We start from the raw sequence: 112,995 nt of genomic DNA on the forward strand, positions 1-112,995 counted from the left end.
AAGCCCTGTGAGAAAAATCTCGGCTCGAAGAATTTTTAGAGAGACGAGTTGAAGGAGCAAAGCAAAATAGGGCTTATTGGCCAAACCGCGCGAACACCGTTACTCGCCAGCCCGGGAGCACACGGGGGAGGGGGAGGTCACCCCCATTTATTTCCTTCACGCCACGCCCCCTTCCCGCCCCTCCAGGAGTCCATCCCTCCGTAGTCCATGTTTGGCACCCTGCACGCTGATTCGAGGTTACTCCATCACTTCACTTCTTCACTGCCTTCTTTGGGCAATTTCTTGCTGCGCCATCAACGCCGATTGGCGCATCCAGTCGCCCTATCAGGCCCTACCACCGGCCGCAGGCCCTGCCAACAGCCCCCCTGCTGGGACTGCCCCTCACAGACTGCCCGCCAAATTCACCTGCCTGACCCGCATGTGGAGGAATCCCCCCCTTAAAGGGCCCGTTCCGCTTTGCCAAAAAGCAATTAACACAGAACCTTTTAATTCAACTGCTCAAATCAACCAAAACTCCTTCCTTCCACACCTCCCACAACGAACCCTCTCTTTTTATTTCTCACAAGCCCCAAAGTAGCTGGACAGGACTGGGCACCCAGAACTCCACCAGGGACGTCTTCTCAGAAGAGAGAAGTCAACAGCCCTCTAAAAGATGATTTTTTTTTGTGTTATTAAAGTAATAAAAAACCTCAAAAATGCAGACACAGCGTGGTCCCTCTGTCACTGAAATCATCGCCATAAATCAAGCTCCTAAAAACAATTTTTAGTATTAGAAAGCAGGCATTTCTTTATACACAGTGCTGCATGCACACCCCCCCCAATTTCAGAACTTAATTTATACATTTTTTGCAATCAAAGAAATTAATGTTCATTGCTTACAAATTACTTTATTCTCTTTATTAATTAGCATCCTATCTTCTATTGGTTATTGATTTCTTAATTCTCCTGCAAATTAGACCACATTTTCAGTCCTTTTTTTTTATCTTTTCCCCAGATGGAACAAAGGGCAAGTAACTTCTCAATGACTCCCCAGAAGTTTCTCATGAGAACACTTTGACTTTCACACAACACTCCAGAGGTGCACCTGAAAACATCAAAGATAAGTTCATATAAACATTGGACTTGTGAGATATGGATTTTAACCAATTAAAGGTTGTGGCCTGATGGTGTGAGACTCAATTTAGCCAATAGAATGTAGCTTTAGCCTTATATAAACTGTGTGCTGTGTGTAATAAAAGGTCTTCACTGTAAACCTTATAGGCTGGTTGGATGAAATCCTTTTTTTGCAGCCACAGACGCAGCAGGGAAGAGAAAGGCTGAGGAGCAACAGGGAGCTTGTAGAAGAGAGAGATATGTCTGTATTTTTATTTTTTTTATTAATAAAACCAAAATCAACAAAAACCCACAAAAACCCAAACCAAACCAAACCAAACAAAAAACCCCCCCAAAAAACAAAACAAAAAAACGAAAACAAAAAACCCAAACCCACAAACAGGAACCAAAAAAAAAATCTCCCCAAAAGAGGAGAAAAAAGTAATTCTTCTGAGGCAAAAGAAAAAAAAACAAAGCCAAAAAAAACCCAAACCAAAAAAAACCCCAAAACCACAAACAGGAACCAAAAAAAAGAAATCTCCCCAAACGGGGAGAAAAAAGTCATTCTTCTGAGGCTGTGGTCACAGGCTTCTGTGTCTACGGAGAGGTCCCTCATCGAGCACTGGGCGCCCAGTGCTGTCCTGCAGCTTGGGGGCTGGTGGCATCTGGACTATCTGGACGAGCTGTGGTGCCCAGGAGACGTGGGCACGGGTCGGGGCTGTCCGGGACCCTCGCGAGGCAGCAGGGCCTGGGGGCGACGGGCCAGGGGGCGACGGGCCTGGAGGTGAGAGGGTGCTCCTGTGAGGTGGCAGGGCCCAGAGGCAGCCCCGGCCGGGGCAGCTCTGCCAGCCCAGCACGGGGCATGCAGCAGGGGCACCTGCCCAGCCAGAGACCCCCAGGGTCGGGGTGCTGCTGTGGCACAAGCTGTTGTGCCACACTGGCCATGGCCATCCCCCCACCTTCCTCCAGCTCCAATCCCAGTCACCCATCCACCAGTCCTCCCACTCTGTCCTGCTTCCATGTCCTCCATCCCATCCCAGACACCAGACCCCCATCCCACCCTGCCCAGCTCTGCACAGAGAGCCCTGCTCACCCCCCCCCCCCCCCCCCCACACACACATCTGTGCCCCCTCTCCCTGTGACAAGCAGTCCCTTCTCCCCCCACACAGATCTCTGTGCCCTGACGGGGCTATACCTGGCTCATCCTGTGTCCTGTCCACCAAATGGGACTTGTCCTTCTGGCCTTGGAAGATGTGGACACCACTGCCCATTGGCTCATCCTGTGTCCTGTCCACCAAATGAGGCTTGTCCTTCTGGCCTTGGAAGATGTGGACACCACTGCCCATTGGCTCATCCTGTGTCCTGTCCACCAAATGAGGCTTGTCCTTCTGGCCTTGGAAGATGTGGACACCACTGCCCTTTGGCTCATCCTGTGTCCTGTCCACCAAATGAGGCTTGTCCTTCTGGCCTTGGAAGATGTGGCCACCACTGCCCAGCAGCTGGCTGACACGAGGCTGCAAAGGAGAGAGCATTGGCTGCAACACAGGGACGGGGCCCAACTCATCAATCCCCAGCAACCCTCCCAACCCAGCTCTCCTCACCCTCCAAGCCTTGGTCACCCCTGCTGTGTCCCTACCTTTGCCATCCCTGCCTTGTTGGGGAATGTCATGTGGCTTTGCAGCCGCACTTTGCTCTGGAGGGAAGCCTGGAATCGCTGTGCGCTGCAGCCGCTGTTCTGATGGTCCCCACTGCTTGGTGGCACTCGGGGGACTCTGCCATTGACCACTCTTCTCCTGTGGGATGGGGGCACAGGGATGCTCAGTGCCCAGCACTGTGGTATCCGGGCCTTCACCCTACTGCATGAGGGAGGGGACCAGGGGGTGCTCTGTGGTGGGACATGCTCCTTCCAGCTGTCCTCCACCTGCTACAGGAGACCCAAGCCTATCCCACCAGGCTGGATCTGCTCACTCTCCTCACAGCCAGGCAAGCTGCCCATGGCCATGGAGGTCCTTGTGTGCAGTACACCAGCAGGCAGGAGCTGGGCTGTACCAGCTGCAGGGCTTGGTTTCAGCAACACCTTTCACAAGACCCACCTGACACCCCACCAAGCGTGAGCTCAGGCTGAGACCAGACACATCTCAGGTGGTTTCAGTGACTTTGAGGCAGAGATGTGGGCAAGAAAAGGCAGTGCAAAAGGGGACAGTAAGCCCACTCAGACCTGAGGCAAACACTGGACCTTCACAGTCTCTCTCTCTCCTCCCCTGCACTGACCATGTCCCTGAGTCCCCATCACCCTCATCCAGGGAAGACCTCTCCTTGCCAGGTCAGGGATACTCTGCACCTTTGGGGCTGGGGATGTGTCCTGAGGTCCCCTACCTTTGGCTGTGCTGTGGGTCCTTGATGGGAGGCAGCGGCTGCAAATATGGGAGTGTCTGCGGGTACCTGGGGAGGGCAGAAGCCATAGGTGGGTGACAGGGGACAAAAAACACATGCCTGCTTGGGGCAGCCTCCCAAAACCCACAGGCTGGTACCTCACTGTTTTCCCTGCCTGCAGCACTTGGGGACAAGCCCTCACACCCCCTGTGGATGGGCAGGTCTGAGGAGGGGGCTCAGCAGGGTTAGACCTCCCAAGCAGACACCCTCACCCCTGTGCCTGGCACAGCTGGGTCACAGCTGGCACCCACTAATGCCCATCCCATTCACGCAGCCCCCACAAAGCACTGGTGATACTCACGGGCCAGGAACCTGCGTATTAACCATGCGGTCACAGGACAGGCATGTGAAAGGGACTGAGAGCTGCCTAAGGAGAGGGAAAGGGCTGGGTGAGTTCCTGGGGGGCCACAGCCCTACCTGCACACAGGCAGCAGCTTGCTGGCAGCACCAAGGTGCTGGGAAGGGCACTGCAGGGTGTCACGGTGTGTGCAGGGTGAGCTGTGAGCTGTTGGGCCTGGTTTCTACCTGTACCCCAACCCCCTGGCCAGTGACAGGTGAAGGACACCGGGCCCACACTGCCATCCCAACTGGCTCTTGCACCAGTTTCAGTGCTTCAACAGCATTAGTGACCCCCCTGTGCCTGGCAGGAGGACCACCCAGCTCAGGGGCTGTGCATGTCAAACCCCTGCATGGGAGGATGAGCTACCACCTCCCACCCTGGCTTCTGGAAGCCTTGGCACCCACACCCCAGTTTGGTTTGGGAGGCTTCTGTCCAACAGGTGTCCCCTCCTCATGCTCCCTTTCTTGTGCAGAATCTGCTACTGTTGGAAGGAGAAGGTGCAGCTGCTTCATCAGAATCCCCATGGTTGGTTGGTTGTGTGAATTGGTCCAGTGCCAGAGTACCACACAGGCAATGGCTGGGACAGCTGGAGAGAGCGGGACCATCACCTTCCCCACTGCCATTCTCTTCCCCATCCCACTCACTTTTTAAACCCAGCGGCACTGTCACCCTCTGCCGTCTTCTTCTCACGCTCTTCGATGCTCCTCTGCCAGGTCTCCTGCAGCTGCTTATAGAAAGCCTTCATCTCCTGGCGATCCAGCTGTGGACATGTGCACACGCTCAGCCAGCTGCCCCAGGAAGGGACATGGGCAGTCTTCAGGGAGAAGTCAGGAGGGGGATCCTCAGAGGGACGCTGCCTCAGGCTGCAAAGCTCCAAAGGTGCCAGTTTTGCCTCACCTTGTTTTCTATCTCTTCGCTGATCTGCTGCTGCACCTTGTCCCAGTGCTGATTCTGTCCTGACACCTGGTTCTGCATCTTTCGCATCCTCTCCTCCAGTCTCTCCATGCTCTCCTCAAACTGGGTACAACTGACTTTGCTGCCCAATGCAGCCTTGTCCGCCTTCTAACAGAGAGGAATGGAAGGAGAGCAGAGGGAAAAAGGTTGGAGAACCATAGACAGGCCAAGTGCATGTCAGGGGCAGAGGGAGAAGCACTCCCTTTGTGCCACTGTGCCCCTTTCAGGGCACTGTGATCCCATTCATCACATCACTCTTGTGGAGTTTGTCTCACCAGCTGAAGGGTGAGGGACCCACACCCAGTGGGGAAATCCTGCCTCTCCCAAGCAAGTTCTGCCACCCAGCACCCAAGGGACAAGGGGAATTTGTCACCCTGCCCAGGAAGCCCTGGGCTAGTGCTGAGGCCCCTTGAGACTATACCACATCCATTGCCGCCAACATGTTCTTCTCATCTGCTTTGTCTTTCTTCAGCCTCTCCAAGGACTGGAACAGCATCTTTCAACACAGAAAGCATCCCATGACACCAGAGCAGGGTTGATGTCTCCTGGGCAGCCAAGCCCCCTCTGCTCTCCCTACCCAGAAACCTCCACGAAAGGCCCTTTGAACCCACCCAGGGCTGTGAGCAGGTTGGCAAAGGGACAGAGTCCTTGTGGTCCACCCCTCTGGAGTCTGCCTGGGGGATGTTCTGACCACACAGGTCTTTCAGCCACCCACCTCAATATCTTTCTGCTTTTGCTCACAGTCCTTCCTGAGGCTCCCCGAGACAAAGCTGAGCTCCTCACAGTCCCCTTGAATCTTGCTGACCCTGACCTCCATGCGCTGCAGCAGCTCCTGGTCCTGCTCCAGGGAGGAAGAACAGGTGGTACTGAGCAAGGCAGGGTCTGGTTGCCTCACAGGGATAGACCAGGGTTACTCGGCCAGTGGCCACAAGTCCTCAGTGTCAACAGGGCATTTGCATCATGGCTTTCATTTCCTTCCATGCTGCTGACTGGTCTGAGCTCATCTGGTGGCAGGGAGTGGCTTCCCTGCATTTCAGCAAAGTACAGCCAGCCAGGGGATGCAATCAGTCCACTCTCAAGCTCCCCATGTTGCCAACTCCCTACCTGGCTCCTCTGCCTAAGCAGCTTGTCCACCTTGCCCACTGCTGTCTGCCGTGACTCCAGCGAATCCACCTCTTCCTGGAGTTTCTCACAGCGCTGGAGGAGTTCCCCCAAAAGCACTTTGAAGTCGACGCTGCAGTTGGAACACGCTGCCTTCGCGTTCTCCTGCTCCTCCTCGATGGTCTCCACTATTTGCTCCAGCTCGCCCAGCTGCAGGAAGGGCAGAAGGAGTCAGCTCAGAGATAGGATGGATGGAACCAACAGACCTGGGTGCCATGGAACTCATTGCCCTAGCCAGTCAGTGGATGTGACAGGGACCCCCACCAGCGCTCTTCCAACCAGGCATCAGGTGGTGGGAATGCTCCCCCAGGACCAAACCTTCTCCTGCATTTGGTTGGCTGTCTCGGTCACCATCTGTTCCAGCATGGAATTTCTCATCTCCTGCTGCTCTTCCATCTTCTTCAGCTCACTCTTTGTCTCCTGCAGCACGGACCTGGCCAGCAAGACAGGAGCAGCAGCAGGTTTAGCCTCCCCAGGCCTCTTTGGGGGGTGTCCCTTGTTCCCAAACCAGGATGCTCCCAGACCTGTTGGGCTGCCTTGCAACCCCACAGGATACAAAACACTCTCATGTCCTCTTACTCAATTTGCTGAGTGATCTGCTCACTGGTCTCTTCTTTCCACTTTTCCATATCTTCCCTCAGCTTTGCAATGTCTTCCTCCATCTTTGTGATCTGGGAAGGGCAGTGGTGGCAGTCAGGGCACAGACAGCGTGTGCTCTCAGCACGAGGACCCTTCAGCTGCAAGGGCAGACACAGGACCCCACCCCCTATCCCCAGCCTGGCCCCAAAGCCCTGGCTCATGGAGCCACCCTGCATTACCCCATGAGAGCCCAAAGATGACACCACCCGGCAGCTCACCTTGGCAAGCACCTCCTTCATCTTCTGTGCCATGCGGGTCTGTGTGGTCTTAATCAAGCCAATCTCCTCACGACGATTCTGGGAGTCAGCCAGGGCCTAGAAGGGAGGTGTGGTGGTGGTCAGGCTCAGGAGAGTGTCCTTGGAAACCTGCAGGACCTTCACCCCTGCAGTGGTGCACCCAGGATGGGGGGACAGCGCAGGGTCTGGCTCAGCCAGGCTGGCAGGGCAGTGGGCAGCACTCTCCATGCATCCAGCAGAGCATGGGGTGCTGAGCCTGTGGCCAGCAGAGCTGAGGCCACTGGCTGCTGTCTCAGCCCCACAGCTGTCTGATGGCAGCAGTTCACCTGGTCACAGTCCTGGATCTTCTTCAAATCCTCTTCCGTGTGGAACTGTAGCAGAAAGGGGTGTCAGAGATGAGCCCCTGGGGAATGTCCCTGGGGAACATGACATTCCCCCCCCATAGTCTGCACACACCTGCGCCTCCTGGATCTTCCTGATGTCCTCTGACACACGGGAATGTTCCCCCTTTATCCCACCAATCTCCTGAGAGAGAGTTTAGGTAAAAGGATTGTTTGAGGTGACCCAGGAAGTCCCCAGAGACACTCACCCCTGCTCTGGGGAGCCCTTGGCACAGGCAGGGTCAGCAGGGAGAGCCCCAGTGCTGCCTGCCCGAGCCAGGGTCTGTGCCAGAGCACTGAAGCCCATCCAAAGGCCAAAGAGCCACTGCCAGTGGCCAAAGTGCGGCCTGGGCAGCGAGGGCTGTGCCAAGCCCTGCTGGGGAAGTGGGCAGGGACTGTCTGGTGAGGGGGCACATAGGGTGCTGGGAAGAGCCACTACCTCTGACACTATTTTCTTGTAGGATTCCATCTCCTCCTTCATTTCTTTCACTTCAGTGGCCAACTCAGCAAGTGAGGGACCACTCAGCTCGCCTGTCCATGGTTCCTGGGTTATCAGGTACTGCCCATCCAGGTGCCCCAGCACAGCCTGCAGCAGTTTTCTCATGGCTGCAAAGTGGACGGCTCCATTGTTTGGCATCCCAATGGCAAGATTCAGCAGCTGGGAGAGGCTGAGCATGTCCAAGGATGTTGCCATGTTTGCAAACGCAATGTCTGCCAAAATAGGACAGGGAACTTCCTGACCAGACCAAATCTGGCAGGGATGAGCAAAAGTGATGATAAAATGTATGGGGAATAGGGATGATAAATGCTATGACCAATAGGGATGATAAATGGGATGATCTAGAGGGATGTTAAAATGTATGAGCAAAGGGGCTGATAAAAGGTATGAACCAACAGGGAGGATAAAAGGGATGACCTTAAGGAGTCCTAAAAAGGATAAACTATAGGGATCTTAAAAAAGGGATGACCTATAGGGATCTTAAAAGGGATGACCTATAGGGATCTTAAAAGGGATGTCCTATAGGGATCTTAAAAGGGACGACCTATAGGGATCTTAAAAGGGATGACCTATAGGGATCTTAAAAGGGATGTCCTATAGGAATCTTAAAAGGGATGACCTATAGGGATCTTAAAAGGGATGACCTATAGGGATCTTAAAAGGGATGTCCTATAGGGATCTTAAAAGGGATGACCTATAGGGATCTTAAAAGGGATGACCTATAGGGATCTTAAAAGGGATGTCCTATAGGAATCTTAAAAGGGATGACCTATAGGGATCTTAAAAGGGATGTCCTATAGGAATCTTAAAAGGGATGACCTATAGGGATCTTAAAAGGGATGACCTATAGGGATCTTAAAAGGGATGTCCTATAGGAATCTTAAAAGGGATGACCTATAGGGATCTTAAAAGGGATGCCCTATAGGAATCTTAAAAGGGATGACCTATAGGGATCCTAAAATGGAGAACCTATAGGGATGATGAAAGGGACGAGCTATAGGGATGATAAAATGGGTGACCAATAGGGATGGTAAAAGGGAAAACAGAAGGGATGATAGAATAGTTGAGCAAAAGGCCTGATAAAACAGATGAGCAAAAGCGATGAGAGAATGCAAGAGTTGCGCCAGCAGGCTCCTTCCTCCTTTCACATCCGTCAACGGACTGGGGCCAGTGCTGCATATGCCCCTCTTCATAACAACTCCGTTGCCAGGCAATGGCCCCCCACCCCATCCCTGGAGCCAGTGCATCATAGAGTCATGAAGTGATGGAGTCACAGAGTCTTGAGACGTCATAAAGGCATTGAATGGTTTGGGCTGCAAGGGACATCAATGCTCATCATCTTGTTCCAATCCCCTGCCAGGGACAGGGACACCTTCCACTAGACCCAGTTGCTCCAAGCCATCTCCTACCTGGCCTTGAGCACTTTGAGGGATGGAGCAGCCACAGGTTCCATGGGCACTGCTGAAGGAAGTACTTTTTCTTCTGATCCTTGCAGCCTGACACATCCTGCTTGACTTTCCTCTGTGTTGTGTCCTGACTTAGGACAGAGTCCATGGAATCCAGGGTCAGTAGTATTTAGCTTGTGCTGTGTCTTGGACACTGGAAGGGTTTTGCAGACTGTTGCTTGCTGTTCATTTAGCTCTCAGTGGCCTGCCTTGGTATGTGGCAGCCACGATGCAGCTGTTAGACCCAGCTTTTCCAAGAGGTGTTTCAGTGTAGCTTCCACTGTCTTGCCTGCCAGATTCCTGCCACAAAAGATGCCTGCTTAATGTTATTGCATGGCCAAAGGATTCTTCCCACAGAGGCTTTTCTGCACTGCACATTTCCTTAGCCAGTCTCCACTATGAAGAGAAGTCAGGGCTTCTTGACTGTTAATAACCTTCATTTACAGCCAGTTCCTGCCTTTCTTAAGAGAATTGTGACATGGTCAAAGGCTGAGCTTACCCTTAGAAACACAGCATGACTGACAAGGCTATCTGTGGAGCATGTGCCATTTCCAGAGAGGATTCAGTGACAGTTACTTGGGTTGTAGGAAGACAGCTGGTGACAGCTGGCAAGTTTATCCTTTTATCATCATGGTTGTCAATGCTGCTGTTCTTTAGTTCCCTTTCTATGCACACCAGTTCTCCAGCTATGCTGATTAAGTGCAAAGGATGAATTCACTCACTTGTTATTCACTCACTTAGACATCCTAGTTGCATTGATGGGTCAACCTGGCATAGACAAGAGGAGAGCTTGTCTGAGGGTTTTTTGTCTTTCCTTTTCCCCTTACACTTCCGTAATTCGATTGGTAAGAGGTAATTTTTCAACTCAGTTTTGTCTCCTGATGCTACACTGTCATGCTTACTAGGCAAAGCTGCAAGTTAACAAATGTACATTGCATTCAGCAACCAAGAGTAGTTTCCCTCTGTCCACCTGTGGCACAAAATTAGAAAGCATGCAACTCTGCCCAGCATTTCCTCCAATCAAATTATTCAGTCCACAAATTGTCAATTTTGTCATCTTCTCTTCTTTGCAGGGGACAAAATACACGTGAAAAGGAATGGGGTGCAAGCCGTAAAAGTCTAATTGCAAGTCCTGATTGAAAGATGAGCTCAGCTTCCTGGTCTTTTCACAGCTTTCTTGCCAAGCTCTTTGGCTTCACAGGATCTCAGTTCTCCAAGGGAGAAGGAGCCTAATAAAACCCACACAGAAAGATTAGCTAACAAGGGCACAGTAGCCTTCCCTATCCCTCAGCTCCAAGTTTTATTAACCCCCCCAAGCTGCACCCAGCATTACTGATTTTATTTGCTCCTGCTGTAACGCAGCACATACAGGTCATAAATCACTGTGGGTGTCATCCCAGAGCAACCTTGCTGGCCCTGTTACTGTTATTAAGTCTAAATAGATGAGTTGCTGACCTTTACCAAGCAATATTTCTGTTGACTGCTAAAAACCTTCAGAGCAACGTTGTGTGTTAGTTGTGTGAGCTTGACTGGGAGTTTCAGATTATTCCTTTCATTATGTTTAATATGAATGTGCAAGGTCTAAGTTCTGTCTGTGGTAGAAGCCTTTCCCAAATCATACTGCAAACACTATGTGGCTGCCCTTGGTAAATGTCTGACTCTACTGCCAATTGCTGGGCACAGTCTATAGTTTAATGAACATTAACTGTGTGTCACACAGGCCAAAATGCCACAACAACCAGGGGCTAAAACTCTCCTGTTGAAGGAATAAAGCTGATTGCTCTCACTTTGGGACAATATCAATTTTGTAAAGGTCTGCCACAGACTGTGAGCCTGCCTCCTAAAGAAGGCATAATGGACTCTGTTTGCTGTAGAGGACAGATCAGAGCAAGCTGGGAAGGATACTAAACCTAAAAAGCAGAGCATTTGGGAGAAAGGGAACCCCAGTCAGGAAGAGAAACATACTGGTCAGCCCACTGTCCAAACTGTAGGAATTTTATGTGTTATCCAGGAGTGTGTTGGAGGATTTATTAAGGATTCCTGAGGAGCTCATTACCCAGAATTATCAGACAGGAAAGCCATTATCAAGCCCTGGCTTGATAAATGGTCAAAGACCCCCGACGAATTCAATAATGGAATGCAGAGTGAGATAGTGGGGTACCTAGCACAAGATTACACCAGAGGAATGAGCAAGAACAGCCTGCTATTGGCCTCTTGGCACTCCTGAAAATCTCCAGATGCTTGGCAAAGGTGTGTCTTAGAATGAAGACAAAAGCAGACTCCAATCAACCAATTTGCAAACATTTTAGTTAGAGTTTCGTATGTTTTTGGCAACTCCATAGGGGGAAGCACCCCAGCCGTGAAAGCCATGCAGCAGTGCCCCAGCCTGAAGATGTCAGGATGCTTCGACCATGGAGCTGCTGCCTTCCCATAGTGTTGGGCAACCATGCTCCTTTCAAATGCTAAGCTCAAAGGTGAATTACTACAGTAGCAAGTTTTCATATTCCCTTTAGGAGATTTATTTATGAGAGCCTCAGCCTGGGTCACTCTCACAGTGCACCAGATTTCCATAAGACTCATGGCTACTTCTCCCTTTTGCCCACCTCTGCCCCAGTCTCAGAATTTCAAGTGGTGTCACCTCTGGCCCCCAGACTGGGTTAGCTAAATGCTAAAATAAATAACAAGCCACATTGTAAGATGCTGTGCATGATGAAGCAGGTGTTAAGAAGAAGATGTGATTAAAGAACTGATTTGGGTGAAGTGACTAGATTTTTTCCACTTCTTCTGTAACAGAGCACTTTGAGACAGGTGCTGACAAAAAATGTCCCATTGCTGAGGCCTTCCCCTTGGCTGGCAGTCTCATGTAAGCTGGAGCTAGGCCAGAGTATCAGGTTGCTTTAAGCCATGAAAAGCTAGAACTCTGATCTGGAAAGAATTGGAATTGCCCGTGGAACGCTGTCAGACACAGGATCAAATAGCGATTGCTAAGGAGAGGATGGCCCAGGCCTCAAACACCCGAGATCAGCATTGAGAAAACAAAGTTTGCAGCCATGGCAGCGACTGTTGTCTTTTAAATGTTACTCTCTACAAGGGCTTGGCATCCTGAGGTCCTCCTTGTGTGAGTGCACAGGGCCAAAGGAGCTGAAATACCCTGCACAAATCAGGGAATGGCTGCTTCTATTGCTGCCTGGGGGTATGTGTGATCCATGTACATCTGCAGGCTCATGCAGTCCCTTCTGCCACTGTGATTTCAGTGTTGTTTTAATTCCTGGTGCCAAGAAAGAATAACACAGAAAAGTCAGTTGTATGAAACAAGTGAGGTTTCCTGGCTCTTAGCCCACACTGAGTGATTGCTATCTTCAGCTGTTTTCAATAAGCTTTGTAGATTAGAACTAATGACCCAAGATAAGTCACTAAGAGCATAATTCATATTTTATATTTAGAACATTTATGCTGTTTAGTCACTAAAAACTTGTAATTTCACATGCCATCAGGCTGTGAAACTTCATCTGAGCAAGGATTGTTCACATGTGTTTAACTGATCCCATTTTAGAATTGGCTTCTGATATCGAAACTATCCAAAATCTTTTTACACCTAAGACACATCTTTAAATCCTTGTTGCCTAAGTTCCAGTGGGTTGCTTTGCTTTCAGATTAAACCATGCAGCACTACTTGTAAAATACTTGATCCTGGCAGTCATAGAGCATGTTTAAAGCTTTCTTTTGCCTCCATCTTCAACACTGATCACAGACCAAGCAGATCTCAGTGCTCTGAACTGGAGGACCATGACTGTGAGAATGATCAACTCCCAGCTGAGCCTGAAATTGTGAGGGATCTGCTGCTCCAGCTGGTTCTCTACAGATCCGTGGGGCCTGATGTGATTCCTCCAAACATCCTCAAAGAGCTGCTGATGCTATTGCAAAACCTCTCTCAGTGGTTCCCAAGTGGTCTTGGGAACCCAGAGAGATCCCAGCTGACTAGAAGCTGGTGAACGTTGTCCCAATTTTCCAGAAGGGCAAGAAGGCAGACCCTGAAAACCACAGGCCTGTCAGTCTGTGGCCAGTCGACCATAAGTCAGCAGTGCCCTGGCAGCAAGGAGGGCCAACCCTGCCCTGGAGAGCACCAGGCAGAGCATCGCCACTTGAGGGAGGGGATTGTCCTTCTATGCTCTGCACTGGAGTGGCCCCCCCGGAATATTGAGTGCAGTTTCGGGCACCACAAAAGAAGGAAGATATTAAGCTATTACAGTGTCCAAAGGAGGGCAGCAAAGATGGTGAAGGGCTTTAAGGGGAAGCATGTGAAGAGCAGCTGAGAGCATTTGGTCTGTTCAGCTGGAGAATAGGAGACTAAGGGGAGCAAACTGGCAGACACACTAACCAGCATGGCACCTATTCCGGCCACACTCCCCACTGCTCCCGGGCACTGCCTTAAATACCTTTGCCCTGGCAGACCCTGGATGCCCTGGATTGGCCAGCTCACCGGTATCCAAGCAACATACCTTATTTGGGAGACTAGTCCTTGCTGTGTTCTTGATTGTAACAACTTTTTATTAGAGCGAGGTCTTTTTTTTGCTACTAACAGCTTGTCTAGGTGCCTGTTATGGCTTGCTAGGTACCTCCTGGAGTTTTTGGAAGCAGCTCAGGTGCTGCAGCAGCCCAGCTATTGCATCAAGGCTTTTTAGCTCCACACTCGAGGCAATGGCGAACCAGGCTCCATCTTATAATCAGTGCATTATGCAGAGCCTGAGGGAATAGCCTGAACTTTTGTCAGGGCAAGTTTAGGTTGGATATTAGAAAGAGGTTCGTCCCCCAGAGGGTACCTGGGTGCTGGAACAGGCTCTCCAGGAGAGTGGTCACAGCACCAAGCCTGACAGAGTTCATTCAAGAAGCATTTGAACAATACTATCAGGCACATGGTATGATTCTTGGGGACGGTCCTGTGCATGGAGTTGGACTCCATGATTCTTGTGGGTCACTTCCAACTTGGTATATTCTGTGAGTTTAGAAAGAACTTATTTTCAGGTGAGGAGATTCCCCAGCTCATGCTTCGGCTCCTAAATGCACATGGGTGCACTTCCATATGTTATATGGGCAGACAGTACCAGTCACACAAAGACACATGAACACTCTTGTCAGAGTCTGTACGATGGCGTTGAGTATTGACCACACTTGCCATATGGTTCTGTTTATTCCATTACACCCATATATACTCACTGCTTTTCCTGCATTCCAAGCTCTCCCACCTTTCTCAGTCCCCCACATCCTCTGCCTGGGAGCTTGATGTTAAAACACTAGTGGAAGAAGTTTCATGAAAGGCAGTCCTGTTTTCTTGAAAGACAAGATCCTAGTGGGAAAAGTGATGATCAGTGCAGCTGTATAACGTAATAAAGGCATACATTGGATCGATAAAACCTATAGGTAAAAAAAGGGAGAGAAAACGCCAACTGTGGAAGCAAGCAAGGAAAAATGGTATTTCATTTTCCCTCCCCATGTTTCTTGCGGGGAGGAAGGATAGTGACAACAAAAAATGGAAAGGTCAATTGAAACGATTTATCAAGTTGCCAGATCACTGGGAGAAGGAAGGGATTCTATCTCCTGCCTCAACGGGGCAGATCAATTCAGAAGTCAGTGGGCTGCACTTTTCTACACGTGTATTCTTATGCTGGTTTCATCCATGTACAACCACGCCAGATTTGGAGGAATGCTTCCTCTGGCCAAGGGAGCAAAGAGGCAGGAATCTATTTTCAGATGTTGTTTAATGGGTGATGATAGGCACAATCCCAGACTTCCCTGCAAAGAGTGGAATGTGGAAAGTCCTCTGATACATCAGCTTGTGTTCTGCAATGCTTAATTGTCATTGCAAATGTAAAAGTCATCAAACAGTGCTGTCCAGGCAGGAAGATCAGTTCACAGAACCCAGGAACACTTCCAAGCAACAGTGGAGTAGGTAATATGGTACCCAAGAATTTGGAACTACCTGACATAAAGTGATGACGCATAGACAGGCTAACTGATAGTGCAGATCTGCTTAAAATATCTTCCCGATTCCCTTTTTCTGTGAGGCTTTTTGCCTTGCTCTGCAGTGAACAACCCATGCAATAGACTCCGCGGCGTGGCAGGTTTGTCACAAATGTCAGCGGCGCTTCGTATCGGCCCCGCCCGCAGCCCACCGGCCCTCTCGGCCAGCCGTGAACAAGCTGCCCCCGCCCCTTCCCCCTCGGTCTTCCCTCGCTGCCTCCTGCAGTCCCATCCCCACCTCGGAGGGGTGAGCGCCGAGCGGGTCAGCCCCGGCAGCGCCCGGAGCTCCTCCCGCGGCCGGAGGGGGCCGGGCTTAGGGCCGAGCTTGGGGCCGCCGGGAGGCACCGGGCGGCCTCCGAGGGGAGCGAGAGGCGGCGGCGGCAGGCGAAGGGGAGGCGAGCGGGCGTGTACGGCTGCCGAGCCCCCGCGGCTGCCCGGCCTGCGGGCACCATGGCCGGCGAGGCCGAGGATGCGAGCGGGCGGGAGGCGCAGACCGTGTGCGACGCCCTGGGGCGCTACGAGGACGCGCTGCGGGGCGCCGTGCGGGACATCCACGTGGACATCCAGCTGTTCAAGCAGGGCGTCGGGCGGCAGGTGGAGGAGGTGCTGCGGCTCGCCAGCCCCCTGGCACACACCGTGTCGGAGCTGCAGCAGGAGAACCGGCGCCTGCGGGCGCAGCTGGAGCGCCTGTCGCGACAGGTGGAGGCCCTGGGCCGGTCGGCGGGTCTGTCGCAGCAGTGGGCGGACGAGGCGGCGCAGAGCCCCCCGGCCAGCGGGCCCGGCTCTCCGGGGCAGGGCTGGACCGACGGCACGTTCTCCAGCCATGCCAAGCCAGCGGGCACTGCCCGGAGCCAAGTAAGTGGTCACGGCCAGGGGGGCTGTGGGAGGGAGGGAGGGAGGGAAGGCCAAGAGGTCGTGCCAAGTTCTGAGTTGGCACGGGGTAGCGTTTGGGGACACGGGGTTCCTCTTGTGCAGTGCAGGGTCAGTGGTATTTTGGGAGGTGCGCTGAGAAGTGGTCTTGGCCGTGGTGCCGCATTGGAGCTTCACCTGATTATGGCGCTCTTTGGTCAACCCGGGATCTTGGTTAGAGTGGTAGCAACCTGTCAGTTCAGTGTGGTTAGAAGTAAGGAGAGAAGATGGTGCAGTCTCAGCTATCTATATACATATGTACGTGAATATTTGTGTATCCTTTCTGGACTCGATTCAGAGGGATCCGTGCGCCAGCAGCGCGGTTTGCCAGCTGGCAAGCTCACATAGCACAACAGCTGTATCAGGCAGTAACGTGAGCAAGCCCGTGCCCCCTCCCCTTCTCCCTCCTTTTCCACCTCCCGAGCTTCCATCTCCCCTTCTGAAGGGTGTGCGCTGAGCGGGGCAGCCCCGGCAGCCGCGCATCCTGAAACAGCATCATCCTGCAGGGAAAGTTTTGTTGTACAACCACTCCCCCGCACTGTTTGTCCCTGACAGCCTCACATGGTCCGCATGACCTAAACTTGCACAAACATACGCGTTCTTCCCTGTGATAAAAAATCGTGCAGTGTAGTGGAGCAGTGTAACTTGCTGCATAGAAACACCGGTTAGTGGGAAGCTCATCTGGTACTGAGATGTTTTGTCTCATACTTTTTCTCTGTGTCTGTCTCTGTGAGAAGAGTTGAGAGCTCCCGTGCAATCCTTGATGCCTGGAGGGGGCAGCCAAGCAGTACACTGTGATTCAGTCACATAACACTGGAGTACTGGAGACTTGGCTGTCACAGATGACAGCCTGTTTTATGTAATCTTGATTAAGCCATGTTTTAAGGGATATTTAAGACTGCTGAAGATTAAAAAAATGGTCTGTGGTCTATCCAGCCTTGAGGTTGAAAAAGAAAAGCTTGGAAATTAAATTTACTAAAATTGGTAGGAACAAGCAGAGTCTGTATTGCATTCCAGCCCTTTTAATTCCTACTGACTTACAGACAAGGGGGTGGGCATAGGGCTTCCCACCTCTGGGCAAATGAAAAGGTAAAGCTGCTGCTTGATGCACTGTTGTAACATACTTGTAAGGAACTGCTGCCTTTTCCCCCATGTAAACAGCATACATACAAGTTTCAGATAAGTTCCTTTTTGTTTGTGAAGCCATCCACACTTGTTGGCATTGTAGGGAACAGAAGTGAGCTGAGTGATGTGGAAGGGACAAGGGACTGTGGTCCCTACATCATTCCACTTCCTCCATCGCCATTGTCTACGTTGTAGTGTGTCAGTTTTCATAGCCTGAGAAAAGTCTTGCATCAATGTTATGGCAATGTCGAGCTTTAGGTGTCAGTCTGCATTAAAGCACAATATGAGGTTCTGTTTGGACTGGAACCTTCCTGTTTTGCTTTGAGGCTTCGGGGAAGATCACTTAAGTACTGATCGTTCTTCAGTGCCCTCCCAACAATTTAGGTTGGAGAAGTTCCCAACTTAGCATAGCTGACCGAGAGGGAATGTCAGTACTGAGAACTATGGGAGCTGCAGCTGGAGCTGTACACACCAAATACACACAGCAAAAACGTGATTTGTGGCTCTGATGTGGCTGTGCTCAAATGGTGAAAGAGCAAGCCTTGGTTGCTTGCTCTTGATCACCCAGATTCTCTGTAATGAACAGTGTTCCTTGAGTTGCTTGCTGTTTCTGGTTATAAGATCAAAGCATTTGAAACACAGTACCATAAATGGCACAGTGTGTGGTTCCAGATAAACAAGTACCTGTGATAAATTTGGTGACACTTCTAGTCTTAGAAAATACTTCTGTAGGTGTGAGATATGAGAAGCAAGTAATACTGACCTGGAAATAGTAGCAAATCAAGATTCTCTTTTGCTTTTGAAAAGATTTATTGGTTGAGTTTCTTTTTCTCTGTAGTTGATGGCAGCATTGGTTGGAAACCAGAGATTCTGAGTATCTTCAGTGTCTGAAACATTATTTTCTAATATGGCTAAATTATTTTTAAAGATAATTTGATTTTTAAAAAGGACCAAAAACATGAATCCAGGATGTTCCAAGCATCATTCAGAAGTAACGACACAAGTGTCTTTTTAATTCTAATCTGGGCAATTTCTGCTATCATGTTCTTGAAAGCTGGTATACAACAGTCTAAATGCTGGTTTAGGTGTACTATTAAATGGCTATCAGTCACTCTGATTTGGAGGTGAGTCTTTCTGTTATTTTGATACCAAACCTTAATTTGGCTCTCTAACCAGGCCAGTATCTGAGGGTTGCTTTCACAAAGGTGGAAAATAAGGCATGTTTTCATTTCCAAGTGGGATCCTGGAGCCATAGCATTGTTAAACACATGGGTTTGTCAGAAGCTTGGCATATCCAAACAGAGTGGATTTCACAAGTACTTTCACCTGGCACTACTCAATGCACATCAGAATCTGACCCCAGGTGCTCCCAGTGTTCTGTCAGCACATGGGCCTTCTTCCCTGTCCTCCAGCCTGGTATCAGTTTCTTCCTTGGCACTGTTAGGCAAAAGGTGGTCATCAGGTTTGAATCTATGGAATAACTAATTAAAATCAAACTACTGGTTTCCTCCATACTTCCTGTGTATGAAATGGACAGATTAAGTTATTACAAGTATACACCCTCTGTCTTTCCTTTTCTGTTATGTTCTGTTGTTTTTTACTTATTTGCAGTATAAAATCTTCACTATCATCTTCAGTCTTTCTGTCTGTCTTAAAAAAGCCAAGCAAACAAAACTTGTTTGAATGGAGTTTATAAGAATTTAGGATTATAATTATAATGGCACATTACAGATTTTTTTTTAATTCATAAAATTTTTGGCCAATCTCATATGTAGATAACTGTCTAGAATCAATTAAAACATTTCTGTGGACTTTGTGTGGGATAGTTATTTCTACTCCTTGGATATGCTGCTTCTTGGAAGCTACAGTTTTTTAACTGAAGTAATCGTGTGTCTGGGAAGCAGTTTCTTCTTTCTTAGTTATTGCAGCCAAAAATCACATAGTGCCTCATGGTGTTTCACATGCCTCCCTCCCCAAAAGAAAAAAACCCAAAGAACCTCACACCAAACCCATAAAAAAACCCTGGCTGATATTTCTGGAATTATACTGGCAGAGATTATTGGGAAAATTGATGCTTTTTCCAGAAAAAAAGCTATCCTAACAGAAGTTACAGATTATGTAATGCTTTTACAATATGTTTTCATAATGTTTTTTCTGCAGTAAACAGCAAAAAATTTCAGAGCAGTTTCATGCAGTCCTAACAAACAATTTCTCCATTATTGTGCAGAGTCTTCTGTTTATCACCTTCACAGTGGATGGTGATACCTTTATCTAACAAAAGATAACACCTTGTGGGTGCATGGGGTCTGTGAGGACAAGTGTGCCAAGACTGATACAAGTCCTGCATTGCCAATGCTCCATTTGCAGTGTTGGCTCTCACAGTTAGGGAATTGTTCCCTTCTCGTATTGTGGTCACTGACACAAGGAAAGCCTGTTCTTGGCAGGTGTTTCTAGATATTCTTCTCACTTTTGCCACTGTTTGAAATTTAGCTGTCACGTCTGTTGTCTGTTCTGACAGAGTGTAGACCTGGATAACCACCACAAACCTGAATTTAGAAGAGTTTTTAGTTCTTCCATCATTGAAAATGGGCATCGTTCTTCATCAGGTAGGAAAAGAGCATGAAATGAAGCAACAATGCTTGTAAAACACCTGATCCTGGCAGTCATAGGGCAGCTCTCTCACATTGGGAGCATTAGAATCCACTGTGGTTTCAGCATGGATACTGTCCTGTGGCACCAATACTTTGTTTTCTAAAAAGGAGTAGAACTTGCAAACTTTTCATTGCTAAGCATGCACTATGGTGTCTCATAAATTAGAGGTTATTACTGTCACATTATCTTGGACCAGTGATAGTAGGGCCTACTATTCTGGGTGCCATTGTAGCTTTGCATCCCAAAACAAATTACCCATCCACTTCCATTGTCCTTCAGTGGAGGAAGGACATACTGACTGCATTTTAGAGAAAACTGAGTCATGCAGTGTTTCATTTTTGAAAAGAACAAAAAAGCTGCCTCCTAACCCAGGGCAGGAGATTGGGAGTGAGGGCTGCACAGAAGAAGAGGAGGAGCTTACCAAATGTAGATACTTGTGTATTAACGATCTGAAGATGTTGTTGCTGCTGAGATTCATGTATGATCACTGCAAGGATCACTTGCACTACTGTTGTTTCTGCACCATATGTCCCACAGGGAGAACAAGGTGGGATAATTCCAATGACTTGTAAAATAGTGGTGTTGCATGGAAATTTGTATGTAACTTTATTAGAAATCTACAAACAAATTTACTTCCTCTCTCTTTTTGATTCAGGAGGTCAGGCAAAAGTCTGCCATGAACTGACCTCTTTTCAGAAGTCAGACTCTTCTTCCCCTGAAGCCCATGCCCCTGCAGTCACCTTACAGATGCCCCACCTTCCTGTTACTGCAGTAACCAGGACATCTGAGAAGTTTTCAGGAGAAAACATCTGTTCAACAGGAACAACTAATGCATCTGTTGGCCTGCTGGGACAGAGCAAGAGCAAAAATGCAATGGCAGTAAAAACTTCCAACCAGCCAGGTAAAAGAGACAAAAATAACTTGCTGAAGCCACATCCTGTTTCCTTACTCCACCTGGTGCTATGAGTATTGTCCTGTGACCGAGTGGTGACTCTGCATCCTTGCTTCTGGGTCTGTGTGTCCCATTGTGAGGCACTGCAGTTTGGAATATTGTGGGTCCTAGCTGGAGCTTTAGGCTGTAATGTTGCATCTGCTGAGAATTTTTGCTGCCTAATACATTTGTGTTCTTAGTGGGTCCTCTTTTCCAGCCTAGTTACTGAATTCAGGAAGTTACTGAATCTCTTCAACATGCCCAGCTATTTTAATGAAATTTGTGGGAGTTTTTAGTGCTTTGAGACCTGAGGCCCTTTGAGAAGTTAGGTTGATATTTGACTAACAGGTTCCAGTAGCCACTTGGTGGAAGAAATGACTGACAGCAGTCTGACACATATACACAAGTCAGAGTGACTGCAGAATCTCATTTATAACTAAATTGATTTAAAAAAACCCCTCATATTGAAGTAAAACTGGGCAAGACTCTGCATTGTTCTGCATTTAAAGAGCACAGCTGAAGTCCAGAGGTGGGCTGTAAGTGGGAAAACACAAAAGGTAGAGCCCCAGAGGTGGAGGGACAAAGATGCAAAGTTGTTTTTAAGCCACCTTTACAACTTTTGAGTCTGTTCTACTTTACCAACTAAAATGTTTCCTGGTATAAATGAGGTAATTTAATTTATGCTCTCAATTATGTCAGACTCCCCAGGACTCTCTATGTCTGCCAGAATGACTTTTGCAAGGTGAGCTGTAGCATCACTTTTATTAACTGCAATGTCCATGGTAGTGTGCTCTCCTCTGAGGTCTGCTCAAGGGCCTGAAATGATCTGACCTTCCCAGTGCAGTTTTATCAAAGGCATCCTCTCACAGTCCTTTCTGGTATGTTTACACCATCTGTGCTGCAGTGCAACAATGGTACAGAGGAATTGAACCCCTGGGGGAAACCCCTCCCCAGCTTGTTAGCTCATATGGAAGTTAGAGGCCTGCAGCTTTTCAGTGTGGTGAGTAAAAATCAATGTGTGTGTATCTATCAGGAGATTATTTGAAAGCACATGAGAAAAGTTTCTGTTCTAATGCATCTTGTCTCTTCTGCTTTTATGTAGAGAATGCCACTTCTGTCACTAAGCCTGTCTCAGCTGTGAGCTATGGGGTGCAGAGTGGAACCAAAACTGGTGAGAGGTACGTATTTCTCATGACAATTTTTTAGGCCATTGTGGTCAAGGGATGGGTGTTCTGCTGGCTTGGAGAACAGGTTAGTCCCAGATGCTGTATTTTAAGCACTGGATTGTACATTAACCACTTGCCCCAGTGTCTTACATTAACTTTTAATGCATGTGTTATGTCCATTAACATGTAAAAAGGCATATTCCTCTTAACCACTCTTCCACTTGAGAGAATAACTGATCAAGTGACTACTGGAATAATCACACTATCTATACTAAAACCATCCTAGTGATGTACCAGTAGTTTTCATTTAATGTCTGCATACCCTGAATGTTCTCAGGTGCAACACGGCAGGTTATTCACTGACCATACTTCTCATGGGAAATCAGCAACCTGCTGTGTATGTGGTCCTGTATGTCTAGTTTCTGGACCATTCGTTCACCCTAAATCCCTTATACAACTTGCCCTTTTGTGCCTCTGATTCTTCTAGCAGGCCCATATCATGGTTAATCCTAACACCTTTCTTTTCATGACACATCAACATCTTGCCTGTGATCACAGCACTGCAGAGTCTTGGCACTTCTGGCTCTTTTCTCTAGGGAGGCTTTTTCAGGCTGCCCCACCAGTGCACTGAGCAACTGGTGCTGTATTATAAGCCTGTCAAAGGCTGTGAGCTTTCCTGTGGGCAAAGGGCAACAGAGATGAGAAAGGATAAAAATTCTGTAGAGCATTTTCAAGTAGATATAATTGTGGATTTTCACATTGTCACAGTCTTCATCAGGAAGACTCCCCAGTGCCTGCCAGTGGTGGATTTTTGTTAGGAAGAAGAAGTTGTCAGGCCCTTTGAAAACACTTGAGAAAATACTCAGCTGTGTTGAAATTGGTACTTTGGACTTATTTTTGGAAATCAGCATATGACTGCCATCAAATATCCTTAGTTTGGCTAGCCTAGAGTTTAATTTGTAGATAAATGCCTTGCTAAGGACTACTACACACTCTTGATTAACTCCGAGTTGGAGTTGCTGAGTATAGGATTACATGGTATCACAATTACTCCTGGCAGATTCAGGCATTCTCAGTATGCAAATTATCCATCAAGAAAAATGGGAGAGTAGCCAGTTTAAATCCTTTAAATTGGGCTTGCATCTGCCTTGAAAAAGAATCCCAAATTAGGCATTACTTTTCTTCTGAGATAGTTCCAACAGCAGCACATTTGAGTCATGTGCTGAGCACCCAGGAGAGCTTGGTGTCATCCCTGACCTTGGTCTGTGTCAGAAATTAATGTGTGACAGTGACATCATTGCTCTTCGCCTGTTTCCCCATCCCTGGTACAGGGAACATTTCCAAATGCAATGTGTGGCTTACTTTGTTAATGCTGATGAAGCAGTTTAGGGCTCAAATAAATTTGAATATACTCCTATATTTCTTGATGAAATTACTGGCTTGCAGTCAGTGAAGCAACACTGACGAGCTCAGAATTCTGTACACAGTTAAGTAAAAATTTCAAAAGTACTTTGTGAATTACTGTTCAAATTCAATTTTTAAAATGTGACACACCGTCCAGGAAATTTCCAGTTGGAAATTAAAGGAATTTAGTGCTCCAGTGTTGCCACAATCTTTTTTTCTTTATCTCTTCTTTCTTAAAGTTGTTTAATGTTGTTCTGCTCAGTGCTGCAAAGTGCTTGTGAGTTATCCAGCTGTGTCTTATTTGTAATAGCACCTTAGAGTTATTAATTTAGAGTCTTCTATAGTTAAGTGCTGTTGTGTGTCAATAAAAACATGACTTCTATTAAAGTCACTTTGGACTCATTCAGGTCCTCTTGAAATGACTCTTCTGGGAAGTTTAGAGTAGACAACAGTTGAACTTTTGTGGCACTATAGAGAGTTGCTGTTTCGTTCACCCCCATCCTTTGGCTGTTGTGTTCCTGCAGTGCCACTGATGGTTATGGCGAGGTGCCCCCCAGCTCCCGCTGCTCCCCTCCCGCTGTGCATCGCCCTGCTGAGAGGAGGCGGGAGCTGGTGCGCTCCCAGACGCTGCCCCGGACCTCAGAAACACAGGCCAGGAAAGCACTTCTGGAGAAACTGGAACGTGAGGATGGAAAGTACGTCACACTTGTGTCTCCAGAGTGGTTTGTTCATGGGAAACTGGTTGGTCAGTTATTACCAGCAGAGTACAGGTGGGTGGGAGGACTCTCATTGTGGGATTTTGAGCTAAGGGACAATATGAGGTCACATAAAGCTTGATGGACATCACAAAGCAAGCTCTGGAAATCACAACTACAAATTCCTCTGGCTTTGGAGTCGTTCAGCTGAAGAAGCAGGTGCCTTTTATCATGAAAGAGTTCTGTGAAAGCTGCCTTCTCTGTCTTTATAAGAGGCTGGGAATATAGTGACTTTCTGTTGCCACTGATTGAGGACCAGAAATATGGACTCTTCTTTGTGCACTATGATGGGAGAATGATTTAAATAGAAGAGGGCCTGGAATCCTGGCCTTAGTGAAATAAAAATTAGTTTTTCTTGCAGGACCAACAAGTCGAAGTTTCAGCAACATGTTTCTCAAATATCTCCTGGACAGGGGCTGACCTGGGCAAGGTTGCATAGATGTTCCTGACAAGTAGGTTTAAGTTTTTCTCGAATGTAACTTAATCTGGTCTCTGTTAATTTTCAGAGGAAAAGGAGAATCCAGAGCTAAGCTGAAGAGGTCGCTGAGTTTTGGGGTTGCCAGCGCTAGCAGCATTAAACAGATTCTGTTAGACTGGTGTCGCTCAAAAACCATGGGATACAAGGTGAAGATCTGCCAGCACTTTGAGCTCTCTCTTTTTTCAGAAGAATTTACCAAAATTTCACTCAAAAAGTGAATGTAAAATACACTAGACAATGAGTTAACTTCCTTAAAGTCATCAGTTTTTGTGTGGGTAACACAAATGTGGTTTGCATGGGCAGTACTTCAAGTGGTTGCATGAGTGAGATTCTGTATGACTGTTAAAGCAGTGCCTTAGTGTTTTTCTGAAAGCCTACATTGTTTTGCTTATGGATATAGACTTCAGTATACACTGGCACATTTTTTTTCTTAGTTGCAGGCTGTGATTTTTGCAATCTCATTATATATGGCAAGTTCTGAATAACACTTTGCCAGTACATGAAGACTATGGCCATTTTGCTACACAGCAGACCAAAGTACTCTCTATTGCCCTTAGATAAGTGAGTTTGTAGTAAATGGTTGAGTTTGAATCACATCATGAGCAAATTTTTATGAGGTAGCATCACTGTAATGTAAATAATACAACAGTTGAGATGTTATTCATTTTACCTGGCCTTTAAACTGCAATTGCCAGAACAATTTCCAAGAGAAATACATTTTTTCTAGGGTTTTTTTGTGTGTGTATGTAATATGTTTTTCAACATTACTATAAAATGTGCATAATTATTGCTGAGCTGTACATTACAGTATGCATAAGCAGAACTAATGAAAATTACTGTTAATTGCTTTCTAGAAAAGCTGGGGCTTGAATTTATGCTCCAGAGCTCACTGATGTTGACAACATTCTTTGCAGTATTTTCAGTGGGCTTTGGCTCAAGGACCTTGACTGTGTGTCTGCTTTACATCTGGGTATTTCAGGCAAAAGGCTTTCCTTGCTAAGTGCTCTATTTTTTCCCAGAGTACCAATCATGCATTGGATAGGGGTGAAAAATATAAAGCCTGTGCTGTGTAGCTTTTGTTAGTGGGAGAGGAGAATAGAAAACTGCACTGAACAGAAGCAGCTGCTCTTGTTTGTTCCCCTGTGCAGCATTAATGCATTTGGTTTTTTCACCATGACAGCACATTGATCTCCAGAACTTCTCCTCAAGCTGGAATGATGGGATGGCATTCTGTGCTCTTGTGCATTCTTTCTTTCCTGAAGCTTTTGATTATAATAAGCTCGACCCAGCTAATCGCAAGCAGAACTTTGAGCTGGCCTTCACCATGGCTGAGTGAGTACCACATTAGCTCTCTGTGAAGTGCTTCCAGTTCAATCCTAAGGCACCTGGGCAGCATTTGAAGAGTTTAATTATTATTCTTGTAGAATGTGTCATGCCAAAAAAGATAAATAGAGAAATGCATAGATAAAGCATAGAACATGTGGGAAGCTTCACCTCTCTACATTGCTTTGGTTGAAGAAGAATGAAGGTTGTAAGTGTAAACAGAGGTCAAGGCTGAGAGATTCTCCATATCTCAACCAGGTGACTGCATTTCTGAAAACAGAGCTAATACCCTCAGACACACTGTCCTGATTCTTTTTGATGCTGTATTGCAGGTACTTAAATGCTAAGTTTTTTGTTAAAGTCATTATATGGGTGTGAACTTGTCAGTCAGAAATAGTAACTTTTTTGAGCCCATATCAACATGATTCTTACAGTAAGAACAGCCCCTGTATGCAGCTGGTTGGGTACATTTTTTCCAAATACTAACAGGCAGTGGGAATACATGGCTGATGCAGAAACTTACAGAACTAGATTTGCCATTTGCCATTCGGAGAAAAGCCTTCAAAATTCTTAGGACAAGGTTGTTTCTCCTTATTGCAGCCTCTAGCAAAGGAATTCATTTTGGAATTACGAGGGTTTTTATATGCAGACGTATATGTATATATATATAAATAAAAAATTGTTGCTTGTCACTGAGTTGAAAGTGATTGACCTCTGAAGTAAAACCATCTACAAAGGAAAGGTGCAGTAAGTGTAGGGGAAAACAGAAGACAACATGCACACAACACTAAGAAACATTAGGTAAGAGTTATCTGCAGAAATTACTATTTATAGCTGTGATTGCCTTTAAACTGTTTTCAAGTGCCAGAAAAGCCTATTCTCTCAGTTACTGCTGTTCAGTCCAGTAGGAGCTCTGCTGATTAAATTGCTTCCTGCCCTTGTGATTTTTCATTTAGGCATCTGCAGATCTGTTCCTTTCTGCTGGCCCAGATTCAGTCAGGCTTCTGCTCTCCAACCTGAGCATCTGAGATTGTTGTCCAAGTCACTCACATCTTGAAGATACAGGGGTGGTGGACAGCAAACAATTCACAGCCACATGGGCCTTCATTGGCACATCTCATCCCTTTGTGTGTTTTTCCATTCTTCTGGAAATTCTTACATATTAACCAGAAACTGAGACACAGACAGAGTAATGTGAAATTGGGCTACATGTCAGAAGTATCAAGAATGTGAATGGTAGTGAAAAAAACCCCAACCCCTACAGGAGTTTGGATCAGATCCCAGTATAGAGGAAGAGATAGAAAGAACAGAAATATACCATCATCACAAAAATAACAATCTCCAACCTGACCTTGCTCATTTCGTTGTGAAATGAAGGACAGCTTATAAACCTCAGAATTTCTTTAATGTTTCAGTGTTGCTCAGATCAGAGCAGCAAATGAATCTTGGAAGCAGCTGCAGGCCATAGATTTATCTCATGATTTGCTGTATCTGTTTTACCTACAGGAAAATGGCTCACTGTGACCGGCTGATAGAAGTGGATGACATGCTGATGATGGGTCTCAAGCCAGACCCAATGTGTGTCTTCACCTATGTCCAGGCTCTCTACAACCACCTACGACCTTTTGAATAAAACCATCAACACCTCTCCAGCCAGAAGGGTCAAGTACAGTGTACTTAATGGGAAGAGTGACATTTTGCAAATGGAACACAGTGTTACTTCTTGCTTTTTAGTGTCCCTTTGCCTCCATTTGACTGTGTGGATGGCTGACTGAAGTGTAGCTGAGCAGTGCCCTGAAGTGTTGATCACATCACCATGTATGGAAATAGGTTTGAAAAAGATAAAAAAACATAGGCAAGGGCAAGTGCTGTCATTTTGGTGCTATAGTAGGTTGGGTTTTTAATATTTTTATGTTTAAAGATCACAGGAAGCTAATCTGCTGCTCATATCTCTGTAAGGCTGGGGACATGGGTTTATGCAGTGACAAGTAACTCTGCTATGAAGGTGTTCCCTCCTAAAGTGAAGGTAAAACTCCAGAAGATAGCACCTTCAGTTTCCCTTCTCTGTTCAGCATGGTACAAAAGAAATAGCAGATTGACAAGGAAAAATCTGTTTAGCAAACTATAACCTATAGAGTGAGTATTCAGCCACTGGGTTTGTCTGTCCTGCTCCAGCACACACACACAGATCAAACAGGATTTGTATTGTTCTCTTAAAGCACAAAGAGAACATAACCTGTCTGCTGCCTGAGAAATAACTACCATGTTGCTCACCACATTTGTCTATAATGCTCAAATCTAAAGTGATTTGCTTATAGGCATGTTAAAGCCTCTACTGGCATTCCTGGATTAATTTCTTGATACTGAAGAATAACAACAGCTGGGGCTGTCCTGTGTATGGGATTGTGTGCTTGCATGATTTATGATTGCAGGAAAGGTGGGAGCTGGCAAGGTACAAACCCCTCTGAACAGCTGTAATAGAAACAAGCCTGTAATGTGCTGAGACATGGACTCTGGAGGAGAGCAGCTCTCCAGTGTGGATGGGAGTGAACTCTTTACAACTTGTTCAGCCCTCCTGCTGACCCAGAGGTAGACAGACAATACACCACAAAGGTATGAAAGATGTTGGAGTCTTGAAATGCCTTGCACTACTTTTCAGTTTTCAGTTAAATTAGCATTAAAACCACAATACAGTTTGATTATTCCAGATTTACTAGACAAAAGGTTCATGTGTCACTTTTTCTGGCTTGCTTTTTGATAAATCAACAGAGGGTTTGTTTTCACAGTGAATGTTAAAAACAAAGCCACTAAGAAAACATACTTTAAAAAAGCCTTTTCAAATTATTTCTTCCCTAAGAACAGGCTGATAAAAAGTAAAAACTGAAAGCCAGAAGCCCTCTGCTCATGCTGGACAATGTTTTTAACCTGCAGTTGTGCTTTTTGTAGATATTTAAAGATTACTTTGCTTCTGTATTAATGACTATTTATAATAAAATATGTCAAGCACTCTTCAGATTTATTGCATCTTTTTAGAATGAAGTGACAAATAACCAAGTCAGATCAGTGAAAACAACACAGAACCTTTGCCTAGAAGATTTTTGTTCTAGTCATGATGCTGTGTGCTCTGAATTTCAGTTTTAAAATGTTCAGAAGCTCAGTTGCATTTGGAAGATGATTTTAGTTCAGTCTCCCTTTCTAGTCAATTTTACTTAAGAAACCATGAATAAAGCAACCACTTTATTAGCAGTCTCAGGAAAAAACAACAACAAAACCACCCAAAGTATATTAAGGCAAAGTGAAAGTTTTCTGCTCTAAGTGTGTATCATCAAGTTCTGTTTGAAGTGTAGCTGTGCTGTTGCTGTGACACTGGAAACTCTGGTGGATTGACTTTGGCTGGGTGCCCCGTGTTCCATCTCAGCCAGACCCCATACAGAGGATTTTAAATACACACCTTAATACAAGGATCTGAAAGATACTTAGTCAAATTAGCAGGGTCCTTGGCATTGCTGATCTCAGCTCTCATGCAAGTGGACAGAAATGGGATGGGCTTTTCACACTAGTCATGTAACTGCTATTGTCTTCAGTTTTTTGCTTTGTCTTGAACACCCATAATTCTGAGGAGTAAGTGTGTGCCTGGAGCTCTGCCAAATGCACTGTAAGGATAAACATGCTGTACTGATGGTTTGGAGAAGTTTGGATTAAGCATGATGAGAAACCTGTCCATGCAATACACCTATTTGAATTCTCACAGCAAGAGTGCATTTCACTGACTAGCAGAGCCAAGCTTCATCACAGATACCACAAGAGGGGCAGTACTGGCTTAATATATCACATTCCTTCACAGTCCCAGGGCATGGATGATTTTACTGTGTGCTGTGAGTGCTAAAGACCCAGGTAAGTGCTGGCCAATTTAGGCCTAGTAGCATATAATTATATAACGGAAGTTTTAGACAGCAAAATTATTGCCAATTCACCAGAGTGAATTTACATTCTTTTTATAATTTAGCTTGTTTTCCCAGATAACCCAGATGCTTTGTATGGGTTTTCCAAAGTCTTCCCAATTCAGAGAGGTGATGGTAAAGATACTGGTACTTGCCAGCAAACATTGCAGGGAAGAACTATAAGCTGAGTTTAACTGTTGGTGTTTCATGTGTAAGAACATGAAGGAGATAGTGCCATGACATAATTTTAGAAAAACTTCACAGCTTTGTGCATTAAGAGGTCTGATCTGTATGAATAACCTCGACTACTTGATTGTATGATTCAATTGAAATTAAAAGTGTTTAATGTATGCCCCGATGGATCTTTCAGTATTTCTATTTAAAAAATGCAGCGAGCATGTGTATATATGACAGTAAATGTGTTTAGCGTGAGTGCTAAAGAGAAAAGTAAGTTGACATCGTAGTATTTTACAGAAGTGGTGCGGGGTCCGGGAGAGACAGATGTGGGGTCCGAGGCACGTGCGGAGCCCGGGAGAGATAGATGGGGGTGCGGGACTCGCGTGAGGTCCGAGAGACACGTGCGGGGTCCCAGACACGCGCGGGTCCGGTGCGGAAGGTGCGGGGCTCGGGAACGGCGGGTCTGGTGTGGGTCCAGTGCGGGAGGGACGGGTCCGGCTCGGGAGAGGCGGGTCCAGTGCTGGTCCGGCTCGGGAGAGGCGGATCCGGCTCGGGAGGGGCAGGTCCGGTCTGGGTCCGTTCGCGCAGCCCCGGCGGCCGCGGGGCCGTTTCCAGTCCCCACCCCGTAACGTTCGGTGGAGGGTTTCGATGTCAACGGTGATTTGACCATCTCTGAGGTAAAACTGTAGCTTTACATGTCATGTATAATTTATGTTGCGGGATTGGTTGTAAGTTTCGTAGTGGAGGTTTAAAAGCAAATAATCCTTTACTGCAGCAGACAGGGCAGAAAGGATTTACAGGATCATGGAATTGGTATATTCTCAGTTGGAAGGAACCTACCAACTTTTTAAGTGAATGTCCCATGTGGCAATCAAGCCCACAAGCTTGGTGTTATTAGCACCTGCTCCAACCGAGCTAATCGTAATTTAGGGCTGGTAACTTTAATTGCCTTGTGATGGCGCAGCTACAAGCTGGAGCAGGGCAGCATCAGATAGTGAATTTTCAGACCAAAACGGGAGGAAGTCCCACCAGTGTCACAGTAATGTCGTGGAGAACCATCACTCGGGGGTTCCACAGCTTTCAAAGTGACTGAGCACATTCCCATAACTGTGACATTCATTGTTCCCAAGGGGCATTCAGACATATGAGCATTTCAGTTCATTGTGAATCATTTGGTCATCCCTCTTGAACTTGCTGGTATTTCTAAAAGCCTTGGAATGTCACTGAGAGCACAGATAATAAAATTTTGTGGAAGATGACTAATATGCAGCCTGATCCATCCTCTGTGACTCAGGCGAGCCAAAGTAAACCTCTGTTCAAACTCCCTTTGAGTTAAGATGTAGTAAAGTCATTGGAAATGGAAATTATGGAAAGGGCTCCAGTTCCTGCTCTAGCTATTAATTTGAAAATTAAATTACTGCTTTCAACTAAGACATTTTAATATGTTCTGTGAATAATCTGTTAAAAAAATTCAGTAGGGGGAAAAAAAGTCTATCCCCTGAAGGGAGGCCTGAATGTATAAATCAAACAGCCCATACAAGCATCACCCTTTTGTGCAAATAGTTGCAGACTTCATGTGTGCATATAAATTGATTTACAGCTCTGCCTCAGTAGTGGTCTTTGTAATTGATTCTGATCACTGTTCAGCCTCATCATACTTTTGTTTTCCCTCATGAATCAGGAGAGAGTGTCTGTGAGCACAGCTTTCCATCCTCCTGCATCAGTTAGCATATATTGTTCATTTTCCTTGTTAACCTTGCACCCCATTCTCTGCTGCTTCTTGAATCTTTAAGTCCTTCTCCTCTCAGGCTACTGACTTCAGTTCTAATGTTAACCCTGTCTTCTGAAGACTGTATTTTTCTTTGACTAACTCTGAAATACCTGAATTTTTCTGTAAGACAGCGTTTCTTCAGCTGAAACCCTTTAGCCCCTGAAGTATGGGCAGATTCCTATTTACATGTCAGCTGGCATGAAAGGCACAGAGTTAACAGTTTTAATAATCACTGTTTGAAATAAAAGGAACATAATTAGCAGCTTTCCAGCTGTCACTGCACTGTAGTTGCAGCCAACAATTGCAGTTGCTTCCTACTTTTCTGTCTTGGACCAGCTCAGCTTCTGTTGACCAGTGCCACTTGCTTCTTGAGCATGGTGGGATCTCTTTGAACCTTGTGAGAAACTCTGCTCTGATCTAAACTGCAGCAGAGCTACATGGAGGGGACAGAACTGTACCCTCTGGTGTGATGCTCTTTAAAACCTCCTTCATCTCTTCTCTGTCTGGCTCCCAGTATCTTTTCTCCCAGGCAAGAATATAGTTGCCACAAAGATGGAGCAGACTACTAAGGATATTTTATGACTGACATTTTAGATGGCTGGACATTTAACACACCTCTCATGTGCTGTTCCCACAGCAGCATTTGTTTACCTTCTGTGCTGGTCAAGCTCTGTGCTTTTGGGAGGCAGAGCTGCTCCAGGAACGGTGGGTGAGCACAGTGAAGAGTAGGAAAACTGATAATCAAACTGCTTTGCATAAATTCAGGGCATTGTTTTCACCCTACATTAAACAAGTGTTCCCAGTATCCTTTGTTCTGCTTTAGCCTTTTCTGGGTTTTGTCTTTTATATTGGTTTGTTTTTTCTCTGTTTTCTGTGATTGCTTGTTTAGTAATTCCATCCTCTTTCACAGGTCTCCTTTCCCTTCTCCTTCCTTTTGCAGACAGCCCATTTTTCCTCTCAGTTCCACTTCTCTCCTCCTGACTTCCATGCACAAATTCTTCTGTTTCTTCATTCTCCCACTCCAGACTCTCTTCCCTCTAAGTCGGCAAAGCCTTGGGGAACCTTGAGCAAGAAATCAATTCTTTTCATATCTGTGTAATTTGAAGGTAAAAGGAGCAAGAATTTTTCTCAGCCTGCATGGACCTGTTTCGCTCTTCTTCTTGCTGCTGCAGCCAAATATAATGTTATTGCTGTTTTCAGGTTCCACATTCCAAGCACTGACCTGCATTATATCCAGAAACTTTCCAAATAACAATGTCCAGACTGTTGCAAGATCCATCTAAGGTTCATCCCTCAGAATGGGCTACTGCAAACATGATGCAGCGTGTCAGTACCGAGTCTCAGAAATCCAGGTCAGAGTGCATGATAGCTGAGAGCTGGAGGCTGGTGGATGAAATAGAAAAGACAACTCAGAAAACCCAAAGTGATGTCAACAAGAAAATAGGTAAATCCCATGTGTTCTTCAAGGGTCAAGATGTGCTGTTTGAGCTATTATGTTTAAGATGGACTTAGAAAATTAGCTGATAATGTATAGGAATATATGTCAGTGCCATGCTCACTGATTCCTTGGAAAAATTAAAAATATTTTAAAAAATATTTTGAGGTATATTCTATGTAACAAAATGCACAGAAAACTATTCTTACCAAATACAGGGTTGCAAAAACTGTTTCCACACATCAGCCCACAGCACTATATTTCCTCCACTGTGGAGTGTCTATTTTTAAGCATATCTAAGATCTGAGCTACAGTCCTCTGGCATATAAGATGGGCTTATTAATATGTTTGCAATTTTGATTCTGCAGAACAGAGGCGGGAAGAAATAAAATTCTGGAAGCAAGAACTAGATAACAAGCTAGAACAAATTGTCCATGAGATAGAAGTACTGTTGGCTTTCAAGATTAGGCTGGAGAGAGCTTTGGAGAGCTGTAAAGAGCCACTTGTCATTGCCCAAAAGTGTCTCCTGTACAGGTAAGATGATTAAGAAGAATGGTATTCAAGGACAGAAAAAAAGTCTAGGTAATGAACCTTTGACAGTAATAAAAAAAAAGCTGCAAACTAAGGGCCTGTCTTTCTTTGCAGTGAAGTCACAGCCTGATTTAGGTGTTAAAACTCTGGGGAATCAAAGCCATTAAGACATGGCATGTGGCATGGGAAAACCTTTGATTTGTAAAGCTGGGTTTCATCTCTGTTAGCTGCAGGCATTAGAGCAGTGTGACTGATGGCTTTTTCTCTTTTCATTTAGGCAGAGGCGAGTTGGGATTGACTTGGTGCATGATGAAGTGGAACGGGAACTGGAGAAGGAAACTGAACTGCTCCAGGGGATTATTGCTTTGCTGGGACAGACATTGGAACAAACCAATGAGCAAATCAGGTGCAGAGACAAAGAGCATAACAGAACACTGATTATCTGAGAAGTAAGAGAGTTGTAATCCTTAGAAGTTGTAGGGTCAGGCTGAGCACAGGTCCAAAGTTACCTTCAATGCTAAACAGTTGCAGGTCAGTCCTAATCCATACCACTCAATCAGTAATGGTGAGAGGTTCTGTTTGTTAGAACTCCAAGTACTTGCACATGATCCTTGGTCTCTTCAGGATCCATTCCTGTGCCTTTCATTCCAATGAGAATTGTACCATCAATTTATAGGGAGGAAGCTTCATACTGTAGGTTTTGGGACTCCACAATTAACAGTTCATCCATGCAGGTTTCCATAACAGCATTTGAATTACCTCATGCATGTTAAGGACCCGCAAGTGCCCCCACTTTGGCTTACAGTCTGGTTGTTTCTCCTCCTAGACAAAACCGTTCAGCAAAATACAACCTAGAAATGGATCTGAAGGACAAGTTCACAGCTCTGACGATTGATGATTACTGTGCTCGCCTGACAAACGACACTCCTGACTTCATGTATTCTGATATCGGAGTGAAAGTAGATGGAAAGTAAGTAGTTCTTTAGTTCAACAAATATATAATCATACAGATGATATGAGTTGTACCAGTAATAGCAAGATTAATTTTGTGTAAATAGACTTTATCTGTCCACCATCTTTCTGTTATTATTTTTTATTCTTCTGTCCATCACTTTTGTGATTGTGTAATATGTCTTTGAAATAAGCCACACTAATTACTCTGCCAGTGAACTGCAGTTTACTACAAGTTTTTGAGGCTCAGTTATCTCAGGAAGAATTTCACACATTGCTTAAACTCAAATCAGATTTGCTAATCTAACTTCCTTTCCTCTTCCAGGGGGTCCTAGTGGGGAGAGTGCTGGACTGGGACACATGAGGGGTGGAGTGAGTTTCTGACTCAAGTCATTAACCTGTCAAATGTGCCCTTTCTGCATGGGTTAGTTAATGTGAATGGTTTAGATGGAGAAATAGCTCCCACAGAAAAACAGAGGTTGAAAAAAGGAGCCATACTAAGAAAGCAGTGTGTGTCAGAAAATCTCCCAGAGTCTGGCTCTGCAAGAACTGGCAAACTTAGAACACCAACAGACTGACATCTCTTGCTGCTGGCACATTAACATGCATCAGCAACAGGTTGTATAGCTCAGACCACACCAATGGTGTTGGCTGCTCTATGCAAATGGCCATTACACCTTTATATATCCATCCAATAAGGAACAAACCCTCTGAGGAACTTTCCAAACAGTTGCCTGCAAGCCACAGCTGCACAAGGATGACCCTTTAATTCTGGGGGTGCAGTTGGGGCTGGGCTTCCCAACTATTGCTCGAGCCAGGTACTGTGTCTTGTAGGTGCACTGTGTGAGAGAATAAGTGACTGTGTTGTGTGAATAGCACCAGCTATTAGCAGTAACAGCCATGCCAATGAAAGGTGTTCTAAGAAATATTGGTTATTATCTGTGTTTCCCCCACAATAACTTAATCCTTCATCAGAGGAAAGGAAATTTAAAACAAAGTTTCTCTATGACTTTAGCAAATTTGTTTTCATGCTACTCTCATCTTATTCATTATGAAATGTTTGTGACAGGGAGGTTTTTTATTTTGTATCTGTTGAATTCCCAGCACAACTGGCACTCACTGGGATGTGCAGTTAATAGCACTGCTTTGTTCTTGGTTTCGTGGTGTAATTACAGATTTACGAAGTCATAGAGGCTGCCAGTGGGTAACCTTTAATTTTTAATCTCTTTCAGTTTTGTTACCCCTAAAGACTGGATAGATTTCTCAAACATAAATGTTGAAAAGGCTGACAAGCAGAGAAACAATTCTTTAGCACTGAGGGCACTTATTGATGGCATCCTGTCACAGACAGCAAATGACATGCGCAGGCAACGTGAGGTGGTGGATATTGCTTTCAGAAACAGGGTAAAGGAAGTCAAGGATGCCAAGGACAAGCTAGAGACACTTCTTGGAATGGTAAGTTATAGGGGACAGTCAGTGAAAAAGTAGAAACACTGAGATTGGGTTATCTATTGCTTTTCTTAATCCAGTGGCTTGCACTGATTTGCCACATTTTCCTTTTTTTTTCCTTCCCCCTCCTCCATAAAGTCATTGTAGATTCTATTTTCTCAGCTCTGTGTGCACCACCACAGAGATGAATTTTAGGAATCAGTCATTCAATCTAAGCCTTGCTATAGACATCAGTAAAGTCAGGAATTCCCTTGTGATTTTTAGTTACCTGGGGCTCCTGTAGAATTTTCAGGACTGTGATATAAGAGCCTAATAACTGATAAAATCAAGGTCAATGTGCTCAAAATTTGACACACGAAAACTGAGTGTTAATATTAAAAATTAAGTTCTGAGCATAAATTTCTGAGTTCACTCAGAACAGTGTCATCTGCTTTCCGGTGAAGGAATCATAGTCCTGGCTGACCTTTGCAAAATATCCTTTTATGAAATAACAACATAATGAATGTTACTGTTTTTGGTATAAGTATTAAAGAGGATGATGATTTCACCTATTGTAAGAGACAGTGTGCAGCACTTCCTTCTGTTGGATTTTTTTAAGGTGATGGATGAGACTGCTTCCCAGGAGAAGAACATTGCAGCCTTAAAGAAAGCAATTGCTGATAAAGAAGGACCTGTTAAAGTGGCTCAAAGCCGCCTGGAAGCGAGAAACCATCGCCCCAACGTGGAACTGTGTTATGACAGAGTGCAATGCAGCCTGATGAGTGAAGTTCAAGAGATTGTCAAAAATATTCAAAGGCAAGTGGAAATGATGAAAGAGGAAAATCTGTGGTACAGATTACTGGGTTAATTTAATGCATCAGAGTAACAGTGGGTTCCAGCTATTCTCCCTGAAAGGCTGGGAATTTCTTTTCTCTTAATGGCAGGACACTTTAAGGGAACCTGCATGGATGTTGTTTCTGTGAATCCCTTTCCGTTTTTCTTTTTCTCACTCGGAATTCTTAACCCATATGAGAAGAAAAACCATCCGTGTGTTTTCAAGTAATGCTTGGCTGTTATTTTCCCTATTAGATTACAGGAGGCACTGGCACAGGCTGAGAGAGAGCTGAAAGGTCTGAGCCGCCGACAGCTTTCCTTGGAGGAAGAGATCAAGGTCAAGGAGAATACACTGTATATTGATGAAGTGCTGTGCATGCAAATGAGAGAGTCTGTTTACATAAACAACTTCTGAAGCCATCATACTGGGAGACTGCTCCAAAGAACCAACTCCTGCTGAAATTTTGTGTATAAACTTCCAAATTTATTGGTTTGGCTCAATGCTGTCCTGGTTGTAGTTGTGCAAGGTAATTAAAACAGACCTAGTGCTTCCAGGTATCTATGCTCTGAAAGGTCTGATGAAATCTTTTGCTTGGCAATAAAATTCCAGAAGAATAAGAAATGCACCTTCTTTCATGTTATTTCTCTTGTGTGTAACCAGTGGTATCTTTTGCCATTGGAAGGTGGCAAAAGGTGGGTCTAGAGCAGGAGTCCCCTCATAAGACACTTGTTGGAAAGCTGGACAAGTGGGAGGGGTGACTCTCAGGGCTAGCCATGGTATGTTTTGTTCTTATCATCAAACTTAACAGGAGGTAGGGACTGCTGATACACTGGATAGTGCATCTGACTGATCCGAATCAAGCTGAAGTCAAAGCTGACTTTGGGCCAATCACTTTCTCACCTCCTATCTCAAGTTACTCTATTCATAAAATGGAAACAATGAGATGCTTCAATGGGAAAGTGTTTGAAGCTCTACAGTGAGAAGTGCTGAAAAAGAGGAGGGCATGTTTTTACTAGAGATGCCTGTAACGGTGAAAAAGGGCTCACTGCTTCCTTTGGTTCTGGCAAGGAAAAGCAAAGAAGGGCAAGAATAAATGATGCTGGAGATGCAGACAACCAGTTCCCAAGTCCAACATTTTAATGCATGGAGTATAAAATTGTGCCTTGCCTCTGTCTTGCTGTAATGGTATCTCCCTTTCAGAGGCACTGCTGTCAAGATTCAAATCCTGTCCTAAAGCCCTCCAAAGGATCCGTTACTGCAAATGGCACTGGGTGTTCTTCTCTCCTTGTTGTTTACGCCATTGGGTAGATGATGACAAAATAATTAAGTTCTGAGTCAATCAGGTACTTGAACCTTCTGTAAATATCAGCCAACAGCCGCTCCTCCTCAGTGCTGTCATCTTGGGCTGTGTAAATCCTGACCTGTATGCACAAACAGCAGTCACCATTCACAGATAATGTGCAGCTCAGCCCATTAAAGCTCATGACAACAACAAGCCTCTGTGACTAATAAGGAATGTAAATAAGCTGAATTCCTTGTGTTTGAGTAGCATCTGGAGCATTTACTCTCTTCTCACTTCAAACTGACTGAAAACATCATCTCCCAAAGAATTTTTGGGAGGTGTTGGGAGGAATGGATTAAAAAGTGGAAGAAGACTGGTGAGGAGGCTTGTAAATGGTTTGTAATGGATTGGAATTGCAGCTGGGAGTAGCCCTTGATAACCCAGTGTGAACAGGAGGCAGTGACCTCTGGCAGGGGCTGAGTTTAACCATGCCAGTGTCTCCTCTTGTGTGCCTCTGCCTGGGGTTGCTTTGGCAATTCCTCAGTTAGCAAGGGAAGGAAAATAAATTTACTCTTTGTGTCTTAGCTGTGGGTTTGTGGTTGTCCCAGACTGTGCTGACTCACACAGGAAGAGCAAGATTGCTTTTACCCCCAGAACTGATGGGTCCTTGGCATGTGCATCCATCCGTGAGGATCTACTGAATCCAGAATGAGGCACACAAAGTAGCAGGTCAGCATGGTTTACACCAGCTGTAGTTGTGGCCTGGCCCCAGTTCAACACAGGATCCCTAAAGAGTGAGCTGTGTTTGGTTTTTTTGCAGTTTAGTTGGATTCAACCTACCTGCCTCAGTTTAAGCATAACATAGCACTGAGCCTGAGAGGTGACTAAGAATCCCTAGTGGGAGGGGAGCTTGAACTAGAGGTGACAGAGGGAACACCAGTCCAGGAAGGACTTGTGGAATTGTTGGGACTTCTATAGTACAGATACTTCTATAGTATCTGTATGTGGCTAAGTAGGTTGGAAAGTCCCATTTCTGTGAGTGCTTCCCAGGCTTGTTGTAATGCTAAAACATAGCATAGGGAAGGTAGTTACATTAACATTTCTGTAAGTGACCTTTCTCTGGGCATGGGGACCTAACTCTTCTCTGGGTATTGGAAAGAGGAAGGGAATGGGAGTTTTGAAGCATAAAGTCTTACCTTTATGGTAGTCAAAATGCATTTCCTTTCTGCACGGTTTTGTAGCAGCGTCTCTATAAAGCTGATACTTAGAAATGCCCAGACTTTCAGAAATAACAACCTCTTGCATGATAAGATAAGCTGTAGCAGCTCATTGTCCAGCAACTCATGGTCATTGTTTAATTCAAGTGTTAATTTCTTGAAAAAAAAGAACACTGTTAGTACTACTGAACAAAGCTTGTGAGTGCAGTAACTAGAATTGAACAAAGCTTTTCAATTTAACCAACAAACATGTAAGCAGATCAAATTTGTACCTTGACTTTAGCAGAGACTCTGTTTTGCATTATGCCAACAGTACATGTGCTACAGTAATCTTCACTCTCCTGTTAAAATGGAGTGATCCCTTGTGCATTCATTAGAAGATGCTACACCACAGTCATGCCATGATCTTATTTGCCATATTGGAAATTATCCTAGATATGTGAGAAGAGCCAAAGACAGCTTCTAAAAAGCTTTATGGATCTCTGGTGTCCATTGGACACTGCAATGCTACAGGACTTAAAGAAAGCTGTCAGCAACCCTTAGGTGTAAGGCCACGTGATCCCCCAGGTGTGCTCATTTACATGGGGCAGCTGTTGCACACCTTTAGTGATACATCCCCAGTGACACCAAAGTAGTTAATTTATATGTGCTGGAGGACACTTGTGCATTGCCAAAATGGAGCAGCCTGATAGCATAATGGGGATTATAACTGGATGAGGATGATGTCATGAACTACACTACAGCTGGAACACTGGAATGACTCATTTATGAAAACCCCTCTGAACACGAAACTGAAGCAGTCAGGAATTTCTGTTGCTGACTGCTGTTTTGCAGAAGGCCTAAATGATGACTGTGCCTAGCTTTGTGATACTGCAGAGGGTGTTACTGTTGTTTCCCTTACCTGCAGACCATCCCAGTAGGCTGGGAGAAGGTTGGTGAGGACAGGTCTCATTGTCCAGTCTGGATCACTGAAATAGCAGCTCTGGAGGCTGATGCTCCTAACTGGGATCTCCACTAGCAGGATCCTGGCTAGCTGATCATGCTTCATGACTCTTTCAAAGAAGAAGTTCACGTTCAGTTTTGGGGCTCTCTTGGCCAAGTTTGCCCATGATATTCCTGAGACCACTTGCCCATGAGGATCACGGATATGACACTTGATATTCAAGGTACGCAGGGAATGAGAGCTGTGCTCCCGCAGGATGTCCAGCAGTTCATCAGAGACACAGTTATAGTTGAAAGTCAGGATGGTCAGTCTGTGGAACTTGGACATAGTTTCTTGGAACAAGGCACTGCTGTAGACAGAAAGGTGCAGAGTGAAGAAATCCTCAAGATTAATTTCAGATATAAAGCTTCTATTTGTCAAACTGCTCAGAGAATTCAGAAGCTCACAGCCTTCTTCCAAAGTTATTCTTGCTCCTTTTAAGTTGAGATAATCAAGCTGTTTGCTCACTCTTTTCAGGAAAGTAGCTAAGTTCTTGATAAACTGAGCCCTGACCACATTTTTCCAGATCAAGCCATCTAATTCTAGGTACTTGATGCTCAGGGATTCTAGGTGACTATTACATTTACCCAGGTGTGAAAAAAGACCTTTCATAGTCACTTGAAATTTTTTGGTATAGGGAGTAGTGTAAGGATTCAATAACTTGATCTTAAGGTGTTTCAAATACTTGCCAAATTTCTTGGTATACCACAGTGCACTTTGAAACTCCAACGTGCGTGCCCTTGATGGGTGGCCACAGAACGTGATGGTTCTGCATCTCCAGAGGGTTCCAGAGTACATGGCACTACTCCATTTTTTACAGACCAAGGCAGCCCGAGCCCTGTCCCTGTCGTTTAACCAATGGAAGACATGCCTCAGACAGACATCAGGTAGATGGGCCCAGGAGTTTTGCTCAGGTTCAGTGTCACCTTCCATTGGGAGGACAGTTTTTTCTACTTCTTTTCTGAGTGTTGAGTCAAACATAGATGCAGAAAGCTGTGGGTAGATTTCTTGCCAATCCCAGCATAACAGGCTTCTAAGCAAATGAATGAAAGCTTTGCTTCTTCACTATCAAAACCAACAACCCTTCCTTTGCCTCTGGACTCCAGCTGTCACGGTCAAACAAACTCTTAGGTCTAAACTACACTCTGACCTAAATCAAAAGAGAAAAATAATGTATGAAGAACAATGACAATCCAAGCACAGGAAACATATTTTAACTTTTTTGCCTTCAGTCAGTTAAATGGTATCAACAGCTGGTAGAGCAGCCACAAACTCTAAGAAACCTCTGCTCAGCATCAGCTGTAATTAACTCCTCATGGTTTGTGGCCTGTGCCTGATGTCTAAAAGCACCCAGTTCTCCAGGCTGTACACATTTGAACAGGACTGTCAGTGCACAACTGGCGCAGAGGGATTTTCGCAGCCTCCTGGGGTACCGCCCTGCCTTGGATTAAGGCACAGTCCCCGTTCAGCATAATAAGCAACATTAAGCTACTCCATCCCTCGGTTCGAGCAGGATGTCCAGCCCTTGTGCTCTAACGGGCAGGAAACAAACAAAAACCTTCCAAGACTGGGACTGACGATGAATTACCCGCAGTTCGGACACGGCTCCCTGTCCCTGTCCCTGTCCCTGTCCCTGTCCCTGTCCCGCCAGCGGCGGGTGCGCGCGCCGGGACCCGTAACGGCCGCTGCGCGGGCGCGGGCCGCAGCCAATGGGAGGCGGCAGCGGCGGCAGCTCAGCCAATCGGAGGGGCCGAAGGGGGCGGGGCGCCGTTCAAACGCGGCGGCGGCACCTCCTGTGTGTGGACGGCGCGTTAGTCCCGATCTGGTTTGATCCCGATCCCGATCGCGGTCTAGTTCTGATCTTGTCTGACCCCGGTCCCCTGCACTCACCGGGTGAGTACAGCCCCGAGTAGCTGCCGTCGCGACCCGCGTTTCCCCACCCGGTCTGCTCCGTGTTGCGGCCGCCCCCGGCGCGCACAGTGAGGGCCGCCGTGCCCCGTTATCGCCGCTGCTCTGCCGCGGCTGCCGCTGGAGCGGGTCCCTGCGGCGGCGAGCGCGGCTCGGACGGGCCCCGGTGCGCCCGCCGGGCCCGCGGGATCAGCCCAGCCCTGCCATACCCTGTGCGGCGCCCGTCCGGTAACACATCACTGTAACTCTGGGGCGTTTCGCCTCAGTCGTGTTTGCCGGCATAAAATTAATCAGCAGCAGCTGGCAGGTGATGCAGAGGCACCTGGATCGAGTGTGAGCTAGTGGTGTCCGGATTAGTAGCCTTTCCAGGTTGCCACAGTGCAGGAATGAATTAAAAGGTGTTAATATCCCAAACACCTTCAGGATTGCAAGATTTCAATATGCCTTACTGCTTTTTGGCAAGAATAAGGACACTTGTGAGAGGTGGTGATAACTCGGCAGATTAGATATAGGAGATATAATGATGATAGAGACCTCCTAGCTTGTTAACAGTGTGTGTGTGACTCGTCTTCGCGAACGAAGATTTGGGCAGGGCTGTCCCCACGTGGGTGCCCTTCCAGCCTGCACAGTGGATTTTAGGTGAGGCTCAGCGTGCGCAGAACTGGCCCCACCGTTTCAGTCCTGAGGTTCATCTGCCACGGCCGAGCGAGCTCGGACGGTGCCAGTGAAGTCCTCAGGACTAGAACCTACAGCACCCGGCATTTCCCAGGAGGTCTCCCATCCAAGTACTAATCTGGGGCTGACTCTGCTGAGCTTCCGAGATCTGACGGGATCGGATGTCAGGGAGGCATCTGCAATGAAGTATTGATAACATTAATTCACTCTCAATTCAGATTGCTAAACTACATCTGCATTTCACTTGCTTTTTAGAAATAAAGCACTAGTGGTATCCTAGCTTAATAGCAAGTGAAAATGAAGAATTTAAAATATATATGTATGTGTATATGTTTAAATTGTCATGTGTCATATAGATAACTAGCATTTTAGCCCTTTCCAATGAAGTCTTCTGCCAGTAAAAATTCTGTTTGTTTCAGGACTTATGTATCCACAATCATAACTGAGCCTTCTGTGAGCAAGTCAGCTGGGATACAATAGCAGCTGTGTCAACTTGTCTGGCAGAGGAAAGTTATTTTGATTTAAAAAGGCAAACATTTGGGATACCAGATATTAGCCTGAAACCCAAACAAAACCAGTTGCATTTACAGAGCATTCTACCTGACAAACTTGAGTCCTGCAGTGGAAATGCAGTATAAGGCTTCTTTGTGGACTTGCACAAACTTAAATAGCTGTAGAAATCAATGCTACAGAATTGATAGTAAAAGTCTACCCAGCTCTGGTTTTCTTGTTTCAGGCAAGTGCAACCAAATATTTTTAATAACAGTTTCCATTTCTCTGATTTTACACTGCTTTGTACTTTGTCTAAGCCTTGCTCTCATTTTGATTATTTTAGAAATAAGATTGACGAGGAACTGGAACAAGATGGCATCTGTGCTCCAAAATGTCAAAGCAACAATGGCCTGGCAGAAACACCAACTCCTGTCTGACTTGGATGAGAATGAGAGCCCTGTGCCTGACAAATTCAAGAGAAGGGCTGCTCTGAGTTCTCTCAATACCATCCGCATGTCTCTAAGGAAACGGGTACCATTAAAGCGGGTAGAGCTGAATTGCCATCAAACTCCAGCTAGGGAAAGTCTGGAAGCAAGACAGAGGTGCCAAACTCTTCAGACTATTAAGAGAACAGCAAAAAATGCTTTTGGAACAGTGTCCCAGGTACTTTGCTTTTGCAGTGGGGCTGGAAGGTGGATAGAGTTTAGCTTTTGCTTCAACTTCAGTACTAAGATTTTTGAACTCTGTACTGAGTGCTGTATTCCAGAGAGTCCATTCCCACACACTTGCACTCCTTAATGGTTGTCTCATAGCTATTAACTTAAAAAATAATATCTTCTTCTAAAGTATAGACAGGCAAATTATACCTCTGGCAGAACATGGAGGAAGGTGAAAATATTATTATTTTAGGAAATAAATGCTTTTCCTTTACTGTATTTCATCATGTATGGCAGAGCAGCCTTCACAAAGGAAATTGGGTAGAGATTGCCATTGCTTGCAAAGAATTGTTTCTGAGAAATGTGTAGCACTTCGGATTTTTTCTTACTTACTCTCCTGTTGCCATACTATTTATTAGCATGTTCTTCATTGTAGTCAATCTAAATTCAGACTGACAAAACACGCTGCAGGGTAGCAGATTCAAGCTTGCATTTCCCTTTCTTGGAGAGCTCAGATTTTTAAACACCTGAGTGACATGTTAGGGAGCCTGGCCTGTTCCAGCACAGGAGGAGCTCTGTTCCAACACCTGCTCTGAAGTCCTAGACAAGTGCCAAGGTTTGAGGAAGCAAATGCAATGGGTACAGAGGGCTGAGAAAACCTGATGTGGGAATGGAAGTCAGGAATTCAGTTCAAAATGTTGCTTGTCTTTTTGGTCCTAAACTCTAGGCTGGTTGAGTTCATTCAGCCTAATGTGTCTAATGCTTCTTTCAGAAAATACAGAAGTCTTGCCAAAGCCCAGGACGCTCAATGGGGACCTTTCCGGCCAAATCCAACAGCAGAAGTTGTGCAACCAGTTCAACCAAGAAAAAAAATACTACCCCTCAAACTCCTTGCTATAAGACTGTTACCCCAGCAACCAGTTCCAAAAGCACCCCAGTATCCAGCAAAAGGGCCTTGCTTGGGCCAGCAAGGGTGTCAAGGCATAGAGAATGGAGGGATTTGTCATCTTGGCTTGGTAAAAATGCCCTCTCTCTCCGGAGATCAAGAAGAGCAGCAGCACTGAAGAGCCCTTATTCATCACCTGCTCCTGCCAGAAAGATGTAAGTCATATTCTTTGTCAACCTTTTTCTTTTTTTTTGTTTAATTACTGGGATTAGAGTATCTGGTAAGGTGAAAGGCAAGGTATAAAGTTTGCTATCCTATTCCCCTGAAGGGGGGTGTGTTGTTTGAATAGTTAAGAAGGTAGTTCCAGGTCCCTGTATAGACAGGGAGTGAGAACTGCATAAAGCTGAAACGTAAAAAAATAATTTTGTGCTGTGAGAGGAACTTCTTAAAAATCCCTCTCCCACTGGGTAGGTTTGCACCATGTTTCTCAGCACCAGTACCTGTAAGATGCCACAGACATACCTGAATTCTTTGCCAGTGCTATTTGGGTACAGGAAAATGTTCTCTATGCATCTCATCCCTGCTTAGTTCTAACTTTTCCAGAGTTGTTACTTGTATTGCAAAGATACCAGGAATAGCTCTGCTTCTACTGAGCTCTGAATAGAGTGTAGAGAGATTCCTGCCTCAAAGATTTAACACAAATTAGATCAAGGGTTGTGAGCTAGGGAAATCCTTTGCAATGTGTGCATAGGTTTTTCTTTTGGTCAAACTCACAAGAAAGGTCCAAGCTAGAAGCTGAATCCAAGCCTCTTGAATCTGAATCCTGTGCCTGAATTGGAAGATAGCTGTCTGGGGGGGTGAATGGAGGTGTGAAGCAGTTGGCCAGTGGAAGTAAGAGCATGATTATCACAGCCCTAAACTTCTTTGGGTAAAGTCTGGAGGTAGTGACAAGGGTGGTACTGCAGGGATTGAGGCTTGAGCAGTGTCACTTAGTTCATCTGTCCTGTTTGATCTTTAGTTTTAGTAATGACAATTCTGTTTGCAGAGAGTTTGACTACGAGTTGGAACTGGTCTCCTCAGGGATTTGCCAACTGAAACGTATCTCCCAGGCATTTGATGATGCCATTGTGAAAGAGGAGAGGTAAATACTGCTAACTGTCCCTCAGCTTTTGGCTCAGGTTACCTCCTACTTGGACAGGTGGTTCCTGTAACTCAGGATAAGTAATCGTTGTAGAACTTTCTCAGGTGTAATGCAGTACATAATTTCTTTCTTCAACATATCTGGGCAGATTAAATCTGCAGTTGGATTTGCAGCTTTGAAAACTTGTCAAATCCTCTCCATGTCTTCAGGTATCTTGCCGAGGAAATCAGGGTTTTCATAGCAAGAGTCTATGTTTGACCTGGTGTGAGAACAGTATCTCCCTGCCTCTGTCTAAAAAAGATGCCAATCCAGGCTGGGGAAGGAGGTGGGCAAATTCCAGTGCACTGACACAGTTATTGATGTCTGCACATTTTTTATTTAAAAAAAAATCCTCTTACTGGGTAGCATTATGTTAACAACCAGTCCATGGGACTTGGATGTAGAAGCCTCTTATAAAACACCATGAGGTGATAGGCTGCTGTATTTGTGAAAGTCATGTCATTCTGAATTAGACATTGAGTAAAAACTAAAGGTCAGAGGTTTTGTTACGGGATGATTCCCTAAACCTCTTCTTTTAGAACACTTGATGTCAAGCATTCAGTAACTAAATGTCAAGCACCTCAATTTCTCTTGAGGGCTTAGCATCGAGTACTTTTACCTACAAATTGGTTAGGGCTTAAAATCCTACATAATTCCAAAAATTCAGTTTTTACCAATGGGACCATGTCTAGTTAAAGTATAGGTTAAATCTTGTATCAAGTTAATTTTACCATATCCATTGAAAGTTCACTAAATCTCACTCCTAATATTCTCCCATCTGTTAGTGATATGACAGTTTCTCTCATTCGTAACTGAAGATAGTAGCAACCAGGTAAAGTAGCTGTTCACTTACCCTGTCTATACCTGCATGCATCTGTGGGGAGAAAACCTGCTGCTTGGAGAGAAAAGCTTATTGACCCAGGATGCTTCAAAGCAGTGGAACCACAGGGTTCTTCCCTCCTGTTCACTGGGGCTGTCTCAGCTACAGCAGATCATTGTGCAGTTCTAAAGCTTCACCTCTAAACTGGATTTTGAATCCTCCTGGGTTCACAATGATCCCTAAGCTGGGCTTCTATGCAAACAACAGCTTTTCTCACCCCAGACCAGAAAACTACTGGTACTAATGTTTTTGTCACTCCAGCTGAGTTCTCACTGATTACTAATGAAGATCACAAAGCATGACAGAACAAACTATTATCCTGAGCTGTCTGATTTTACAGCCTTTCTTTTTCATCCTTTCCATTTTCATAGCAGTTAAGACCATGCTATCACAGTAACAGCTCTGGTATATTGGTGACACTTTTAAACACAGCAATTGTACCCAAATGGATGGGAACAGGAAGTATTTGTTGTCAAGTTTTTAAACAGCACTTTTAGTGTCAATTCATTGGACCATTACCAGGTAAATGCCTCTATTACCTTCACTGAGAGCTCTATTGTGACATTGGTATCTTCACCCATTATGTTGGAAGTGTTCCTTTTGTGAAAGGGAAAGTTACATCCTGAATACGTGTCCTATTTTGGCAACAAAGATAGGTGTAAGACACTCTTTCTGTAACTTTTCAGGAAAATAGGAGAGCAGTTACAAACGCTTGACTTGGAACAGTGCTGTGTGCTGCTGCCCTTAAGTCATTCGGTCCAGTTGTCCTGCATGTGTAGATGCATCCAGTGTGCTCTGTCACTGGTTGGTTTGTAGGTTGCCTACTCTATCAACTGTGAAATGAACTGTATTGGAGGTATCCAACCATGAGTTTTAGTGTTAGAGCTCCCTTTTCAACATTTCCCCGAGGAAACAAACCTTGATCTCAAATGACAGTGATCCATGTATTTTTCTAATGTTTTCCATTTTAATTAATTAGATTATACCACAAGAAACGTTCCTGTTGCTACTTAAATCACTGCAGTGCTTAATTTGTGTACTGCCATTTATGCTCACCAAATATAAAAAATACTTCTTGCTAGTGTTTTAGACCTGTTATACAGTGGAAGGTGTACAGGTCCCAAACTTCTTCCTTGCTCCCATCTGTTTTCCAGCAATTTGTGTGACCACCAGTTGATTAACCCTACTGACTTAATGCTGCTAATGGCAGTCTTGTTGTTCTTCTGCAGGCAACAAACAATAGCAAACTATTACTATCTAATGGCACAAAACTTCCAGTCTGCACATCGGTCCCTGAAACCTTCTCAAGCTCTCAGAAGACAAGCAAAGAAACTCCATCAAGCACTTGGTACCTAGATGGAGCTGGCTGAACTATTGTTAGTCTATGAGCATACATAAATAAGAGGTCTGTGTAGCACCTGAAAGGGTGCACTCTATACACTGAAAAAGCCATTAACATTTTATAATCTTTCTTGACAAAGCAGCTCAGGACTTCCCTTGCTTTCTCTTTGGAAGTGGAGAACTAAAATGGTACCAGCCACATGGTATTGCCTCCTGCTAAGATGAGGGAACCACCCTGAATGTGGCTTTCACCAGGCAGTAAGTACTTAGAAACTGATGCTGAAGTGACCACTAGGAATGGCCAAATCAAGGGACAGAGACTTAGGAAGGGTAATCCTGGGTAAGAGGAGTGTTTAGACTGGTATCCAATTGCCATGAGTTTTAGCACAAGTACTTTACATACAAAAGAGTTTGGTCCATTTATTTTGAAAACCTAGCATTTTTTTATATATGAACAAACTAAAAGTTAAGCATCATGTTTAGCTGGAAGTTATTAACAGTAGTGGCTTCTTTGAGTTCTGACCACAACTGCCATTCCAAGGCAGGAGGCTTCTGTGGAGTCACACAAGAGAAGAGCCACATTAGGACTCTTTAGTTCATGGCCTTAAGGATTGCTATTAGATTAGCCTAACTAATCCTATCTTAGGTAGTTTGGTTCCAGACAAATCAGAGCAACTTTGTAATTTCCTACTGCTGCTTTAAATGGCATCATGGCAGTTGAGGTAAACATTGCTTCTGTACTACATCTGTCTTTTAGTTATACACAGAAATTATTACTACAATTAATGTAACCTCTTATAACTACTTCAATTAGCTAATATCACAGTGCAGGTATTTTATTTGATGTAGACTTAGCATTTGATACCTGTATTTTGCTTATTAAAAAAAAGTAACATTCATTTGACAAGTGTTTTTTGGTTGGTCAGTGTAACAACATTTACTCTTTCAAACTAAAGCAAAGATTTCTCAAAGGGCTGTTTTCTGTGGTAGCAGCTTTGTGCAGGTTTCTCCAATTACATTGACTCTCAGATGAATGTTCAAGCAAAAGATTGATTTGGAAAACTTTGCTCTACTTGATAATTTTTAAGATTTGTATGTAACTCAGTAGTTCCAGTTTTACTGAAATATTAATGCTATCAGATATAAATATGGCAAGTATTCAATCCTGATTTATGTGTAAGTATTAATTTTAAAACTTGTTTCTTTTTTTTCTTGTCAAACTCAACTGTTTCCAAATAATAAAACAGTTAATGAGGCCTGGGAACATGGTTACAACCCTTCCTACCTGCCTGAAAGCTTCCAGCCTTTCAGACCAGGGGAGAGCTTTAGATTGTTATTTCCTGATGTAGTATTTGTGTGTGTTTTGTGTGCTGCTTTTAGGGGGTTTTAACCACCTTTCTACATGGAACAATATCTCACAGTCATTCTTTGTGTGTCCTGAAACTACTCCAAAGCTTTCACAACGATGGTGACTCATTACAGAGCCACCTTCTGGGACTTCTGGAAAGGGTTGGAGTTTTGTGACAAGTCAAACTCCAATTAAGTTTTACTTCAGACAGATGTATCAAACAGTCTCTGTTTATACTGTTTCTTCCAGCTACTCACACACCTACAACGATGATCCAATACTTCCCAATTCACTGGAAAGAAAACTCACTTGACACTGTTTGCTTAAAGGCAAGGAAGGTTTTATTTAAGTGAGTAATCTGTTATAAGATTTTAAAAACCAGCTCACATCAAAATCTATAGCAGTTGTAGAAATCTTACTCCTTATTTCATATTAAGAAATTATTGTACATTTTTGAATCTTTACAAGGCAGCCATAAGAAATATAAACATTTGTCACCAGATAGAACCTTCTCACTGACAAACAATATTTAAAAGTATGCACTTAATAAAACTACAGACTGAAAGAACACCTACAATTTCAAGTTTCCTTGTATGAATTCAGTTGTAAGTGGACTGCCCCTTTTCTCCCCCGCCAATAGAAAAATAAGTTATGCAGAAGGCTTGGGGTTCTGTGAGAGGACTGCCATTCTGGGCTGTACACCAGTCAGTCATCCAGGAACAACCTTACCTTTCAAACCTGCCATCAGGAAATCATGTTTCAGTGTTGCAATCTCTGGCATACCCCCTCCCAGCATGTCACAGTAAACCTGCCTCTCTCTTCCCCCTCTTAAGTTCTGTACATCCTTTCAAATGAACTGTCAGATTCGTTTCCAAATTCGATCTGGTTTCAAAGGTAGCTTATTGAGAGAAATACAAGTAGAGGGTAAACTGTAACTATCCCTGTAAGCTGGGCTTGAACTTAAATGAGAGGAATTGGCAATACCTGACTTCAATTCCAGAGTCCATGGCACAGAATTCCAGCTGCTCCAGGCCATTTCTTATGTCAGAAAAATAAAACTTTTCATCCAGAAAAATGTGTTATTCCATTTTTTGTGAGGGGGTCTGAAATTAGGGTCATCTGTAGGAACCTTTGAGTGACTAAACATCACAGAAGTCTTAATTATCTTGACAAACCCACAATTTATGGTGAAGCTGGGAACATGGGCCATGAGAATCACTGCTCTTAGAGAAGCTGAGGCCAGAGGCTGGAAAGTTTTGTGTTTACAGGAATCCTATCCTGTATCAGCCCCAGACGAGGATGGAAAGTACCACTTTCTCCCCTGCACACCTGACATGAACAATTCAATGCAGAGATCTCAAGTTCACATCCCACATGTCAACCTCTAATCAGAAAAATTATGAAATTGGGGTGCAAAATATTTTCTCTATTATTAAGCCAAAAAAGTGCCCATGCTCCAATCATCTAGTACTATGATGTACTCACCTTTCTGTGACTTAGATGTTAACAGGGGGAAAAAATCTTGGGGGAAATCCTGTTTCTTCAGTAACAAATGTTGCACATAAAAACTGTAAAAACTGAAAATACTTAGGGCATTATTAAAAATTATAAACAGAATTTTTACAAATTTAAAACAAAACAATATAGGAAGAAGGGGAAAATTCTTTTTTTCTCTTTCTAAATTTATTCCATGAAACATATGATGAACCTATAGAGCTAAGTAAGGGGGATTTGCTTAAATACACACATAGTAGCATCCTGGATAAAGAAAGACTGCAATGTATAAACAGGACAACTAATAATGCCAGTCAAAGGCTATTTTGCAGAATTGGGGCCTTCTGGATAAAGTGTCAGTGTTCTGTGTAGAGTAAGGGGTATAATCTTTTTTTCTTTAGTTAACTGATAGTTCTACTTCTGCATAACCAGTGAAAGTTTTAGCTGCTTAGAAGTGACTTCCCTCAGTATTAGAGGAACAGGTGAAGTAATCTAAAAATTAAGACTAGTTTAATGTAAACAAATCAAAATGACAGCTCTCATGAACCCCAGTGAACAAGAGTTATCAATACTGTGTCATTTTTACACCTAACAAAATTTTATGCTGAATAGATATAAACCATGCCACAAAACTAAACAGGAATACTTTGATCAAGCAAGAGTCTATTCCAAGAGCACTAATGTATCCAAACAAACAAAAAAGTTACTCAAAATAAGCAGATTTGGACCAACATCACTATTCATGTGGGTCTGTGCAATAGTCTGCACTCTATACAGTGATATCTTTTTCCAAACTTACCTAACTAGACAACAAAATTGAATAAAGAGCCATTGTTGGTGTGTTTTTGTGTTTTTTTTAAGTATATTGGTTACAAATTTGCTGTGACAGCAGAACCAAAACTTAAGTATCTTTCAGTAGCTACACACACATACACACAGACAAAACCAAAACACCACAGTTGTGAAGGTGTGTTTTCACAATATCTCAGATAACTCTACCACTGCTATTAATCACAGCCATTTTTTACAGTAATTTAAAATGGATCCATATCAACAAGACAAGAAGTAAATGCTTCCAACGGAGGCTTCCTCTGCTCTGACTTGTACTGCAGCCTTAGCACCCGCTGGACTAACAGTTTTGTATTGTACAACTTCATTTATGCTTCCTCCATTCAGCAGGTTAAAAGAATGTGCTTTTCTGTATCAGACTGGAGGCACTAAAGGTGCTGAAACAACTGATGAGTCTTGTGTGTTCTGTGGGCACCCACCTTAGTCTCTGTCCCTTCCCCTTCTGTGTCTGCTTTAACACTTCCATCGCCCATACAGTTTAAGTGCTGAATACACACAGACTGAAGCAATGAGGACGTGCAATCAGAGAACAGGAAGGCTGTAGGCTCAAACTTATCCTCAGCAAACAGCCTGTTTAGAAGGACTGATCTCCCATGAAAACACAAGTAAAACAAACCCAACTGCAAGCTGAATGCCCATGCTGAATGCATGCAGTTTCATGTGGACAAAGGGTGCTACAAATTCTGACCATAAAAAATGTTTTAAGGGAAAACAGAAAAATTATGCTATGAAACTAGTGATTCATTAAGCAAACCCAAGTGACTGCTCCAAGCTTACCTGGGAAGAAAAAAAAACCATGGAAAACTAGTTGTTTGACATACATGAAGTCTCCAGCTATTGCCACAGAATATCTGCTGAACTGCCAGCCTGGTTGTGAGATGTCTGAAATCACACATCTTGTTCATGCTCTCAGTGCCAAGAGAAGCTGTTTTACCATTTTAGTGGCAAGTGCCTTGTGCCATCAAAACCAATTATCTGGCATTTGATGTTTCAGAAGATCAGTTCCTAATTAGCAGGAAGCCTTAACCTCCAAACTAATGCCTGTATCACTGTTTGGCCAATGTGCTCAGCTGGAGTGTGTGATCAGCAGAGAAACCATTCTATCAATGAGCAATAAGCAGTGCTGAATTATGCAAATGCAGCTTAAGTTCTGATATATTGTATGGAAACAAAAGTTAGGGAAAATATTTTCACCTTGATTTCAATACCACGTGTAGAAACTTTGACATTGTTACCACTCTACATCACGTGCACACGCAAGTCTTTGTTTTACTGCTATTAGCTCGTAATAGTCTTGAGGGAAGCCAGCACAGTGACTACTGTAAAGGTGACAAGGTGACCCAGCCATTAACAGAAATACACAAAATCAGATGTTTTCATGACAAGGTGCTCTGCAAAATGACATTATGTCTTCAAGAGTACAATACAGCCCTTTATAACCTAGGAGATTTCTCAGACACTATTTCCCTCAACACAGTCACAGAATTACACACAGATCCCTCTTTTGAAAGGAAATCGACCTTTCTACTACAACAACTTAAAACAAGAAATGGATTTTGGAGTCTCTTGGATGATAGAGGTAGATGGCTAAAGCAACAGTAGCTTTGAACTTTGCAGCAGGAACAGTGATTACTGTCAGACTTGCTACACAACACTCAGTGCTTAAAAAGAACTTTGTGATCAGTCAGTGCTGCTTTTAGGTCAGCAAACTTAAAACTTTGCCTGGTGAGTTCCTCACTTACAAGCCTTGTATTCCCATGCCTATTTAAAAGTAAGAAGCAGGAGGCTGGTAACAGTGAACTCACTGGGGGAGATGGATCTGGTGCACCTGTGCAACCTCCTCCTCATGCAGAGAACATGAGAAGAAATGGACTCTGTCATTAGGATTAACACGTGCAGTGGGCCAAGACAGAGCACAGAATAATTCCTCCAGTTTTGTGGGTTAAAGAACTGTGATACTACTCATAAAGCATTTGTAAACCTGAAGACTGCTTTCAGCTTAATTTGCAAATTATCTTTCCTTTAGCTTTTGTAGCTGCCTGACTTGGTAACAGCATGAAAACCCAGCCTCTGGTAATCCATTCACCTGCTCCCAGTAAGTGTGAGCTACCAAACTTTTTAGATCTTTCCTAAATCTTTACAATGCATTCCCTTAAAGGACACAAAAAATCACTGATGTGCCAGAGATATTTCAGGAAGTTTGAAATAGGTAACTGACAATCATGCCAGGTAATGTCTGAAAATATAATATAAATCAAAGGTCTCCATTTATAAGCGATTTTGCTGCCTTTTAAGGCAAAAGCTGAATTCCTATGCCCTTCCAAAAGCACACTGAAGCTTTAGGGTTAACAGGGAGTATAGACTTAGGTTTACTTCTTCAGTGTCTTAACAGTTTTCCATTGCATTTCTTGTTTAACTGTCAGCTATCAAAATCATTAACCAACTTGTTGAGAGACTGTTTCTGGTCTACCAAAACCTGAAAGGGGGGTGGGGAGGCACAACACCCTCTCCACCCCAATTCCCTGAAATTAAAAACACAAACAAACCTGAAAAAGAAATGTCCAATTGACTTCAAGCTTTCTCAGTGCCAATAGTCTGGTTTTACCTTTTAGAAAAAGGTTTTTCTATGTGCACTTGTAACTTCTTTGCAGGTTTTAAAACATGCATCAGTTCAAGTCATGAAAGTTGTCTTGATGAATTTCTCTCAGTGGAAGTATCTCCATAAAGAATCTGCAAACTGCTACTATGTTAAACTAACTACAACACTTCAGAAATACTACTACTTAGGGAAAAAGTCACACATTTTACTTCTAGCAAGTCCATTGGGAGATCAGAGAGAAATTTAAATCAGTAGAAAAACGTCTATTTGGCACCTGTAATTTGACATGTCCATTCTGTGAAGCTCAAATGCTGTAGTTCTGAATGCTACAGATTGTCTTAACACAGCAGTTGCTGTAAAGCATGAGAAGGTAAACATTTTGTCTCATTATTTTTTCTTCTCCAGTGTAAAGACTCTAGTTAGAATAATGAAATAAGTGATTGCTCTGAAGTTTGCACATCCCGTAGTACACGAGGTCTCTTTAGCTTACCCCTCTCAAGATCTGACTCTTGGACTGAGATGGTCAGAGCCATCTCTTTCCTCGAGTAGTCCACACATTTTTGCACACTCACCACATTCCACAAAACAATGTGATCTTTGCACAGTTGCACTTTACTTTGTTTACAGCAACACCAACTGCTTCGAACTGTGGCAGACACATTTATTTTTAACGTGAAGTTTTTATAATTTGGTTCATAAGTGAAGGTCTCATTTATTTATCCAGCACCTCACACAAACATGAGTGCCCATGTTGGGGTCTGCTGACCAACACTGCAAGCTGAAAGGAAATCTTGGGCTTAAAGCACCCAAAAAGCATCTTGTTATACAAATTCTGACCACCTGTTATTGTAGTTCCCATCTCCGCTTCCCTTGCAAGTGTGTCACTTTATCCAAAAGTGACATGAAACAGACACAACTATTTAAAGTGCAAACTTTCTCTGCAACCTTTGGGACCTACCATTTATACTAGTTTGGGTGCAGCTAATTAGCTGATACCACAACCCTTCTGAGTAAAATCAGCCTGCTTTAGCTTTTTCTCTTATTGCACATATTATATCTGTTGTAAAGATATTTCCTGTTGCTTTGATGTTGTAACCACTTGCAGTAGTTTTAGATTGTTTTAAAATCTCCCAATAAACATGACAAGAGGAACAAACTGCAAGTTCCCCACTTGGTGTAAGAAGGCAGATTTCAGAACAGGGAAGACTCCAAGGTACAGGTTCCCGTCTACATCTCTTAGTTTGGAGCTGCCTAAATATTACCTTTGAGGCATTCCTACAAGTTTAATGGGGTGCACCCAAGATCTACATTCCCAAACTTCCTAGGGAACAGATTCAAACTTGTGAACTCCACCTCGAACCCAAGCAATGGAGGGCAAGTGCCTGTCGTGATCTTTGTCTGATTCAGGCTGGCTCTGGGCGCGCTCTGGCTTGGGGTTCAGCGAGGGGGGGTCAGGCTGCTGCACAGACATCGTCCTGCGCAGGTGGTTCCTCTTGCGCAGAAACTCGGGTTGGGAGTGGAGGCCAAAGCTGCCTTTTCTCAAGATCATCCGAGAGTTGTTCTTTTTGGGTCGTGAATGGAGACTGAACTCCAGTGAGGCCAAGTGGGCTGCGTAACCTTCACTGAGGAACTGAAAAAGGAAGGAAGGAAAGGGAGTGACCAATGACTGCTGCCTTGACCTATGAACTCTACGAGGAATTAAGTTTTGATCTTTGGCATCCCAGTTAGACTCCAACAGAGTACTAATGCTCCTTTCATTTTTTTTTTCAGTGATCTGCTCCATTTTGTCATTCAGCAATATGCAATGCATGCACTTGCAGATACAACCTATGACCACTTGTTTCTCTTTACCATCCCCCTTGCCAGAAAATGCCTCACTTGTAACCAAAACTGCCCTTCTTTGAAAAACTATCACTGTTCTGGGGGGGTGTGTTTGCACATGCATTCACATGCTTGTCACTGTATTCTGGACTTCCTGACTGAGCAGCAAGAGTTACTTACTTGACACTGTGCCTGGTATTTCTTTGTGGGTCGTCCAACTATGTAGATCTGGGATGGTGACAGAGCCAAGACACTGTACACAGAAATATCCTTCATGGAACCGTACGCAGCACAGATTTTGATGTGGCACTGAAACAAACATTACTTCCAAAGTGAACACCCTTGAACACCCTGCAACTACAAGGCTGGCACTTGATTTGCAATGAAGCATCACATGAGTTCATTGTTAACAATGTCATTCTGAAAACTGCAGAAAGCTCAATCTGCCTGCGTGCCAGCAAGAACTGCAGCTATGCACACAGGAAAGAACAAGCAATTCATTTATTTATTTGTCATGATAGGAGGTCCCTTTGGATGTTTTATCAACCTTCCTCGCTCTTTAAAAAGTGAGAAAAGAAATGAGGAATGGCAAAAAGACTTTGTGGTGGCCAGTGAGATTTATGTTCAGAAAGAAGGGAGATCTCTTACTTTACTGACTGACATTCACTGGAAAGAGGTTCTAAGGCTATAAATAGGTTTCTAGTACCTCTTGCATGAGATTCCGGAGAAAAATGGTCTTTTGTCGCAGTGGGTCATGAACAAGCCCATCTGAGAAGAAGATCATCCCCTGTGGGAAGTTGTGCTGAGACAACCATGAAACCACACGCTGTTTCTGCATATCTGGACGGCCAGTGATATAGATAATCAGATATCCCAGGTCCTGCCAGTGCCTGTCAGAAAGAGCAGGTAAATTATGTAGGTGCAGAAAGAGAAACAATACTCAGGTCAGATCAGCACCTTTTCTCAGCCCAGTTAGAAGTCTGATGTTACCCTTCAAGTAAAGTGCAGCATGTCTGGCTAAGTTTCTAATCCTACAAAGAAATAAAGTAATGCTGTCTACACCTTGAGGGGGACAGAGGAGAGCAGGAGAGATTCTTATACAAATTATTATCTAAAACATGATAGCTGTTTAAAAATGTATTTAGAATAGACCTTGCTACACATCAAGTCCTGCTACCTTTGAAACCTTTAATGGTATTTCCTGCCATTTCAGCTGTAAGGAAACCCTTGAAAACTCACATCCCTGCATTCCCATGCAGGTTCCAAAATGAGAACTCCATTTCCTCAACCAGTGTGACATTAACAGGCTTGCAAGAATGGATTGAAAGGTCTTTTAAATTTTGCCTCTAAAAACATTCTGCATTTGTGGCACCTGATATTTCTGAAGTACAAATATGTCCTTATTTGAAGTTAATGAAACACAAAATACTAATGGAATCATTATTAATTCACTGGACACACTTTAAGGCCATATTCCCAAGAAGCAACTTTTAAACTTTAGGCAACTTAAACTACAAATTTCAAAGTAATCCATAGCCTTCTAGGATTCCTCTGAAAATCAGGCAGACCTGCTGTCCAAGCAAATACAGAAATGTATCTGCAAAGAATCTTGGCCCTTAGAGAATTGCTATTTAGTAAAATACCCCTTTTCCTTCCTCCTGTGAACAAGCAGAAAGCCAGAAATTTAGAGTTCAAACCTCACTTACCTGACAACATCAACAGCCCCTGCTCGGACTTTGGGGTCACTTCCCATGATTGAAACACTTGCTGCGAATGAACCATCAATGCTGAACACAACACATTCCATTCCTTTGGGAAGCACAGTCAGGTAACTTGCAGCACTGCTTTGGTCCCCTCTGGAGAGTCAAAGCAATCAGTTAAAGAGCAAAATGTCAGAATGTATTTTCTGCAAGTTCTAGTTAATACTTGAAATTAGATCTGTCTGGACCTACAGCTTTAAAAATCGCTGTCAAATAGGGCTTTTGACTGCAGTGTTATATGGGGCAATTAAAACTTACACTTCCAGAAAACAGCTTTCCAAAGAAAAATTTGGAAGCTAATCTTCAGAAAGAAATCACATGTGTACAAATAACTAAATGAATTAGGGAAAAAAACCCAAACCAGCCTGAAGTACTCAATTACAGTTGGTAATACAAGCAATAGTCATCCCTCTGTCACTGCAAACTACCATGGGAATGCCAGTCCAGAAAAGTTTAGAAAAAAGACCCACCCCAAGACAGTGCAGTCATAGATGGCTCTTCCCATGGGAAGGCACATGAAATGCAATCTTTTCCTTATGAGGTATTTTCCCCAAGAAGTCTGGATGTCAAAAAACTCATAAATCATAAGACAATCCAAAACTCTTCCCATCCCACCGCCTTGTTCCCTACCAAAGGTAATCTGAAGACCACACTTTCTTTTCTTTAGAAATATTATTATTGTATGATCTAGAAATTTATGTCTGGTGATGAAGATTCTTACAATATGTGCTGATGGCTTAATGAGCAAAACCAGGACTATTTCTTCTGTTCCTTTTTGAAACTTACTCCTGCAGTCTAAAGCTTCACTTCTGAATACAACTTAATTTGTGTTTCTGTAACTCTCTTCTCTTGAATTGATTGTCTTTGCTATTACACTGAGGTAAAACATTTTCTCCTCCCCTATCAGCACTACATAAGTTTGCACAAACTGACTTTGGACTTTGGTGGGTAACAACACGTTCTGTTTCAGCTAAATTCACCCCTGAAATCTCCAAAGCAGGGATTTAAAAGAAGTTTTTACTCAGGTTTTAAGTTCCTTCCTGATCACAACTTTAGTTCCAGCTTGGAGCTATTACCTGACCACCATTTTGATGGGATACACACCAACTCTCAGTCTCTTCTGCTCAGGTATGTTGTAGGATATCCGGCCACTGCTGTTGGATATCTCTGTGTCAAAGTACACCCACCTACCCGAAGATGGCTCAGTCATTATGAAGATATCCACCTGCAAAACCAACACAAACAGTGATCTAGTGGGACTGTCAGCAAAACACTCCTATTTTACAGGGCCTGTCAAGCCTAGGGTCACATTAGCATCTCCAACCTTGGCTGATACTCAAATCTTATAAGGAAGTTTGGAGAAATTTCAAAACTCAGGAAAAACTTCACAGTCCTCTCACTTAGCAAATGCTTCCTAACACACAACACAAGGGTTAATTGCCTTCATAATTTAAAGCATTCAGCTTACCAAACACAGGTACAGAGCTCAGAAACTTGGCAGAAACATAAAACTAGGAAGAAAATAATCTCAGCTTGCATGAATGTATTATATTTTCCCATATGAAGTCTACAAAATCAAAAATTTCATCTCGTTATTAGCAAGATGGAATCTTTCTCAAATCATACCTTGCCTACAAATGCAAAACCACAACACTTCAAATTATCAAAGCATTTCATCAATATGATTTTCTTCAACTGAAAGAGTTCATCAACATTAACATAAAGGGTATTAAATACTTTGCTGGACCCGAAACAGGCCAAGTGAAGCCTCCACGCTTCAGTTTTGCCCCAAGCTCAGCAGCATTGCCTCTGAATTTGCACAGAACATCTTACAACCTCAGTGAATACAAACCAATGTGTGCACCTGATGCTTGGGTTTATTAGCTGTAAGCCTGGCTTCTGCAGGCAGCTTTAGGAATGACAGTTCCAACTCTGTCACATTACTTCTAATTTCTAAACTAATCCTTTACTTGCTCATGTATAAGAGAAACTGCAGCCACGCAGCCTCCAGAATGCCTGGTCCTTTATCTAGTTGTTTTACCTGGATAGAATGATACACAATTTTCTTTAAGTGGTTTGTCAACTGCTATAAAATTCTTTTTCCTCCTTGCTCAGAGGGTTAATTGTCTCCAGTAGGTGGTACAGCTGGATGGCAGGTTCAGAAATCACTGCACAGCACACTCACCACTAACCAAAGGAGACAGTCAGCACCAGGTGAGAGCTGAGGAAAAGATCAGCCATCAGGAACGCCTACTTAGAGCACATTTTTGCTGAAGTAGTGGAGGTTACTGTCCTATTTCCCCTCACTGTAAAGCTTTCTCTGATACTGTATGTGTGCTACATTCAATTAACTGTTTATAGCAAAAAGAATTGATTAGTTGGACTTCACCTTTTCACCTGTTAAAGCCACCATGTCCAAAGGTCCGTACATAAAGCGCCCAACTAGAACCTGAGGACCATCTTCTGCTGCAATGACATCATTGGCTCGGTGATTTGCAGTCACATTCTGAAAGAAGAGCAGAAGGTGGGAAGTGTAGGGTTTGCTTTGGTGTTGAGGTTTCTGTCTCTGTTATGACACAGTCCTGGACACTGTCTGAGGTACATCCCTGACCTGGGAGCACAGAGCAGAACTGTGTTCTCATTTCAGCTGGAGTCTGATCTCCACTGATGGTGGGTTCCTGAACAGACTTTCTAGTGAGAGTGCTCAAGACAACAAAATAGGAGAGAACATTTAAGGGAATGCCAACTATCTTTCATTTCAAGTGGTGCCATAGATTCACATCCTTATGTGCAGGACACACACATTTTAATTGAATTTCTAACCCAATTAGCATCTGAAAAATGGAGGAAATACTTTTGCTTGATGTAGGGATTTGTCTAGCATAAAAGAAACCTCTCTGCATAACAGAAACTTAAGGTCCATCTTTTATTTAAAGCAAGAAATATTCTTTCTCCCAACCTGTAGTGATAAACCAAGAAAAAACTGTTCCTATTCCCTAACCATCCATTTGCTTGCCTCTGGATTAAGTTAAGAGCTTATTACACTTCAGTAATATTCAGTTATATAAACTCATATAATTAAACTCCATTTAATTTTTTGCCAAACACATGTTCCATAGCTGCCAGATATACTCAGATTTAAACTTACTCTCAGTTTGACATGTGTCCTTTTGCGTAGCCATTTCTCTCGTGGATTAGATGGACTGAGTGTTTCTGGATCCAGGTTGTCATTTTCCTTGAAATTTACATTTTCATACCTCATCACCTGAAATCATATTAATATTTTAATAAATAGTGTGTGGTACTGGTACTTGGCAAAGAAAGAGAAAATGATTCTGCTGCTACAGTTGAATGACACTGCAGAGCAAAAAGCAGAATAGAAGTAGAGAGAGGTACAGGCCATATGTTCCCACTAATTGTACAAATAAACTGCCTTCACTCTGTTGGCCAACACTTAATCTCAAATATTTATTGAACAGCTTTTTCATTCACAACAGCATGCACACTTCTACAGAGAAAATGGTGAAAACATTAGATGGGTATCAAGTGAGTCACATTGTCTGCTTATGGACTGCAAAGTCACTAAAGCAGCTGAAGAGCACAAGCATTTTGTGATGTCCTTTATGTGGCAGAGCTGAGACTCCTGACTGCATTGATCTTCTAGACATCTACTCAGACAGAATAGTTCTTACCACCTTTTGGGTATTACCACTGCAGTAGGTGATAGGCTCAGGGTTTGGCTTGTGGGGAGTAACATCCAAAGACAATCAGACAATCACAGAATATCCTGAGCTGGAAGGGACCCACAAGGATCACTGAAGTCCAACTTGTGAACGTGCAGAACCCTATTATGTCATACAAACTACACATTCTTACAACCTAAACAACACACACTTCACCAAGAAACTTGCACAGTTAGCCATTCAACTGAACTAAAGCTTAAAAGACTGACCCTTGGAAAATGCAATCAAAATTTTCTATAAAACTTAAGAAAAAATAGAAAATAAAAAGATTGGTGACCTGTCTCAGAATGAAGGCCACAACATCTGTTGACTCCCAGTAGCTGGCATGGAAGAGATGAGGAAGGGCCACTGTTGGAAAGGCTGTCAGCACATCTGGGCAGTACAAGGCATAATCTATTCGTTTGGTTCCCCACCACTTTGCAGTAACTACAAAAAAAATGAAACAAAATAGCATAACATTTCTATACCTCCACAAAATTCTTGCTGGTTTTATGTTTAAGCTACATAACTGACTTAGATCTGCCTTTTTCATCCTGACATTTAGAGTCTGTTGAAGGTATCTGTCAAACATAAAAGTATTGTTTTTCCTGACTGCATCATTTAACTGTCAGCAATCTAAACAGTTCTTCTGGGTCCAAGTTTGGGAAACTAGAAATCCCCTCAGCATGATTCCCACTGCTTCCTGGTCCATGGAAAATGTACTGTGGAAAACTAGTACTTTTATGATCATAATTGCAAATGCTTCCCAAATAATAAATGGAGTATCTATATATCTTATCTATCTGATTGCAGTTCACAAAAGGACAATATAATGATTTTAGCACTTTTAATTATGGGTAAGAAATCTTATCTATCCATATTGTTTCATGCCTGGAAACTAATTGTAACCCCCTGTTACTGTGAAACTGTTATGACTATTAAGGAGTGGCACTTTAATATAAAATTATTACTTCACTTTATTACTTTATCTCTTTAATTACAAACAGAAAAGGGAGATAAATTGTGTTATATAAATTGTGTTATATAAATTTTTCTCCCCAAATTTCCAAGAAGATACTTTTCCTTTTCCCAAAGACACTGGAGGGAAGGGCTGTTGCCACATCGAGCAGCACAAGGCACCAGTTTTCACTCACTGTTGGTGAGGCAGGCTGAGGGCAAGCTTTCTGTTGACCCTGAGTTTTCACTGTTTGTGCTGCCCAAGCTCAACTTTCTTGTTTTTCCTTGTGGTTGATCAGATGTATTTGGAGATCCAGGACTCTCCTGAGGAAAAGGTATGTTCAAAGAGCTGTTCTCAAGGAACAGAGCACTGTGGTTGTGGAGAGCATCACCTGCAGGTACCAGTAATGAAAATAACAAAAAACAAAACCAAAACCAAATCAAACAAAACACAAACAAACAAACAAAAAAAGGGATGAACATCAGGGCTTTGAAATTAGTGTTTGTGTGTATATTTTATTTGTTTATATATTAATTTGTTTTTAAATACAGAGCTAGTGCATGTTTCCCTGAATAATATCACATTTAATGTTCTCCTTCAAAGTAAGAAAAGCATGAGACAGCATGACAGTATGGAGAGAGCATCCTCTCCTGCCACCAAAGGGCACTGGCAGAGCAGTGCTTTTGGCCAGGACCAAAAGCTGGGCTGTGATGCTGGGAGGCCATTTTACTCACACTCAAGCCTACTCATTTTATAGTCATTTTCTAAGAAGAGCTACACAGTCCTGGGAGTCTGTGATTCTTCTCTTGTCCTCTTCTGACATGAACAAAATGACTTTAGAAAGACAACCTTCAGTAAGGCTATCTACTGGTTTGCCTGCTCCCAAGTGGAACAGAATCCTCATTTATTCATGCCATTGTGACAAAGCCAGAGTAATACCTTTACTCAATTAAATAAAACACAGCCTTTCTCCCCAGGTATTCTGAAACACTTAATAGCAGACATGCATTAAAATAAAAGCATTACTGACAATTTTCCTTGAAGCAGCCTGCATACTCCTCCTCAACTGAGACACAGGTTATACAGCAAAGTGCACATCAAAAGCAGCTGACTACTCAGTGTTGTTTCTTGGAGAATAAACCTCTTGGAGAGATAAAAGCAGTGAACAAAAGAAGAAGGAGATCCAGTTCAATGCACGTAATACAAAGAAAGCAGGCAGCCCTTGATGATATATTGCTCTATTTCTGAGCAAATTTCAGTTCCATTCAGAGAAATAATTGTAGGATTGCTGTGCTCATCTTTCACATGGTCTTGGGTTGAGGAGTGTGTCATGCAATTCTTTATGTACTGGAGGTCTGGAACAAGTTTCTCTTCAACTTCTCAAGCCTTGCCAGCTCTCAATGCAATGAATACCTCAATGGTGCACACAGGACACAATAACAGGTTGCTGCTTTCAAGGACACCATTGAAAAAAAATACACTGGAAGCATTAAGTGTCTATAGATTATAAGAACTGGAAAAACAATTCATCATTAAATGAAATGGAACAGCAGTATAGTTCCTCAAAATCTCCTCCCTTCAAGAAAGGAGACTTGGCCAGAAAGATTCTGGCTCGTTTTGACATAAACCTTAACATCAGAACTGCAAGAGACAACACAGCGAGCTGTGCAGCAACTGAAACAGAGAAACAATTTCTAACACTTTCTGATGGGTATGTAGTTTGGACAGAATATGTTCAACTGCAGTTTCCATGGGAATGTGTGGGTTTTCATTAAAGAAAATACAGTGTACTGTTCTTTCTAAGCAATCTTGCTGACATGCACTGCAGCTGTGTGTGGCTATGGGGAGCTTGATGCAGGTGAAAAGGATGGAAGGATAATTTTATGACTTCCTTTTTCTCAGGCAAACTACACAGGCTCTCACACAGTCAAGGAAAAGGAAACACAACGCTGCTTTTCTATGACTTATCTCACAAGATGAGACAGTACCATACACTTTCTGTAGTGAAAGGAGCAACTTTCTCATGGCTCTGAGAGTGACTAAAGGTTATCATTTGTCCTGCTAACCTGAATTTACTATTATGCTTGACAAAAAATAAAAGCAGGTCATTTTACAGTGTTATCTTGAATAACTATGATAGTTACAGCTAATGCCAAGAGGCCAAATCTCAAAACCACACAGCAACTATCTCCAGACAAAATGAACAATGTCCTATGCATATAAAATTGGAGAAGTGCTGTGCTTTTAGATGTAATTTCTATCTATCCATAATGAATCAGACCAGCTGGAACAGCCACAGTCTGGACTGGCACTCCTGCACATTCCTTTATAAATGAAACTTCTCAAGTGAAAAATTTTGCAATTATTTCCATTGTGTTGCGAAGTAAAATGTGAGGCAGAAGCTCAAACAGTAAAGAGGATAATAATTATCTACCTCCTGCTATGTCAAATGTCTAAAAAGTAGGCTATGTTGAAACCAGGTGTTTTGATTTAATACATAACAACCATAATTCAATCTCAAAATAGATACAATGCATCATGTCATAAGCAGGAAGGCAAAAAACTGAATTAAATCCCACACGTTAATAAGTATGGAAAGACATGAGTGGAGGTAAATCAGAGACCTGTCACAAAGCCAAGGCTCACTTGTAAGAGCAACAAAAGCACTTTGATTACAAAATGTCAATTAGGTAGCAGCTAAGAAAGCTGCTGTTTAATGAAAGGTCAAGATAGTGTGGCTTTCTCTGGGCTGTAACATAACCTGAACTTGTACTTTGCCTTTAGAGTGAAGAGCCCCACCAGTTAATAGATCACATTTTTGTCTGAACTTTTACCTCCTGCCATGTCTTCTCCCAGCAATCACCACAGATGCAAGAGTAGGAACAGGCAATGAGAGCTATGAAAACAGGCACTGTACCTAACTGGTGAGATCTTCCATCCCCCAGAGGGTATCTCTGGTACCGTGGGACACTGAATGGAGGAAGGAGATGGAACCTTTTCTCCAGCAATGGTTCAAGTCTGCAGGCAGAGGGGTCAGCAGAGTGAAAGAAACTGTACACTTGGCTGCAGGCTGGTCGGACCTGGCACACTTGGATGAGAATGAGACAGAGTTCAGTATTGCCCCTTCATGATTTTCAAGGAGTCTGTACAGTAAAATGGTTAATATGGTCTTCTGCAAGCTCCAGATTAGCAAACATCTGGCCAGAAGAAATTTAACTAAATAGTTTCCTATTTTTTATGTAAAGAACACTTCACTTCACTTGAGTTTACAGAGGCATCACAGTCTGAGATGCAGGCACACAGCAGATGTGAAGAGCAGCCAGAGAAACACACAGCAGAAAGGAAGGAGAGAGAAGTTTAACAATCTTGTAAGTATGTTATTGAGCATTACAGCTGTGATGCTCAGCACTTGAAATATTTACCAGCAAAATAGTTTGATGGGCCTGTGACATCCAGAGGACTTAAACCTAAATGAGAGCAGAAGCAGGTAGGTGACAGAAAGCACTGCAGTTTCTCCAGTCACCTTATGTATGGAAATGAGGTTGGTCATGCTGTAACAGCAAAGCAAAGTTTATGGTTTTTGCTAAAGGTGAGCAGCACCTGGAAATTTGGGGCTGCAAATGAGAATGCAAATCTTAAACTCATCTACTCAGCTATTACGACATTCTTTTGACTAAACACACAGCACTGAAGCATAACTTGGACAGGTGATCACACAGGACTGCTGAGGTCTGTCAGAGAGTCAATGTAGTCACTTTTCACCACACCACACTTCAATCACACCGAATCTTATCAATTCCTTATGGGCTCATTGGTTACAACAGTCAGTTTATTACCTACAGAGTAAAGGAATGACTAAACTATTTATAAAACATATTTGAGAATATTAGGTCTGCTCCCTGTGAACTCCATGCAAGGAAGACATTTTCAAACCTGCTGTGCTGTACAATAAATCCTACAGGCTGCATGGCTGCTGTTTGTCTTCTACATGGGCGAGTAAAGATTAGTTTTAGAAAAGAGTAGTAATGTGACACAACTGGATCTGTCATTCCTAAAGCTGCCTGCAGAAGCCAGGCTTACAGCTAACAAAGCCAAGCATCAAGTGCACACATTGGTTTATGTTCACTGAGGTTGTAAGATGTTCTGTGCAAATTCAGAGGCAATGCTGCTGAGCTGGGGGCAAAACTGAAGCGTGGAGGCTTCACTTGGCCTGTTTTGGGTCCAGCAAAGTATTTAATACCCTTTATGTTAATGTTGATGAACTCTTTCAGTTGAAGAAAACCATATTGATGAAATGCTTTGATAATTTGAAGTGTTGTGGTTTTGCATTTGCAGGCAAGGTATGATTTGAGAGAGATTTCACCTTGCTAATAACGAGATCAAATTTTCCATTTTGTAGGCTCAGTATGCACAAATGTAATAAGTGCATGCAAGCTGAAATCATCTCCTTCCTAGTTCTGTGTTTCTGCCAAATTTCTGAGCTCTGTACTTGTGTTTGACACCTGCAGTGCTAAGCTGAGTACTTCACTCCCTACTCCTGTGGCACTCAGCAGTGTTAGTTCCCACTGAGAGCAAGCGTAAAATAAAACACTGCGACCACCCCAAGGCAGGACAGGGTCACTTTGTGGATGGAACTAAATGCTCATGACCTGGTGGGGGGAACTGAGGTAGCAAACCCTTTCCAAGGATAACCAGCACACACAGAGTGCAAGAATGATCTGTACACAGATCAAATGATCTGTGTAAGAACTGAGTCTGGACAGGGGAAGGACCACAGCAGACGGTGCTAGAGGGTAACCAGAAGAACTGTCCAGGAAGCTCCAAGGGATCAACAGAAAATTGGGCAGATGAGACTTAAAAGGCATGTAGCAAGGAAATAAAAAAACCAGAATGAAGATCTGTCTTTATACACAGTCTTGTTGGTATAAAAATAAATATTCAGAAAGTAAAACACAACCAAATGCATTTGTTCTGCAGACATAACAGGCAAACCTCTAGATAAAATATTCTTCCTTTTTGTTTTAAAAACTGATTGTAACAAAACAAATAAATAAAAAATCTGAGTTTTATTTGTCCCATTTCAAGTAGCTTTCTACCTTTCACTTCAGTAAAGAGGGCACCTGACTCTTCTCAACTAACTTTCAACTGTCTACATGGTAGGTTTCAAGTCCTCTGTTTTCCTCTCAACTGTGCCATAATTATCACTTTAAAATGGGAGTCTTTTATCATATGTACCTCTAAAGACTAATTATGCTTCAAGTAGACTCTGCTCACCTCAGAATGTGTTTGAAATGCCGGTCAGTTGAGCTGCTCTCAAAGCATGCTCCCTGCAGGATACCAGAGGCAGGATGGAGGTGAGAGCTAATTTCAAGAAAATAGTTTAAAATACTAGCAATTAACATATATTTTCCTGCCAAAGTGTCTGGAGGGTACCAGAGCTGAGACTGGGGAAAGAAGGGCTTTTGGCTGGAAAAAAAATCCCGAGGCCTGAATTGTCTCTTCTCACTATTGCAAAGAATTTTTCTCCATGACCTGATAAATGAATATATCACTTCCTATGAAGGTGCTGTGCTATCCAAAGGTCACAAAGACACAAATCATGTGCTGAATACTAAAAAGTAAAGTAAGCTTTTCCTCTAACTGAAAAATTTAAAAAATCCAGATTAGAAATGAAACTAAAGAACCCTCTATGTATGTGATCACTGGGCTCTGTTATCAGAGAGGAAGAATGGCTCACAAACAACACACCCACACATCCAGGGGCCAAATTCTCCCATGAAGCCAGATGTGAACAACAGGTAATGCTGAACCAAGGACAGACATTATTTTTTCTATTGTTTTCAAGGACTGATCCTTGGTGAAGTGTGAGCTTCGTGTGATATGACATGGCACGTGGTTAACAGCAGAGCAAAAGACACACTTCTGCAAACAGGTAAGCAGTGACATCCCTGGAACAACCCTCATCACCTCAGTACCTACCCACATTAACATTTCCCCCTTTTAAAGGAAGAAATTTACCTACTCTAACTAGGCAGCTTCTTTTTAGCTCCTTTTTGTGTGTGTCTCTGTGTTTATGAAGGTCATTACCCACCCGGAATTCTAACCCCAGGAAGCTCTTACCATCCAGGCCAGGCAGAACAGTGCTCCTCATGGCCAGCACCAAACCAAGTGGGGACCCAAAGAGGAAGAAATCAGACACTTCAAATTCAAATCGGCCCAGGTTTACTTCTGAGAGACTGGAATCCACAGGAGGAAGGTCTGCACCATCTTTCAACACACTTGAGTGGATGCTGAGGAAAGAAAATGCACTGAATCAACAATAATGAAGAGGATGTTCAGGAAAAAAACCCATTCCCAAAAGAGGCAGCTTAGAAAGCTCTAGCACCTGTACTTAGATCCAAGCAACACACCTTGAAACCACAGACTGATAATGCACCACAGCAGCCATTTACCATGGTTTTCAGTGTGGCTATTCAGTAAATTTCCTACCTTCAACATGCAAGAGTTTTCTAGAGTTATTCTACAGAATACTTATTAGTAAAGTTATGCAAAAACTATGAATATTAAAGTTTATCTCCCCTCCCTTTCAGCAGTACAGATGTAAGTTTATTCTGAATCTTCTGCTGCAAATTCTAACCTACTCAAGCTGTGTAAGGAAAGGTTACAGGCTCCATTCAATAGCAAGGCTCTTTTCCTCAGCCCCTGAACTGAGTTACCTGGACAGGAGAGCGTGGTGCTGGGTGATGGCATCGCAGTCATAGGTGGAGGAGTCGCTCTGTTTCCGAGGCAGTGCCTGCCCTGGCTCCTCATCCTCCAGGATTCCAGAGATGTCAGTATTGCTTTTGCTCAGGTGTTTGCTGTCACCCAGACTGGAGTCTTCTGCTAGGAGGGGATTATCCTTCAGAAAATGAACAGAGCAAAAGAAAGATTTAGACAGACACCAAAATACAACACAGTTTATGTGAAATGGTTACATTTATACATTCAACCACACCCACTCTCCATATCCACCTGAAATATTTAACATCAACTGAACTTCAGTTTTCTTTCTCAAGTGTTGATCACAATAATGACGTTTATGTACTAGCAGTACATTAAAAACTTATGCTTTAACTATCACACAATCTTTCCTGGATCACAGGCAGAATTACTCCTCCCTTCTCTGCAAATGCAGCACTTGTGGACGCTCAGTGGTCCATTCAAAGATCCTCAGGTGACTTGCATTCCTTATGCAGAAAGAGTTATTCTTTCACTAGTCACTAAAACTTATCTGTGACACATTTTAATGGTAGACTACCCCCAGGCAGTAACATAAGGAATTCCAGACTCTGTGTGAACAAATAAAAAAATACATATAAAAGAAAGAAAATATTTCGACAAAACCAGGAACCGAACAGATTACTGAGAGAGGACATGTTTGCATCTACAGTTAGGGATACAATAAAGGGCACTTGGTAACCCTACTTTAAAGTTTTATATATAAAACCTACACTGCTGCTTTCTGTGTATTATAAAACTGAAGCTGACAATTTTTAAACAGGAAATTTTAGACACATGAGCAAATCTCATTTCATCATGGTAATTTACCAAATCCTCAAATTTTGTCTGGCTTATATGAAGTCAATTTCCTCTAGGGAATGAGCCTATAAGGTTTCAGCTGTGTGGATATTTTCTCTTCACCTGGATGCTGCTGATGCTTCCTCTCCTGCTACTGTTCCGACTCTCATCAGCTGTATTAGAATTATAGCAGATGGCATCAAAGCCCAAAATTCCTCCAATGCAGTCACCTATCAGACACACCTGAGAAAACAGAAAGATTTTTGGGGGGGGGAGATGTAGCAAGTGTTTTAAAAGAAACAAAAAGCATCACAGCACTGCAGAGGAGCTCCTGTATTACTTCACACTTTCATTACTGGCTTTTATACCCTTGGTTCCTATTGCAGCTAAAAATGTGTAGCCACTCTCTTCCACATCCTTTTATTTCCTGAAATATGTCCTGTGCCAAGAATATCTGTCCCAGGGACTATTTTGACCAGCGGGAGTTCTGCCAAATGGATTAGAACTCTTCCAGCTACTTGCAGCCAGACTCAGCTCCAAAAGTCCAGATCACCAGATGACTGGTGTCACAAACATTTCCAGCCATTTAGCAATTTCTTTGGAGCTATAGATGGAACAGGATCTCAACGGATTGGTACTCTCCTGTCAGGACAAGGGAATGGAGCTTTAAAATGAGGTATTAAGCAGAGAGATCCACTCTTGCTTACCATTTAATATAAACATAAAGGCTACCTTCAGAGTATGGATCTGGCAACTAAAAAAGTACAGACCACTAAAACTGGGACTTCAACAGCTGGAGTAAGTTTATGGCACACGAGAATCTTCCCCACAAGCCAATCCCACTGAACACCTCCCCATCCCACAGGAGATGATTCCTTCTTCCTGCCCCCCCTGTGTGTGTCTGAGCACGAGCAACAGCTCCAGCAAAGCCTCTCTCTCCAATTCCCAATTTTCCATTGTCTACTCTGTTATTCCCAATCCTATTAGTTCCACTGGTGAGTGGGTCACCGCAGAAAAACTGCAGGACTTTCCCCCACATTACACAGGAAATCTGCAATGCTGCTGGCAAGTGAATATTTCTCTTCTAAGTTTCTTTACTGTGCAATGCTTAGTAAGAACTTAGGGGTCAAAAACCTTATGGAAGAAGGTGTATAATCTTCCACCAGCTGAGTGAGTCCACATTAGGTAGTGCACAGCATTCCAGAAGTGTCTTTCTTGTGCTGGGCATTGAGAATAGATGATCCCACACTAACATTCATTCATCACATTTGCAGCACTGTCCTACACACACAACTCAACCCCCTCAACACAACGGCTGTAAAAGAAACATCCTCGCTCTAAAGGGATTTTAATTTGACGTAAGAGAAAATAGTCCTACCTGTCCATTAAAACCAGCCCCATCTGTAGATTTGAGAAACTCATTGTAAACTTGATTGGCTCTACTGATCACCATGGCAACTGCATCCTGGTACTGAGGGGATGAGACAGCCAGCAGAGGCAAGGCAGCCAGTGGGATGTGGTCCTCACTGCTGCTGAGACAGCTCTCATCATAGCTGTAGGGATTTAGGCTGGAGAAGGGTATGTTATTATCAGGAAAAGTGTAAGAGCCATCACACAGCATTAGAGAATGACAATTAACAGAGACAGGTTGGGCTATCGCAGTTCACAATGAAAGAACAAAGGAACAATCATTTTCTCACAGAATTCAACTGCTTAAAAAACCCAGGGAGTCACTGCTTTAGTTGAATGAGATTACACTAGAAGGCATTTCTGTAGTTAGACATACTTGGTGCAACTGTGCCACATTCAAATAGACATAATTTAGAATGGCAATAACATAACTACACTTCAACTTTTTTTCCCCTCCCATACAACAACTTACTACATCACAGAGCAGGATCCAACCATCACAATGGAATATTGTTTCTTAGAACACAAGTGCAACAGGTGCATTGTTCCAAAGTATATAGACATTTTTCCCAGTGTCCCATCTTTTCAAAAAGATGAAAGACATCTGCACACATTCTGAAATCACAGCAAATGTTCGCACAGTAACACTTGGCAAAAAGAAGGTGACTCAATTGAAAATACAAGCTCAAATTTGATAGAAGATCAGCTCGACTTTAGCTTGGATGTGCACCCTGCAAGTTTCTCAGTAAATCTGCCAATCACATCTTGACTGATTTTTCACTGATGAGTGGGGAAGACAACTCAGAGAGAGCTGAGGATGGAAGGTGTGTGCCAGACTCTCTCACAGTAAGTTGACTGTCCTTTAGATGTTAAAGGAAAGTCAGAAGTATTTTGGATAATTTAGCACATCCAAAGTTTATCCAAAGCCACAGACAACCAACTTGAACTCTATTTTGTATTTACTTTCTTTGTGAACTTGGTGGGCTAGCACAATATTTAAAAGCAAGCTGCCTGGAATGGAATTAGTCTGTGTTTTTGCTAAAACTCACATCCTTGAGACTATTACCAGGGTAATGGAATGAAAGATTTGTTGCTGTGTGCTCATGTCCTGAGCCTCACTGGGCTTTTCCACACTTGCCTCTGGCTGAAGCACTCCAATGATTTGGTATTTTTCATCCAAAGTAGTGTAACAGTTTCTATGTCCTTGAGCTCAGCTGGTCTGCCAAGCTGTCAATTAACATGGCTTCATTTTGCCAGCTGATTAGATCATCCAAATGCACAGCAGATATAGAGTTATGAATACTAACTCTTAAAAATTAAAACTGAATCTTCAAAACCCACCAAGAAAGTTACATGTACTAATAAAGTTGGCAGATACCTCAGACAGGAAAAGGGAGAAACACAGGAGGAAAAAAGCTTATTAAATGAATGTTTGAAATGGAAAAAAACACCTGCATATATTTTAATAATAAAAATAAAATGCAAACAATATTCAAAAGAGAACCACACAAACCAGAACCAACAGAAAAAGAAATAGTTGGTAATTCATTGGGGTTTCCCCCCACAGCTTTAGCAATCTAGATCAATCTGAAATAGAGCAATTATTGTCAAGACAATTAATCAAAGTTAACTGGTTTAGAAATGAGGGTTTGGGTTTTTTAAATACAATGCATTTTATTCTAAATGTTTAGCCACAGAGACTTCCACTGTTATAGCAGACACAACACAAAGGGAAGAAACATCCAGACCACTGAAGGAGTGTATGGAAGAGATGAAGGTGTTGTAGGGGACTTGCTGAGAATTAGTGCTGAAGCTGAGACAAACAGGTAAAATATCAGTGCTGAAGCCGAAAAGAGCACGAGTCTTGTTATCTTGAAAATCACCAGCTCAGAAACATCACACTTGCCCGAAGGCTGGAGATGGACAGGGAGATCCCAGAGAAGCAGCTGAAAGCACTGAGTGTAAGAGCCTGACAAAGTGGCCAGTGCTGGAACCCAACTCCTCCTGCTGAAAGGCAGCAAATGACTCTGCTGCAAGACACAGCTGCCCTCCATGGTGGGGAAGAGCACACCTGGCTCCCAGGGGAGAGGAGATTGATGGCATCTCCAGCAGGGATAACTGAGAGTGCCCCATGGAGAGGAGAGGGGGGTGAGAGGAGAAAGCAGAAGGGGAATCGCCCATACGGTAACATCTGGTTGGGTAACCATTGGACAACATTTTTTTTCCAATTATGGTCTGGTTATCTGCACTCCACACTGACAGTCCTGTGGACTTGTTGTTTCTGAATGCCACAATATGCATTTACTTCCTCCATTTTCAGCATAAAAGAAAAAGGAGGAATAGAAAAAAAGTGTTTGCTTCCTAAATATAAGTTTTGTTTCGGCCTTTTTTCCTTCTCTCTCCTTTCCACCCCCTCTAAATTTGCAAAAACTGTTCTCCAGTTTGGCTAATACTGTAATTTAGGAGCTCTACTCTGAGGTGTGAATCAATGTATGCTCATTGAATCATTTGCTATAAAAAGCATAACAGTTGATACACTCTGGGATATTTTTCTCCCCGAAAAGGGAAGAAATGGCTTGAAAGTCATCCTGCTGGAACAAAAACGTGCCTTGGTTTTAACCCGTTTTTGTTCTTAGCCACAGTGACAGGAGATCAGTTATGCATTTTAAATTTACAGAGGTTACATAAACAGTGTGTTTCTGATTTATATGGGAGACAGAGGAAACTGAAACAATGGGATTAGGTGGGAAAAGACCAGTTTAAACAATCTGAAACACTGACTACATGGAGTGATTTTTGCCATGAAAGGCAATAGGTGCATTCAGATAAAAAGTCCCAGTGGAATCCCTCTGAACCTGGGCACTCTGCACACAGGCACAGCATGATTCAAACCTGTGTCAAGGTAAACACCAGGCTGTACTACCTTGCCACACACTCACAGTGCATCTTCAAAAAACAGAGGCCACATTCAAACCAAAGAAGAAATCTTGTACTGCTGCTTAGTCAGTGAAACACTACAGTAATTAAAACTACCCTTCCTCCACCACAGTTTCCTAAATGGAATGTTTACCACAACTTCTTGTTCCACAACTGCATTCTGGAGTTCTGGCTATGAAAGCTGCTGGCATGAAGCTGCAGAAATGGGAGAGCAGGGGGTTGTCTCTCCTTTTGTCAGCCCCAAATGGGTACATGCAGCTCCACACAAGAACACACCACTGCAATACCAATGTTATGTCAGTGCTCAGGATGATTCTATAGGACATTCAAATATCCAGAATGGTATTTTTCACTCTGGTTGGACATTGTGTGCTGCAGCAAGAGGGAATAAAGAAACAGAGGGAGAAAGTCAGAGCTGTGTCCATTTGGGCTGCCAGCACACACTCTTCCTTCTGTTCTACCAGCTCTTCCTCCAGAGAGCTGAGACCTGCAGGCACAGCACCCTGGCATAACTAAGGGGCACCGAGTTCTCTGAGTGCACATAACTCTCAAGAGGTAGAGAGGAAAAAAGCTTGTTACCAATAGCCCAAATGGGTAAAGATGACCTTCTTAACACTCTTTGATGTTTCACCTCCTCTTCTATCAGTCCTCTTGCTTTACAGGGCAGCTCCTTGCACATACACTTCTTTCCTGGTTGTTTCCATGTGTTCTCCCTTGATGCAGTCAGGCACAACTTCCACCAGTCTGGTCTGCACCCTGACACCTCTTCCTCCCATATGCTTTTAAGCCTAACTAGTATTTCAGAACTTCAGTGTATTCTCCAACTCTCCTCTCTGACATCTGGACAGCAGACACCACCATTCCTGTATGGTATGCCCCAAAACATGGCTGTAGACCTCCTCAACTCTTCTGCAGGGTCTTCTGCTCTACATGAGCTTGAAAGGTAACCCTGGGCACTACACTGCAACAAAAAAGACTATAAAAGGGACCATCACTTAGGAAAGCCCCTGAAAAAACCAAGAGAAGTTTCTATTTGCTCAGAAAAATGAAAATCAAGAAAATCTGATTCTCCCCTCTCCTCACCAGAGTTCACCAGTTAATCCTGGTTTGCACTTGTAGAAGAGTTGAAGCAGTCCCAAGAGCAGGTGTCTTTCTCCTTTATTGTGCCATTTAAGGTATTTATGTCAAGGACAGTACCTCTAAGGAAGGAAATGTTACCTGAAAACGCTCTCATTCAGTGACTGAACGTGAAGACTGAAAAAGCAGGTAAGGAAAAGCAGCTACTGAAGTGGATACATTAAATAAAGAATGTTTTCTAAAACAAACTCATCCATTTAGAAAAGGATGAAAGATCATTCCAAGTCTTGCAGTCAGCAACAGATTAAAAGAAGTATTTGCAACACTTCATTATGAAAAAGATGGGTCACAGAAAGCCATTCAAAACTACAATGCAAAGCCAAACATCAGGAAATGCAAATCAACTTACTTGGAAACAAGAGAGAAAGCTGCTGAACAGATTGCTGGGCAGGGAACAAGTCTCATTAGGATGTGGCCCAAAGAAGCAGGGAAATGGGCTCTGGTCACCTTCTCAAACACGGAGTTGAAGGTGTTGATGTCTGCCAGCTTGCTGCTGTGGTCCCCACCTCCAGTGTCTAAGATGTTCCCTCCATGCAGGATCAAAATTAACACATGAGTTTTGCAGTTCTGGTGTTGGACTCCTTCCTGTGAGAAAAACAGGGAATAAGAAGGCAGGAAGCATTTTTATGGACATTGTTGGTATACCTGGTGTCAACCCTAGCAGTGATTTTTTTTTTTCTCCCACCCCCACTGTGATCATTTTGTGGCATTTGCCCTCACTGGAGGGGTTGGGCTGTGTGTGTGCATGTGCACATGCCCCATGTTCCATTTAATTCAAGTATGTCTGATCCAGGTAGAACCCCCATCCTCTGACAGAAAAACCTTTGCAGCACAGAAGTAGGTTTCAGATCAACAAAGATTAAAACAGCTTTGTGTACATCAAAAGCTACTTTAAATCCTCTGAGACTGGAGAAGAATTCCAACCTCCACAGGCAGCCTCAGCAACTGTCTGTGTAGGTATCCTGAAGGATTGCTTCATTTACTGGCAGGGTTCTCATGCAAATTAGCAAAGGTTCTAAAAGGCCAAATTTCTCTGCCAGTGAAAACACCCAGCAAAAGCAGATGATAGAGCTACCTCAGCCTCTTGAGACTGGCAGCTTCTCATTAAAATGAAAGATGGGGCTAATTCACCCAGACACTGAAAAAGCTAAAAAACCATATCATTGCTGATACCCATAAAACTCACCAATAAATTAATGATATGTGAATGTGCACAGACAATAATCAGCTTTGTAGAATAAACAAGATATTTTCTACTTCAGATTGGAAAAGCATTTTGAATGTCTCACAACATCTTTTTTTTCCCCCTCTTTATCCCTTCAGAGTTCTGTGCTCTCACAGAACTCAGTAATGCACTAAAAGATTAGACTTTTAATGTTAAAATCTTGAGTGCCATTTTCTTCTTCACTTTGGATCACATGATTGCTGAAGACTTCTAGTTCCTGCCCAAACATGAATACACAACTAAAACACCAGTAGTATTTCTTGTTAATTGCTAGATTGGGTGATTTACTGAGAATCAGGCAGTGTTCTGGACACTTTATTCTGAAGTTCTGGAATGAAGTGGAATTGGTAACTTTAGTATTTGTATAATGGTGACAGAGGAACAGCTGCAAATAAGAGAATTCTACATTATTCCATAAAGCCCCTACCTCTCTTCAGCCCATGAATTTTAGTATCCAGTAGAAGTATTCATTGTGAAGGCATTTTGCTGACCTGACTTATATCTGCTTAAATACAGGATCATATGAGCACTTCTAAGGTTCCACTTTTCCTTGCACTGATTTACCATTTCCCTCTCCATATGGTTCCATTCCAGTTATTCAGAAAAGAAATTTAATTCCCTTTAAAGCTAAGAGTAGTTCCTTCCCCAGCCAATGCCTGCCTGTAAATAAGCAGCAGTGCTGATGGGTTGGTGGAACTGAAAGCTTTGAACCAGGTCTCTCAGCTGACTTAACTGGCCTCTTTCACAGGAAGACTCAACGGAATGAAATTAGATTTGCCTCTCAGCAGTAGCTCAGCTGTGACTGAAACAAAGGGCTCAAGAGCTCCTCAACTGGACACCTGAAGTCAATCAATGACTGTTATAATTTTCAGGGGGCTGGAGGACTGGAATTCTTTGAAAATGTAAAAGCAGACATTTCCATTATCTGTCCTATGTGCAGACAGAGGACCCGAATCAGTTTGCTGGAAGGGACCACAACTTGTTTAGATTCTTTCCTGCTTCTAAAAAAAGGCAATTCTGTTATTACCAGTTTCATGACTTCTGCTGAATCTGCTTCACAAAACCTGCATTTCCATTCAAGTACTAAGCAGGTATCACAACTTCTCTTCAGAGAACTGGGTCATATTTCCACCCAAGTTAAGTATGCAATGTGTAAAACACTTGTGATGATTTTCAGGGATTGCATGTGCCCCTACTGAACAAGGGAAAGATACACCAAGCCACCAAATGAGTTTATAGTTCCATAACACAATATGAGAGTATTTCCACATGTCTACTCCTTGGAAAACAGCACAGCTTGTTTTAGGAAACAATCTTACCTCATTGTCCTCGTGTATTTCAATACTACCTTGTGCAGGGAACCTTTGTTTTCTTAAAGAGGCTCTATATAATTCACCTGAAAGGAAAAGAGACATATTGGTCATATAAATACTTGTTTGCCACCTCCATGGCTGTCTGTAAATATGTAAGGCACATTTCTAGCTTCAAGACACAAAGTTCTGTTCACAGGAAATCCTGTGGACAAACAGAACAATATACAGTATTAGAGGCTCTTCCATCCTTAACAGCAATATTTAGAACAGGATTCAGGTCCTTATACAGAGGGGTGTAGTACCAGTACAGCTGCTGTTGATCCTCTGTGCTTTTCTGAAGCAGCAGCAGAAGAGGTCACCTGAGGTTCTGCATTGCTCTGCTCATCTCATACAGCTATCTTAGATACTCTGATATGTCTTAAATAGCACTAAACACCTATATATAGGCAAGTGAATTAAGCCTTTCACTTTCCAAAGACCTTCAGGATGCAGTTCTTCCAAAAACCTCTGTGACTACCTAGGAAACTCCTGGAAATAACTGCACTGCTTCATTACCATGATGAAAAATAGCAGGAACAGACTGTAAAGCAAAAGATAATTTCTCCTCAAAAAGTCCTGTAACCTGAATAATAGGAAGTGATGTTGCAAAGAAACACATTAAGAGGCATTTAGACAATACCCTTAATAACATGCTTTAACTTCTGGTGAGCCCTGAAGTGGTCAGACAGTTGGACTACATGATCACTGTAGGTTCCTTCCAACTGAAAATATTCTATTCTAATTGTAATTCTAGTCTAGTTTACTCTATTCCTATTCTATAACTTCTACAGCTGGCTATGAAAAGGCTTGTCCTCTGAACAAATCTCTGTTCTTAAGGACTGAGAAGAAGATGATAAAGCACTATCCACTTTTTCTGGTTTTTACTCTGTTTCTTCAGTCATTGAAGAGAACTACCAGAGGCTCTTTCTGGTCTCTTCCTATTGCAGTATTTTTTTCTACTGCTGCATGTTACCTGGGAAACAGCTGTAAGATGAAACCTGATTAGCAAATGTTGCAGTGGTCAGTTCTTTGGGGAGGGCAAATGTGCTTTTCCCTTCTCCTGACAGTGATGGAATTCCAGACAAGATGTGAATCCTTATCCCTGTAACAACTCCTGTCCCTCCCCTGGGGGGAAGAGGAAGGCTTTGAAATGCTCCTGAATGATGATACCAGAAACTTATAGTTTAAAATTTCAGCTGACTGCAGTGTTGCAGCCTTAAAATTCCACTTGTCTCACAAAGGGGAGCTGTTCTAGAGAAACTGGGAGGCTCTCCTCCCTCCATCACAAATGCAAGATTCAGGAGTTAAAGAGAGAGGAATGTACTAAATAATAATACCTAAGTAGATAACAGACAACTTTCAGGATTTAGACCTTTTCCTCTGTTTCTTCCAGCATGACAGAAGAAAATAAATACACCATATAATGCTAGAGATGACTTGGTTTACTTTTCCTTGGCATCTGGAATTCACAGGCTCTTTGTGGTTCCACTCCACTTGTTTCCAGGCAGTCTGCCAGACCCTAAGTGAGCAGACTGTAATTTTCACCTCACCAAGAACAATGCTTAAAGCAGGGCCTGGCCAGGATTTTCTAAAAACACTGAATTTAGTCCAAAACACATTTTGAACACTTCACTCTTCTGTATTAGGTCTCGGAGTGAATTCTAATGCAGATTCTACCAATATGATTCCTTAGAGCCACTGGAAATTTATTCAGCTTCTGTGTCTACATTTCTCCATATTTAAAAACGAGGTCATTAATCTTGCCTTTCTGATAAGCAAGGATTTAATGTACCAGTCATTTAATACTCGTGTAAAACAAAAGAGTACAACAACAAAAACCAAAATACCAGAAAGCAAACCCAACAGAGACAACAACACATCCATAAACCCTGAGCTTCCACCAAATGCAATTGCTTTCTGGAACCCTGGAACTCTCTGCAATTTATTAAAATCTATGTCAACAGTATGAAATTTAAAATTCAGTTTTTGAGGAGATCATCAATTTATGCCATTTAAAACATAATAAAAAACCAGCAGGAACTACTGAGCTTTCTTTGTCAGGACCATCTATGAGCTCATTGAGAACCACCCAATGTAGTTAAATGGCTTTAGTAACACGTGGTACCAAAACAAATTAACATGAAATAGGTGAGTAAAACCTAGAGGTTTGTAAAGCCTGTCAGATGCTGAACTATAAGGACAACAGCACTAAAGGACAACAGTCCTAAATTAAATGCAACCCCAATAAAGAAACTGCTTTTCAGTCTACCAGTCTACAGCCAGGAACAGTGGCTATCATCTAAGCCAACTAATTTAATGACAAGAGATTTACCAAGTGTTTCTGCAGACAGAAAGACACCAATGAGCCAGTGTGTCTGGCAGGGATTGTTTTAGACTCAAATTCCCACCAGAATACACATATATACATGCTCAGTGGTGACTTAGAGAGGCACCAAGCAAGCTGTGTGTCTACAGCCTTGCATGAAGTAGCTCATTGCCCAGTCTGTTCATGTGGAGCACATCAGACCTCCAGATCAGCACGAGAGGGGAGCCAGGAGAAAGGCAAACTTGGGCAGTGATTCAACACCCCAAAGCAGCCATGAAAGGTTCAATGCACAATCAAAAAAATAAGTACCCTGAATGTAGGAGGATAGAATTCATACGATCATTCCCAAATTTCTGAGACCACGAGGTACAGTTCAAACCCATACTAAGAATCAAGTCCCCTGTTTTTTTTAATCCACAGACCATTTCAAGGATCCCTGATACTTTGTTATATGAATTTGGGAGAAATTTAAAGTTAAAAAAACCAGCAACCTTGCTTTAGCTACAAAGCATAAGGTGGTGACAGTCCCAAAAGAAAACTGCTATTTCCATGATCAGGCTCCCATGAGAAATGATGCTGTTTCCTGCCATCTGCTGTGCTATTACCAGTCATTCATAATGATAAATCCATCATAAGAAATATGTTCACATGAAGGCTGTGACATATGCTTTCTATTAACAAATGATAAAGAACACTGTAATACTCTGCAGATGCAGTTTTGCAAACTGCACTGTTTAGAGGAAAACAATGGCACGTGCCACTGAGCCCAATCCTGCTCTGGAAGCCACAACATGAGACAGGGCCTGTCTTAACTTACAGAGTTTCTTCATTGAATGAGCCTTACCCACATATGCTACCAGATCTTGAACATGACTACTACAGAACACTGGAAAAGCAAAACCACACAGGGTTCAGTCAAGGATCTCAACTCCAAGTGCTCCCCAGCACCAGTTATCAGACCAGGCCAGGTGGGAAAACTATGATTCCCAAAAGGGAAGGAGTTGGCAGAGTGACAGCATGTGCTTATGAACACAGCTGCAGGAAAAAAGAACACATTTCACTGTGAACTCCAGGAAGGCAATAGGCAATTGTTCCCAGAGAGAACTGTGATGAAAGAAAACACCCTCATTACCACCACACATTTCTGTAAGCCGATTCCTACTCTTTAGGAAGCAATGCCAAAGCACAGCAAGATGAACAGCAGAGCCACACGTAAATAGACTCCTTGAAGTCAGGCACCAGCAGCAAAGGAACCCCAGCAATGCCAGGCTTGGCACTACTTCTCATTCCTGTAGCACTCAGAAATTTTAACAGCAACACTTCTTGCACCTCCTTAAGCAGAGACAGGAGAGGGGAATCCAGAGCACACGGCACCGGAGGCTCCTGCACTCCAAGCCATGCTGTGACTGTCCTGTGTGAGCCATCACATACACAGCAGCTTCACCTCCAGTGCTCTACCCCTGCCAGCCAACACTGCAAGGCACTAATGCCCTAAATAATGGCACAGGCACTGTCTTGGTACATTCTCATTATCTACATTCAAAATAAATAAATTTAAAATAGAACTTCAAAGAATCCTGGTCCCCCCACATGCATTTCTATTCTCAAGACAACAGACCACTTGGTTAACAATTCTACTCCATTACTATCTCTAGTCATTGAATAACCTCAGTACAAAGAAAAATGAGAACAACTCACGTTGTTTTTCCTGCAGAAAGCCAGATGAGCAAAATGCAGACTCTTCACCTGCAAAAGGAAGAAACCATAATGTCAATTAAAATTGCTTTACATGAACATCAAGCTCTTTACTTTTTTTGCTGTGTTGTAGTAAATATGTTGCAATTGACCACTGTGGTGATTTCCAAAACCCCCACTGGTTTCACTGGGAATGGCTCAGTATAAGACACACTTGACAGCTGCTGTAATCTGTTCATCAAAATGGTTAGTCTGGAAGCTGGAGTTCACCCTTTATCTCAAGAAAGGTATCATAGAAATCACAACTGTAGCTAAGAATCTATTTAACAACCTGCAGGATTAGCTACTGAATCTCTAAATAAGAACTGGCATAACTTACTTCGCAATACAAAAGATTCCTATTCCAAATATTTAATTAGCAGCTTTTAAAAGAATGTTCCATCCTTCCATTTCCTGCCACAGTCCACTGGTCCAAAGAAAGCTGCAAGTACAAAAGGATTTTCACAGATCTAAATACAAAAACCTAATATACAGAGGCACAAGGATATGGGAATAAAGCCCTTTCTATAGGTAAAGTCCTCATACAGCAGTCCAGATGCCCCAGCAATCACAATGGACAATTTGGTTTCTAAAGGAGTAAAAAGAAAAGAAAAAATGACAGGCTTTTAATATTCAGCAAAGAAATTTGCTTTAGTCCATTCTTTGTGCAAGCACTACTCACAGTACGCTGCTACACTTCACTTCTGAAGAATGAAAATTATTTGAATTAGCTACTTCCCAAATTTCTCATACATTTTCTGTTCCTCACCAGGACAATTCACAGACTGTTGTTCTGACAAAGAGCTTGGGTTACAACTGTGACCTGCCTTCAGCTTATTAGGGAAAAATTATTAACTGCAACAACTCACAGGGAGTCATTGCTGAGGCAAAGCAGCCACCAGTCAGTGCCTTGGGAAGAATGTGTGAAGCTCACAGGAATGTGACAGCTAAAAGCAAAAAACATGCCAAGAGCTCTCTGAAGTGCTTGTATACACAATTCCACAAATTACAACATGGAAAACAATGGGTTTCACAAAGAAAACTCCTTCCCATGGCAGCTTCGAATGGCTGTGCAGACAGAAACTCTCCTTCTCAAAAAAACAGCTCTTAATAGACAGTAAAGACACTTCCACTACAGAACTAAAATTCACTTTTATTTGGAAAGTTTAAGAAACAGACAGTTCTTTCTAAATGCTTTACTAACAAATTTCAACTTTGAATATAAGGTTTTAACATGTAGATTTAAGCCTTTTGGTACGTGTTTCTGTGCCTGTTCCTCATTTTACATCACACAGTAAATTTAACAGATCCTAAAAAAAAAAAAAAGATGATCTGCAATTATTCTACTTATATACTACTTAAAAAAATCAGCAAGGAGTTTTTTGGGCAGTGTTGAAACCAGAACAGCAGCCACCTTACTTTCCCACAAAGGACTAGTAACACCAGCAGAAATAAACTTATTTATTCACCAGAGAAAGCAACTGCAGGTAAAAATAAGGTTCCCAAAGCCACCTTTGGTGTCATGCTGATACATTGCCATGACACATACATGTAGATTTGCAGACCTGTAGCCATTTCACATCCATGGGAATTCAGAGTGCACTTTGTACAATTCCTGTCGCTTGTTTTGCCCTCCCCTGTGATTACACTGATGATGGGATCAGTGTCAGAGATCAGCACAGCAGAACACAGTTATGCCTCAGCACCAGGGAGGTATCAGGGGGATTTCTCCTTTCTTTCTTCCTTCACACATCCAATCTTGCAGCGCTGGCTACAAGAGTGCCAACAAGCTTTATGGCCACAACTTTCTGTGTTCCAACCATCTGAATTCATGTAACAACACAACCATACCACTGGAACAAACAATGTTCACACTCCACTTCAGAATGTGGCCTTCACCCCAGCAAGAACACTGTGAAAATTAACTTCTGAATAGAAAAATCTGTTTGTTTTTTTTAAATGCCTTAGCAAATGTAACACTGGTGTGAACACAGTTATGTGAAACTTGGGAAAACAGAGGGAGAGGAAAGGAGACAATATACCTACAGATGGTATGACCCTCTGGATGGGAATGGCAGCCAGGGAAACTCTAGTCCCAAGGAGACTGATGCAAGAGCACATGCTGATTTTGGCATGTGGACCGGATCTTGATACAGGCTGAAAGAGGAAAAGAGAGGGACTGCAAGGAAAGCAGTGCTCTCTGAAGCAGGACTCAGCTCTCAGCTAAAAAATATCTTAGCAGCTAGTTTAGTTTTCCTCCATTCTGCATACATGTGCTGAGCTGTATTCTAGAATATACAGCATAAGAAAATCAAATGATGGCAATTGCACACCACTGGTAACCCACCCTAATATAAACTGCTAGCAGTGATGATCTGCAGAAATCCAATCCACTGCTTCTCCCTAAAACCTGCTGCTAGAAGTAAAATCTGTTCTCTGTATGAGCCATCTGATGTGTTTTGGAATGCTGATGACTATTGTAGTCTTTCATCCTTCCCTTCCACTATCCACTAAGCCAAATTTTCCGTTTGCCATTCTTCACATTAACAGGCAGCAGCAGATGCTGTTGCAATAAATTTAATAGCAGCATAAACACTACAGTCAGTTATGTAAAAACACTCTGTAATTAATTATATGAGTCCAGGAGGGCATGACAAGGAGGGGTAGATCACATGCTGCTGGGGGGAGGAAGAGAGTAGTTTGTTTACACAGAACATGCACTGTGGACAAAATTAGGCAAGGTAATCCCCAGAGGAGAGAGAGGAGAAGAAACACCAGCAGAAGGTAAAATTCACTATAACAGTCACAAGGGTGTCGAGATTCTTTTGTCACACTGAGTGTTTCGACCACTATAAAAATATTGGAGAATCTCTGAGTTGCATGTCAGGTGCAGCAGAGGAGACTGAATCAGTGAGCCAGTGAAAAACGAGACCAGATGAAGAGCTCATTAAAGACACCAGACTTGCACAGAAAAACTGGTTTCCTGAAGGAGTTTAATAGATCCAACTCAACACAGCTCATCATTTCAGATACTGTGGTTTAGTATCCATATTACAACTGACAAGTAGTTTTTAACAAAAAGTCTAAACCATGCAATGTAAAAAATTAACCATTCCCATTTAAGTAGAAAATGCTAATTAACAGCCAAGTTGACATATCTAAAATATTTTCTCTGTATTCCCTTGATCTAATCACCAAATTTAACTTTTTTCTTAAACATTAGAATTACAAAATTCTCCAAAACAAGACCCACATAGAATTGGGCTGAATTATTTTATCCACAGGAAAGGATCAAGTGAGAAATAAGTGTATATATATATATGTACATATCATGTTATTCTACAGGGAAATTATGCAAATATACAAATTACACAAGGAAGGAAAACAAGAGAAAAAATTCCATCTTTCCTGAAAAAAATTACCTTAACAGCTGAATTTTCTAAAATTGCTAATCAGTAACACTATTCAGCCTTGTTAGGCTGTAACAAAAGCACAGTACAATTATCTGCACTAACAACAGCCTGATACAACCCACCAGCATTTGGCAGATAATTCCATGAACACACAGATGAGCACGTGTATGGGGAAGGGAATAAACCAGAATGGAGTAATCATCAGGACTAAATCTGTGAGTGGAAGGTGGCAGAGGAAAGAAGGAAATGCATGAATGCATATTCAGAAATCTGATGGATTTAGCAGGGGTGCAGCAGGGAAGACTCTGAGTGTGCATTAGAGCCAGAACTCCACTTTGTTTTGCATGGCTGAAACAGCGACATCACATTCTGGCTTAACAAGACACAGTACATGTAACATTGGCTCAGACTTGTGCTAGCCCAGTTCTCAACAGCTTCAGTCCTTGCCTGATGTGTTTATTAAGAACAGTTCAACTCAGCACAGTGAACTGTGACCCAAAAGCACATGAGGATGCAGACACATCTTCACACAGGTCACGTCACCAGCTGCTTTGGGTCACATAAACTGGTTCCAAAGCTTTTGACAGGTGTGTGTGAACAGAAATGAAACCAAGAACAGATAAAAATTATTTCTTTTGCAAAACACCACAGAGAATTAGCTTAAATGAAAAGAGAAACCCTCTGTAGGAAGAAGGATGGAGTGTAACTCAAGGCCTGTTTCACTTGTTTCTGCACAGATCTCCCATACCCTGTGTCTCAAATTTGCTTTCCTGCAGCTATTGAACTGCATAATGCAAACAATCATCCTTCCATCACCCTTGTTTCTGAACAGCAGAAACCCTTAAAAGTAGTCTCTTAAAACTCTTTCCTTAGTGTCCAACACAAAGGGCACTGAGAAAAAAACCAACCAAACAAAATCATCTTCATGCAAAGGATGCTAATAATGAGAAAAAAAAAGTACTCTAAATCTTTGCCAGCCCTGGAAGAAGTAGAGAAATATCTGCAAGAATTCAAAGATAGATGGTTTATGGCAAGTTATTTAGAAAAAACCCTCATAATTGATGCAATACTGTCTTATTTTTTCTTCCTACTCTGTAGCAGAGAAAATGCCATAATTTACAACAGGTATAACATCAAACAATTTAGGAGCCAAAGTAACAATTACAACTGCTTAGGTGTTTGTCCCAGGTCCCAGATTCTTACTGCTGTATCAGTGCCCATTTCCCATTCATTTCAGTGGCATGCAGTTCCATAAATATTTACATAAAACCAGCTCCAAGTACACCCCAAGGTGTGTGTACCCACAGAAATGCCAGTAACAAACTGCTGACTTTAAGGAGCAAAATAACCAAGTGACAGCAACAAGTCTCTCATATGTTGAATACAAGGACACATGGAAAAAGTAAGTTTAATCTTGTGTTCTATCTCATAGTTGTTGTGCTGAGTCCAACACTGACTTCCCACTGAAGCCAATAAGTTTGTATTACCTGGCCTGCCAAAGTTTCCTCCTGAAAGAGATCATTGCAACTCATTTCTCAGCATTGAAATGCTACTTACATGTCTATGTAAATCTTTGAACTATGGAATGCTGTAAAATGACATTTCTGTAGAGTATTTATGCAATATCTGACAACTAATTCCTTCAGTAGTCAGATTCACTTATTAACTTTAAATAAATACATAATGCAAGAAGGTAAGCATTACCTTGATTCTCTTCCAGCTTCCCAATTGTTTCTATCTGCTCAACAAGGTCATTTGAGTTCCACTGGCTCATGCCTATGAGAATGGCACTTTTTCCTTCCACCATTTCTTCTGCAGGAGGAAAAATAAGAATAGAATAAACAGGACAAAAAAGACAAGGTGAGAACTAGTAATTGAGAAAGAAATAAACACTCAGCATAGCCCCTAATGTGAATAGAAGACAGGGTAGCATATGCAGGACTCTCCAGGAAAGTTTCTTGCCCACTCACATGCTCTACAGCAAACCTATATGTTTCATATACTGTGTGCTGCAAAACCATGGAAAAGACTGAATTTTTTCTCTTACCTTGAGCAGTCACTGAAAACGAAGGTAAATTCACTCAAATGTACACAGATGGAAGGGAAAGAGAGGAAACAATTCACTCTGAATTTCATTATGGCTTTCATCCTAAAGTAACTATCATCAATGAAAGGGAAAAAACCTCCTTACCAGACTGCAGACAAAAATAGTCTCTGCTTTATTTTTCCTAGCACAAAACAGACTATCACATCTCTATACTCAGTTATTTAAAGAGGCAGAGAAAGGTGTCAGGAGTCAAAAGGAGTTGTTGGCTGCTGCAGAAAGGCACAAGGATCAGACAAGCCTCTCTCTGCTGTGCTGGATGAGGCTCAAACTATTTTCCTAATGCAAACCAAGACAGACTCCAAGGTGCTCCAGTTTCACTGACAGTCCTGACCTCCACAAACAACCCACATTTTCATATGCAATTTCACTTCACAGCACTGGAGTCTTCCCTTGCCGTTTGCCTCCTTTGGCAAGTAAAAGCACCAGATAGTTTATCCTTACTGAAAATAATTTCATGCTACAGTTTCTTTATGGGAAGACAAAGGGACACATAGGGCTCAATTTATCTTCTTGCAGTTACTGTTCCTCTCCTTACTTCCCACTTGCCTTGAACTCTTTTCCATTTATGCTGAAACTTTCACAATCAAATTAACAAGACAGTAATAATGCTTCAAGTGGTTTAACTTGAAGCTTTGTGATGGTTTATATTTTTATTTTTTTCTTTAAAACCACAATCGTGGACTGAAGCACTTAGCTTCTTAATTAATAAAATAAGTTGTTATCTAAAAAGCACAAAAATCTAGTGCAGCTAAAAGCCCCAGAAATATTAACCCTAATAAAACACATTCACTTTTCATCTCAAGAATTTCAGCTGTTCTCTACCAAATATCAATGATTATGACTGTAAATTTAATTTATTTAATCTTGAATTTTTGTTTCATCTTTTCTGCTGAAATACCACCTGCAATTCCCAGAAAAGGAAGAAATTCTGGATGTTCTGGATCTACCAGCTTAATGCATGCTGTCCTGGTCCTCAGCTGATAGGAATATAAGTTCATCAGAAAGGGTAAAACCCTTTTTATTTGGTGATGCTGTAACCCTCCCCTCCTGCTAACCTGAAAGGAGTGGGTTTGGTCTCTTCCCTCTGCCCTAAACAAGTGGTTTCAAAATTCATCTGAGAATGATGGGAATTTTCAGTGATGTTTTGTGCTTAGTCCTTCCTGCTGTTCCCACCTACCAACTGGAAGTAACAAGAAGCAACTTGGCCCCCCAAGCCAAGGGCAGTGCTGGCACTGAAGCCCAAGCAGCAGCAGCAGCACAGCTGGTGGCATTTAACCCTGGCAGGTGTGAGCAGAAGGCACTTAGAGCAGCACAAAGAACTGAAAGCACCTGAGAAAACTGTGCCTTCAGGGCCGGGTTTTGGAAGAGTTCTTTTTTTCTGCTTAAAAGTTGTGGGGCAGGGGCATGGGAAGATGGTATGGGGGGTGTTTGCCTGTCTGTTGTGGCAGTCGGATAAAATGGCCAAATGGGAATGTGCAGCTTCTTGGAGCAGTTTCCAAATCTGAGAAAAAAATGCCAAACAGTGGAATTTCATATTGTCACATTTTTGTGATGATGTATTCAGCTGTAATTTTCACCTTCTGTGATCAAACAGTTGCAGTCAAATGAAAGGACAGTTTTCTGCATCAACTATCACTAGTTAGCAACATATTGACACTGTGAAATTCCTGTCCAATTTATGGCATGTGACATAGAAGGGAAGATACAAAGGAAAGCTGGGCAAAATAAAACAGTAAAATATTACTTCTCCCTTTCTGTATGGATTTCACTACATTAAGTAGCTGGCCAGGACAGATGAATCAACAGTCAAAACATGTATAGCTGCTCCATCTCAAACACAGGTGCCTGATTCTCTGTTTGCAAGGCTGTCAGCCAGAAATTTCTTTGTTTGAGGAACTGAGATTTGACCCCAGCTGTTTTTCAGAATGCAAAAGCAGCTCACTAATGTTATGTGTTAATTGTGCCCACTGCTGTGCCCTCTGCCTCCTACTTCACACTGTCTATGAAGTACAAATTATACATGGGTAGATGGAGAGTCTGGGATAGCTTCCAGATTCTCCCAGGAAGAAACTCCGTAGTACTAAACTCCAGCTGCACTGTGCACCTGCAAGAATATTAAACATTGATGAATATTCTCTGTATGACAAGCAGAGAATGTGTGGGAAATACAGGTAAGAACCACTGCAGAAAATGTTATGCTGGAGACATAAAAAGGGTTTCAAACTACCTCATTTTTAGGAGGTGAAAGCCACAGTATCTCACTTGGACAGGTTCTCTTCACTACAGCACAGACAAACTCCTGTGGTTTATCTGGTGCTGTGTTTAGTCTGCTGATAATGCCAACTACTTTAGCCCACACATATGCTTTCCTCTACCAAAGAGACAGCTTCTGAGTATAGAAATGCCTTCTGCCTCTTTTACCAGTATCTGTGCTTCTGAGCACATTTATTTTCCTGACATTTAAACACTTTTATTTCTGAAAGGCTGTTTGGGAGAAAGCAGAGATGATACTAAATTAGGAGGAGATATGGACTGTCATGAGGATAGCAAAGCCTTACAGACAGAGCTGGGAATCACCAGCACCATGAAATTTAACATGAGCAAGTGCTGGACTGTGCCCTTGGGATGGGGCAATCCTGGTGACACACACAAACTAGGGATAAGAGGCTGAAGAGGAAAGAGATGGGAGTCTCTGGAAAGAGATCTGGGGGTCTGGGTGATGGCAAATGGAATGTGAGTCATCAGTGGGTCCTGGCAACCAAAAGGGCCAAGTGTGTCCTGGGGGGCATCAGGCACAGCATCTCCATCTGGTCAAGGGGGGGGATTGTCCCGCTCTGCTCTGCACTGGGGGGGCCTCACCCCAAGTCCTGTGTGCAGGTCTGGGCACCATAACACAAGAAAGACATAAAGCTATTAGAGAGCATCCAAAGGAGGACAACCAAGATGGTGAAATGCCTCGAGGGCAGAGTTTACAAGGAATGGTTGAGGTCACTTGGTTTGTTCAGTTTGGAGAACTGAGAGGAGACCTCATCACAGCCTGCAGCTTCCTCAAGGTGGGCCATGGAGGGAAAGGCACTGATACCTCTGTGGTGACCACATGGAGAAATGGAAATCTATCTAAACAAAACTTGATTGGATGAGCCTTTTTGCAAGCTAACTATACTGGTGTCAAACTCAACACGGACTGTGTTCAGCAAATTCCAATTGCAGTTTCTGCTCTAATTAGTCTATGATATATCAATACATCAAACTGACTTCAAAGCATTATTGAATAATGGATCTTGCTGATTCAAAAGAATATTCCATCAAACACAGTAAGTGATCACACTCCCAAAGACAGAACCTAATCACATTTTTTGCATTCCAGAAACTACATCATCTAAAACATGTGAAACCCCATCATTTTAGTTGTCTTTTTAGACAAAATGTGAAGTATGATCTGCTGCTCAAAGTTACAATTCCAGCTTCATGTGGAATTTGGGAACATTGCTGAAATCCTCAAGACAGCAGTTTTAAGCACATGGTAGGAGATCACTGAAAAGCACAAAGGCACAGTGGAAGAAAATCAGCACAGGCTATTTTTCTTTTATCTTTCCAACTCTTTCACTCACTAAAGCTTAAGATTTAAATACAGCTTAAACAATTCAAGTCTCCTATTCTCAGTGGGAACAGAGCACCATCTCTCATTCTCTTCATGCTCAGATGTCTACAATGCACATTTAATTTTTACCTACACAAGCAGTTTATCACATATTATTATCTCTCACTAAAAGTCTGTAATTAGAGGATTAACAACCCAGTAACAGATATTGTTCACCATCTATACACAGCAGTCACTCTTTATTTCAAGTAACTATTATTAAAATGATAGCTACTGTCATTACAAGCATTTTAGACTACATAGACTGCTTCTGACATTAAAAGCTGAAGTATTTAAGGAAAGCTGTACTACACAATAACAATATATTTTACACACAGCACTCTATGCTCAAAAACTATGAGTACTATGACATTTCTCCTAAATATATTTAAGATATAATATGTAAAGTATTATCTGTAAACAGTGGACAGCATTAGAAATGGAAATATTACTGCACAGACATTCTGATTTTAAAGTAGTTTATCTCAAAAAAGAAAAATTAAGATAATAGAGGCAGTAGACTGGGGTAAAATATTTGGGATTTTCTTCTCCTTTCCAAAATACAATCATGTACAAAGTGTTCTTGCTGGAGTTTGCCACTGCAGTAGGCAGGCAGCTAACCAGAACTAGCTAGTACAGACTAACTAGAACTAACTAGAACAGCTCCTGACAGAGGGAGAGCCATCTCAGCTGGCCCAGAGCAACTCCTGCTCCATCCTGTTCCAGGAAAGAGCAGAGTGAGCAGAGTTTGAGGAGGGAAGTTCCATAAGTTTGACAGAAATAGAATATTCTCAGGCATGAAGAGAAAAAGGGCTTGAAGGGAGCATGGGATGCTTTTCAAAAATTAAGATTTTGTCTTCCTTTTTTCCAAATCTTTCCAATTTGGGGATTATCAATGTATGTAACTTCCAGTATTCCTGATTTTCAGAGCCTGGGTACTCTGAAAAAACAAATTAAAAAAATCCCCTTCAAACCACCTACTTAAAATTTATGTTACTTAAGCATATCAAATGTTGACTTTGTTTTTAATTTGATTGGGGGGTTTTGCCCCCAAAATTACCATGCATGAACTCCAAGAATTTCCTCACATTTCTGAGGCATTGTGTGAATCTGGTGCAATGATAACTTACTGCCTATACATTAGTATGACCATCTGCACTAAATAAAAAAAGAAAATATACTACACACTGGAGAAGTAATGACACCCTGGAAAAACTTAAAGGCACTTTGCACTGATAAAAGCATTTTAAATAAATTCTGGAAGCATCAAAATAATGAAACTGATATTGTCATGACATGACAATGCCTGCTATGAACAACTCAATCCCAGCATGAGATGTGCCATCTGACCAAAGCCGTGGCACTGGGCTGAGATTGCACAGCTGAGTGTCTGTAACACAGGATGGAACTGCTTTATGCAACAGCTAAAAAACATTCCTGAACAGGAGGGTTTATAAGACTGTTGCATAAAGTTTGCACAGAAGTATCTGGAAATTTTAATACCTGTATTTGTCTCTTGAAGTCCTTTAAGTAGAGAAGGTAATTCAAGACTAGGAGTGGAGTCCAGCAATATAACACAGTACAAAGACCAGAGGGAAGAGCCACAGATGAACCACCAGCACCATCAAGCACTTGGGTCTCTCTCTTCCAAAGGTAAACCACTTATGAACAGCAAATGCATCACATGGAACACAACATACTTACAGAAATGCCTTCCACTGATGTTTAACCCAGGGGAGAGGGGGAATAACATCCACTAGAAACTGAGGCAGGGAAAGATATCTTTATATTAAGACATTCACAAGCTACTTGCAATGCAACCTCTCCTTAAAATTCAGAGAATGAGGGTCAGCATCCTCACACGTTGAGAGGCTTTTTGGTCAGTACAATAGGATTTTACATCACACAGCTGCCTTAGAGCCCAAACGTGTTTAGATCTCCCAAACTTCCACTTCAGCTCACTGGCAGCATTTCCAAACAATATTCAGGTTGCTCAGCAGAGCATTTTACAATTAAATAAATGAGATCTATTTTCAGGAGAGGAAGGTGCAGCAAATTAAGAACATCTCTTAATTAGCAGAGAGCTACTATAGCCTCTTTCATGAATAAGAATCTTGAGAAAGTACACACAAGACTGGATTGATATATACACCATTTATTTATTGGCTTCAGCTTTACATGACCACAGTAATAGAGAAGGCAGTGGCATAAGGCTCAATGTAAGACAGTGAAACTAAGGACAAAAGTTTTTATGCAGACTAATCAAACTCAGTTGGGGAAAACAAGACAGCTGGATTCCATGCCATGTCTTGAACCTTTAGGAAAGCTGTCAGCAAACTTTTGATTACAACATCTGCAAGTTACACACTTAAGAAGGAAAAGGAAAAAAGCTTTCACATTCTAAACCTAATGTACAGATAAAGAAATTCTGAAAAAACCATGTTTCTGATAGGTCAGCTTCTCATCTGCTGGACTAGCTTAAATCCAGAATAACTGCTGAAATCAAAGTTCATTTGAATTTAAAACAGGTCAGAAAGTGGTGACATATCCCCTGCAATACCACCATTTGCATCTTATCAGAAACATGATATCAGCTGTTAACTTTGCTTCTTCTGCAGGAGGCCACAAAAAGCCTGAAATCACCTCCCAGCTACTTTAATAATAACCATCACTGACAGCTTCCTCTTAAATACCACTCTGGTTTCCAGTCACCTGTCAGAAGAGATTTCTCATAGAAAAATGAAAACCTAGAAATAAAATTAATAGTTGTATATGACTCAAAAAATCAGTGCCCTAAAATTGGCCACATCTCCCCACAGCCCATCTGGTTTTTACTCACTACCTGCCTCCTATAGAGAGTCCAGTGTCATGGGACTGGTTCTCTCAGTGCAAAGAGACTTCCACAGACAAAGATGTATTTCAAGAGCATGAATTTTCATGAGAAATCACACAATACCTGGAGGTTTTTGGTTTGCCTTCAAAACACAAGACACATAACCACCATTCTTATGGCTAAAAAAGCAAATAAAATATGTATCTACACACATATGCCACACACAGCCTGTGCCCCAAAATCTCAGTTACACATCCACATCACCTTTGTATCTATGAAAATTTACATTCCCATAATAATGAAGGATCATCTGAGTACCAGCTGCAGTGTCTGTGTGCCCACCCACTGACAATAAAGATTACAAGGGACAAATGAGCTTATATACCATCCATATTTCTTTCCCCTCTCTGTGCAGACAGCTGGAACATCCCTGTGCTAAAAGTCTGTTTCAGATAAGACAGCTGTTTGGTTCAGGACAAGGAGGAAATAATCAGTGTTCAGCAATGTATTCTGAAATATGAAACACAGACTTATGCATGCACACACAGAGAGCTCAGAGCTCTCAAGGATCTCTTAAAATAGAGATGGGTTGCTAAATCCGAGCTCAGAAGAGCAGATCTGAGCTGATTTCAGGCTGGTCATGAGCTGGCATTGTGACATTAGATAATATGTAGTCAGGCTTTTGTTTCTCAGCCTCTCCACAAATTCTTGAAAAACACCTTTAATTTATTTTCCCTTTTTAGTTCACTTATTTCTTTACTTTTCTATGGATTGCTTCTTGATTCTCAGACACAGGACTCTATACCAACAGAACAGTTACTGTAAGTATTATATAGAAACAGGGAAGAGAAAAAAAACAGTATTTGAGGCATATCTCATGTCTCAGACTGCAAAAGGGCTCTGAAGTGAATACATGCAGTATTAACACAGGCAACAAATGGAGGAACTACCACAGGACAACCTTTCCAATTCAGTCAAAAAGAACAACTGCATCCCCTTCTGCACAGTGGCTGTACCATACCTGTAGAGCCAGATACACTCATTTCTCTGGTAAACCAAGAGGACACAAACATGTTTCTGAAAGGATGTGAAGTCCACAATTCATTTCAAAGATTCTAGAGGCAGCAGGATCCAGTAAACCATTTCCCCAGATTTCTGAATAGACCACATCAAAATAGCTTCATCTTGCTGTATCTGATCAACCAAACACAGATATCTGACTTTCTTAAAAAACATTATTCCAGTATCCCCATGGAGACCTGCCCAGTTTCAATGGACAGTTGAAGCGTTTTAGGAAAGGCCAAAATTTGATGCCAAGTTTTCAAATTTAGGTTTATTTTGAAAAGTTTTCTTCCCTTGTATAATGGAGGCTGTTGCCAACTGGAGAGGGTGGTGATAAAAAATAGTCTAACTGTCATGTGAGCAGCTTGTATTTCAAGCTTAAATTTGTCATATGTTTTATAGCTATAGCAGGCAGTTTACAGCAAGGAAATTGGAAAATAAGTGGTTCACCATCAGATAAGTCACTGTCACTGTCAGAGCAACTGGCAGATAAACTCAAGTCAAAGCATCCTGGATCCAAACCTGTACTGTGAATAAGACACAGTAATAATCTGATTAATATTAATTATGTCCTTGCAAAAACAGCCTGTTCAGGAAAACAGTATTACAAATTCAGCTTCACAGAAATAAATCAGTTACTTATCAGTGAAGTTGATGCACAGCTTCCAAACCACTCAGAGCACAAAGCTGATCCCCCCACAAAGCTGTTTCACTTTCACTGCCTACCTCCTACCCTCTGCATTTTTAAATTAAGTAAAAAGCTCCTGCCATAACTCCTTAATGCTGAATTTTGACTCAGGCTTCTGTCAGCATGAAAACATAGGAATTGGTCATCAACCATTCTTGTAACAATTCCACCCACAAAGGAAATTAAAATATACTGAAAAATTAAGTTCACTTCAAGACAGCAGACCTTCAGTGCTAAATACTGCCTTAAAAACATTAACTGCCATTTGCAAATCCACCATGCATCTCTAGACACCAAATCAGCACAGAGAAATGAGACAGAAGCCAATGTGGTCCTATAAAATAAAACTAATTTGCTCAGAAATAGGCCTTATTCAAGAGGAACAAAACGCTGGGAATGGAGGGGATTTTCTCTCTGTACCATAAATACCATCAGAGTGAGAAACTGAATTACAATCTTAGCCATGCAAATGTTTTTGCACTTAGACATCAGCAGAATGTCTGCTGAATGTGGTATTAATGAAGCAACAAAATAAAAAGCACTTGCAAACCCAAGCTAAGTTTCCCATAGGACAGTTAAGTTTTCCCACTTTGGACTGTGTTTACTTTAAACTGGAAAAGAAGTGTCAACAAACCTTTGGGGGAGGGGAATCCCTCTCATTTTCACAGAACCATAAAATTGTTTGGGTTTTAAGAGTCTTTTCTAGATCATCCTTTCATGGGCAGGGACATCCCTCACTAGATCAGACTAGTCAAAGACATATTTAATGAATGCAATTTGCTACAAAAGCCAAAGGAAATTCAGCAAGTTCATTCCATAACCCTTTGTCCTGACTTACCAGTAAAGACAACTCAGTCTAACCTCAACAGCCTACACTGTAAAAGATCCTACAGTTGGATTTCTCAGTAGTAGCAGAATTCATTCTCTCTTGTTGGTTATTCTCATCAGAAAAAAGCAAATTAAACATGTCAGAAAAGCATCAGATCTTGTTTCTGCAAACAGAACCAAACCCAGATTCCCAGTTTCCCACTGGAGGTGGCAGGTTGTACATACACACAATCTACTAACTCTTCTTCCACTTCAGAGCAAAACTTCACATGTTCCAGAGTGTGTCCAGATCCAGGGTCTCACAGGGGATGTCAGGAGTGCTGCAGGTACCTCAGGTGGTCAGAGTATGGGTTAGATCCCTGTATGAGCCATTCACTTCAGAGTTGGTGAGCCCTGTGGTCTCTGTCAACTCAGAATATTCTCTGACTAAATCCACAAGCACTCAGCTTATTGCTCCTTGGACAAGCAGAGGTCTCAGTGCCTCCAGTGAAAGTTTTGACAGTGGAAAAGCCACTGGTCTTAAAAGTTGGCCATCAGTAACACAGACACTCATGGCCTTCATCAGGAACTGTGAACAAGCACACTCCAATTGTAACATCATACACTGGTTGACCTGGGAAGGAGCTGGGCCCAAGAGACTCCATAAAGACTGTCTGGTGGAGTCCTGCTGCTTCTGACACCCACTGCAGTTCAGGGCAGCTCACTCATCCTCACAAGCACCTCACCCAACTCCTGTAAATTCAGCCCCATTCATAAATCCTGGAGAGAAGATCTGATGGGTTTTTTGCCTGATGAGGACAATGCTGTTGGTTCACCTCCAAAGGAGCTCAGCTTGTTGCAAAACCGGGGGGGAAAAACCGCGGAGGGGAGGAGAAAAATGTGCACTGACCTCGCGCATCGAAGAATTCATCGTCGGAGCTCTCCACGGAGTCCCTGAGGACGCTCTGCATGTGCCTCTGGGCGCCACTGAACCGGCACGGGCCAGCTGGGAACACAGAGAGCCACATTATCCCACGGGAACACTCACCTCTGCTCCAGGAAAAGAACAGCCACCCAACACATTAGTGACCAGTTCGTGTAGGTGGCTCAGGAGGATCATTTTGGTCATCATGTATACTCCAACCTCAACACAGCCAGCCAGAGCTCTCAGGATGGCACAGAAATACTTCCACCTAACAAAAGTGACTCAAACAAGTTCCTCTTAAAGACAAGCCTGTATTGCTTTCAGCTAATGCAGTGACCTCAAAAGATAAATTCTCCCCTTTTGAATTCATCTGGCTGTTCCATTCCAACACTCAAACTGCATACTGTTCCTAAGGCAGGAAGCAGCATTTCCCCAGGACATGGCAGTAGTTCCCATTTAAATTCAATTTCACTCCTAAAAGAAGTGCCATCCTATTTAGCTCACAGATTTGCAGACAAACTACTCAATTCTCACTCACTGAGCTGTTTTCATCAGAGAGCTTTGCTGTGCTGGAGCCTGGGGCTTTCAATTGAAGTCTCCATTTGAAGACAGGAAGGCAAAACCACATTAGAATAGGTACAGTAACAGATAAAGTCATGACAGCTTAGATGGTCCCAATGGATTATCGTACTCAAAGTAATTTGTAATTAATAAACCAGACTTGCCTAACTGTATCAGTTCCCCTTACATCTACAGCAACCCAACACTAGAAAGCAGTAATGAAATATATTCATTCTATTAACAACAAAGTCTCCCCACAACCAGTGGGGAACCAGGCATCAAATCCACTATAGCCCTGACAACACTATTGTAGAAAGGACATTTTTTACCCACCAGAACAGCATCCTTGATTTTATTCATTTCTGCAAATGATGACATCACAACTTAATCTAATAACTAGAGCCCCTGGCCACAAAAGCATTCTCCTTCCCTCTTAGTAAAATAGCAACTCAAGCAGAGGATGCACCTTCTATATTATTCTGTGGAAAACATGCCACTAGGTCACAGCTTTTTGTTCTTCAATTACTCCTATAGCTGAATTAATCAAAAACATAAGTGAAGAGTGGTAAGAGGAAGCAGATTTTAGCTGGCCAAGAAGCCAGCAAAGATAAAAATCAGTTAATAGCATCTTAATAGGATAAAAACAAACCTGGTTATTAAAGGAGTGACAAGAGAATGGTGTGTATTGGGAATGTGTCCAGTGTATCTGGCAACTACTGACCACTGCATGTACTGTTAAATGGGAAGGAGGGAAGAGAGGGAAGGAAGAGAGAGGGGGAAAGAATGTTATAGAAACTTAAAATTGTAAAGACTTCAAAAGTACTTCAAAGCAAACAGCAATTCCCTGGTGAAGAGCTGTCACTAGCCTGGCTGGAAATCAGTAAAAGTATTGGCACCCCAAAGAAAGCTCATGGTTCCAGGGACCTTGGAGTTTGATGCAGAATGCAAAGGGAGGACAGGGAAAAGTGTCGAAAATATCCAGGCATAAATTCTGGGTATGAGAAAAGCCCTTGAAAGCATCAGTTTTATTATATTGCACTGGGAATGCTTATAGATTTAGAAGCAGCTTAAACATATCCACAGTCAGCAGCACAAATCTGCGTGATGTCACTGCAGCAGCTCTCCACGTCTACATGGATTTGCTGGCTGGACTGCATTGCACTGCCCTAACACACTGGTCCTACAGAGTCTGCTTCCTTCTGTGCCAGCAGATTAGCATTAGCCACCTTCAGAAGACTCTATTAACATTTCTTGATTGCATTAGACACTGACATTGCCTGGACTCACTGATTTGATTTACAGTGTCAACTGCTGCATATTTTATTTTATTATTTTCCTTCAGAGAATGAAAAGACCAGCCCTACTTCAGAACACAGGCGAGCTCCTTGGTAATGACACTTGATGCTTCTATGGCAGTGAACTTGCTCTTTATCAGATTAGTCAGCTGATTCCTAGTAGGCAGATTTCAGCAATTTTTGCACCCAGGATAGCAACTTTAATTTATTTTCAGTTGTTCAGTATGACAATTGCTGGTGATAGAAGAGGACAGCGTGAGGAAATAGTTTTAACAGAAAACCACCAATGACCAATAACCTACACATGACCAACCTGTGAGTCACAACAGTGGAACTGGAAGCACATATGGCAGTTCCCCACAGGCTGCCAGGGCAGCACAACAGACTGACAGCAGGACACAAAGGTAACACTTCCAGGAGGCAGAAGGAGAGCCCACAGAAATGCACAGGTACTTCACTTCCAGGAGAAGCAGAAGTGAAGATTCCTACCTAAGCCATTTACTCTGCACAGAGCTGCAGGTTGTGACAGTCACCTGTCACAGAGGGAGCTGGCAGGGGCTGGCTCTGAACACACAGCCACTGAACAGCTGGGGAGGGCACAGGAGCAGAGCATCCCCCAGCACCATGCACAGAAGCTGAATGCTCTGCTTAGGCTAGCACTAACTGTAATTAATTGCAATTAAGATTATAATCAGTGATTTTCTTCTGTAAAAAAGTCTTGCTTTTTTTTTTCTTCAACAAAGAACAGCTGGAATTTCACTGGTACTTTGCTACATCAGTGATCTGGTGACATGAGATGAGGTGCTGTGATGCATAAGGAAGATGCAATGGTGGAAAGCATCTTCTTTGTTTTCCCTGCACTTGTTTTAATTTTTTCTGTGGCTGATGCTATCATATCTACCCACAGACAAGTCTTGCAGGACCTACAAAAAACCATAATCCTACATGTGAACTCTTCCATAGTATATCCATCATGGATATGCTAGATCACTGTGATTCACCAGACTTCATAGTATAGAAGTATAGCCCAATCTCACAGTAGCTGTCATGGTTTTTAATGAGCAACTTATACAAAGTAACTTCTGAATGTTGTTGAAAAAGAATCAGTTAATGTAAGATTTTCATATTTACAATATGCTCAATTTACCCATGTTAGACATTGATTTCCTAACTCTTAAGATGTGTAAGTAAGGATCACAGCTGAAACCCATATCCTGTACAGCAACAGCTTCCATAAGGGAGAGAGTCACAGATATGATCAGCTGCATCCTCTTGTGATAAGCAGCAAAATAGCCAGGATCTTACTTGACTAAGAATTGCTACAGAAATAGTCCCATGTTCTGTTATGTGACACTCTCACTTCTGGTAGAAGGCAAGTCAGGCAGCACCTCTGTGCATGTCATCCTAATTCAGATGCGAGGCAAATTTCAGCCCTGGTCTTTAGGGACTATACATAGTCCCAGCAAATGGCAGAAGAAACAGTTCCCACTCACATATCAGCAGCTTCTAATGCTGTCCATCCAGAGAAGGAACAATCCACTATGATGGTGCAATCACTGATTTGTTCCACAAAAGGAGCAGAGCAGTCATGAAAAATGCCAATTCCACCTTCACCCACAAACACCAGCAGAGCTCATTTCATCATAGCTCCATAAGAAATCAACAGCAGTTGAAAGAGAAGAATTGTCTCCAGCTTCTCCTGGTCAGGGGATATAAACCCAAATTCTTTCCAAAAGCGCCTCTTTTTTTTTTTGACAAATTGGCAGTGATATGAGGGTGATTCTAAAAGGGAAAAACATAAGAAAAACACAAGAGGAAGTAAAGTGACTCTACTAGTCTGTAGCAAACATTCTCAGGACTAAGGAAATGGAAATAGAAAAACAGGTAAGAAGTAGAAAAACAGGTAAGACAAGGCCTAAGAGACTCTGAAAAGCACTCTAGAAAAACAAAGATCTTCCTCTAACAATTGAATAGCTAACACTGCTGATTCCAAACTTTAATCACTTTCCTATATCCTTTTAAAAGGCCAGGTGTCCAAAACACACTCATCCTGTAAGGCCCAAGCATCCTAAAAGAGAATTGAGCTCCTCACTGTCACTCAGTAATTCTGGTTCTGCCTTCTCCTCATCTTGAAACAGCTTTTAAAAACACCAACTGCAGCTGAAAAAGAAAACCATGACTCAAATCATCACTGTTTACAGCAGAACCTCACCAGCAGGACCAGCACAAACACTTTGGGAATGAAAGAGCAATGATTGAATTCCTGAAGCGTATTTGTGAGGGCAGAGTAGCAGCACAGGAGACTCAGCTCAGAAGTGTCAGTGTGCGAGTCACTCCAGGATGTGCCTCTCCTCCTCACCGATGCACGGATCACTGGTTACCTTGTCAGGCTATAGGGCAGGCAGAAAGCAAGCAGACTGACCCAAATGCCATCATACCAGCCCCTCGTGTGCTGCAGCATCACCAGTGTGACAGGCTGGTCCCAAAGACCATCCCAGTTCAGGTGGGCTCACACCTGACCTGCCAGGAAGGTGCATTCAAGCAGCCTGGGGTAAAAGCAGCAGTTTCCATTGGATGTGACCACAGCAAGGAGCTTTACTGTAAAACTAATTCAATACAATTCCTTTTATTGTCACATTATCACAGATTGCAAGCTTTGCAGCAGGTCCAGCCTTTTCCTGGTAACAAACATTTGCCATTCAAGCCTAGACATAAGCACATGCCAGACACAGACAACTATAAAAAAGCACTCCTGAATACTATCACCACACCAACCGAGTTAGAGATGAAGCAGCACACAGTGTTCTCTCACAGGTCCTGGAAACTCAGTCTTTTACACAGCAAAGTATTGAGGGCTGAATTTACCTCAATTTTAAAAAGTAATTAAAAAAACAGACTCTGTTGCACAGATTAAAACATTTCCACTTGTCAAAACTTGTTTTAGAACTGTGACTATTTTGAATTTAAGGACAGTTTTCCTAATAAAGTTAAAAAGCCCAAGTCATTTTTCCATTTGGAAAGAGATGCTGGGTAGAAGGAATGACCTTTGCTGTTGCCACTGACTGCTGTTGTGTAATAAGACTTCTTTCTGTTCTGATGGTTTCAGATGCTTCCTGCCTACCCATTAAGTGATTTAACTGAGCTACCCACTCAGTGTTACCTAGTGACTACACAGTTAAGACTTACCCGAGGCCAAATTCACCTACTGTATTTTCTAGTTATATGTTTTATTTCTTCTTTGGCAAACATAAAACTGAAGATGCATGTTACAAGGATGTGGATTTATCTGCTGGAGGCACTCCTCAGACTCAGGAGCTCAGGCAAGACAGAGAAAGATGCTGATCCTTCCTCCAATAATTCCAGAGTGAAAAGTAATGCACACTCAGAGTAAGCTTTTGCATGTGCACAGACCACCAAAAAAGATGTACCACACTTTGACATCATTGATAGCAGGGTCACACAGAACTCAGAGAGCATACAACGCCAAGGGGGATAGGGAAGAAAAAAGTGTAAGGCCAAGTCAAGATGTCAAGCCCTCTGGTCAAAAAGCAGAGTTGACAGAGACATAGCTAGACACAGAAAAAAGTCCACACAAATCGCAGGTTCCCTTTTGAAGAAATGAAAAAGCTAACTGATGGAACAGTCCAGAAACCACTGGGGTTAAAAGTGCCCAACACAACTCACTCCTCTCTCCCATTCCTCACTCAATGTCTTTCATCTCAAAGCAATTCCACAGTGGCAAGTTCCTGGTTACCTACTCTGTACATCCTTGCACTGGCAATTCTGCAGCAGATGGTAAGGACAGGCATATATTTGCATATTGAGTAAAGAAAACAAATAAAAAAATTAAGTCATGCAGGCTTTTAAGCCCCTATTTTAAGGTACCAGTGACATTTCCAGTCTTGCACTCTACAGGATTAGTAGTGATGTGGAGAAAGAGAGAAGAGGTTTAACACGGCTGTTCAAGCTCCAAATCCTGTACAGCTTTCCTGTAAACATGGTATATCTCTCAGAGCTGTTTCTTGATGCTTCAGATTCCAGCTTCCCCTCAGCAGAAATTAACTTCACCCTCCCTCTCAGCAGTATCATCACCTCCTCCAAACTGACTCCCCAAGCCCAGGGAACGCAGGAATATTCCCTAACCTCTTCCTGCAACAACTGTAGGTGGACTCCCTGCATCACATCTGAAAGACTCTACTTTCATAGTGCAGAGACTCTGGCTTTCTGAGAAGGATCTGGCATTTTTGAGTCACTGCTGTCCATTAAAAATGAAGTAGGAGATGAAGAGTGGGTACCACGCCACTCCCACAGGGACACATCAGGTATGATCTCCAGTTGCCTCTATGTGGTTTTACAACCTACAATCTTGCAAATGTCCAAGCATTTCTGCACAGGGACTAGTCCAAGTGCTTAAGATCTGGAGTTCACTACATGAGATCTGGCTACTCAAATATCTCAAGTGTGAATCACGTCTAAAAGCCCTTTACAAGCACACCTGTCATTCAACAGTGATCACACAGCAGATTTTCACTATGTCCTTCTTTCTATTTGAGGTAAGGCTACAGCACGAGCAGAGGCTTCAAGGCAGGGTACATACAAGGAAAATGGACACAATATTTCTATCTTTGTGCATATTGCAGCTTACACTGATAAACTCAGCAGAGGCTCCATTTATAAAAGCAGCACATTTCTCTTACTCCTAACAACGTTCTGCCAGATCTCCTTAGTGAATGGTCTAGTCTTGCTTTACAAAAAGAAGCAGTTGCAACACCACAAAATTGGCATCAAAAGAGATATTTTGTCTACTGGTGCCAGTGGAATCACATCCAAGACAAGTACCATCCTTTAAAATCCTTAGGCAAAGTTGGGTTTGAACATGCAAGCTACATATGCAGGCTGCATTACTCATGTATCACAGAAAGCCAAAGCAATGTCCTCTTATTTTCCCAGCAAACTTAAAAGGACTGCAAACTAATGCCGAAGAAACAAACTATGAGACTTTCCCCCCATTTGTGTACTTCTTCATCTTCCAAAGATGGAAAGCAACCATTTAGTTCAGTCCTATATTTGTATCTTCTGAAATAATTGATGTTCTCATGTTCCCAAGTGTTACATCTCTGGGCTGCCACCAATTCATGCCTATTTTGGGAGGATAATTAAAAAAAACCCCAACAAAATACTGTTGGAAAAGAAAGAACTTTGGGTTTAGCTTGAATATTGCCATGCTGCTGTAAAGCTGTGCCAAGAGCTGGCACCAAACACTGGTGTCACATACTGACCATTCAGTCACAGCAGTTAGGCCTGCACTTGCAACAGCAATGGGCTCTGTGCACAACCCAGAAGAAAACCACTTCTGCATCAGCAAGTGGGCTCTCTGTTCTGCTGGCTGTCACTGGCCATTCGTGCACACAGAGCTTATGCCACCTGGTACAGGCTGCCCCGGGCACGGGCCACCGCTGCTGCCGAGCATCCCCAAGCGCCGGTGGCAGACCCAGCCAAGGGACCTCCGCATTGCTCAGGCTCCGGAGGCAGCGCGAGTTCCAGCACGTGAGCGGGCAGGGCGCACCCTTCGCCTTTCGGCAAGTCCTACCCAACAGCGCACCTTCATTGTTCTCCGACCGCAACTGCTGCTCCCCTCTCTGCTCCTCCCGAGCACCGGCCCCACGAGGCCAGAGCTGGGGGAGCGCTCCCGGAGCAGCAACTGCCCCGCCAGCCCCGCGCCCGCGGCACCGGCCGATGCGGGCGCCGAGGGCAGCGCGGGCCGCGCTCGGGAGCAACGCCGAGGGACAGGTGTACCCGCGGCTCGTTCCTACGAGTTTGGGTTGGACGCCCCGCGGGGCCGGCGGCGGAGGACGCGCAGCCGGGGCTGCCCCGCAGCGAGCGCCCCGGAGCCTCACCCTATCCCACCGCTGGACCGTCACCCCATCCCGCCGCCGGGGCTGCCCTCGGGGCCGCCCCATCTCGCCGCCGGGGCTCGGCACTCACCTGGGCGCGGAGCTTTCGCCATTGCGGGGCTGCCCGCTCGCGGCCAAGCCGTTCAGAGCCGCGTCAGGTGCTGGCCCGCGGGGCGCTCCGGGCGCGCCCGCTGCCCGCGCTCCGCCGCCCCATCGGCTCTCGGCGGAGGCCCCGCGCCGCCCCCTCGCCTGCGGCGCTCGCAGACGCGGCCGGGAGACGCCGCTGCCGCCGCCCGGTGCCGCCCGCCCGCCGCTGAAGGCGCAGCCGCCGTCGCTAAAGGCGCAGCGAGCGGCTCGGCGGAGAGCGGGGGCCGGGCCGGGGATGTGGCTGCGCATCCCCGGCCCGGGGAGCGCGGTGCGGGCAGCGCCCCGGCCCGGAGAGGGGCTGGGCGGCGGCACCGGGGGCTCGCCCTGCCAGCAATCCCCGCCGCGCAGGGGTCGGGGCTCCCGCGCTGTCCTGGCGCCCCGCGGAGCTGCGGAGGAGCTGGACCCGCTCCGCGGAGCTGCCCCGCACCGTGCCCGGTTCCTGTCTGCCGCCGCTCCGCGCACGGCTCGGCCGCTGCTGCGGCACTGCCTCTGCAAGCTGCTCCTGCGAGTGGCTGCTCTGGAATTTAACAGCAAATACCCTTCGGGTGCTGCCAAGCCCCATGTCAGTGCAGTGGCTGAACTGCTGCAACGCGCTGCCTTTTAAGTCAGCCGTGGGCAAGCGGCTTACAGCCTGCTGAGAGCTGAACTAGGGAACTTACAGGGCGAGACTTGCTTTCTCCCTCTTCAAGAGCCTCAGGAGCAGCATATCTCTAAAAGCAGAGAAACCAGCTTCTCCAGATCCCCCAAGAATTAGGGAGAAATTCGCCTTAAGAAATGTCTGTAAGTTGCAGCCCATCTTGTGGAAACGATGGGTAGAGGCTGACAGAGAGCCTAGGAAGGCTTGTATGTTACTACAGTGTGTCAGAGCACCACCAAGTAAAGTGCAGTGAACAAAAGTTTTGCCCAAAGAAGCCCACAGTTGAAGAGCCAAGCAAACACAACGCAACCAAGTGCTAAAGCAGTGTAGAGGCTCTGTGCCAATACCAACTTGGTGGGTATAAATACATGATTTGCTCGAGGTGTTGCTAAGCAGTTCATTCAAGGACCCAGAGCAAATACCCCTGAGAACACAGCAAATTAAGTGGTTTTGTTTGAGCCCTAAGTGGAATAGCCACAACACCCCACAATTCCCAACCACAGAGTCAGTCACAAGTAAACTATGGCTCACCTTCCCCCATCTCCAGGTGTCAGTTCTCTGTGCTGGACAGTTTGCCCTCGAGCCACATTGTCTCTGCTGTTGGACTTGAAGTGACATGTAGAATCTCTGCAAGAATCAGAGCCAAATAACAATGTAAGAAAAACATACTAGGCCAGGTAATGGCCTGAACTGGAATGTATACATTTAAGGACCTATTGAGAAAATAATCTAATTCCAAACACATTTACTCAATTGAAAACACATTGTGTTTTGCTGGTGACCCGTTCTCTTCCTTACAATGGAGCAGAGAAACTCCTTTTAAGACAAAGCCTCTGTCAAAGAATGCTCCCCATCATTACTAGCTTTTCTGGTACTGCAAGATGTCTAATTATAGAAATCAAACCTTATACAAAACATGGTTTGCAGCTAATCCATTCTGAAAAATATCAGCAAAATAGGTAGCCAGTGCCTCGAGGCAGTGCAGAGCCACCCAAGGATGGGAGCTTAGAGAAAAATGATACCAACTGACTCTAGTGCCCCCCTGAAAACATCTGCCCACCTAATGATTCAAACCTGCTCCAGCTGGACAAGGAGAGTTGTTCTAGCTGCACACATCAGGGCCGAAGCAGCAAAGGTGAACGCTGCTTGTTTCGTTAATATTTCCAGGACTGAATTCAAGCCTGGTTTCTATAGCACTGTGCCTGCTGACACCAGGTTCAAACCAATTTAAGCAGCCTTCAGAGCCAAACCAGAAGATTGCTGAGGAGGGAAAATGAGAGATCTGTCCTCTAGAGCTAATGCTGTTTGTCCAAAGTCAGAAGATGATTGCTTATTTCAAGAAAGGGTGACACAAGTGCAGTTTTGTCAGCAGATGTGGGACTAAAGGAAAGGAGCTGATGAGGAGGGCACAGTGATAGGCAGAACCTTTTAAGTTCAGTTTCTGTGTCCTTGAAGTCATCACAGGACTTGAAAGGCAGCCTTAAGGAGCAGACACCACATTGAGTCAGAAAACAGCAGGCGATAGAGCAGCTCCCAGCCAAGAGTTGCACGTCAGCCACCCACTAGAAATGGGTTGCACTACACTGTTTTACTTGGAAAGACTGAGAAATTCTCTGGCAATAGATACACCTGCTTTGTGGTTGTCCCTGCCAGTGAAACAGCCAAAAAAGCTGTCCAGGATCCAAGAATAAGCCTTGAGATGGCAAGTCTTGGCAACATAACTTCAAATAGTTTGCAAGACCTCACTGCATTGTTCATATGTCACCAAACTGCCAAAATAAAAAAGAGACAGGGTATGTCAGAGCCCAGCATTTCAGAGAAGAGTGGCATTCTGCAAAAAATGGAAGGGAACAGAATCATAGTCCACAGAGGCATAACAGAAGACAGCAATGGATCAGCAACTGGTCCCCGCACAGACTTCTTGATACTCCCAGGGATTTGTCTGGTAGGCAGGTACATTGCTTGGTGAGGAGGCTGTGATGTTGCCAGGTTTATTGTTAGCTCTAGTTAATCTCAGGAAAGATTAAAACCAGAAAGACTGCACTGACCAACACCAGGAACACTCAGCTTTGCAGCTGAAACTGGATGCATGGCTGTAATAAACCAACAACAAACACAAGGCAACTGGACAAATGCCCGGGCCAGGCAATGAAAATTTTCCTTAACAGTATCCCAGGTCTGTAGAGAAGCAGGGTCTAAGTGATGGCCCAGACACCTGTCAATAGTGGCAGGAGCAAGAGCTGAGAGAGGTTCATTAAAGGTGTGCTGTAGATCCTACAGGAAAGTTCCCACATTCAAATATGCCCATATAGCCATGGCTTTGCATACCTGGTAGTGCTGCAAAAAGGGTCACTCCTTGTTGACTCCAAAGAACATTCTAAAGACAGGGATCTTAACAATTTTTAGAAGACCAGTTGCACAAACTAAAACCAATCAAAAAACAAAACAAGTGTTCAGAAACTCATGAATCAAAATTTGAAGGAATAGTATGAAATTGTAGCAGCTGCAGATTTTTAAGCTGTTACTTTAGAGCTGTTTTGGGAGCTTTTTTTGTCGTCTTGACATGGAGGGGAGGAAGCTCAAAAAGGAGGGCAATGTTTTAATTTCCAAAATGTTTGAATACAGGTCACGTTTGTTAAGCTTTCCACTCTCAAAAATCAGGACAGGACAGTGACAGAACACCATACTGAAAGGGAAAGGAGGAAGAAGCAAGCAAACCTAGAGGTACAATTTTTATCTAGATAGCTGCAGACACATAGAAGAAGCCTAAGTTAATCAGCATCTACCAAAACCAAAAGCCCAAACCTGCCACATGTACTTACTGGTTTGCTTATACTAAAATCTTTCTGATTAGATATCTCATTCTTTCTGTATGGAATAGCTCAGATTTTGTCCTTTCTTGCTGCCCCCTCTCTCCCCCCTCCAATTGAACCCACTCTGAAAGAGTAACCCAGACTCTTCAGTCTATAGTGTTACTGATATTTGCTCTCTTTATTGAGCCTGTTCTGATTCTTCCATTAAGAAAAGAGGAAAATGGTAATAGAACTGTGTGCTCTGTCCATTTCAGGGGATAAGCATAGGGCATCTGTTCATTCCATGTGGAAGAGTCTATCAGTTCCCCCATCTTATTTTGATAAAAGCAGCCTGTTTTTTCTAAAACATTGTTATAGTGGCTTAATGCGTTGCTAGGATGCCTTCTTTCCAGACCCTGACTGCTGGGCCATCGCAGAGCAAAATATTAGGAAAGATCAGCAGGAGGAAGGACTGTGATAAATGCAAGATTTGTTGATGAGTATCAGTTTGATCCTAAATCCACTCCTTTTTGCTAAATGAGAGTGGATATTTGGGGGAAAAAGCACAAAAAAACCAAACCAAAAAAAAAAACCACAACCAAAAACCTGGATACATTCATGAGAACAAAAATTAAGGAGTAATCAGACAGTACAGCTCTCTGGGTGCTTTAGACAGCAGGCTATTTTTAGTCATGTTTCCTCACTGAAATGCCGAAGGGAGAGGGAGAAACCGTGACACCAGGATTTTTAGAAGCATCTGTGGAGTTTTCCTCTTCTGCAGTGCAGCAGCTGCTTGCACAGACATACCCAGCCTCAGCTTCCATGGGCTTCCTCAGGCACACTTGGGTCTCACCCAGGGCCAGTGCTCACCCTGCACCCAGGAGTGACACTGCAAAGAGGCCTAACTCTGCCAGGCCTGGGGGTGGCTGTCTGCATGATGGACCTGCAGGGACCTGCTCACTCCAGTCGTACCACGAGCCAGGTGAGACAGAGGGGCACAAGGAGAGATTGGCTGTGCAGCTCCCCGTACAGGCGCTCCATTCGAAAATGTAAGCCAGGGAAATGCCATCAGTGTAACACAGAATAAGTCAGTAATCCATGAGTGGGGACACTGAAGAGGCCAGTGCATTCAGAAAATGTTGATATTAAATGTCACTCTGTTCCCCCTGTCTCAGAGAATACTTTTCTCAGTAGCCCCCATGACCCTCTTATTCACCAGCACTATGTAAGAGAAGAGTGTGGAACCATCTCTGTAATGCATAAGGAGAAATAATGAAAGACAAAAATGTGCCCTCAACAATTTTGTCAGCAAGCAGAAAAGCAAAGTCCCTGGACTTCAAGATGATATATTTTAGTACCAGCCCTCGCCCCGACCCAGACCAAAGGCTAAGGAGGGCTGTTGGAGAAGCAAAGGGTGATGTTTCATAAAGGAAACAAATGTAGTACTTCATGACCTTTTTTTGGTGGGCTGCATCACTCTCTGGGCAGCCTTCATCTTATGCAGTTGGTTCTGTTGTGGACAAATTTCAGGGCAGTGGAAGAGGCAGGTCCAGGAGCTGTATGTATGGAACAGCCCAGCTCAGTCTCCCCTGAGGATCTCAGTTTGGGTCCATTTGAACAAGGCTATTTATGTTTCACCAATACTATGGACATTTTGTTCTGTGCCAGCTCAAAAAGGGACAAAAATCACTACAGAAAGTTTAAAAAAAAGAAGAAGAAAAAAGAAAAGAGAAAGAGTCAGCATGTGCATTTCAAGAGGTTTATTAATAACTGACACCAATGGTGCCACCTCCTGTGGCTATAACCATTGTTAAGCATGTGCTCTTGAGGTGGTTAGAAATCCACACAAAAGTCTTGACCACAGAAGCAACCACTGTTCTTTCTCCCCTTTTAAAGTTCACTTGCTCTCTGTCTCCTTCCAGCTCACCCAGTTCTCTTTGCCTGTTTATTCCCTCAGCCTAAATATTCAGACTGGCAGCAGAAGCAGAAGAGGGAAGCCAGAGGGAAGAGGTTGGAGTGGGGGGAAAGCAGCAGCAGCTGCCTTACCTTGGGTTTTAATTTGTGCTACTTAGTTCCATATTCACAAAAAGTTTCTTTTCCCAATTGAAAGACAACAGACGGTTACAGAGAGTGTAACCTTTCAGTTGATTTTCAGCCACATTTGAAAGTTCCAGTGAAAACACCTGGACAGGGAACTAGCTTTCATTCAGCTGCCTGCACTGGTGTAGCTGCAAAATTCACAATAGGAAAACCAAGTTCTTTGCAGATTGCCATAATCTGAAGGCCAAATCCTGACAATTGCTGAGCACTAAACTCCAACTGAAACTGCAGGTGCTTGAGTAGCTTGAGGTAAATCTTTTCTATCACTATAAGTCATGATGTAGTGAGCAATATGAAAAATAAACCAGCCTAACAGAGTTAGGACATGTTACCAGCTGTCAGCAGGCAGGACAGACTAGTGAGACATTGGTCTTCCTTGTCAAGCTCACTACAATTTCCAACCTCCTCCCTTTTTCATTGCACTTTGTGGTAAAGAAGGGTTGTTGACTGGTAGAATGGGAAATCTATTCATGGCCATTTCACTTATAAAATGATGTAAATTACAGCCTTTCCTTGCCTCAAAGCCTATTAAATCTTGTTTCCTTGCCCCTGACACAAGCACAAAGAGGACACCAAAACCTTTCTAAAGAGAGGCAACAACAAAGGTGTTCTAATCAGTTAACACAGATCAGAGCAAGTCTTGCTGCAGGAAAAATTATACGACACCTGCTGTTCCTCCCTCTCTCAGCTCCTGTCTAAATCTTCCACAAGCAATAAGCCCAATTTACATTACACAACAACCACCAGGCTGAGATAAGCCAAAGGGCTTGGAGGCTTAGAACAGTCTCCAGCTTTCAGCCTTCTACACCAGGGTGCTGTTAGACACCACTCCAGCCCTTTCTGATCACGGCTGCATCCACTCCCAATCATCTGGCTCAAAGTCAGGTGTATGTAATGGGGTTCTGAAAACAACACTGAAACAATCCTTAAGGGAACTAGATCAAGACACCAGTGACATTCAGTCCCTTCTGATTTTAGTTGGTGTCCAAAGGACTAGGAAGCAGCTCCAAAAATTGGCAGAGTCAGCTGGATTCTGGCTCCACAGAGCTTTCAGGCATCAACCTGAGTGTGGATTCTTTAATGCAAAAGGAAGGTTACAATTCTCAGCATATACAAAGTATACTTAAAACTCCCAACTGTACTATATCTAAGTCCTGAGGAAAAATTCCTCCCTATACTAAAGAGCTGAGCATGACTGAGAGATACCCAAACATAATTCAGTCTCACTTATTTCCATCCCCTCCTCCCTCAATTCTCACACTAATCCAATGGTCTGATAAACCATGTGTTCCCCATAGGAAGTCTTCCTGCATTAACCTCCCGAGAGCTGGCCTGCTCCACAAACAGCTCAGAGCAG

At 43.3% G+C, this 112,995-nt stretch overlaps 5 protein-coding genes across 6 annotated transcripts; 3 read left to right on the forward strand and 2 right to left on the reverse strand.

Moving 5' to 3' along the window:
- Positions 1 to 15,526: 15,526 nt before the first annotated feature.
- Positions 15,527 to 30,232, forward strand: SMTNL2 (smoothelin like 2). The gene is made up of 8 exons (XM_071574949.1): positions 15,527 to 16,052; positions 19,750 to 19,837; positions 20,539 to 20,784; positions 21,917 to 21,992; positions 23,909 to 24,079; positions 24,646 to 24,763; positions 25,798 to 25,949; positions 27,447 to 30,232. Exons 1-8 carry the CDS (start codon positions 15,648 to 15,650, stop codon positions 27,571 to 27,573), a joined length of 1,383 nt encoding a protein of 460 aa, XP_071431050.1. The 5' UTR covers positions 15,527 to 15,647; the 3' UTR covers positions 27,574 to 30,232.
- Positions 30,233 to 30,659: 427 nt separating this feature from the next.
- Positions 30,660 to 37,449, forward strand: TEKT1 (tektin 1). Its single transcript, XM_071575054.1, has 8 exons — positions 30,660 to 30,735; positions 33,030 to 33,273; positions 33,633 to 33,798; positions 34,073 to 34,201; positions 34,622 to 34,765; positions 35,979 to 36,201; positions 36,794 to 36,990; positions 37,264 to 37,449. The coding sequence occupies exons 2-8, from the start codon at positions 33,084 to 33,086 to the stop codon at positions 37,421 to 37,423; spliced, it is 1,209 nt and encodes a 402-aa protein (XP_071431155.1). The 5' UTR covers positions 30,660 to 30,735; positions 33,030 to 33,083; the 3' UTR covers positions 37,424 to 37,449.
- An 852-nt stretch (positions 37,450 to 38,301) lies between these two features.
- On the reverse strand, positions 38,302 to 41,423 carry FBXO39 (F-box protein 39). The gene is made up of 3 exons (XM_071575371.1): positions 40,410 to 41,423; positions 39,488 to 39,664; positions 38,302 to 38,430 (listed from the first exon to the last, which is right to left on the reverse strand). The coding sequence occupies exons 1-3, from the start codon at positions 41,421 to 41,423 to the stop codon at positions 38,302 to 38,304; spliced, it is 1,320 nt and encodes a 439-aa protein (XP_071431472.1).
- An 863-nt stretch (positions 41,424 to 42,286) lies between these two features.
- PIMREG (PICALM interacting mitotic regulator) lies at positions 42,287 to 50,916 on the forward strand. Of its 2 annotated transcripts, XM_071574784.1 has the most exons (6): positions 42,301 to 42,383; positions 43,909 to 44,228; positions 44,994 to 45,322; positions 46,153 to 46,248; positions 47,073 to 47,119; positions 48,397 to 48,477. In XM_071574784.1, the coding sequence occupies exons 2-5, from the start codon at positions 43,938 to 43,940 to the stop codon at positions 47,101 to 47,103; spliced, it is 747 nt and encodes a 248-aa protein (XP_071430885.1). In that variant the 5' UTR covers positions 42,301 to 42,383; positions 43,909 to 43,937; the 3' UTR covers positions 47,104 to 47,119; positions 48,397 to 48,477. The 2 variants fall into 2 exon arrangements, with proteins under 2 accessions (XP_071430886.1, XP_071430885.1); XM_071574785.1 differs by lacking the exon at positions 47,073 to 47,119 and having other exon boundaries at positions 42,287 to 42,383; positions 48,397 to 50,916.
- Positions 50,181 to 106,324, reverse strand: PITPNM3 (PITPNM family member 3). Its single transcript, XM_071574783.1, has 20 exons — positions 106,054 to 106,324; positions 98,198 to 98,293; positions 87,855 to 87,962; positions 82,702 to 82,749; positions 78,645 to 78,721; positions 76,450 to 76,685; positions 71,995 to 72,184; positions 70,740 to 70,859; positions 69,776 to 69,957; positions 69,180 to 69,349; positions 65,977 to 66,147; positions 63,256 to 63,450; positions 62,400 to 62,548; positions 61,528 to 61,644; positions 60,769 to 60,885; positions 59,456 to 59,604; positions 58,326 to 58,475; positions 57,326 to 57,509; positions 56,800 to 56,928; positions 50,181 to 56,428 (listed from the first exon to the last, which is right to left on the reverse strand). Exons 1-20 carry the CDS (start codon positions 106,073 to 106,075, stop codon positions 56,120 to 56,122), a joined length of 2,919 nt encoding a protein of 972 aa, XP_071430884.1. The 5' UTR covers positions 106,076 to 106,324; the 3' UTR covers positions 50,181 to 56,119.
- Between the last annotated feature and the right edge of the window lie 6,671 nt (positions 106,325 to 112,995).

The sequence above is a fragment of the Pithys albifrons genome, chromosome 21 (assembly GCF_047495875.1).
Source record: "Pithys albifrons albifrons isolate INPA30051 chromosome 21, PitAlb_v1, whole genome shotgun sequence".
Taxonomy (NCBI): Eukaryota; Metazoa; Chordata; class Aves; order Passeriformes; family Thamnophilidae; genus Pithys; species Pithys albifrons.

What these genes read in the sequence shown, in the direction of transcription:
- SMTNL2 (XM_071574949.1), top strand. Translation starts at nt 15,648, where the DNA reads ATGGCCGGCGAGGCCGAGGATGCGAGCGGGCGGGAGGCGCAGACCGTG. An exon ending in TGGGCATCGTTCTTCATCAG is followed by an intron (nt 19,838 to 20,538) that starts GTAGGAAAAGAG and finishes TTTTTGATTCAG; the next exon opens with GAGGTCAGGCAAAAGTCTGC. An exon ending in CAAAAACCATGGGATACAAG is followed by an intron (nt 24,764 to 25,797) that starts GTGAAGATCTGC and finishes TCACCATGACAG; the next exon opens with CACATTGATCTCCAGAACTT.
- TEKT1 (XM_071575054.1), top strand. Translation starts at nt 33,084, where the DNA reads ATGTCCAGACTGTTGCAAGATCCATCTAAGGTTCATCCCTCAGAATGG. An exon ending in GGAGTGAAAGTAGATGGAAA is followed by an intron (nt 34,766 to 35,978) that starts GTAAGTAGTTCT and finishes AATCTCTTTCAG; the next exon opens with TTTTGTTACCCCTAAAGACT. An exon ending in TAGAGACACTTCTTGGAATG is followed by an intron (nt 36,202 to 36,793) that starts GTAAGTTATAGG and finishes GATTTTTTTAAG; the next exon opens with GTGATGGATGAGACTGCTTC.
- FBXO39 (XM_071575371.1), bottom strand. Translation starts at nt 41,423, where the DNA reads ATGGAAGGTGACACTGAACCTGAGCAAAACTCCTGGGCCCATCTACCT. An exon ending in CCTACTGGGATGGTCTGCAG is followed by an intron (nt 39,665 to 40,409) that starts GTAAGGGAAACA and finishes TTTTTTTTCAAG; the next exon opens with AAATTAACACTTGAATTAAA. An exon ending in GCATTTTGACTACCATAAAG is followed by an intron (nt 38,431 to 39,487) that starts GTAAGACTTTAT and finishes TTGTGCATACAG; the next exon opens with GTCAGGATTTACACAGCCCA.
- PIMREG (XM_071574785.1), top strand. Translation starts at nt 43,938, where the DNA reads ATGGCATCTGTGCTCCAAAATGTCAAAGCAACAATGGCCTGGCAGAAA. An exon ending in CTTTTGGAACAGTGTCCCAG is followed by an intron (nt 44,229 to 44,993) that starts GTACTTTGCTTT and finishes TGCTTCTTTCAG; the next exon opens with AAAATACAGAAGTCTTGCCA. An exon ending in GCCATTGTGAAAGAGGAGAG is followed by an intron (nt 46,249 to 48,396) that starts GTAAATACTGCT and finishes GTTCTTCTGCAG; the next exon opens with GCAACAAACAATAGCAAACT.
- PITPNM3 (XM_071574783.1), bottom strand. Translation starts at nt 106,075, where the DNA reads ATGGCGAAAGCTCCGCGCCCAG. An exon ending in TCCGGAATCTCATGCAAGAG is followed by an intron (nt 56,929 to 57,325) that starts GTACTAGAAACC and finishes TGTTTGTTTCAG; the next exon opens with TGCCACATCAAAATCTGTGC. An exon ending in AATACCAGGCACAGTGTCAA is followed by an intron (nt 56,429 to 56,799) that starts GTAAGTAACTCT and finishes TTCCTTTTTCAG; the next exon opens with TTCCTCAGTGAAGGTTACGC.